At 36.7% G+C, this 125,625-nt stretch overlaps 7 protein-coding genes across 8 annotated transcripts; 3 read left to right on the top strand and 4 right to left on the bottom strand.

Annotated features, from left to right (window-relative positions):
- The first annotated feature begins 26,224 nt into the window (after nucleotides 1–26,224).
- LOC144424507 (uncharacterized) lies at nucleotides 26,225–31,725 on the top strand. 2 transcript variants are annotated; one of them, XM_078113880.1, is made up of 5 exons: nucleotides 26,225–26,314; nucleotides 26,637–26,870; nucleotides 27,538–27,777; nucleotides 28,352–28,529; nucleotides 30,279–31,725. In XM_078113880.1, the coding sequence occupies exons 1-5, from the start codon at nucleotides 26,302–26,304 to the stop codon at nucleotides 30,580–30,582; spliced, it is 969 nt and encodes a 322-aa protein (XP_077970006.1). In that variant the 5' UTR covers nucleotides 26,225–26,301; the 3' UTR covers nucleotides 30,583–31,725. The 2 variants fall into 2 exon arrangements, with proteins under 2 accessions (XP_077970006.1, XP_077970007.1); XM_078113881.1 differs by having other exon boundaries at nucleotides 26,255–26,314; nucleotides 26,641–26,870.
- A 12,489-nt stretch (nucleotides 31,726–44,214) lies between these two features.
- Nucleotides 44,215–55,835, top strand: LOC120331334 (uncharacterized). The gene is made up of 7 exons (XM_078113933.1): nucleotides 44,215–44,337; nucleotides 45,136–45,258; nucleotides 45,957–46,037; nucleotides 50,218–50,424; nucleotides 51,074–51,133; nucleotides 53,806–53,929; nucleotides 54,415–55,835. The coding sequence occupies exons 1-7, from the start codon at nucleotides 44,307–44,309 to the stop codon at nucleotides 54,665–54,667; spliced, it is 879 nt and encodes a 292-aa protein (XP_077970059.1). The 5' UTR covers nucleotides 44,215–44,306; the 3' UTR covers nucleotides 54,668–55,835.
- A 5,968-nt stretch (nucleotides 55,836–61,803) lies between these two features.
- LOC120331098 (uncharacterized) lies at nucleotides 61,804–70,710 on the top strand. Its single transcript, XM_078113855.1, has 7 exons — nucleotides 61,804–61,875; nucleotides 63,317–63,502; nucleotides 64,080–64,199; nucleotides 64,849–64,947; nucleotides 66,645–66,782; nucleotides 67,450–67,585; nucleotides 69,342–70,710. Exons 1-7 carry the CDS (start codon nucleotides 61,836–61,838, stop codon nucleotides 69,796–69,798), a joined length of 1,176 nt encoding a protein of 391 aa, XP_077969981.1. The 5' UTR covers nucleotides 61,804–61,835; the 3' UTR covers nucleotides 69,799–70,710.
- Nucleotides 70,711–71,314: 604 nt separating this feature from the next.
- LOC120331370 (uncharacterized) lies at nucleotides 71,315–86,071 on the bottom strand. The gene is made up of 13 exons (XM_039398441.2): nucleotides 85,988–86,071; nucleotides 84,376–84,501; nucleotides 82,858–82,950; nucleotides 81,592–81,607; nucleotides 80,887–81,040; nucleotides 79,234–79,315; nucleotides 78,484–78,606; nucleotides 77,496–77,677; nucleotides 76,591–76,762; nucleotides 74,965–75,078; nucleotides 74,198–74,357; nucleotides 73,335–73,487; nucleotides 71,315–72,911 (listed from the first exon to the last, which is right to left on the bottom strand). Exons 1-13 carry the CDS (start codon nucleotides 86,064–86,066, stop codon nucleotides 72,881–72,883), a joined length of 1,485 nt encoding a protein of 494 aa, XP_039254375.2. The 5' UTR covers nucleotides 86,067–86,071; the 3' UTR covers nucleotides 71,315–72,880.
- A 3,520-nt stretch (nucleotides 86,072–89,591) lies between these two features.
- On the bottom strand, nucleotides 89,592–103,659 carry LOC120330797 (choline/ethanolaminephosphotransferase 1-like). The gene is made up of 9 exons (XM_039397725.2): nucleotides 103,421–103,659; nucleotides 102,122–102,252; nucleotides 100,850–100,997; nucleotides 98,793–98,934; nucleotides 97,114–97,198; nucleotides 95,818–95,955; nucleotides 94,757–94,915; nucleotides 94,098–94,223; nucleotides 89,592–93,295 (listed from the first exon to the last, which is right to left on the bottom strand). Exons 1-9 carry the CDS (start codon nucleotides 103,509–103,511, stop codon nucleotides 93,155–93,157), a joined length of 1,161 nt encoding a protein of 386 aa, XP_039253659.2. The 5' UTR covers nucleotides 103,512–103,659; the 3' UTR covers nucleotides 89,592–93,154.
- Nucleotides 103,660–106,562: 2,903 nt separating this feature from the next.
- On the bottom strand, nucleotides 106,563–113,055 carry LOC120331813 (uncharacterized). Its single transcript, XM_039398970.2, has 8 exons — nucleotides 112,891–113,055; nucleotides 112,266–112,355; nucleotides 111,328–111,486; nucleotides 110,667–110,747; nucleotides 109,976–110,075; nucleotides 109,376–109,512; nucleotides 108,607–108,723; nucleotides 106,563–107,941 (listed from the first exon to the last, which is right to left on the bottom strand). Exons 1-8 carry the CDS (start codon nucleotides 113,038–113,040, stop codon nucleotides 107,729–107,731), a joined length of 1,047 nt encoding a protein of 348 aa, XP_039254904.2. The 5' UTR covers nucleotides 113,041–113,055; the 3' UTR covers nucleotides 106,563–107,728.
- Nucleotides 113,056–117,952: 4,897 nt separating this feature from the next.
- Nucleotides 117,953–119,908, bottom strand: LOC144424268 (kelch-like protein 30). The gene has a single exon (XM_078113396.1). The coding sequence runs from the start codon at nucleotides 119,906–119,908 to the stop codon at nucleotides 117,953–117,955; it is 1,956 nt and encodes a 651-aa protein (XP_077969522.1).
- Nucleotides 119,909–125,625: the final 5,717 nt, after the last annotated feature.

Here is a 125,625-nt window from a genome sequence, read left to right as displayed (position 1 = left end):
ACAAAGTGAAAACACCGTATAAAGAAATGAAACTAGGAAAACGAGGAGTTTTCCATCAAAATTAAAATTAATTTCGCGCCTAGCATTGTGGTCCACCTCTAACTGCTCGAGAAAAACGTTTCCCAACAGGGAAGGAATTCTTTCCAAGGGAAGGGAAGCGATTTGCCTTGTACACGCGCAGTATTACTATTATTTAGTATAATATAATTAATTATTCATGCTAGGGTTACCATATGTGGAAACACAAAATCTCACAAAACACAAAATTAATGATTTCTATTATGGTATAAATTCACTATGTATGCAAGGGCACAAGCTGTCGTCGCTTTCTTGTGAGAATAGAATAAATACAGAAAAAACGAAAGAAGCAAAATTGTTGCCTAATCTTTAGCACTAGTGACCAAACCCTAGCACGGAGTAAGCTAAAGGTTGTGCAACCAAAATACCGATTACAAAATGCTGGTAATACAGTTCATATGTGACATCACAATTATCTGAATGCGACTCTATCCGTGTGGCACAAAAAAGCTTGCATGTGACATATCTCTGAAAAATAGGTTTTCGTGGATGCGCAATATCTGGAAACTCGAGAATTTCTAGCAGGAATTCTGTGTATTCCAAAATCTGACATTTAGGCACTTTTTAGCATTTCTCCCTGACGCAAAATTGACCACTCAAATACCGGACATGTCAGGGAAAATCTGGCGTATGGCAACATTAATTTATGCACACTTTCACGACTACTTGAAATTTACAACAGCGGCAGTGTGGCTTGCCCATAACAGTAGCTGGGTCCATTAAAGATTGAACAAATAGGTAGTTTCATAGACACTCCCGAAGTATGTGAACCTACATGGCGGACATCGGAACCAGGATATGTGTACCAGGTTAGGGATATGCCATAATATTATTCTAATTATTCTTATTTTAGTTAAATGACGAGTTCGGAGACTAGCCAAGTGACTCCCGTAGTATTTGTACCTGAAATTATGGCCTAACCCTAACCTGGTACACATACTACGTTCCGGTGTCCGCCATCTTGGTTCACATACTTCTTGAGTACCGCTTTATCATTAAATAGTGAGTAATAGGAAGTTTTAAAATAAGCAAAAGGATGAATTTAAATTGATGAATTTAAAAGTTGAGAACCACCAGTTTAGATTGACCTATTTTCACCTATGCTACTTACACAACAACTCGACTAGAGTTTTAACAATACGAGCATATCGTCATACAAGGCATTCGACATTCAGAATAATATTATTTACTAGTTTGTTTTCATACGTCCCTTGAGACTGTCTACGGTTGCAATAACTCGAACGATCAATGTGCGAACGTTTTTAATATTATATAAACCATTTGTTACGTATAATGAGTTTTTTTCGGGCATTCAGTTTTGTCATGCTTGATGAATGTTGTTCCTTCAAAACTCTTATTTCACTGTAGCACATACAGGACATTGAACAAAGCAATTTAGTAACAGAGTCGTTCCCTAATCTTCCGATTCATGAAAACCGATGTTAAAATTTGAGATCACAAGTACCAGCAATTGCTTGAGTTTTTGCATTTTAGACTTAATTACACCAGAGTGGAGAATTGGACCTTGAATCGACGTTCGTTTTATTGGAGTCGGGGTCAAAATATTTGTCAACGTGAAGTCGACTTATAAAGAAATTGAAATTCTTCCCGATACTGTACCCCTGCCATTGAGTATCAACTACAGATAAAACCCTGGCCAGTATGAACTGACTGTCCAAATTAATCAAGTACAAAAACCATATATCAACTCTGTAGGTATAACTTCTCATAGCCAAACATCTAGATTTATAAATTTCCCAATTAGTGACTAGGCAATTTTTTATGACGTTATGGCACACGACCAAGTATCCCATAGAGCTCACAGAAATTTTTAAAATATTTAAAAGTAATAGCCATTTATCGAAAACCCAATCTTCATCCACTGAGGAATAATTGGTGCATTAATTAAAGTGAAAAGCGATTTTTTTTGAACGATAAGAAAAAAATACTAAAAGAATAAGAACAACGACAACAACAGAAAAACAAAACGATCCATATGTTCGTATTCAATAAAGCATGGATGACTCGTGCCCACGTGACCTCCATTCACGTAAAATTTCTTAATTTGAAAAATGCAAATTGCTTTTTAAAAATTTGAACCATAATACTCTATTATGCTTATCTTTAACAATTTCGAAATTTTCCATTTCTCTCGACTCATTTCATTTTTCGATTTCTCAGTCTTGCAATGCAAACCGCATTCCAGATATATCGCTGTATTTTTATATAAATCGCTGTAAAAGTTCATCTCAGCTGAAATATATTCCAACCATCGCTGCCTACAGGAAACCTTAACTAGAGTTTGAATTTTGCGAAATGTGCGTCATAAAATTTATTTGACATTCAGTCGAATATTAAATAATTATCAGTTTGTTTGTATAATTCTCATGAGATTTGCTGCGGCAGTAAATCGACCGATCTACGCCCGTGTTAAATCCGTTTGTTCAACATTACTTGTAGTACAGTTGTTAATTCAATATAAATTATTGTTACAAGTCAACCTCTTACATAGTTTATATAGCACCAAAAGCCTGCCGTAGAACACGAGGTAAGAAATTTGTCTATGACGCCATAGTCATAAAATACCGACTCATGATGGGATATATGGAAAACCTGGAAAAATATACTTCAAAATAGATAAGAATAACTTGTGTGACACTAACTATACAACACAAATCCTATCTTGTCAACAAACATCTAATATACATGTCAATGACCATGAATACGCATAGAAAATCAACGAATAGAATATTCTCTTACAAAGTAGAGCAGTTACAGAGACCTCAATAACAAGATAACTGGGGAATTGAGCTAGGTCAAACTGGTAAGACATTTAACAAATAATCAATTTACAACCAAAAGTACCCAGGCTTAGAGCAACAAAACACCAAAATAAGGACTTATTACACTAGAGAATTCTATACTGCCGGCAGTCTGACTAACCTGCTGGAAAGAGGTTAATTAATATCAATATCACCTCCAGTGATATGAATGAATATGGCGCCTACGGGAATAAAACACATGGGCGTCTCAATAGTTTGGTTGATTTAGTATCTGGGATTTTTTGCTCTGGCATTAACTCCAACCAATAACGCGCGACGCATTAAATATTATTATTACATACTTCTGCAGCGCGGAATATTTTCTCTAAAAATTCTTACCACACTGTAACACACCCAAGACACCAATCAAATAAGAATCAAAGATGATATCCGGAAACACTATTGAGACTTCATAGTTTTTTAACCGCGGTTGTTATTGTCAACACTAGAACAATAAAATGCTTTTGAAGGAATAAATTGAACAGTGCTATATGTCATTGAAGTCGGAACCTCGTATCGCAGTCGGGAATTCTGACTTGTAAAAGTTGCCAACCACGAGTACTCGCAAGTACAAGTTTATAATCTAGATTTATTTTACATTTTGAGTCGAGGTCGAATTATTTGTAAACAGGAAGACGTGTTTTCAGATTGGTTCGAGCCAAAATTCATACCTATTTCGATACTAATGCCTTATCAATAACACTCGACAACGACACGACCAGACTAGTAGTTAATATTTTCCAGATCAATCAAATCTAAAAGCCCTATATTAATATTGTAGAATTCAAAAATTTTAGTTTTGAATAACTCATTTCCGAATCGAATTCTGAATCAGAATGTTCCGATTCGAATATTTCCAAATCTGATTCTATTTAACATAAAATCATATTTTATTTAACTTCCTACAAATTTGGAACAACCACAGGATAAATTGTGATTGAATAATAATATTATACTAATGAAAGAACAAAGTTGAAGGAAAAAAAAATATTTAACCCTCTATTAACAAACCCTTTTCTAAAGACAGGAAAATTATTTCCTTCGGTGAAAATATTTGTTTTGTGCCACCATTTAAAAAAAAATAAAAAAAATGTTTCCCCATAATTTATACCTCTCACCCAAATTGCAGCAGATCTGCTACATTGGTTAATTGCGGTCCAATATCGTGTAGAAAAAAATTTGTATAAGGGAAGGAAAAAACTTACCATATTGAAAAATGAAATGTTTTTTTTGGTAAATTTCAACATTGTTGGAAAGAAATTATAATATTGAATAAGTAAAGTTTGGGATATTACATGATTTTGCTGCATAATGGGTATATTTAGAATAAACATATCAGCAGTAATTTAATCTAACCATTGCAACTTACACAACAACTCGAATAAAGTTTTATTTGTACAAACTTTCCGTCATCCAACGTATCAGAAATTAGATATTAAGAAGAATATTTTTCAATAGTTTGTTCACATAGTCACCTGAGACTGTCTGCGGCTGTAATAACTCAAACTAACAACGTGAGAACGTTATGAATATTATATGAAACATCACTAGGCCTAATGAGTTGTTTTGCGGATTTTGAAATTTAATTTCGCCATGCCTGATAAATGTTGTCCTTTCACATTCAGAATAATATTTTTTACCAGTTTGTTTACATACGTCCCCTAAGACTGTCTGCGGCTGCAATTACTCAAATTGTGAGTGTTTTCTAGTCTAGCGGGTGGTTTTGAATATTTCTAATTTAATTCCGCCATGCCTGATGAGTGTTGTTCTTTGAAAACTTTTAGTCTACTGTAGCACATACAACACATCAATCAAATAGTAATCGAAGTGGATATCCGCAGCTATGGAAGTACTACGGAAGCATTATTGCCTTACAGCGGTAGCCACACCCAGGCACAAAATAACTCTTTCAAGCATAATTCATATTACTAATCAACGCAATCTAGTAACAGAGTCTTTCACTAATCTTCCGATTCAGGAAAACTTGGTGTAAAATTTGCGACAACAATCACTAGCAAATGCTTGAGTTTTTGCATTTAAATTTTATTACAATAGATTGGAGAGTTGGAACGTGAATCGACGTTCGTTATATTGGAACCGCGGTCAAAATATTTGTCAAGGTTAAGTCAACTTATAGAGAAATATTGAAATTCTTCCCGATACCAATGCCCTACCATTAACACCCACATTATAGATATAACACTGACTAGTATGAACAGACTAATCTCCAAATTAATCAAGTACAAAAACATATTTTACCTCTGCAGATATAATTCTACCTATTCAAACTAATGTCTTTGATAGCCCACCTAGATTTATACATAACTCAATCAGTGACTATTCCCGGTCATTTGTATCGGAACAAAATAACGCTTAAATGATTCGTACCCACGTTATCTCCATTCAACATTTCTTACTGCAAAAAAGGGGGCATAGACTAGGCCAGGGTTTCCCAAACTGTGTTCCGCAGAACAGGGATCGAAATTGGTCATCATAATCACATAAATTTAGTCGAGGCAATCAGCTAGCTCGTGGTTGCGCTACTTATTCATCGCCGAGAGTGATTTAGGGACATACATTTGGATAATTATCTACTGAACAGTCTTATTCTTACAGTAATAAAAATAGATTAGCATAAATTCAAGTACAATGGCACTGTTCGTGAAGATTCATGTAGTTTCGAAAATTATCAAATTCGACTGTAAAAATAAAACCTGACTAGGGAGGGCTACCTGGTATAAGTCCGAGCTGGAATCGCGTCACAATTGAAATTTTCGAGTTCCAAAACCCTGAGATGACATTTTTAAACACACTTTTGAGAATTTTTGTACAAAGCCCCCGCCAACCCTCAAAATAAGAAAATTAGTAATTATCCAGTTAGGATTGAAAATGATTCCACATTCTTGCGATTGAAACTCGAACTACAGATATGCAATTGTATCTCAGCTGAAATATAATCATCTCTATCTACATCTCGATTTTACTAGAGTTTATATTTTCCCCATTATAAACGTCATACAACGTATTTTATATTTTTATTTATTTATTTATATATATTTACTAATAATTTGTTTTCATACGTCCCTTGAGATTGTCTGTGGTTCCAATAATTTGAACTAACAACTCATGACGTTTTAAATATTATATAAACCATTTATACAAAGACAAATGTATCTTGAGGGCGCCATGCTTTACGAGGGAAACTGCCGTTTTGAAAAATACTATATTCCACCAGAACACATGCAATACGCCGATCGAATAAGATTCGAAGATTATCCGCAGCTCTGGCAAAACTTTGAACTTGTAGTACAAATATCATTTTTTAACCAAAATTACCCAGGTTTTGGGCAACGAAACATCATAATAGTGACCGAATACACAAGAGAATTCCACACTGCTGGCGGTCTGGCAAACCAGCTGGAAAGGAGGTCGCTCAATATCACCTAAAGTGCTATGAATGAATATGTCGCCTACGTGAATAAAACACAGTTCTAGACGTGGTCGTCTCAATAGCTTGGTTGCCTAAGTATCATGAGATTGTTTGCTATGACGATAACTCCAACGATAAACGTGCGAAAAAAAATACCAACAAGAATATGAACAACAACAACAACAACAACACCATAACGATCGATATATATACTGCATAATATCCAATCACCGTGGTTTTCTATATTTCTCATTTTAATAAATATCATCTCCCATTCCACTACTGTCGTCGGCACTCAATTCTTTTTTCAATTTCTCAGCCTTGCAATTCAAACCGCACACAAATATATCGTTGCATATTTATATATTCGCTGAAAAATTACATCTCATCGCAAATATGTTTCAAACATCGCTACTTACAGAAAACTTCAACTAGAGTTTTAATTTTACGAAATGTTAGTCTTAAAATGTATTTGACATTCAGTCGAATATTAATTATTAGTTCGCTTGCATAAATCAATTGAGATTATTTGTGACTCGACCGATCCACACCCGTGTTAAATCCGTTTCTACAACACTACTTGTAGTACAGCTGGTAATTCCATCAAAACTATTTTTACAAATACAAAGGTATTTTGCAGTATCCAAACTTAAGGGCGCCATACTTGACGAGGGAAACCGTCGTTTTGGAAACTATTCATAAAGTTACACAGTAGCACATACAAGACGTCTAAATATCTCAGCTGTAATTTAATCTAACCATTGCAACATACGTAACAACTCGACTAGAGTTTTATTTGTACGGAATTACCGTCATACAACGTATTCAACATTCAGGCAAATATTATTTACTAGTTTGTTCACATACGTCCCTTGAGACTGTCTCAAGAAACTCAAACTAACAAAGTGAGAACGTTATGAATATTATATAAAACATCACTACGCATAATGAGTTGTTTTGCGGATTTCCAATTTAATTTCGCCATGCCTGATAAATGTTGTCCTCTCAAAACATTTATTGCACTGTAGAACATACAACACATCGATCAAATATGCAATCTGTTATAGTAGACTAACGCAAACTTGGAACCACGACAAAGTGCGTAATTTTTGATGATGTCATTGCATACAAAAGAATCCCATATAGCTCACAGAAATTTTTGCAATAAACAAAAGTAATACCCTTCTAGCAAAAATTAATTAACCACTGGAAATTTTAAGGCAATTGGTTCAGTAATTGAAGAAGAAAGAGAATTTTTTCTTGACGACAACTCGACAAAAATTTTGATTTTACGAAATTATCGTCACTCAACATGTCAAACATTCAGAATAATATTGTATACTAGTTTGTTTACATACGTCCCCTGAGACTGTCTGCGGCTGAAATTACTCAAATTGTGAGTGTTTTAGTCTAGTGAGTTGTTTTGAATATTTCTAATTTAATTCCGCCATGCCTGATGAGTGTTGTTCTTTGAAAACTCTTAATCCACTGTAGCACATACAACACAACAATCAAATAGTAATCGAAGTGGATATCCGGAGATACGGGCGCACTACGGTAGCCTTATTGCCAATCAGCGATTGTCACACACAAGCACAAAATAACCCTTTCAAACATAATTCACATTACTGATCAACGCAAACTGATCACAGAGTCGTTCTGGAATCTTCAATTCATGAAAACCGATATTAAAATTTGCGATCACAATTATTAGCAACTGTTTAATTTTTTGCGTTTTAATTTTGATTACATCAAGATTGAGAGTTAGACCGTGAATTGACGTTTGTTTATTTGGGGCCAGGGTCGAATTATTTGACAACATGAAGTCGACTTATAAAGAAATTGAAACATTGCCTGATTCCTATTGGCATTCACATTACAGATATAACACTGACTAATCAATCACGTACAAAACTATATTTTAACTCCAGACACAGAAATAACTTCTGCCAGCCAAACCAATGTCTTTGATAGCAGACCTAATTTATACATTTCTCAATTAGTGACTAATCCCGCTCATTTGTTTCGGAATAAAATAACACATGGATGACTTGTGCTTATGTGACATCCATTCACGTAAAATTTCTTACTTTGAAGACTACGCATTGATATGTAAAGGCATACATCATTATATCCTAATATGCCTATTTTAACACTTTCACCGCAACAAGGATCGAAAAAAAAGGAATCCTCAAAAGATGTGATGAGCCTGTTGCGCAAAAAGACGAACAATGTGAATCTATTACACAATTTTCTTATTAATTTTACCTTGTAATTTTCTGGCGTTCCGTCTTCCACGAGACGAGATAAAAAGCGAAGTTGTTCCGAGGCAAAAAATGTTTGAGAAATGCAGCAGCAAACATCATAATAATGACCTAATAGACAAAAGAATTCCACACTGCCGGCAGTCTGACAAACCAGATGGAAAGGAGGTTGCTCAATATAACCTCCAGTGCCTGGAATGAATATGGCGCCTACGTGAATAAAACACAGTTATAGACGTGGTTGTGTCAATAGCTTGGTTGCCTAAGTGTCACGAGATTGTTTGCTTGAACGATAAACGTGCGAACGTATCAAATATTATATTATTAACCATTTGTACGGAGATAAAAGTATTTTGCAGTATTCAAATTTTGGGGCACCATGTTTGACGAAGAAACTGTCGTTTTAAAAAGTATTATAAATTCCTTGTTGCATTCCAAAATTCAAACTAAATAAACACTTGCAAAGACTTTATATTCTCAAGTCAAAGTCTAGAGTCTTTTTTGAGTCTTGTTCAATTTAGAATCGAACTGAAAAAATTTAACAAAGTCAAGTCGAATTTTTGAAAAGCCCGGAGCTGAATTGAAACATTATCAGATACTACAGTCCTAAAATAGATACCTGGAGATCAGGTACACAACCTTCCTATCATAAGTTTATTATTAAAAATAAAATGTATTCGACAGTCATATAATATTAATCGGTTGTTTGGTTACACATGTCCCCTGAGATTGTCTGCCGTGGCAATGGCTCTGGCAATCAAGGCGCGGCTGTATTGAATCTGCTTCGACGAAAATAATTTCAGTGCAGCTGTCGATAATATATACATCATTGCCACGCATAATAAAGTATTTTACGGATTCAACTCCAATGACGCCATGCTTGATGGTTCATGTCGTTTTAAAAATTATCAATTTCGAATCAAACCGGGGTCTGACTAGGGCTTTCTGGTATAATAGTTCAAGCCGGACTCGCATCACAGTTAGAATTTCTGAATTCCAAGAGCCAGAGATGACATTTTCAACTGCAATTTCAAGATCTTTTGAATAAAGCCGCCGCCAACGCCTAAAATTAGTAATTATCCAGTTAGGATTTAGAATAATTTAAAAATTTTAATTTTCAGCGCAATCTGCATTCTTAACCCAAACTGGATGTGTTTTTCCTAAATCTCACATTTTTGCATTAGTGGCGGGGGCTTTGTACAAATGATTCTAATTTTATAACAAGCTTCAAACCCTAGATATGTAACATGCAATTGTATCTCAGCTGAAATATAACATAACCATCTCTATCTACATCTCGATTTTACAAGAGTTTATCTTTTACCCCATTGTATACGTCATATAACGTATTCGGCATTCCGAAAAATATTTGTTTCCATACGCCCCTTGAGATCGTCTGCGGTTGCAATAACTCAAACTAACAACTCGTGATGTTTTAAATATTATATGAACCATTTGTACGAAGAGAAAGATGCTTGACTAAGGATAACTGTCGTTTCGAAAATTATTATATTTTATCACAGCACACACAAGACGCCAATCAAATGAGTATAAAAGATGTCATCCGAGCACTGGAATCACTACTGAAACCTTAAATTGTCTAAAAGCTATTGTAAACACGGGCCAAAAATCTCAACTTGCATTACTTCTAATAATTGATCAAGGAAATATTATAAGAATCAATATAAGAGGGCCATACTCGACAAAGAAAACTGTCGTTTTGGAAACTAAGAGTAAAGAGAGTAAAAATTTCAAACTACAGTAAATCGCAAACGAGATTTTATACTGTAAATTTAACTATTCTAGAATAGAGGACTGGACCTTGAATCGACTTCAATTTAATATAACAAACCTAGATTCATAAATTTCTCAATTAGTGACTGATTTTGCTCATTTGTTTCGGAATAAAATAACGCATCAATGATTCGTACCCACGTGACCTCCATTCACGTAAAAATTCTTACTTCAAAAAATGCCATAAACTAAGTCGGGGTTTCCCAAACTGTAATCCTGGAAAAATGGATCGAAATTGAGACTAAATTGGTCATCATAACCACATAAATTTAGTCGATAACCACATAAATTAGCTAGCTCGTGGTTGCGCTACTTCTTTATCGCCGAGAGTGATTCAGGGACGAACATACATTTGGATAAATATCTGCTAAACAATCTTATTCTTCAGTGATAAAAGCAGATTAGCCTAAATTCAGGTCCAATGAATACTGGAAAAAAGAATCCCATAGAATTTACAAAAAATTTTGGAATAAATAAAAAATATTGGTCTTTTATCGAAAATACAACCATCAACCAGTGAAAATTACAGAGCAATTGGTCAAAACAAAGAGAAAAGCGATTTTTTCATAACAGTGTGAAAAAAATAAGAACAATAACAACATAATAACAAAGCCATCCATATGTAATGTATTAATACACACTATAACTGGATAATACGCCTACTTCATAGCAAGTTTAGTAAAGGGACTGAAACCTATGGGCAGGGGGTATATTCATTTGGCAAACACAGACAGTCCCGACCTCGTACTGAAACTGAAGTAAGAAAAATTGGAATAAAATTATGGCCTTCCCTCCAAAATTGGTAAACATACTACGGGAGTACCGACCTAACTGCGGTGGGATTGCAGATTACACATCTCCATTACAAACCAGGGGTGCACCCAGGGTGTAATAAGTTGGATAGAAAATGCCGGAAAGAATAATAGTGATTCTTTTACATTTTTAGTGTTGAAAGTCGTGATTAAGCGTTGTATGAACAAAAAGTTCAAAGTGTAAAGTGCTGGATAATCTCCTAATCAATCAAGTTCCAAAATAATTATCGAATGTTGTAGATCTAAATACGCATAAAATTTTTAATACTATATAGATTATGCATTGTTACTACGTTGAGAAACGGGTACTCCTTTAGTATGTGAACCAAGATTGCGGTTCTCGTAATAGAACTAAAATAAGAAAAATTGGAATAAAGTTCCAGTATCCGCCATTTTGTTGCACAAACTTCGGGAGCGCCGAGAAACGTACTCAACCCTGCCGCGTCTCTGTATAACAATTTCGACGCGACACTCTTTTAAATGAATACGTCATGGTCTCTAATTCTTATGGTTGGTCTGTGAGTGTTTTTACCGAATCCTAATCCTTGCGATTAAAACTCGAACCCAGATAAGCAAAATGCAATTGTTTCTCAGCTGCAATATGATATAATCATCTCTATCTCATCTCTGCTAGACTTTATATTTTTACCCCTATGGTATACGTCATACAACGTATTCGACATTCAGCAAAAATATTTATTATTAATTTGTTATCATACGTCTCTCGAGATTGTCCGCGGTTGCAATAACTTGAACTAACAATTCATGACGTTTTAAATATTGTATCTTGATATTTGAGATATTCAAATTTGATGGCGCCATGCTTGAGGGAAACTGTCGTTTTGAAAACTAGTATACTTCATCACAGCACACACAAGACGCCAATCAAATAAGTATAGAAGATGGTATCCGAGCACTGGAATCACTACTGAAACCTTATGATTGTCTACTCTAAAGGATGTTGTAAACACGGACCCAAGAAATCTCAACTTGCAATACTTGATCAAGGCAATATTATAAGAATCTTGGCCAAAATCATATTCGACTTCAAGTTTCTAACTTGTAAAGGAAAGAGTTAGAACTTCAAACAACAGGAAATCGCAAACTAGATTTTATACCGTAAATTCAATCTAGTAATAGCATCTTCAATGAACGGAGATTTCAAAGCAATTATTTCAATAATTAAAGAGAAAAGCGATTTATTTTTTTCAAAACGGTAAAAAAAATACTGACAAGAATAAGAACAGCAACAACATAATAACACATATATAAACTTTGTGTCCAATAAAGCATGAATGACTGGTGCCCACGTGACATCCTGCTTAATTCGAAAATACGAATTGCTCTTGTGAAGTTTCCACCATAATGCCCTAATATACTCATCTTTATGAATTTCGCCACAATTTTCTATTTTTCTAATTTCAATAAATATCATCTCCCATTCCACTACTGTCAACTACACTTATTACTTATCGATTTTAATCGGTAAGTATGTTGATAGGTATTTGTCTGTCTGTCTGTTTGTCTGTTAGATGCTCGCGATATCTCACGGAAACGAGATTGAATCTGCTCCAAATTTGGAATGTGCATTTATCTTATCTTGGACCAGAAGCTTATTGATTTTGGGCGAATTATGTCGTATAATTAGCGAGTTATTAATTTAATTAGTGATGAGACACAAGGTGTCACTATGGAGTAAGAGCGCTGTTTTGGGGGATCCCCTAACTTTTGATCGATAAGTCTTCGGTCTCTAACCGATATTCTCGTTTTATTTATTTTTTTTCGATTTTTCAGCTTTGCAATTTAAACCGCACCCCACATATATCGCTGCATTTTAATATAATCGCTGTAGAATTACATTTCAGCTGAAGTATATATAAAAACATCGCTGCCTACAGAAAACTTTAACTAGAGTTTAAATTTTACAATTGTGCGTCATAAAATGAATTTGCGTTCAGTCGAATATAAATTATCGTTTGCATAAATCCCATGAGATATGCTTCGATATTTGCTGTGACAGTTACTCGACCGATCAACGTCCGTGTTATATCCGATTCTTTAACATTGCTTGTAGTACAGCTGTTCCATAGAAACTATAGCTACAATTAGAAAGTATTTTGCGGTATCCAAACTTAAGGGCGCCATACTTGACGACAGTTGTTTTGCGAACTATTGATAAAATTCCACTGTAACACAGACATGGGCAAAGTACGGCCCGCAGACCAAATCTGGCCCGTTCGTAATTCAATCTGGCCCGCCTGATGCTGACACAACCAAACTGAAATCTAATTTTGATGTTTCAGCTGAAAATACAACAAGGAATTTTTGAGTTTATGATTAAATTTAGTTTAAGTACGAGGTTTATCGTTTCATACTATTGCTTTTGCATCACTGTAAATACTGTCCATGGAATGCAACTTTTTACGTCACACTTTTATGGGCCGCCAGTCTAAGTGACCAAAATGTTTGGCCTGCGGTGCGTAACACGTACAAGACGTCTAAACATCTCAGATCTAATTTAATCTAACCATTGCAACTTACACAACAAATCGACTAAAGTTTAAATTCTACGAACTTCGTCATACAAGGCATTCAAATATTTATTAAAAGTTTGGTTGCCTAAGCCCCCTGGGATTGTCTGCTATGGCAATAACTCGACCTAAAACTCGTGAACGTATTAAAAATTATACAAATCATTGGTACGGAGATAAAAGTATTTTGAGAATAGAATGGAAGGCTCTAAATTGAATTGACGTTTGTTTATTTGGAGTCGTGATCAAAATATTTCATCAAGGCGAAATCGAATTTTTAGATTGTTTGTAAAGAAACTGAAACTTTCTCATACTTATATCCTGTAATCGACACTCATATCACAAGCATAGGACGAGCGTGAACTGACTAATCTCCAAATTAATTAGGTACATAAACCATATTTAATGCATATATAACTACTCATAGCCGAACCAAATAGCAAACCTAAATTTATACATTTCTCAATTAGTGACTCATCCCGCTCATTTGTTCCGAAATAAAATAACGCGTGAATCATTCAAGCCCACGTGACGTCCATTCACATAAAATTTCCCACTTTGAATAATACGCATTGTTATGTAAAGACATTCACCATTATATCCTAATATGCCCATTTGTAGCATTAGCCCCGCGATATTTCATCACAGGGGTGTCAAACTCGCGGCCCGCGGGCCGCATGTGGCCCCAGACAACTTCCAATGCGGCCCTCAAAAGCTTAACAATATTTGTAATATTTTGTAATTTTTTTTTTCATCTATATGTGATACATTTTTCAAAACTTTTAAAGTGAAATTGAATATTCACACTGAAAACTACAATTTACTGAAAGTAGTTTTGAAAAATTAATTGTTTTTTGTTCACATTTTGACGCAGTTTTGAATACACCTCAAGCTAGCAAAAGAATACTTGAAAAAATAAAACCTTTCAGTGATTAGACGAAACGCAAAATACTTGAAGATGGTGATCTTCAAATCTCTAACTCCGACTCCACAGCCTTTAGTAAAATGTAAATATATTTTCATTTCACAAAAACAATCTTTGAATGACTTTCCAACTAATCAACCGAGATAAAGTATCCATTTTCAATACATCAATATAATAAATACCTGAACTAACCATTTCGTCAATATTCTAAATATTCGTTTAATCTCGTATGAATACATGTAGAATTATTTTCGGTTTCGGACCTTCAAATGGTAGAATGCAAATAGAACATTTTTTCATGCAAATTTCCCAAAACTGTTTATAAAACTAGTAATTTCGTTGCTTTGAATTCATTCACGTTTCTTCAAATGTACATAATAATTTTTAATAATTCGAATCTTGATAGCTTGCTTAGATAGCAATAAACCATCTATTAGATAACAGACTTACTGTAGTTGGATTGGAGAACGAAAAGACAGCTGACTGCGAGCGCCATTGATGTTTGTAAATTTTAGTAATGCACTTTTGCGGGACTTAACTTTTGCGAGACTTAAATTTGTGTGAAGGTCATTTTGGAAGAATATAGTTCTAAAACAGACCTATTCGATAACGCAGTGCTGCGAGAACGGAGTTTTATGGGTAATTTAAAACAAAAATGGGTTTTTGGGGTGAGACTATTAAATGGAATGCGTATTGTGTACTCAGTACACATGTGCTGCCATGTGCTTAGCTAACTTTGACTTCAAAATTTGTGAAAGACTTCTGTCATTGGTGATTCGCGCTAAGTGTTGGTAACACGTGCAGTGGTGCGGCTTCACTATAAAGTGTGCTGGCCAAGTCTGTAAAACCCGTAAAAGATTCCATGTGTTGCAAAACCACACAACAGGTTCGATAATATGAAGACGCCAGTAAAGACCTTATTTCCGAACAAAAATGCACGGATTTGAACAGATATAATACAGAGCACAAATACATACCCGACTTTATTGACATTCAATTAAGTTAGCGACGGGCATACTAAGACGAGGTCACGGGAAAGATGTTCTCGGAATTGGTCAAGAACATTAAAATCTAACGCATCGGGCAATACCGAAAACATCAATAAAACGAGTTAAATTCGAGTCCCGTCACATCGCAACTCTGGTTACATTACGCGTGGAGGTTGGTTATGTTCTATAAGATTGCTTGCTGTTCTGAGTGGTTCACGGCACTCATGTAATATGTGAACTAGGAGGGCGGACACCGGAACGTAGCATGTGTATCAGGTTAAGGTTTGGACATGATTTCAGGCACAAATAGTACGGTCCCGGTCACTTGGCTAGTCCCCGAACTCGTAATAGAAATAAAAGAGGGAAAATTTGCATAAAATTATGGCCTAACCTGGTACACACTGTATTGTGATTTCATAATGTTTCACCTTACACCATGTTGACTTGCGCGTTCAGTTTGCCTCCCATTCCAGCTCTGGAAATATAAATTTTGATAACAAAAACTTTGGCGTATGTAAGCCGCCGTGAATTGGCTGGGATTTTTTTACCAAGGGTAGCCAACCTGCTTTAGTACGCGCTCGACTAATATCTCCAAATTAGATCGCAATCGACTTATCGGTAATAGTCATTTAAGGTCATACCAAAAATTGAACGAGTACTGAATATGCAGATAACTGCACATACGAATACAAAAAATTGCAGCGCTGCCAATAAGTTCAGATCTACGGGCACATTCTTAAATAAAACGCCTCAAAAATTTGTATTTGTTTTATGTTCCATTCATTTTCAATTGCCATTTCATACAGACTTAATTCAGATAATTCCTGCATATTTCAATGTAGCCCGTCGGGTCTATCTTAAGACAGACAAAAATTATGTAAGCGTCCGCGGACGTGTTTTAAATATAATACAGTGTGCCCATGAAGTCTCAAACAAAACTTAAATTGCAAACGGGAATTTATCGATAATATATATTGTTTTGACCCTCACAGATTTATTAAATGAAGTGAAAAATACCTAAACAATTACTGATTAAAAAACAACGAACCTGGTTAAGATATATTGAGAACTGACTTCATAATCAAATTGAAATTATAAAAGAATTTATGGTACATTTTAATGGATTAGGTTGTTACAATGCTTCCAGCGCAACAGTGGCTATGTTTAGAATTTGTTCAACTCCTCGATGAACTATTTTGTCAGTCAGATCTGTCAGTTTCGATATCTTTTTCAGTTGAATGGTTAATTTTATGATATTTATAGAATCAGTAACAGTAAACCATTTCTGCCTAAAATGTAAAAATAAGTTTATTTTGATTCTGTGAAAGTTTCGAATATATATTTTTGACGCAATCAATTTCTCAGTTTCACATATTTTACAAAGATTCTTTCACTCAGATCTGATTTGAAATACATTTAATAAGTAACGGATATATTTTTATTCGACGCTTTTTCCGCTCTGAATGAGGCCATGCATGTACCATCACCCACTTACATCTTACGATATATAAGGAGCCACTATATCTGTAAGGACTGGAATCTTTTCATTTCGGCATCACCTACTTAATTTATCACACCCCGAGGTGAATTGGTGGCATGGAGTTTGAACCCGATATGTGTAATCTGACACATCAACTGCCTGGCCATTGCGCCGTTATATGGAATATTTTGGTGTTGCCCCTTCGTGAGTGTACGCGAGCACACAGGTAGTCAGAGAATTGCAACAACTTCCCAATATTAACCAACTTAAAGCAGTGCCTGACAAGAAAATCGAGATAGACAAATGTGCAAAGCAAAGATACTTGCATATGTTGTCATGTGAGTGATTACGTTATAGATAATAATGTACGTTGTATCGAAAGCATATTATATTTTACGATATCAATATTTTATAACGATCATGAAATCCCCAAATTTGAGAACATCGAAAATATTCAAATTTTTATATCACCTCACTCAATTTATCATGTTTGACTAATTATACATGGCCATGCATGATTTAATCTCAAATCATATCGTGGCCAACTGTGGGCCGCCGTGTTAAATAAAATGCGTGCATCACGCGTAAGAAAGTCTACTACGGAAATCGTTAATACCAAGTAATACTGTTGAAAATCACGCAAAATTTATAAGCGTTTGACAGTTTCTAAATTGACTGAGCATTCTCAACATTTCAATTACTAAGGGCTTGCATCTCCGAATTTTTTTTTCTCAGATTCGAAAATTTCGAAATTTTCTTCAACTTGGATTCGGCATTTGAGGTATTGTATGTAGTAAGAATGGAAAATATTTTTGATCTATAAAAAACATATTTTATATCCTAGAATATCAATATTTCACTACAATCTTGAAAACTCACATTTTACAAAATGCAAATATTCAAATTTAACGTTTCTCAATGAATATACTCAGTCATTAATGCTTGACCAATTATACACGGCAACACAGGGTCAATGCTTAATTTCGAATCGGCCAACTGCGGTCCGTGTTAAAGAAAATGCGTGTACGACGTGTATAGGATCGTCTCTATGGAAATAAGTGATAACAGGTTATGGCGTAATACTGTTGAAAATCACGAAAAAATTACATGCGTTTGATAAATTCTATGTTTTCTGAGCATTCTTAATAGACATTTAATAAGGGCTTACATACGCCAAAGTTTTATTCACGAAAGTTTAATTTCTCCGGGTCAAAATTTTCGAAGTTCGAAGTTCAATCGTTTTCTAAATGGTTCTGAATTTGGAGTAAAGTATAAGCTTTGCTCGACATCTAACGTTTCTTGGTGTGTAGTAGATAGGGAATATTGAATTTAGTGAATGTGGGATGTTTTCGATGGTGACCGTACATTTGAACCCATGTACATTTGAACCCATATGTATATCCGCGGGTTCAATCAATATGCGGGTGCTAAAACCCATGGGTTAGGTTAGTATGGGTATAACTATCCGTGAAACAAAAAAAATTCCATAGGTGCAATGGCATGCAGGTGCAATTGTCGTGGGTTCAAATATACGTGGGTTCAAATGTAATGGAACCGTTTTCAATTTATACAAACATATTATACCTTAGAATATGAATATTTAACGCCCATCAAGTCACATTTTACGAAATACGAAATGTTCAAAGTTTTATCTTAACCTCAGTCAATGAATACTCCCAGTCATAAAATGCTTTACTAATTATACATGGCCATACAAGGTCAATGCTTAATTCTGATTTTAGTAATCGGTAATCTGTAGCCCGCATTAGTTGAAATACGTGTATGACTTGTAGGATCGTCTACTACGGAAATAATAAGTTATGACGTAGTACTGTTAAAAAAGCACGCAAAATTTATATACGTTTTGTAGTTTTTAGGTTGACTAAGCATTCCCAATGGACTATTGGTTCTCAAACGATGGGTCGCGCCCTACAAGAGCGTCGTAGACAAATTTTGAGAAGGCGTGAAGTTGATTAAAACTAAAAATATTTGTTATATTTCATCTTGCCCGCCTTATTTTGGATATTTACATTTCTTTATTTTATATATTTACGTTCCATCCACATATTTTCAATGTGTTATTTGTATAAAACATAATTTCGCCTTGCCAAGTTGGACCGTAATAGAAAGCGGAGAATAGAAATCGTGGGTTCTCCAGAGATTTGAGGTTCTAAAAGCGTTTCAAACTATGAAAATTTTTCAAGTATGATGCAGAAAAATGCTTTCCTTTGCATCTCAACAAATGGGGGAGCCAACCCTTAATATCTCCCCCCTGAGTCTCAGTTGTGTTTCTATTTTCAGATTTATTTTATATATTATCAATATTTTCTTTCATAATTCCCCAAATTTTTGAAAGCGTGTATCAATATTATGACGCAAGAGAAAATTTGAATACGACGTTCAAGCAACGTAACGGAAATGAATCAGCGTCGCATTGAGTGAGTAGTACAAATGAGTACAAGTTGTCATCACATCACAAGAAAATGTTGCGTCAAATATTGAGTAACATTTGTTAATAGAGTTTGCGTCCGTATTGAAGTAGGAATTAGGACTTTAAATATAGGCCAAGGGAGGAATGTGCCAAAAAGATTAGTAAACCGGTGGGTTAGAGTATAAATCGCCAACACTAGTAGCAAGTCGATATTTCTGCAAAGTTTGCTAGTTGAGTGGTTTCTGTGAAGTCGGAATAGGAGAAATATTGTCAGATTTACTCTTAGGTAGAGAAAAGTCGACAAGACGGGTTAAACATATGGTGGACCACGGCCTCTCGTCCAGTCCACATCGGACACGGGGTTAGTTCTTCTTATAGATACATGAAATTGGTCAGCAGTTACGGCGACGAGGAGGAGTCCAGCAATCCTCTCACACATATTAATTTCGCTGAAGGTCATTACGAGATTGTTTCCCAATAAATATTTAATTTTGTGCTCTGTAAGGAGTTACTATATGTTGAATGAAATGGAATTTCTCAGATTCGACATCGCTTAACCAAGTTTGAGCATAAATTCTCAGAGTGGTATATACCGAGACTCGAGGCTACGTAAGCTGTTCGTTTACTTATTAAAATACTGACTTAGCTGATTTTGTAACTGTTCAAAGAAGTAATAACGGCACTAATAAAATTTGACAATGGTAGGGTCTAAATGTGGCAACAAGGCGGTGATTCTTGTATGGCATTATTGGTAGAATCCAATAGAAAATGCCGTATTTCAATTACAGCCTAGTTGCCACATTTAGACGTTACCGTTGTCAAATTTTCAATCGAACAATAAGCCTCGTTCCAAGCCTAAATTTTATTGCAATCTCAACAAATTCTTTGAGCTATTTTTTAGTTTGTCTGTCGCAGCATCAGGCGGGCCATATTAAATCAATCAACGGGTCGGATTTGGCCCGCGGGCCGTAGTTTCCCATGTCAGATATAACCAGTAGTCCATGAAATATATTCTCATTAGACATTGTCGTATTGCAGACAAACATCATTAATTCCATTCCATGAGCATACTGTAATATTCAAATGTAATTATTCAATTCCGCGTATTTTACTTTCGAAACGCACTGAAAGATTGAGCCTTTTCTTCATTATATTCGTCTATCATATTATTTTACGGCCCGACGAGGATTTTGTTGTTGTCATGTTGTTGTTGTTAATCTTGGTAGGATTTTACTTCATATTTGTATCAAAAAAATTGCTTTTCTCATTACCTACTGGACCAATTTTTTTTGATGGTTAAAGATTGCATTTTTTGCTAGAAGACTATCATTTACATATTCATTTCAAGAATATCTGTGGGCTCTTAAAGGATTGTTTTGTTGCGTGCGATTAATTAAGTCATCAAAATTAAAAATTGCGAACCTTGTTGCGGTTCCGTGTTCGCTGTTATCTGTTGCTCAGGCAAAGTCGTGAAAATTGGGAAAAAATATATTGTGACAGATTGTGTACCCGTTTTATTTCGTTTTGGCCGTGTCCGTATATTTTACCATTGCCCACATGTTTTTAAAGTTTATTTCATTATTGATTCTTGGTGTAGGGATTTGTTCGGCGTCAAACGCGGATACTCCCGTAGTATGTGTACCAGGTTGGGATTATGCCATAATTTTATTCCGATTTTCGTTGTTTTAGTTCTTTTACGAATTTGAGGGCTGTATGTGTTAGCCAAGTGAATATCCCCTTGTTCATAGGTTTCAATCCCTTTACATAACTTGATGTACAATAGGCGAACAAAAATTAGTTACCTCCATATTGGTACACATACTTCTGAAACGCCCAAACGCGTGTAAAAACGTGCTATAGAAAAAAAAAATTGTTCCTTTTCCTTGCAAATAACAGTCAACTTTTTGAAAATTGCAACACGCACTATGAGATCAAAAGCATGTGATGACGTTCCAGCAACAACTTGGCACGAGTTTATGAAATTAGGACTTTCCCAATGTAGCAAAAATTGTTTCAGCCAGAACTGATCAATAGCTGTTTAGGACCAGTGAATTTAAGGCCATTACTCTAAATAAAAATATTTTAATATCAGATGATTGAAGCGAACAACACAGCAGACGACTGTCACGTTTTGTTTCATAAATCGATTATTTAATAACAATCTGGAATTTTAGATGATAATGACAACACAATTAAAAAAGTTATTGCTGTCATCGAAACTAGTTTAATGTTCGCAGACGTTCGATTAACAAAGTGTTTTGTGGTTTTCATTTGTCAGCTCGAGTTAATTAAACAGTTTTATCTTTTATAGGGTTAGCATGAGCTTGCAGATGGGCTATCAAAGTTATGTTTTCTACTTTGGGTTATTAGAACAGATTGAAATTCAAGGGCTTAGCATATTCCTGGTCATTGTAAAATTAAACAATAAACTCGTGAAGTTCATTAAAGAAAAATTATTTAACACCTGAACTTCTATTTGTGTATGATTGTACCCAAAAGTTTCAGTAATCTAGGACGCTTTGCACAAAAGTGTGTTCATTGTAGAATATATTACTATTTTTGAGAGTCATGCTTTTACAAGACCAAAATGGGTTACGAGTAACAAGTCAAACTAATGACACATTTTGGCCCACTCTGATTGTAAAGTGTACATATGTGTAGATTGTTTGTATCGTATTTTACTTCGGGTGTAAGTGGCAAAAAATCGTCATATGAAGCACGAAATTTTCCTTAAGACGAATACAGATATATGGAAAACGTGCTAATTGATTGCTTTGAGCACGCATTCTTGAGAATCGTTTTTCGAAAACTGATTTTACTAGACAAACGCATAAGTTTCGTTAAATATCACAGCGTTCCTCGTGATGGAAACAGACCGTTTCTCGAATCACGAATTATTACTGAATATTGATGCTAGTTCACGCAATGAGCCAGCCAGATATTACTATTTGCTGAAATTAGTGAATAAGTCAGAGTTAGTTTCTAATTTCTAGGCGATGCGATAGCTTAGCGCTGGGGTGTGCATGCTTTAATACAAGGGGGCAGGTACAAGTAACCGGGTGAAATCGCGCGTCGCACCTTTTTATCATAGGTATTCTAGTAGTTGCAGGCACAAAAATGTTGGTAAGGATTTTATAACATGCGTTGTTCACTTCGCACATGCTACATGTCAGGGCATTGCAACGTCATAGGCATAGATAATGTATTGGTCTTAGGTATTGATTGGCTTCGCAACACAAATGAATTGAGAGTACTTGCACGTACTAGATAAAACTAAAGTAAAAATTCGTTTTGCGGGCAGCTCATCATTCAAAATTAGCACTTCTCCTGGGGCCAAACAATTTTTTTGTGCGGGCCGCATTTGGCCCGCAGGCCACAGGTTAAAAATCCCTGGCCTAGCGCATTGGTCGGCAAACGTTGTGTGCCAGCGGGGCAAATATGCACATTGACGGAAGTGCGCGTGCCGCATTAATTTCCGATCATAAATCGTCAAATTAAACTTTAAATTAGGTCTCCACGTCACGTTTTATCTTCGTTCAGCTCTGCGAACTTGGTGATTGGCCTTATTAGTTATTGGTATAGATTACCATACGCAAGTCATGTCCGGTAATTTAGACGTATAGGATAAGTCAAAAAAAGTCCCATTTAGTAAATTTGTCGTCACTTGGACAAACTAAATGTTCCATTTAGTAAATTTGTCGTCACTTGGACAAACTAAATGTTCCATTTAGTAAATTTGTCGCCACTTGGACAAACTAAATGTTCCATTTAGTAAATTTGTCGTCACTCGGACAAACTAAATGTTCCATTTAGTAAATTTGTCGTCACTTGGACAAACTAAATGTTCCATTGAGTAAATTTGTCGTCACTTGGACAAACTAAATGTTCCATTGAGTAAATTTGGACAATAAACATGGTCAATGAATTTTCAAGTTATCGTTGAAAATAGAATAATTTCATCCAAAATTAAGCACTTTGACGTAGTCATTTGACCTTCGTGTTAATATATTTGGGCATTTAGCACTGCTTTTGGTCACGAAGCAAACTAAAACGCAAAGGCAAATGATTGCATTGATGCTAATTTGTGACGAAGCAAGTAAGAAATCGGCATTTGGCGAGTCCTGTATCAATAGTGTGGGAGGATTGGGGTCAGAGTTTGTATATCGGCCAGGAAATTAAAAAATTATTTTCAAAAAATGAAATATTTAATGGTAGCCATGGGAAGAATCGGTGTGTTTTGTCATCGAGTCTACGTTCCCTTTGCATAGTAGGTGTTACAATTGCGCGAAATATATAGTAATATGTTATTTTTAAGGATTAACGTTAGAAGTCAATTAGGATGGAAAACAACGCGATAGCTCTAGCTTTATATAGATTATGCACTTTAGTGTAGTAGACCTCACGCTCATGTTAGAATAAATAATAGATTAGGATAGATATATAGAAACCTATAGATAGTTGGTTATCATGTAGATTGAACCTAAACTTTTGCTAACAACTTTTTAGATGATTGAATCATTGAAATAAAGTTTGCAGGCGTAGTGGGTAAACCCAAGATTTCCACTTGCAACTATAAAATAGTTAGGTCCAAAGTTCCACAGGTGTAGTCACAGGCTGAACCATAGGGCGCTGAGCCATTAGCAGTGAGACATACATTCTTACGACTGTCCAACACCTTTTTTTGAACGATTTACTTAAAACCGAACCTTTCCTGACTTGCTATTAACAATGCTTCCACCAAATGAACCAACCGAGATAGATGAAAATGTGCGCTCCTATAGATTGAATAACTTCGACAGCGGAGTCTGTAGAGGGATTCTTTATGATGTTGTTGGATATCAATTGCTGCTTTTATCTGGCCTTGTCTGTAGCAAAAAGCGCGAGTAAGCGTCATATTACGTCATTTACAAAAACAAAAATTTGGCCCAAATTTTAGACTGGCTATGATCTTGCAACGTGCCGTCCTAACAAATGGTCAAGTCAATGAAATAAGTTTAGTATTTAACATACTGGCCATGCTAGCCCGACTAAGGGGAATTAGCCTAGTAGAAAAGAAATATATAAAATTTGAACTGACACGCGCTGCGTGTTATGCGTCAGTCACTTACAATAAGTCGATATATCTCAGCTATTTTCGACGTTTAGTTAGAAGCTGTGCTAATTAGATCCGAAAAGTGTGCATACGAATTGTATTGCTTGGTACTTTGTATCCGGACAATTAGGTGTTATTTAGTACCGTTGTAATACATATTTATTTATGATTTATTTACATTGGAAGTTAGTCAAACTGTGCGCGCAGCACTAGCCTAGTGGAGCACTAGAACAGTGGTGTGCAACAGGCGGCCGGCGGGCCACAACCATTCAGTGTGGCCATTGTCAAAACTCAGATTTGTCCTCGTCATGATTAAAATCCTAATCTGACCGTTCATGTTGAAAAAGTCGCTTACATAGGTATAAATGCATAATGTTTTTTTGGCTCTTGTCGCTGCGTGAATCTATCGCCGTTCAGAACAGTGGTGTGCAACAGGCTGCCTGTTGGCTACAACCTAGCCCGCCAAGCCATTTAGTGTGAATCTTGTGAACACTCGGATTTTCCCTCATCAAGATTGAGTTGCTGATCCGACAGTTTATGTTTAAAAAGGCGCCCACATAGCTAAAAAATACCTATCGTTTTTGCTCTTGTCGCTACGTTAAATCTATCGCCGTTTGTCCGGTACATTCATTACTGTAATTCGTTGTGTACATGGAAAAAACTACATTTTTGTGTGGACCAGCTAGATATCTGAGGATGGTTATATGACCCAACGACAAATCATCTTGCACTCCCTGGTTTGAAGTTACTGATCTAATGCACTAAGCACTAAAATACTACTGACGCATGAAGATCTTCCCATTCCAGCAACGTAAAGTTGTATTAATGGCGATATGGTCACGTTTGAGATTTATTTTCGGCCGCAAATTTCCTACAGTCGACGTTCGTTGCGTGCAATTTTATATAACATAGCGTATAGTTTAATGGTAAAGTATGGCAGCGTATAGATAGCATTGGCGGGTAATTGCTAAAATGAGTTATTTTCTTTGTCAGTAAGGTCTCGCAATAACGGTATTTATTAGAAGGAGCAATGAGTCTAATTGCGTGATGTTTTAAATAAGATGGCGCATAGTTTAATAAAAGTATTGCAGCGTATAGACAGCATTGGAGGGCATTTGCTCAAATGTGCTAAATAAATATTATTTTCTTTGCCAGAGACGTCGCGTGACGTGGTTGTGTTTTCACGGAGGAAAAATGAGTCTAGATGCGTGCTCTTCTATATAACGTATATATCACAATAGAAAAATAGACGCAGTGTGTATACAAGGTTAAAGGGTAATTGCTGAAATGGGCTAAATAGATATTATGTTTGTTTGCCTCGAAGTCACGTGACTAGGACTAGTGAGTTAAATGAGTCTGCGTGCTTTCTCTTGTACATGAGGTACGGCGCAATAGAAAGGTAGCCTTGTATACAGATAGCATTGACAATTATCTGGCTATCAGCGAGTAATAGTAAAACCAATTTTTACACAGGTATCACTGCACCATGACTATTATTGGTTCTTCGCGTCTCGCTTCGTCATAAATTACTTCCTTTTATATTTCATTTGTACAGTCTATCTATTTTCAGTATGGCGTTAAACTTGACAACTAATTTCTATTTTACAGTTGATTATATTAATTAATTAGTTTACCGCTACAGAATTTATAAATATGATTATTCAAGGTGAGTAAACGGACTACTTTTTATGGAAGTTCTTAGAAATGTCGGATCCCACAAGTGTGGGTATTCGGTTTGACACAAAATATAAATCTATTTTTTTTACTTCACCCTGGACTGGGTATTGCTACCATATATCTGTCATGTCCATTTAAAGCTCACTTTTTGTGTGACGCTGTTTAAGCTACTATTATTTGAAGAACAACAGCATTGACTTGAGTGAAGTGGTGGTGTGGCCAAAGGGTTTAAATCTGTAATCTCTGTGTAAACTCGCACGTGAGCATAATTAGGTTCTCTTCCTTAACCAATAAATTTTTGCCTATCCCAGGTAGAATTCCGCTTTTTATTCTGGCCGTCACGCTTAGTTACACATCTGGACAATTATGCCGTACACCTGTAACAAGATTCACAGAACCACAAGGACGAATATCAGATTTGCTACAAATGGACGGACTCAGATGTAACCACACTTGGGAATTTGTCGGTCTTCCCAACGAGGAAATGATGCTTGTCTTGAACATGACTGAACCGCCGCTTGATAAAGATATAATAAAACTATATGGTGAGGATGGTTAATCCATTTTTGTGTTTTATAAATTCTCGGAATAAATCGCCCTCCGAAACTAATTGCCCAATCGGTTCCAACTTGTTAGGACTCTAACCGTCAATATCATCAGTTTCAACTTTTTGAATTAGATATGATAACCTCGAGTGTCGTTGCTCGATTACCAGATTTGGTTCCTCGCGACTCTCTTTTCGCACAAAACTGTATAATTATCATTTTATCGTAATTTGTGCGGGTGTGATATTTTTTGCTATTCGTTAATTTAAATCGTATGGAATCCGCAGTAACTTTGCTAGAATCGCAGATTAAAAATCTGAAGGTCAAAACTCACGTCCACCACCCCACCAAGTGTTGAATAGGTAGTGCGATGTCATATTGACGTTTAGCTGAGTTCTAGTCAAATACCTTTGTTCGAATACGAGTTCGGCGACTGTCTGCGTTAGCCAAGTGAAAATACCCCCTCCACATAGGTATCAGTCCCTTTACACAACTTGATGTAAAATAGGCGAACAAAATTAGTTACCATCATATTGGTACACATACTTTTGGAGCGCCGTAGCAGTAGTAAAAAAGTAAACAGTAGCAAAACTACTGCTTTTAAATGGTGTTACTTGGAGAGAATTGTGTAGAAAAGCGTCACAAAAAAATGATATTTTTTTTACAGGGGAAGATTTCATAGACGATAGTCAAGACCCGTATTGTAAGATATTGGACTTCACGTATCGCTCATTTGACAACCAACATGATAAAGACGTGGCGACTAAAATTCACAAGGAATTCCCCGGCTGTAAGCTGCGATCGGGGGTTTCCCCTCCCGCCAAACTAACTTTTGTTGGAAGACAACATTTCTGGGTGCCTCCTGAATTTGTGATCGAGTACAGAGTTGTACCGGTTTTGCTAGCAAGTGAGTTGTTTTCCCTTTTTACTACAACAGTGACTCGAGTTCATATACAAATGTCCCAAGATGTCATAAAAAGTGTTCCCATATTTCATATAAAAGTGTTGAATGAAAAAATAAAGAAATACTCTCGACGAAATATCGGGATAGGATCATAAAAATTTGAATGAAAAGTAAAAATAAACTTCTAGTGGTTTTAATCATGTTCTAATACTGAAAATTAAAAAATGATTATTTTATTAGTTGCCATTTTTCACAAAAAAAACAAGAATTTTTTATTTATATACTCTATGTCCACTACTCACTCAATATTACTAGAATACTAAGATAACTGTAGCAAGAGTCATAAGGACTGTTCTATTGCGATTCACGAGTTCTCATATTCTTTCTTTCGAATAAAATCAAACTTTCTCAGACAAATTTAATTTAACTATTTGCGGAATTCTGGATTCGGTGTGACGGATAATTACTTTTTGTTAATCGTGGCGAGAGTGTTTTTTCCCAAAGCCCAGAGTTTTTGCATTAATAGCGGGGATTTGTACAAATAATCTTAAAAATATTATCAAATCTTCAATTCCAGAACCAGCAACGACAGCAGGCTCAACATTATTGGAATCTACTACAGTTTCTACTGATGTTACTACACCTTCAACAAAAGAGCCTGTCGATAGAACAGGGTTTATGACGATTATTCTTGCGGTTCTGGGTGGAATAGTTTTGCTACTTCTTATATTTCTTGGAGCAGCACTTTGCAGAAGGTATGAACTTAATAATTCCTAATTCTATGCCACAGCTTTCCAAACTGGGGTTCGCGACCCGGCATGGGGGCGAGCCACGATTTTGGTTCGCGAAGAGGTCACCAATTGCAGGGAGCACACAAATTTCACACACAGTACAATATCTATTATACTATTTTAAAATATTGGAAAGGCTTTTATTAGCTTAAACGTCAAGTGTCTCAACACAAATCGACCAATAGCTTTCGAATCGAAACAATATGTCGTTTAGACTAACATTACTTGGCTTATACTTGATAGAATAAAGCGTAGATTTCATGACACAAGTCATCCCATATTTGGTATGAATTTTTTACCAATTTGACCGATTTTATGCGGCGCTTATTCAAGTCTTTCGCTCAGAAAAAAGGCCGGTATAAACTCTCATTGCCATATAACGATAGGTACGGAGCCACTTATTTTTTAGAAGAAACGTTCTGCATTGCATACTCAATTTATTTTACTCTGGGTTAGGTGGTGGCATGGGATTTGAACATGAGATGTGTAATAAATAACGCTTTAACAATCAGACATCGTGCCCGCAAGATTATAATATGACTGTTATTGAAATCATGATAGCAATGTTCGAATGTATATATACACAAAGTAAAATGTTATAAAAAGTGTTTACATACGTCATATGGAAGTGTTCCCCTAAATTAAAAATCTGCAAAATTTTGGATGAAATATTGAAATATCAACCTCATAGGACTAGGCTAGGGAAATTTAAAAACAAAAAAAGAGATAGCACTCGAAGGACTTTGACCATATTCATTACTAGAGATATATTAATCAATTGTCCCATTAATTGCATAGAAATTTTTTCTTTCAACAACAATTTAGCAATATATTTAGCATATTTTTAGTCATAACGATCAATCCTAACAATCAAAACTAGACGTTCTGACAAAAATGAAACATAACGAAATGTCTGGCGAAGTTTCTTATATGCTAAATATCAATTTCCAGACTCTAATAGATGTCAGTCACGTTCCCAAGCATATTTGTGAAATCTAAGTTATCTAATTTGGTAATGTGGAATATTTCATAAAACACATTATGACTATAGTTAATGATAATCTAAACAGTGTTGGGCAGAAGTCCCTGAAACAAGAGTCTCAAAAAATGGATGTTTCCCCGACCTTTGACCCCAGAAAAATTCGCTCTATACTTAAATACAGCATTATTTTCGATCGTTATTTCGAGAGTTTTTTGGTGTGCATTTCAAATCCGTCATTTTTATTGAAATATTGAACCACGTGCCGCTTATAGATACTGATAGGTTTGTCTATCGCAGATTTTTCAGGACTAATTTTACCTAAACTAAAGATCTTCGGAAAACTAATTACAATTAAATTATTTGATTCATAACTAATTATTGGAAACACAAATGAAAACTGCCAAACAGTCATACCTAAATATCTCTCTAAGAGACTGTACAACTTGCCATTATTACTTCATTGTTGACTTAAAGCTAGCTGATTGGTTATTGTCACGGAAATAAATAAGGAAATTGGCGCTTGGGCAAACATATATTCGAGTCTGAAGTCGCATGAGTCAAGGTCTCGGTGGTTAGTTTATACCGAGTCGTTTCATTGGACAATAAATTACATACCGGACGAAGTGGTGAGCATGGAATTTGAATCCGAGACTTTCTAAACCTGCGATGACAAATTCGTCTAAACGTTTTACCAATTAGGCTTTCACTAAAGTTTTTTTTTTAATTAACAGGCAAAGAAGATTAAAACATCGAGTAGAACAGCAGGAATGCCAAATGAGTAATTTCTACCAATCAGTACCAGACTCTTTACCGAAGGACAACGGGCAAATTTATGATCAAATCTCTAATGTAACTAAACCAGTTCCTAAGCTGAAGAAAAAGAGCAAAAAGGAGCTAAAGAAAGAGACTGTATCGCGCACTGAGTCTGCTAAAGATGTCGTTAACCCACTGTATGAGCCGCAAGTTCACTCCTATGAATATATTGACATAAACATCACGAATGGTCGTAATGGACATAGAGTTTTGCCAGTGTGATACAAGTGTTAAAACAAAATTGAACAGAAAATACGCGAAATTAACTCTAGTTGTAGTAGAGTGGTTAGAATGGTGCAGTGGTTCCCAACCGTTTTTTCTGTGGCCCACTTCCATTGCTCAAGATTTACGTGGCCCCAAATTTACTCATGCATAGGAAGAACTACAAGAAAAGCAAACAATTCTTTCCCCAAAGATAGACACTACCAGTTTAATAATTAAAATAAAAATTACCACTCAGCGGTAAAAAGAGCATCATCATTCATTACGACTATAATCAAAATCAATCAATAACTATAGAAATTTTAATTGGTTTGCGGCCCACCTGGAAATGTTTATGTGACCCAGAAGTGTGCCATGGCCCTCTGGTTGAGAACCCGCGGAGTGGTTTTCAACATGGGTTCCCCAGCACCATAGGATTCGTCCAATGAAACCCGTCTATTTCTATATCTGTATATTGTCCAAATATAATCAAATACTATTATTAATCTTGCTACTTTTTAAAGATCGTTCTGTTTTGCAAGTTTTTGGTTTGCGTTTATATACATATATCCAGTCTATGGAATTCAAAAAATCAAAAGACAATTGAACTATTGTACAAGGGTTTCTCGAGAATATTTCATCAAGGTTTCGCTTTATCTGAAAGATTTAAAAATCACTGAATCAGTACGCTGACTCATCCATGTTGGCATCCTGGGTTCAACGTCCCCCTTCTCAAGCAGGGTTTAAAACATTGTGTTGGCAATGCTGAGCAGGAACGATTACAGCACTTTCTAAGAATAGTAGCTCCTTGAATATCAGTGAATGACTATGCAGATCCTTCTTTGGAATAGAAGTTGTAAAAAATTTTGTACTAAAAATTCGAATAAATTTGCGTTTATGTTTTCTTTACACAAAGTGAGCATATAGATCGTTTTAGATGAACATAATAATTGTTGTTTATTAAAATATAGTTAACTTGCCTTTCATGGTAAAAGTTGCCTTTTTCTCAAGTACTGGACCCAACCCAATTTCAATTTTCCAACCAATAAATATTTAAGTGTCTCCTACAAGGCTATTGCTTTATATACTTTTATTTTTGCTCATTGAAACTTACATTTGTTCCAGGTTTTGCTAGTTGGTAAATTTCTTTTTTAAAAATATTTATATATATTTATAATTTGGATTAATGTATATTTCCTCATGCTGTACTTTGAATTTCGGAAAGAACGCCAAAAGCTTACAAACAGTGGGAATAGGTCTGAAAATATGGACGACTAGATCATTTTAAATGTTATCCACCATAAAATGCATAGGTTAAGAAAAGGGATGGATATATGTTCTCATTGACATTACAACGAGAATTCCGGTTAGAGACCGAAGACTTATCGATCGAAAGTTGAGAGATCCCTCAAAACAGCGCTCTTACTTCATAGTGACACCTTGTGATCACTAATTAATCAATAACTCGCTATTTATACGACATAATTCATCCAAAATCAATAGGCTTCTGGTCCGAGCTATGATGAATGCACATGCAAAATTTGGAGCAGATTCGTGAGATATCGAGTTCATCTAACAAACAGACAGACAAACAGACAAATGCCTATCAACATACTTTTCCAATCTAAAGATCGATAAGTAATGACCTCATCTTTATACAGGGCTATTGAGCTGCCCTGTGTAGCAGCAAATTAGGAATAGAATTGAATATGTTATTCCAATCGCTTTTTTATGACTTCCTCCGTAGAGGGCTGCTATATAGACAACAAGTTAGGAATAGATATACATGGCCCAACCGCCATTTGAATGACTTCCTCTGTATATTTGTCTGTCGGAAATTTAATCTGTCATATTAACAGCCGGCCTAATCATTGCCGAAAAAAATGCAATATTGATTTATTACGTGTCATTTTCGATCACCAGCACGGATATATACTTTGTTAAACGTCATTGAATAGAAAGCGCAAAATGTCTCGTTATGTTTGATTGATCAATTTCGATTTTATAATCAAATGAACGGCTCGCTCGAGTCGCAGTTTCTACGGATAAAAATAAAACTGTGACTTGGTTAGACCAGTGGTTTCTATCCAGGGTTCCACGTCACTCTAGGTTTCCGTCAATACAGTTCAGGAGTGCCGCGAGTTCACATTCCAATCCGAGAGTTGGTACTCCCGTATTGTGTGTACCAGGTTAGGGTTAAGCCATAATTTTATTCTGATTTTCCACATTTTAGGTCTATTACGAGTGTCACGGACTAAAGCAGTGTTTCCCAACCCGAGTCCGCGGTCTCAAATGAGTCCGCGGAGAGTTTGAATGAGTCCGCAACGAGTCAGAAATTCACTGCGGGTCGCAAACGTTTTTGCGAAACTTAACTATCAGCCAAGTTACGATTTACGTTAAAATTTAAATAAAAAATAAAAATCAAGTTTATTCACATAACATTAATCGAGTCAATAATTACTGGTTACCGGGTAGGACTGGGCATATATTCGAATATTCAACTATTAGAATAGCAATTTACTATTCAAAAATTTGGTGACGCGACAGGTCACTTGCGCGCCGCCTAATCAAGCGATTGGATTTCACAACTCACTTGCGGATTTTCGACGTAAACACGAGTTGGAAAACGCGTCGACAGATAACTAAGTGGGGTTTCTCGCGTGTTCAAACAACGAGGAATATTATTTTTCTCCGGTAGGTGTCAATGGTGGCAACCCAGATTTTCTATATTGAAAAGCGGCAATACAAAATACTAAAAATAAAACGAAGAACACCATAAGTTTTAAAACGGTCTGCGTCCTATTAAAAACGCTTTTTCAGACCCTGCAAATCGCAAAAATTCGGGTTCTACCGTAGTATACGTACCAGGTCATTTTTCATTAGGATTCTTTGCTTTACTGCTTCCACATTGGTACGTACAGTACTGGAGCGCCGTAAATGTTGTACGAACAGCTCAGATTTGTCGAATTCAAAAAATACCAATCAAAACAAAATATAATCGGGCATTTTACTACGTATTTTTGTGTCCACGGATTGTCATGATGTTTTTTGGGTAGTATTGCTTTTATTTCGTCAATACAACGGCAGATTAAAATGATCACAATTAAATTAATAATAAAGCAAGGCGATGAATATGTATTTTTGATTTACTAATATATATATATACTTTAAAATATATATTTTAATAAGTACTAAATCAAGTTGTACTTTCTGAGAATTTATAGCAGATAGTAGGATTTTTCTAATGGCGGTAACAAATTCGCAAGATCGCAAAAAATATGTATCAAAACTAAATGTAATCGGGCAATATATTCTCTCATTAGTATGTTTGCAGATTTATTTCTGTGGCATTTTGAGGAAGTAATGCTTTCATCTTGACTTAAGTCGATGCAACCGCGAGTTACCATGAACAATTAAATTAAAATAGAAAGACATTTTAAATTCTCGTCGTTGTCATGGATTGAATATTACGCGATAGAAAAATTCGGCTCTTTCAATGAACGCGTAATTGCAGCGAATTTCCCATTTGAAAATTTTGTTGTGTTTGGTTTTATTGCTTCTTAACACAGAGTACGGTTGCAATAAACCAGGGGTCAGCAAACTACGGCCCGGCCCGCGACACTTTACTAAATAATAGTAACAAAACAGCTGCTTTGACGATTATATTCTTTACGACTTTACGTAACAGAATTCATTGTGAGACACGTGAAGACTAAATTATATTATAATCTTAACTATAATCTAAAATTCACAATTACTCGTTTAAGTTTAATGAGCCTATAATTTAATTATAACTAGACAAATGGCAACAAAACGCAGAAAAGTTGATGCTGGGTGCAAACGTTTCAATGGCGCCGAAAATATTTAAATGGCCTTTTTTGAGATGCAATTCAATGAGAAAATAAATCTATATTCGATTTGAGTGATGTATCACTGCTTGATTTTTATTATAAAAAGTATCATCCGTTCGGTTTTCAACTTTCCAAAAATATGTGCGGCCCGCCAATGACTTGCGACCCTTGATTTTGGCCCGCGAGCGACAAAAGTTTGCCGCCCCTTGCAATAAACGTACGTTTTGCCCCTTGCAATAATCGTACCGAGTCCGCAAAGGTTTCCGCCGATGAGAAAATAGTCCGCAACCGAAAAAGGTTGGGAAACGCTGGACTAAAGTGTCCGGGTGTATATTGGGTGTGTATGTATACTTTTATGTTTGTGGACATTTGTGTTGGCCCTTGTTTAATGCTCTTTTGTCGAATCTGGACTCCGACCACTCACTGCACGTGAGAGAGAAACTGTGATTCGCTCTTTTTTCAGGCCGCTGGACTGGCGGTCGGTCAAGTTTTCAGTTCGTTAGTGTTGTAATCTGTAATGCTGTTTTAAGTTATAAATTGCGAGTTGCTGTTCAATAAACAACCGATCCGGAATCCTTGAGTTTTCTGATTTATTTTCAACCACATTAGCAACATTTTCTACGGTGACACGAGTTCGGGTACTGTCTGTGTTAGCTAAGTGAATAGCCCCTGTCCACTGGTTCAAGTCCCTTTACACAACTTGATGTAAAATAGGCGAGCAAAATTAGTCACCTCCATATTGGTACACACACTTCTGGAACGTCCGAGAGTACATATCACTATATGTATATTGTTATAAATCGAATCAAATACATATCAGAAGAATTTTCATATAAAGACCTCAGTCCTCAGCACCTCGCCTAAAATGTATCTTATAGTTTAACAATGCCAGACCAGAAAGATTTCCCCCACCAAAATAATACCTTCTTGGGTATCAGCCACATCTCAGTACTGAAGATTTGAAATCGATTATTACCCAAGTGCAAAGGGCACTTCTCAACAACTGCAATTCGGCAAAGTACACTTTGCAGCCAAAATTTGGTCATGGAAGGCTGCATGTCAGGACACCTTTATCGACCGTACAAATCGCCTTATCAATATTCTATTGGAATTAAAATGGACCTATGGGCCGTTTTGTTAGGTTATTGGCAATGTTCTTGTTATTGCAGAAATATCGTTCTCTGCAGCGACCGGAAAATAGATTTCAAATGTCAGTACTTGAAGATAGTAAGACAGCTACTTGTTACAGCTACTAAATTTGGTAACTGTTGGTGTTAAATAAAAGTAATAGCCTTTCTCTAACCAGTGAAGATTAGAAAAACGATTTTTTTCAAGAATAATAATAATACAAAATGACAAAACGGTTCATAGCTACTTCATGTCCATTAAAAGTTGCTAGATTTGTTAATCGCCAGTATCTTTTTGAACCTCGGAAAAAATAAGTATTTCGATTTTGACTCTGGAAAGTTGGAAACGAAGTCCCAGAATACGTATCAATATAAACGTGCTAAACTCAACAGCCCTGCAATTGACCGCGAACTAAAATATTCTGGTGAAGACCTACTCTTTACTATTTGATGCAGGGGTAGCAACAGACTGCCCGCTGTTTACAACCCGGTCCGTCAAGCCATTTAGTGTGGCCCTCGTTAACACACAGATTTCCCCCCATCAAGCAAAAAATTCCAACTTCCACCAAAGCCGATGTTAAAAATAAATAAAATATAATGAATAAATAAAATTTTGCATTGTAACAATTTTTTTCAACTCGTTACGTACGCCTTGTTGTCTGCAGTTGGTTATAGGGCCCACCGACAAAAATAGTACACGCCCTGATTAAAAGCAAACAAAACGTAGATGAACGGCATTCTTGCAGTGCTGATTTCCTTACCATACGAACATAATAACATTCACGCCCAGTAGCAGACGAACGAATCCGTGTTCCATCCGATAATCAAGTGCAATAAAGTTTTTTATGTACGACCGAGTTTATGACGATATCGCATAAAAGTTGATATAGATGAAAGTTGTTAGATTTCAGGTTGTATTGAAAAAATGTAGATTTTGGTAACAATTATTTTCCCACAAATTGAGAAACACGAAGCCGGCTCTAGCGCCTCATCAATATAAACGTTCCAAATTTTCCGACTCTATTCGGGGGCGTACCCAGGGGGTTGTTGAGGGTAGAACTCCCATCCCCCTTTTCTCAATGAAAAAACTCTCTTGGCAATTACAAATTTCGCAACTCCTTTGAAAAATCCTGGCAACCATAAAACCATAAAACTTTGGTAAACATTCCCAGCAGTAATATTTACGAACAGTATCGAATAAACCAGGTTTTTCTAAATGGGGTGGGGCACATAGAGTACACCAATTTCACACAAAGTACTACGTCTATTGCACTTTTGCCTCGAAACAGAAATCCTACGATTTGGAGAGGATACCTGGGCATGGGGTCGGAGAAGGGGCACACTTGCAAAGCAATGAAGACTTAACAGGGATCGCGAAAATTTCAATATTTTGGAATGAGTCGCGAGCCTAAAAGTTTGGGAAATTCTCGAATAAACGATGCTTGTTCCAGTCGGAAGTCAATTTTATTAAAGCTTTATGTGTGACCGAGTTTATTTTGAAAGAAAAGTCGATTACTTTGAGATGTATTGTGACACTTAGCGACGATAAGACGTGAATTGAAAAACTCATTCTAAAATTTGTCCTCGTTCCCAATGCTTGCTTCACAGGCTTGCTTCTACAAAGAATAATTTTGTGCGAACATCGATTGACGAGAATTTGGGCTGGGTCACCGTGACTTTAATAGCAATAGTCCAGCACTAGATGGCGCCAAACAAACGTTATATAATATGATTAGTTCTTCAACATGGCTCAAGCGTCAACAAAAATACGCGAAACTCCGACTTTCCATTCTAGAGAGGGAGATTTAATATTTCGTTAGAAAAATACAGCCATCAATAAGATAGCAACAGCAATAAAATTGTTTTGGTATGGACACGAGGGAGTGAGGTCAGCTCGCACTCAAACAAAGATCCAAGTCATCTGAATGAAGTGATTCGTCCAACTAACTAACCATCAGTGAGACTAATCTCATTGATCGACCTTGATGACCCATGATTCACAACTCGAAGTCCCATAGCTCTGGTTGTAACGTCGCGATTCGATAAGAGTTATCAGCATTTTTAAAATATTAATGACAATTCGAACGCATAAGATACACATGGTGCAGCGCAACAACGGCTCCGGAGAATCCCAGAAGAGACGAAAAATTACGAGTAAGTAAAACTCTTTAAGGTATTATTCACACTTTTAACTACTAAAAATTTTAAAACAACCGTTCTAGCAGTTAAAAAGAAAGATTTTCCATATTAACGGGATTAATCAGCCTTGATGAACTCGAAAGGTTAAAAATAAATAGACATTTGAAGCAAAACAACGAGCTTGAAGAAGTGCAGTGGTGATATGTGAAATTTAATTAAATAATGTACTTCTAGTGAACATCTACATTCGAACTACTGAATACATAAAAGTGATTAGTCCAGCAGTTATAAACAGGACGCAATTTCTGTCTTAGAGGAATTTGGCTGTTTAAATAGTCGCGAAAGCGATTGAGTAATCACATAAAAGAAACGAATTTTATTTTATGGGGTATTAAATTCACATTTTCAACTGGCGAGTTCAACTCTTTAGCTTGTTATAAAATTGAGATCTTTTGTACAAAGCCCCCACAACTAATCCAAAAATGACAGATTTGAGAAAACTCCAAGTTTTAGAACCAAGAAATAGTAATTATCCATTTATAACCGCAATCTGCATTTATAACCATAACTGGTTAACTATCAATTTTCTCATTTTGCTCCTTGGCGAAATTTTTTTTTTGGCGGGGCTTTGTGCAAAAGATCCAGCAATTACATGCAAAAACTGCAAAGACAATTCAATTTTACGAAGACGTTTCTTCTTCCCATTACAAGCATGATACCGCTGCCCATTGAACGGGCGCTTTTGCAATTAATCACGTCGAAGGAGCTGAAATTGAATAGAGCAATTGACAGCGTAATACGCGTTTGATTAATTGATTCTCTGTTCTCAAGTTACAGCGGATAAAATTGTAGCCAAACTTGGCAACTGCGTAATTTTCTGATGATTAATTAAGTCATACTATGTACTTTCGAATTCGGGAATTTTTTTAAACGCGTGATTTTTACGCAAGGACAAGTAAACTTTGATCTTGTGTCACTTTGGTCACGTTTTGTGCGCAAATCCAACAAGCGGCTGTCTTGCGCGTCTCAGAGTAATTTCGAATTTGTCGCGAAATATCAATCCTTTATGTATAAACGAAATTAATTTTAATATGTACGCGTTTAGAACTTGACACAAAGTTATTATTTAGGTTAATATCAACGAGAAAAAGTACATAACAAAGAATTGAAGTTAAAAACGGTGAAATGTGGGGAGGAAGGTTACCAGGCCACCAATATCTTCTTTGTAGTAAATTTATTTCAAAAAATTATTGATGTTGAATACGTTTCAAATTACAATTACTTCCAAGAGTTAGTCTGCAAAAAGAACCGGATTACGCAAATGCTTTGCTATTTATAAAGATTTATTTCGAGCAGCGGGTCGTTGAAGAATGATAAATGTGCTATCAATTAAATTGTTCTATATTGTGACATCACGTGCGGGATTGTCTTGAAACAAAAGTCTCTTGGCAACAAGAAGTCACGATTGTGAGATGAAGACACGATGTCTTGTCAGGTGTGTGACGTCATAAATAGAAGAAGATGTATTCTTGTCGACGACGACGACAAAAAGTTTCAGACGCTTTCGAAGCAATTTCTTGAATAAAGCAAGGTCGCAAACGTTTCACTAAAAGAAGATAAAGTACTGCAAGACGCGTTTGTTATAATAAAATGAACTTTTGTATGAGTTGGGCAGGGCACAAATGACAATGCCGCATAGGATGCGTATGAACTTAACGTTTTATTTAACAGTACATTCAAACGACTTTACATCTGAACGTTTTCCAACAAGCAGATCAATAAGTTCGCAGATATTGTATCAAAATAGATGTTTCGGTATTATAATAGAACGCATCGTTTAAGAATTGGAATTTACTACTCAATAAAATTTCGCGCCCAGGCAAAAGCAAAATTTAGGCAGGTGATTTAATTGAAAGTAGATAAAGTATTATTGTCAGTAACCTTTTTTTAACTCAACTCTTCCTAGCGAGGAATTTTATTTATTCAGAGGAAGGATTTTACTTTGTATAATGTGCAGTTTTACTATTATTATTCAGTATATTGTTAAATGATATTATTCAGTATTGTTGTAATACGCTTCATAAATTATTCAAACTGTAAAAAAAACAGAATGCGAGTTTTGCGCATAACTAGCTAATGGTGCATTGAAATACAACAACGAGGGGGGAAACGGGCACCACCATGATTGTACATGGCCCCAGCGGTTACTTGAGACTCAACGGTTGCCCTAAATTTGATCAGAGATGAGTCTCTTTCATTTTCGAGTACTTTGTGAGCCCATGGTCTCACTTTCAGCTATATTTTGCGCGTTTTAAATAGTTTCATTGGCATTTGTGTATTTGACTCCAACTTCTCCCCGATGAGTAATCTATACTTTCAAATGAGCGCGCGGAGGCCTTGCTTTGAATAATGTCTTCAATGAGCGTTTTATATAGTTTCATTAGACATTGGCATTTGCGTGATTGCCTGTAACTTTGCTCAGAGATGAATCTGTTTCAGTTTTGTTGATTGCGTGTGAATTTCCTCGAGCAATATAATTCAGTAGATCTTGGCGGTTCAGTAGTTATCCGCAACTTTACTTAAAGATCTTCTTTATCTCTGAGTGATTGCGCTAACCTGGATTTTAGTATCGTATTTTTTGAAAAAGTTTTGTATAGCACCAGTAGATTTTGGTCCCCTTTTAGAATAAGCGATTTGCGATTTATTCAGTGGTTATTCCATTTCGTCCTAGTCAGTTTGTGAAGGGATCTGCCAGTGCAAAGCATAGATATGGTTACGTAGCTAATTTTGAGTATCCCTCACTAATAGTTAATTTTTAATAGGTAATTACAAAATAATTTCATCAAATGCAATAATCCCGAAACATTAACTTATTTTATAATGCCACGTATTCCAAATATTGTTAGAGTTATTTCTATCGTCGGCTTGGTAAATTTGGTATTTTGAACCTATATCCAGAAATGCAGCGTTTCCTTACCAGGAATGAATTCCGTTGTTTTAAAGGAGGGCAAATAGAAATTTTACTCTGTATTTGGCGTAGATAACCAATATTGTACAGTTATTTAGTATGACGTATTGTAATACATATTTATGGACAAAATATAAATCATTCAAAACGTGCAAATTCCAGAGTGCAAGCTGCTAGTAAAAAAACTAGCTATGGATTTTTAAATCGAACAGGCAAACTAAGTTTTCATGCATGATGAGAGGAAGAATATAAAAATCTAAAATAGGCTAAGCCAGGTATATTTGGAAAAATGGAGAACTTGGAAACCTGCTTAGCAGCTTTAATTATAACCAAAGGCAATTTCTCCTTTTTCTAAGATCAATAAGTGTTCATTAGCCCAGTCTATTACTAGTCGTGAATGGCAGACGATTTAAAATTTGAATACAAAAGACATTTATAGATTTATAATTATTACAAAATAGTTACGAATTACAATTATACAAAAATTTAACTGTCAAATACCAGTGTTTGCTACCTCGAGGTATTCAGTACTTACTGTTTCTTTCTTGAGTTTATTAATACTATTGCATTGAAACTAGCCACTCAGCATGTTTATCCAATGTCCATTCTACAACTTTGTTGTTCAGTACTTGAAGGATACTCAGCCAATGTTATGAGAAACTGGCACGCTGGCTTTTATACTCTTTAAATAGTTTATATTATGCCCATAAAATTGTATTAAATAACAATACACATCATAGGACACTAAACGCAGCCAAACACAACAAAATTACTTTTTTGAGAGGAATTCTACGTCAGTTGTAAAACGCTGTTATATTTTTAAGTTATTAAGTTTTGAGTCTAGAAAACGTTTGGAACTAGGTTGAGAATATCAGTAATACTACACACAAACAGAAAATAATATATATACATTTCTTTCCCCGAAAATACGAACGAATTCCATCCAGGTTGGGAAACGCTGCTATATTGCTAAGTTTGTAAGTTTCGAAGCCTTTAATCTAGGAAACGTTTGAAACTAGGTAACTTTGAAATGGAAAGTCCTGAATGAGTTACGTATGACATTGATTAAAATACCAACGTCTATCAATACCACCAGTTTCGTTATTGCATGGTAATAGATGTCAGGAGGCTGAACGTAGGAAGAGACAGGTGTGATATGGTATAGTACCTATAACATGGCGTACTTAATTTCTGCTTGATTTTTGAATATCAGAGTATAAATCAAGAATTTAGTTTTAAGGATGTAAGATAGATAAAGTATTCTATTGTCGATTTTTTTGTGATAAGTTTGATTTGAGTTCAGTTTCTATATGGAAACATAATATGGTATTATTATTTACGTTGTGAACTTGGGCGATTATTATGGGCGAATTCGGACGAACTTGAGGAAATTTTGAGACAGGGGTCGGCAATCTACGGCCCGCGACTCTCCACTGAATTATAGTAACTAATTATAGCTGTTTCGTCAATTATACTTTTTACGCAAAAGAATTTACGTGTAGACTAAATTATATTATAACGTAACAAGTATGTTTTTCACAATCACTCGTTTATTGAGCCTATAATTTAATTATAATTTAGAAAAATGGCAACAAAACGCAGAAAAGTTGATGCTAAGTGCAAATGGTTTAATTGCGCAAAAAATATTCAAATGGTCAGTCTTCGCGCGCTGCTTAAAATTTAACTTCTGATCTGTGTGATAAAATGTGATTCATCGTTCATCCATTCGATATTTAACTTTCTAAAAATATGTGCGGCCCACCAATGACTTGCATCCTTGTATTTTGGCCCGCGAGCGACGAAAGGTTGCCGACCATTGTATTAAGAGTAGTAGAGTATTAACTGTAGAGCAAATTGGGAACTTGGGCGGATATGGCGAGCGGATTCGGACAAACTTGAGGGCAAATTAAACAATCTGAAAAGTAAATTTAGGAGATTTTGAAAGACTGACTGCAATTTTTAAAAATTAATTCGAGCAATTTTGAAGGTTGATTTGAGTTGTTTTGAGAAGCGATTTTAAGTGATAAAAACTAATTTGATGGCAAATTCGGACGGTTTTTGAAAATGAATTTGAGAGATTTGGATTTAAAAGCGAATACGGCCGATTTTGTATGACAACAACGTAGTATTCATTATAAACATTAATTTAGGTCTTGCGTCACATTTAGTAATCATTCTTATAGGGAATTCCACTTAGCTTCTTTTTATAATTGTCACGTTGTTATGATTACAAAAGCAAAATTACAAAGTTCCGAGTAATGACGTACGCAATGTTTTGCTTAAACTATCGATTAAACATATTGTTTGTGTGAGCATGTCGACAAAATTTTGGGTGCTCCCGAAGTATGCGAACCAAGATGGCGGACATCGGAACGTAACATGGGTAACAGGTTAGGGTTAGGCGATAATGTTTTTCCAATTTTCCTTATTTTAGTCCTATTATCAGTTCGAAGACTAGCCAAGAGCCTCCCGTAGTATTTATACCTAAAATTATGGCCTAACCCTAACCTAGTACACATATTACATTCCGATGTCCGCCGTCTTGGTTCGCATACTTCGGGTGTCCCAAATTTTGAGTTCCTATGGATCGTTTTACAAAACTGTTTTTGTTAGTTTTGATGGGATTCGGAAGTTGTATTATAAACCTAATTGACCAATCAATTTCAAATTTCCATTATTTAAAGTTGGAAGCAGAATTCTTTGGGCAAACACATTCATATTTTCGCATTTTTTTACTAGCCCCACGGGGCACATTATTTTTCCAAAAAATTTTCTATATTTTTTATACACGAGAACATTGTTATGGGACTTCTGACCCAACTTTATGAAAAACATTTGGTGATGAAGTTCTTCCAACTTTTAGCTGTAATTTCGCTGATTTTCGTGCTCATATAATTTTACATTGCTATCTTGTCATTATAACATCTTTTTAACTTTAATTTTGTATCATGAGATAGCCTGTATAATAGAAGTACATTTACGATTTGCTTTTTCATTGAGTAGAATGCTTGCTTTTTCCTTGTTGTTTCATAAAAGTATCTCTCAACTAAAAACTTACTGGTAGGGAAGTCTTGAAAAAAAAATGAAAAATTTTGCGCTGAGAGATATATATGTTAGTTAGACAAAAATACACAAAATCATGCCAGTAAATAGTCATGAACTGGAAACATCTGATTAGACGAACAACTTTCGGAGTAATGGCACATCGCTATGTTGTGATGCAACTATCGATAAATTTAATAATTTTTCTCTTGTGGTAAATCTTGTATCGTAGAATAGCGTTTTCCGGGATAATATACAGGGAGTTCGCTAGAAAAGCAGCTAATTTAAAGGTCAGATGAGATCCCGAATCAAATGCGTATAATTATAGGTTAAATTTAACCCACAACTTAAACTTCGAAACTTCTAGGTTAGGACACTGCTTGGAAGTACACGGTCAACATTTTGAGCATCTATGACTTTAAAAAACTTTTGTTATGCCAAGTTTTCTTTCGAAAGATCTAATGTAAATCAGAGCTGTTTCATACAAGTTAATAGAGTTTTCATTATTATTTTCAGACTTTTAGCACAAATTTTAAGTAAAACAATACTAAAAAAATATTAAACCTTGCATTGGATCGCGACTTGGACGAATTTATCAACATTGAATGACCTAATAGCATGGATTTCACAAAAGCTGTTACAATAACATGTAAGTAGTGTTTGCGTGCGTTATGTGTATGCGTAAGTAAATAGCATGATATAGTAGGTAAACGGGGAAGAATATAGTATAGTACATAGTAAAAGTAAAGGACACTTCAAAATCCTGCACAAATGCAGTATACCTCTGGTGGATTTTACGAAATCAGGTAAACAAACTCGCTCAAAGCCTGATAGGAAAGTTACAAACGACTTTTGACACGCTTAAAGCTCGATGAATACTCGATGTCAGAGATGTCACTACATAAAATATCGATCTGCCGAAAAGAGTTCTGTTCAATTGTCCACTGATATGCAAAAATCTACCATTATTGTTAGGAAGGACCAAAATATTCCCAATTCCTGGGTGAGGTGGCGGGCATGAAATGGGAACCCGAGATCGTTAACGCGCGATGCCAACATAGATAAAAACAACCTTACACCTATAACACCAAAGTTCAGAGGTTCTCAAACGTTTAAAGCCGCGCCCCCATTTTAGAATTTATCAAGTCTCGCGCCCACCTCAAAAATAACTAGCTAACAATAAGCTACAAATAACAGATAATATACTAAGAAGACGAAAGTATGTTTTATTCAAAAAATACGTGGACAGAACGTAAATCTCTGAAATAAAGAAATGTAAATAACCAAAATAGGGCGGGTAAGATCAAATCTAACAATTGTTTTTATTTTTAATTAGCTTCACGCCACCTCAAAAAATTGTCTACGCCCCCCTTGCTGGGCGCGTCCGACCGTCTAACAACCATTGCACTAAACCATTGCGTCTAATTATTCAAAGATTTTTTTTTAGTTGTTTCACAACTTCTGGCAACGATAGTTCACGCACAAGATATTTTCATACAACCTCGGGGATCGGGATTTATTGAAAGCATTTATCTTCAACGAGGACTGAAATATGAGTTTTCGTTTCCCGGTGAGTAGAAATTCATTAAACCGGATTTAACTTGGGGTGAATTGATTTATTTTGGGGATTGAATATTGACCAACAGCTGCAAAACCAAAATTCAGTACAATCAATAAGTGACATAGCCGTATAAGTTTTTAACTGGGCACAACTTGTGGATCGATTTGATAAATTGTTGGGCTTGGTTGTCCGCGTATTTTAGCTCTTGTTTATGCGCTACAGAAGTATGTGCACCAAGATGCCGGACACCGGAACGTCGTATGTGTACCAGGTTAGGGTTAGGCCATAATTTTATTCCGATTTTCCCCATATTAGTTCTATTACGAGTTCGGTGACTAGCCAAGTGACTCCCGTAGTATTTGTACCTAAAATTATGGCCTAATCCTAACCTGGTACACATACGACGTTCCGGTGTCCGCCATCTTTGGTGCACATACTTCTGGAGTACCATTATTTATTAGGTGAACATTACCTTTTGCCCTTTTTATTAAAATGTAGTCCGGCTGAACTGAAAGTAATTGAGGGATCATATTGTCTCTTAACCAGATTCGTACTCTCAAAGAATAGGAGTATCCATATTTCCTTATGAACAATATAAGCTATTAGAACTGTACAACCGTGAGGCAGTAATGAGGATTTTCGAAATAGGCAAATACAGAAACCAAAAAGGTTAAAACCACCGCCTTACTTGTTTCCTATTTGTACAGGTTTACCAAACCCCAATGCAATCATAGTATTTGACGTTTTCAAGATGGAAGGAATACGCAGCAGGGACTTTATGATTTACAGTAAGTATTTTGTGTGTCAAACGCCATCCCATCGCTTTATACGACATTTCGGTCGAATTTTTCTCCACTAAGTTACAATATTATGTAGGCAGTTACTAAATTTTGGAAGGAACGGATTTTCCCGGTTTAACATTGCCTACTCAATCTATCACATCTTTGATGAGGTGCTTTTTCGTTTTAAACCTGAAATCGTTAATCTGAAACAAATAACTGGCTAACTAATCCCATACCCGACTTAGACTGGTAACCGGACGAGAGGTCGTGGTTTGCCATATGATTAAGCCGTCGTATAGGCTCCCACGGGATAAATATTTAAATCCTATTCTATTCACAGTAATTACTGTCTATGTTAGACGCCATATAGATAAAAATGAACACACATTTTATACGACATATTTACGCGTTTTTCATTCCTTAGTACAAGTTTTTCTACAAGCTTTCACTAACATATATGAACCTGTTATATTTTGAATACACCGATTTTCCCAGTTCAACATTGCTCACCATAGTTATTACACCCTGGGTGAGTGAGGTGGTGGGCATGAGAATTGAACCATTCATTTTTATTTACTTGTGATTCAAATATAGTTAAATGGGACGCTTCGCACCCAAGAAGGATTTGGAAATTCCGGCGAAAAGCTTTCAAAAATCGAAGCATAAAATCTATTTAAAATCGGTAACCAAATTTTTACTATTGTAAATTCGGATACACAAAGCACAATTGGTTATTTTTATCTCAGGATACCAAAAAGAGAGCACAGAAACTTTGAAACTATTGAAAACACATTCTAATGTACAGCGTGATTGTATTTTCATTTTTAAATCACGAATGCATTTCCATCGAAGTCGGCTCAGCTGTCAAGTCGTTATTGGACACGAAATGGACGTGTGGGCGTTTTGTCAAATTATTGCTATTGATGTTTTGAAAATGAAAACACTTTCCTTTACATTTCGTGTCCCAATCGATTTAAAAGTTTTAGTACATAAAGATTGAAGTCGCGATGTACGCTATGTCTCCACATGTTAACATTTTGTCTTGGTGTTGATGAATTGTAGCGAAAATTGCATAAAGAAGATGCCGATGCATTGTCAGCCCAGGAAAAATTTGAGAGAAATCAAAATTTATAGACTTCTAGCGGCTTCAATTATTATCGTTATCGGATACGAAATGGACTTGCAGACCATTTTGTCAAATTATTGCTATTTTTGTTTATTTTGTGAAAAAACGCTTTTCTTCACATCTCCTGTACCAATCAGGTTAAAACTTTTAGTACATAAAGGAGAGATTCAGAAATACTGGGCTTCAATTCATTAAGTATTAGCACCACCTTAAAGCAGTACACAAATGATAAAGCACCAACAAGACATGGCTCAGGTAAAAGTAAAACAAGTATGACTCGACAGATAATTTACTCTTACCAGTAAACAAACACAATAAGTTGGAATACCAAACTATGTTAAATAAATTATCACAATAGACTTCCAGCATCTACAACTATTTCCAAGTACTGAACATTTAAAATCGATTGGTCATTAGTTGAGGAATAAGGCTAATTTTGATTTTTCCAAACAACGATGTAACAAAGCGATCCATAGGATCATTGACTGTGTTCATTAACTTTCAATTTACGCGATTTAATATCAAAATTCATTAATATACTCAATTAATTGCGACGAGACGTATGCACAGACGATTAGCTAGATAATCTACTTATGGCAAATTGAAGAACACAGACTGACGAAGCACAGTAAATAGTCCAGTGAATGGCAGTAATTCTAGCGTGTTGGGTTAAACTATGTTTGATACTGGAATGGAACTTTATCGTCTCACCCAGACTGTGATAAATATGCCGAATCAAAAAGATTCTGCTTTCCCAAATAAAGATCCTTTACCCATCAGTTACGGCTCGGAGGCTTGCTCCGTGCTAATGTCTAAATATCCATTTATGAATGGTGCGAATTTGTTGGACGAATTTTAATTCGAAACGCGCTTGGTACAGACAATCTCATCCGATTGTCCAGCTAACTATTGCTAAAGTTATAAACGTTTTCAGTGAAATTTTAGTCAATTTTACAAATTTTTTGCAGTTCTATTAATAAATATTGATTGAATTTGTTTGATAACAGGAATTGACGTCATTTCGACGGGAAATTTTCTAATGATTGTGACCATACAATTATGTTTTATTTTCAAGCATTATGACGCTTGAGACGTCGCCTTAATCAGAATGTCTATATTTCAGTGTTAGACGTTTACCTATTTTTGTGTTCTTAAAATCACACCCATTTTTCTTATGACAGAGCCCAACAGCTCCCACAGAAGAGGCTTTTCGATTGGGACCATATATTCATCCGTATACTTAAACTGCTGTTTTTATGGCAGCCTAATAGCTGATTTCATATGTCAATTTTTGGAATGAAGTTGTTCTAACATCTGCAACAATTTTGCAAATTTATATATAGGCCAGCTCGTATGAAATGAACAATTAACAAACTCAGTCATAGTACAGATCAAGCAACGTTACTATACCGCATTTCTTTTGATATCTTTGTGGGATGTCAGTAATACATTCAAGGGATCATATAACACACATTTAAATTGCCAACTTCTGTAACCTTATATGACCTATATGGGCGAGATGTGACTCATATAGTCGCATAAGGCGTCTGATACGGTCGTCTTAACTAATTGCATATCTAAGTACGGGAACCCCCCATCAAATGCGTGTATTATGGGACATCTCGAGCAAAGCATTGAACTTGATATTTTACAAACTATTCGGACACAGATTAACAACTCACGCGCCATAGTTTGCTCATTATGTTATATCAGTTATTTCGACTGGTCTTATTCTAAAAATGCACGATTACAATTGTGCTATATATTTGCATAAAGTTTTTTTAACGCGCATCAGCAGACATACGTTATATTTTAGAAAGAATTCCCCGATTGCTGACTATTTTTGTAACAAGCTAATCATAAACTAGCAGACTATATTATTATTAGGCGTTTTCCCACATTCGTTGAATTTCAAAAATGTCATGTGGGTGTGAATATTTGCATATATTCTTTGCAAAGATTTTCCATCCATCAACACGAGTAAGCAGGCTGATGTTATATTTTAGAAAGAATTTTCCAATTGCTAGATATTGTTGAAACAACCAGACACAGAATAAGTTATAAAATAAAAGTTTTCAACTTTACGAAGCATGCTTACAATGACAAGAGAGAGAGAGCTTGCTTTTATGTATATTATCGACCATGACGCGGTTGATTAGTAGACCAGTGGTTAACCACATTAGTTCAAGCGACCGATTTTGGGAAGAAAAATTTTTGCAAAATATTGTGACCCAAGTATATGCTTATATACTAGGCTATATAGTGCTTTTATAGTCGCAAAATTCCCTGATCAATATAAAACAACCATTTTTACATACAATTTATTTTTCCAGAAATTAACTCATAGTGAGAAAGCTGCACCTATTTTCCATAAGCGCGTTTTTTGGAATCGTGGCGTGGCTATACTTGAGCGAAGTAGAAATTGCCAAGTTTTTGAACTGTGATACTTCCCACATATACAGTTACTATTGAAAAAAACTTCAATACAAATACGGCATAAACTATAAAATTTGCTCAAAAATAAAACAGTAAATTTAAGGTTTTTGTCAACAAAGGACTCAAAAAAAAGTGCAGGCGACCCAAATATTGGTGGGATCTATAAGAAATCAGCTCCACGTGTGAAGCCCTGTTTGAAGCAAAAAGTTTGAAACACTATAAGAAGTGAACTGCCGGGGTGGCGTAGCGCAGTAATGGGACTAGTAAAATAAGTTGTGCGCCCAGAATTAACCCCCCCCTCCCCCTCGAACTGCCATGTGGCCCCGTTAAGGCGTAGCGGTTAAAGCGTTATAAGTAGCTGTGTTTGTATTGCAGATTAGACATTTCAAGTTTAAATCCCGTGTCTTCAATCTCACACAGGCTGTAATAAATTGGGTAAGCAATGCCGAAACGGATTCCTGACCGTCAGGTCCTATCAACTAAGGAAGTAACCTTATATGGGGTCTTGTTCGGAGCGAAAGCCGTCAATAGGTGTCCTATTAAATCATATAGGCATTGTCAGACAAAAGAAATACCACTTCCCGTGGAGTGGCAATAGACTCAAAATTTCCCTCATTTTCGCAGAGGATGTAATTGGACAACAAGAGACGCCATTTTGTATGGTTTATCATAAGAAAGAAGAAACAGAAGGAGGACCTTGCTATGACTTATGGAGGACAAAATATGGAAGATGCACCCTGAATTCAGTTACTGATGAAAACTGTACTGTGGCATTCAATCATAGAGGCCAGGAATTTGAAATGGAATACAAAATAATAGACTGCAAAACTGGTATGTATTTTGTGATATATTGTATAATATTAGCGGATTTGATGGTGGGTAACAATTTATAAAAATAGTTACTTAATGTCACGACAAAGTCGGGTATGTACTAACTGACGCTATATTTTTACTCCTACTCAAAATCAGATGGTAAAGTAGTCATTACCAAAAGTTGAATTTAATTTTTTCAAGAAAAATTGTTCAAAGCAAGGTCAGACGTTCATTTTCGAGAGTGTCTGATACGATAAACTGTCACGTGCTGTGACTTTGTAACGTGTCCAGTAGACGACGTTTTGATTGGCTGCTTCGTAAGTCCCCATGTGTGTGACGTATGCATGTTTAGGCCAATCACGCCACAAAACGATAGACATATAAAAGCTGTCTTGATTTTGTTGGTTGCTCTCTTAGTCAGTGTTAAACTGTTACCGTTTGATTGTGTTGAACTAATTGTATTTTAATTTGAATAAATAATACAACGTATTATTACATGGTGTCAGAAGTGGGATTCGAACCCACGCCTTTAGTCGTCATTCAGAGACCAGATTAGATACAATTTCATACAATACACATTCATGTAATTTGCCAGTTCGGTATTGAAAACTCTAGTTATCGATATGAAATCGGAAATACCCAACGCTATATTTTATTTCTATTCTAGGAAGCGCATTCAACTACACAGGATACTCGAAACCAACAAGAACGCTGGATAAAACGACAGGTACGTGATATATTTTCGGTTCTGCAACTCACAAAATGTTTGGAATGACCAATGTCTACATACTATGAAATTTGATGGGCGCAAAGGACTCAGTAGCTAAAGCTTCGAACTTAGCTTTAGAAACACGAGACAATGAATTACACATAAGTGAACTTTTTTGTGTAAAAAAAACTTGGTATAAAGATTCACGCGAGACTTGAAGCACTTTTAGCCACTGCGACTATGAAAAAACAATGAAGTAGAAAATTCCACATAAAAGGAATCTTAGTAAAAACTTGAAGTCAGCCTTGAAGCAATCCAGGTTAATACGGTCAAGAAACAGCGATGAGGCTTCGAATTTTGCATACAATCTAAACTGAATCGACCTTAATCATTCAAGTGGCATGGCATTAATATAACCCGATTCCTATGTCACGACTTGTCTGATCGTAGAATATTGTCCTTTCTCTATATGTCAAGTCTAATAAATTTAGACTCTAATGTCACGTCTAAGGTTATGCGTATTCGCTTTTAAAAACAAACTTGAACAATGCAAAGCTTTTGAAGAGGCATCGGTAAGTTTACACGCAGATATTAGACCAAGACAAGGCTCTACTTAACTAAACCATTTTAGGTGTGTAGGTAAAAAAAAGTACGTCGTCGTGGTGGCACGCATTTGTGAAGGTTCAATTTTTATTAGGACTTGATCCAGTGGTATTCAAAGTGTGCCACTAGGTAATTTTAAGTACGTCGCTAACTTGAAATCTAATTTCTAAAACAATTTGCTAAAGGCAAGGCGAACTGGCGAACCGGTACTGGTTTTGAGTGTAGGCAATAAGGCACAAAGCCCTACCTGATTCATACATTAGCTGCACCGGCTTATAAAACGCACCATCGATTTATGAAAAAAAGGATATAAAGTGCGCCTTATGGACTTCAAAATACGGTAGATGTAAATATATTATAGAATGTTACATGGTCTTAATTTAATGGTAAAATCAAGTCAAATTTGTTTCCAAGGCGTGGTGATTTGTTTTACGTAAAGTAAATACTGTGTGAGTTTGAAAGTTATGGAACTTAGTCTATTTTGGTTATTATTCGTAATAGGCTTGATCAATACGCGGTCATGATTCAGATATTTATACTGAGACGGGGAATTTTAACATGGCCTAAATTCAAAGAAATATACAAAATGATTGATAGGATGGCTGTTAATATAAAAGTCATGATTTTGTTATAGGAATATGTTTTTTCTAATTTGAATAAACTCCATTATGCTATCAGCCATTTATACAATATTGGATATTTCACAGTGTTTTATGGCATTTAGTGTGAAACAGATCGGATATCTGGAGTGTTATCGAGCATTATCCCGAGGTTACGGTTTAGGATGTCCATCCCACGTAAGACGAAGCGTATTTGGAGTGTGAAATGAAATTACCTTTATTTCACTTGTACACTAATATACAACGAGTTACGTATTATATATTCTTCTATAAAGTCCATGGCGTGAAATCGAATCGATACGGAGGGTTATCGAGTATCACCCAATCGCGGGTAAATAAATCAAAAAAATGTCATCATCAACCTTCACCCGCAGCTCCTGGACGAGAGCACTGTGATAACATAACGCGAATTGCACGCAGGAGCAGTAGGAATTCTAACAGTAAACAGTAACCCCCCCTTAATCGCTATATGTACATACTGTTTCGGTAGGATATAATGACATGTGGATCACATACTATGCCGGCACCGATAAACATGTACTTAGTACACGTTATATTTTAATTTTAACTTCTGCTGTTATAAACCAGGGGCAATCCAAAGCTGTACCTATTTTAGTTTTGATTTTAGGTCGTGCATTATGTCCATTTTTAGGTTTGACTGTACATATGTATAATTTACTAAATGGCGATTTCCTGACATAAGCTAATTTGGTTATATCGTGGCGATATGTCACTTTTTATTAGCAGCTCTTACAACTTAATCAAATAGCGAATCATGAACGGTTTATATAATAAATTATCAATTCATGAAAATGTCCCAGTTAGTCAAACTGGGATAGGCTAAATGCCACGGAAACTGGCTAGTCCGGTTGAAATCTCTTGGGGTTATTTAACTAACTTAAATTATTTCCATATTCAAACATGTTCGAAAAGTTTATAACTTTCGGAAAGTCCGGAGTGAACTCGTTATAACTTCGTTTCAAAAACTATTAGTTTGAGAAACATTAATCATTGTGCTAAGTTTTAGTAAATTTCATTGGTCTAGTATAGCTTACCACAAGTACTCCTAGTTGGCGTGGCTCAACCATGTTTGCATATGTTATTCCAAACCCACTGACCATCTGACCACGTCATTCAAAATACGTCAATCACGTCAAAAAAGCTTGCCAAATATTGCCCCGTAGTCAGAGGTGCGTTAGGAATGACATATGCAAATATTGTTGAGCGAGGTCCACAAGAAGTACCTGTGGTACTATACTATACCAGAAACAAGTTCTTGCTAAAGTAATCACATTATCCCTAAACCTGAACTAATAAATGATTTATAACTTAAGGTCATTTAGCCACGCTCCCTAGAAGTACTTGTGGTACTGTACTATATCAGACCCAAATTCCGGCCAAAATAACCACATTATCCCTAAACTTGAACTAATGAATAGATATTAACTCACGTCTATTTTTTTTCAGATTCCACCAAAACAGCTTCGTCTGGACTTCCAGAAAACTTCTTACTGGCCACAGTTATACCGGCAGCACTGGTAGCAATAGCCTTCGTCGCCATCGTCATCGCTGCTGCATGCTTCTGTAAAAAGTAAGGCATTGTTACGTAGATTATTTTTACAAAACAATACACTTTTATGAAAAGCGTAAATATCATAGTTGCCAGATGTTTGAAATGCAATTTCATTTCCCGTTCAAAACATTTCATTTAGCGTAGCAATCCTCTTTCTACTTATCGATTTTAATCGGTACTTTTAGCCGTTACCAGCCCATGACGGGATGTCTATAGTGGACCTGTCATTCGTCTCAAATGCGTAGACGTAACCTGGGACCAACGGCCATATGAAAAAGCACTATCTGTTACGGGCTATACGGCGCACCTGGTTATAAGGCGCTTCGCCAATAAACTGCTTAGATTAGGTTTTATCCACACATAAGGCGCCATAAGATGTAACGGTTTAAGATCATCGTTTTAAGGAGGTATGAGAATTGGTGTCCTATTTTGGAATTGGCGCAAAAAGCAAAAAAAAGTTGGTAACAGTCGTATTGATTGAAATAACAACATCTTATTTTTAGAAAATCTTCGCCTCCTCCTATTCCTACCCTACCGGCAATAGAAGAAGATCCGCCCATATATGAGGAAATTCCAGCCAACTACGAACATATGATGTTACCAATGGAAAACGCGTATAATCATTTGGCAGGTGATTCTGAAATAAAGCCCGAATCAAGGGTACAGTACACAGCGAATGCAGGACAGGATAAGGATGGATATGAAACCCCAGTAATGAGATTACTTCCCCCGAGAGATGGGCGGAGTCATTTTTGATTGATTGATGGATTTGTAATATTAACAAATGGGAGGCGTGGCCCGGTGAGAAAAGCATCGAATGAATGTTTCTCCGAGCATCGATTTACTTGTTCATTTCCGCGACAGTGCCGAATCAGCGATGAGTCAAAAAGACGTAACAATGAAAATCAATGAAGCCACCCAGACACTTCTTTCGCACAGACAGACATTCCAGGATAGTTATAAATATTGCCTCGTTTTTGTAGTTTTTTCGTGTTATTTGTCAGTTTCCTGCTGTGTGGTACCAACTGTGGTATAAATCATCAAACTAAGCAACAAACTCACACGTACAGCTAGCCCCCTTCAACGCGGTGCCCGAGACGGCTTCCCTTATGACTTGGATCTCCATCCAATACTGCCTTTATATCCCCGTATCATTTTACCGTGTGGGAAAGCTTTGAGTTTGAATTGAGTCTCAAGTAACTTGGTCGGCTCATTTAAAGGGGATGTTATAATATTTAGTGAGAATTAACTCAGAGATTGACTTTGGATTCAAAACTTTATTTGCGTCTCGGGGTTGTGGGTTTCCATCTATTGCCATTGTATCCAATATACAAATTCCCCAATCATTATATAGTGTTGGGCAGAAGGGTGGGGGGGCAAAATTTTTCATAGGGGGAATCTTAAACTTTTAATTGCTAAGTTGGACCGTAACAACCCGGGTGGAGGCCAAAAAATGCGTGTTTTCAAAAGTTTTGAGGGGCTAAAAGAGTTTCAAGCGACCAAAAATTGCTATGTATGACACAAAAATTTTCGTTACATTTTCAAAAATAGGTTCAAATTCAAAACTTCTCTGGGTATGCTTCTTGTGTTGGGGAGGTTTGACCTGAGTCATCGTTTATCAAAGTCTCGCAGTTACTCAATTTATCCAAATGGAATGTTTAACTGATCGCTAGACTTAGCTCAGTTACTCGCTCGACATTGAATTCCATTCAAAATTTACTGCCCACACTGTTTGCTTGTCTAATAATTTGTTTGGAAAGAAAATGCAAAAACACATGGATGCAATAAAATACAGTATTATATTTTACCGAAAAACGGTAAACCGATTAGCTACTCAAATTGTTAAATACATTCGTATTGTTTCATTTTTATTTTCTGCTTTTATTTTACAATCATTTTATTTATCGTTTCTGTGATTATTAAACTTTGAAATTAAACTTTTTTTTGTTGAAAATGCTGAAAAACAGGGCTTACATTCCAGCAGATCTTAGTATCCCATTTTTTGGGGAAAACAGGGGCTGTTCGAGAGAGAAAGTGTTTAAAAAGGGCCCTCCAGAAGTGTATGTATCAATATGGAAGTAACTAATTTTGTTCGCCTACTTTGCATCAAGTTTTGTAAAGGAACTGAAGCTCATGTGCAGAGGGTATATTCACTTGAATAACACAAGCAGTCCCCGAACTCGTAATGGAACTAAAATAAGAGAAATCGGAGAAAAAGGTGAAATAAAATTATGGCCTAACCTGGTATACATGAAAAGTATCTAAGGGTAATATCGTTCTTCCGCTTTTACTTTCTGGAAATTGAAAGCCATTGGGTGATTTTTAAAGAGAAAGTCTATATTGGTCACAACAATAACAATTCAATTAAACAAGCGAGCGATGATCAAATATATGGATACGGTGGCCAAAACGAGGTAGAAATAACTCTTTTGTAGTACTGGTAGTCTGACCACGAAAACGGCTGAAATACAATCATGGAACCACGGCACGTTTCGATTTTTTTTTGATGACGTCATCACACTAAAATTTGGAGTAAAAAAGAGTTTCAAAGAGTATCCACCAAAGATTGAACGAGCAGTTTTCACACATAACGAGGGAGGAATGAAGACTTCCTAAATGAGCGAAGAGAGGAAATTAACTATAAAGGTTGAAAAGCGTTGGTCTTCTAATTCCTATATTTCCGGGCTGGTCGCTACCACCGAGGTAATATATGTTTCGGTCTTCGTCAACATTTCCTAACCGGGAGAAATTCCGCGCCAGAAAGAAATTTCAGCGTTGTTTGGGGGAATTTGCGTTGTTTGCGGCGCTCCCGAAGTATGTGTACCAAGCTGGCGCACGACCTGAACCCTAACCTGGTACACATACTATGTTCAGGTTGTGCGCCATCTTGGTGCACATACTTTTGGAGGTCTAATTTTGCTTCGTATTTGCTGTAGTACTACTAATATTCTTCATCTTCTACTACTAGAATTCCTATTTAAGCACACGATATAAACAACCTAAACCAGGGGTGCAAAACCTTTTTGCTATTGGCGGCCACATTGCATTTATTTGTATTCAATACGGCCTCTATGGGGTTGATGAGAATTTTTGGGTTTTATGACGTCATAATCGCGTATTTGACCCATGCGAGTTGCAGTCTGCCTAATTATGAAGTATGTAGGAGTACTTGGAAGTATAGTATTCGCATTCGAACGGATTTTTCTCTTCGGTGGACCTATTCTTGAGCAGATATATTGCAGCAAGTTGAATAATGGTTGCACAATTGGGAAAAAATCGAAAGTCTGGGAGGGGGAGGGGCGGTCGCCCCCATTTTCTTGTCCCCAAAAATATAATAATGTACTGTTTTGCTTCAATATACGCCAGCATAGCCACCATATCCTATATTTTGAACTTTTAGGATTTTTTATGTGGACGGCCGCATTATTTTTTCACGGCGGCCGCAGGTTGTGCACCGTTGACCTAAACTGTACAAAATCGGGGGTGCGACTTGTGCATCCTATTAGCTAATGATCCATTAAAGATTGAATTGAACCTGTTTCCAAATACATGCGAGGAATGAAGAGTTCGTAAATATGCGAGGGGAAGAATTGAAAAAAAAAATAGGTACCACTTTCCTTCATTCAGAACGTTAACTCGTTTCACGGACAAAATTTTCAGTGCTATACATAAACGTATCTTTTTAATAGAATAGCTATTTTTATAGTTCTAGCAAAGCGTGTAATTAAGGTAATATAAGCAACATATTGTGGTTATGTGAGCATCGCATGGAAGTCCCCTTCATAATGATTATCGTCTAAATATAAACTAAATACAGGAATGGGATTTACATTTTTATCCCAGGAGAGAAGGAAGCTGATAAGTCGAATCAGTTATAATGGAAACCACAGCCCCTCGTCCTAATACCAATCCATGTCGGTGTGGGATTGGTTAGTTATTTATTCCATGGACTTGAGGATTAAGGAAGCCGTAACCGACCAGCGGTTACGTGAACCACTTAAGGCGGCGAGGAGTCCAGCAATCCTCTCGCACTTAATTATTCCACACGGGATCCGAACATGTGAATCCACGCAGGGTAATCAGAGGTGGCGTGGCAAGCGTATTCCTAATGCTTAGCACGACGTGCCACACCGCCAAACTCGTATTTAAAGCTAACAGCAGTCATGCATGGAACTCACGTCTCAATTTATTTTACGTCACCTCGCGTTGGGAATTTCGATCCTTAGCTATTTTAAAAATTGCGTCACAGGCTTTTTCCAACTTAACCTGGCATAAACAGAACTAAAGAAAGCAGATCAGGGGAATTAGTGGTGGGGTGATACCAGGATATTGTCCCACGCTCTAACACAAAAATAATTAGCTCACAAAAAGCTACAAATAACAGATAGTAGAGCGTAAGTATATTTTATTCGAAAAACACGTTGGAAATACATGGATTGAACGTAAATTTCCAAAATAAAAAATGTAAATTTCGAAAATAAGGCGGGAAAGATCATATCCAACAAATATTTTTATTTTTAATTAGCTTCACACCCCTCAAAATATTGTTTCACGCACCGTTGTGGGGCGCTCCCAACCATTTGAGAACCACTACTTTAGACGATAGAAGACCGCAGAAAATGAGTATGTGCACCCCAGCTGACGACTAGGGTTATATTTGGCCAATCTCATTATTTTTTTCATATTTTTTAATCTCAGTAATTATAATACATCAATCTAATATAAATCGAAGATAACTTAAGATAAAACTAGCGATGTGGCGATAACAAAATAAACCCATATAGTCAGGTAGTTATTGCTACACGATATTAGCATAATAATACCACCGTGTTATTCCTTATTGCCGTGTTTGACAACAGCATTACTTAGCGCATGAAAATATTTCCGCTCTGTATTGCGTCATAATAAAAATTATAGTTACGTGATAATACTCATTATAACGACGCATGATTTGCGTGAAACTAAAACAAAATAGAAAAACTAAAATCATGACTTGATTAATAAGCGAAATACACCAGGAAGTTGGAAAACGCTAGTCATAGGTCGAGACAGTTTGGGGAGTGCACTGTATTTTAGGTGTTCCCGTACTGTGTGTACCAAGTTAAGTTTAGGGCATAATTTTATTCCGATTTTAGTTCTATTACGAGTTTGGAGGCTGTCTGTATTAGTCAAGTGAATATACCCACTGCCCATAGGTTTCAGTCCCTTTACACACGTTAATGTGAAGTAGGCGAACAAAATTAGTTACTTCCATATAGGTACACACAATTCTGCAGCGCCGTATTTTATGCCAAAGGGTTTTTGAGAACTGCAGTTATGCGCAATCACTACCTAACAGCTGGTTTCGAGATCGTATTGACATAACTGCTTTAAATTTATATCAATCGGCGTTTACTAACACAGAACGGAACGCTATATTTTTATATGGTTACGATAGATCTTAGCATTGTAGTGATCGCCGGTAACTTTACCCATAGATATTTTGGAGTAATTTACTCCGGAGTAACTTTATTCATTGAATAACGAATGCGCGTAATGCACCACCACTGTTCTATTCAGTTTTAGTAGCTCATTACATTACAGTGATAGCCATAGCGATATAATAGAGATGAGTCTTTCCTGCTTTCCTTATATATGAATCCTATTGAACTGACGTCTGTAATGGTTTAAGGAAACGGGTCAGAAATTGTACATCTGAAATACGTCAATCAAAATTTAGATGAGATTTGAGGACGGTAACTTTGATTGGACCATAATTAACGAAAAATGTGTATAAAATGAGATGATTAAAGAAAGGATATGTATATATATTTATGCAAGTTTGCTCAAAGCAAGTGGAAAGAGTACTTATATATACTAAAGTTGCAAGTTTGTTCAAAGCAAGGTCCCGAGCCCTCAACTAAAAGTGGAAAGAGTACTGATAGAAGACTTGCAAGTTTGCTCAAAGCAAGGTCTCGAGCCCTCAACTAAAAATGGAAAGAGTACTGATAGAAGAGTTGCAAGTTTGCTCAAAGCAAGGTCTCGAGCCCTCAACTAAAATGTAAAGAGTACTGATAGAAGAGTTGCAAGTTTGCTCAAAGCAATGTTCCGAGCCCTCAACTAAAAGTGGAAAGAGTACTGATAGAAGAGTTGCAAGTTTGCTCAAAGCGAGTTCTCGAGCCCTCAACTAAAAGTGGAAAGAGTACTGATAGAAGAGTTGCAAGTTTGCTCAAAGCAATGTTCCGAGCCCTCAACTAAAAGTGGAAAGAGTACTAATAGAAGACTTGCAAGTTTGCTCAAAGCAATGTTCCGAGCCCTCAACTAAAAGTGGAAAGAGTACTGATAGAAGAGTTGCAAGTTTGCTCAAAGCGAGTTCTCGAGCCCTCAACTAAAAGTGGAAAGAGTACTGATAGAAGAGTTGCAAGTTTGCTCAAAGCAATGTTCCGAGCCCTCAACTAAAAGTGGAAAGAGTACTGATAGAAGAGTTGCAAGTTTGCTCAAAGCAATGTTCCGATCCCTCAACTAAAAGTGGAAAGAGTACTGATAGAAGAGTTGCAAGTTTGCTCAAAGCAATGTTCCGAGCCCTCAACTAAAAGTGGAAAGAGTACTGATAGAAGAGTTGCAAGTTTGCTCAAAGCAATGTTCCGATCCCTCAACTAAAAGTGGAAAGAGTACTGATAGAAGAGTTGCAAGTTTGCTCAAAGCGAGTTCTCGAGCCCTCAACTAAAAGTGGAAAGAGTACTGATAGAAGAGTTGCAAGTTTGCTCAAAGCAATGTTCCGAGCCCTCAACTAAAAATGGAAAGAGTACTGATAGAAGAGTTTAAAGTTTGCTCAAAGCAAGGTCCCGATGCCTCAGTGAGGAGAGTTGCATGAACTCCCGTAGATTCTGATGAAACAGACGCTTCTGATAAGTTTTTCGCGGACCATAACCCATTGCCGGGGACTAATAGAATACTTCTCAATGTAGCATTGAAGTTAGTATGCCTGGGTCAGACAGTGCGTTCTACACGACGTCAAAACGTATGCGATGAGTTGGCAAAAATTGGAGCGTCTTGAATGGTGACTCATCTAATAACAACATGATTAACACGAAATAGAAAGTATATTTGTAAGCTTTCGTTATATCGTAGTTTAATATTCAACTTTTCCAGACGAAACATAGAACAATAGAATATTTACGTTCACATAGATTTGGATTAGAGAGTCAACAGAGAGGCCTTGCAGTTCAATAAACGATATTCTTATGTACTGAATAGTGTCAAGCTGTTAAAAAGTACGGTACTATTTTGGGGATTATCTGTAATTTTAGGGCTCCAGGAGTGTGTGTACCAATGTTGAGGTAACTAATTTTGTTCGCCTACTTTACATCAAGTTGTGTAAAGGGACGGACGCATATGGGCAGGGGGTATATTCTTTTGACTAACACAGAAAGTCCCCGAACTCGTAATAAAACAAAAATAGAGAAAATCGTAAAATTATGGCCTAACCCTAACCTGGTACACACACTACAGGAGTACCGTAATTTATCTACGATATTGTATAAATTCCACATCGATGGGAATATGTTTTGGCAGCCAAATAGATAAAGAGTTGTTGTGATTTGTGTCTTAACCTTCCCAACCTGCTGGTGTATACTGTTCGTTCTTTTAATAGCCTGGTGTTTTGAGTTGAAAGTCATTCTTTGATTCGTGCTGTTTTAAAACTCTTAGATGACGTTTGAGCTAATAGAAGCCTGAAGTACGACCTTTTTGTTAGGTTTATCACGGGAGTTGCTATGTATTTTGGGGAGACCAGTGACGTTTTGGTTTTTAGCACAATGCGCCTACCTACCCATAAGTTTCAGTCCTTTTACACAACTTGATGTACAATAGGCGAACAAAATTAATTACAACTATTTTTCATTTCCAGGAATTTAAATTTTTAGATATATACTCTATATCCAACATGAAATATCAGCTTGTTGTGGTCACCTTATGGATTCACGGTGAGTTTTTTTCAAGACAATGATTCTCAGCATGTTTTCATGAATTCTCTTTATCCTGCTCATTTTTTTGCAAAAAAACAGTTACATCAACAGCCCAATAATAGCCGAAAGTTAGTGATTAAGTGTGGCAAACCGAATGCTAGCCAGAATGCCCTGGTAATCTTGATTCGGAATGCGATTTTTCTTTTCGTGGCGAGTACATGCCTACTACAATGCGCTAAGCTTGTTACAAATATGTAAAAATCATGAATCTTCACGTTCGGCTTTGACAATCTTGTATTTTCGCCTAGTTCAGTGGCTCTCAAACTTTTTAAGTCGCGCCCCTTTTTTAGAATTTATCAAGTCTCGTGCGCCACCTCAAAACAACTTGCTAATAATAAGCTACAAATACCAGAGAGTAACGCTAAAGTACCTTGAAAATAAGTGAATGGAACCTAAATAGAGAAATGGAAAAACCGTATACAAAAAAAGACGAGCAAGATCAAATCTAACAATATTTTTGATTACCGTAGCTTCACGGCTCCTCAAAAAATTTAGATTTTGCTCAGTCTCACAATGTTGTCTAATTATATATAATGACATGCACAATAGAAGCCATTTCGGAAATATCGATCGTTTTAGATAAATTGTTTTTGTGGTTAAAATGCAGTTGTAAAAAATCGGGTTTGTCCGTAAGTGCTGGACCATTCAATTCTCATCGCAATTCTCATAAATAGAAAAATCGCGAAAAGGCGTAGATACATTTTTTTAGGAATACTGTATGAAGCATGTTATTCTGCCCGAAGCATTGCTAATTTATATGAATTTATGGAAACACATTAAAATGAGATATTATAACATTTGTATATTACATTCGGCTTTTGTGTCCATATATCTGAGTATATTCTCTTTTGTTTAATAATGCTGGCATAAGCATTAGAAGTCACTCCGGAAATTCACGCTAATACAGGCCATATAAATTTCCGCTATAAAATCTATTACTTCCTACAAATAATACTTCAGAAATGTAAGAGTACAAGGGTCTTGGAACCGTGATTTCGTCGAATAATGGCGAATTAGCACTTTTGAGCAGGAGTGGGCAAGGTTTTTGTACTAAGGGCCAAAAATTTTGCCCACCAACACTGGCGGGTCATGTGAGTGTGACTTTAAAAGTTACACTTTACGAACACAAAAGCAAAAGTGGAAAACAATAAGCCTCATGACAAAACTAAATTTAATCGCAAACTCAACAAATTCCTTAAGGTATTTTTTAGCTAAAACATCAAAATTCGGGTTTAGTTGAGTTGTGGCAGCATCAGGCGGGCCGATTGAATTACCCAACCGGCCGGATTTGGTCCGCGGACCGTCGTATGCCCGTCTTGAGTGACGTAACTATGATGTCATTATATTCACCCGATATTGATTACTGCTCTTTTCTTACCCTCTCTATATAATGTTTCAGAAATCTACACTGTACTATCAAACCCCTTTCTCCGGCCGATTACTTCACGAAGCGGGAAAATTGAAACAAACGAAGTTGATTTCCTTATGACGTCATACACCTGGAATTTCAAAATCCCGGAAAACAATGAAATGATTTACATTGCATTGTGGGACAGCTACAAAGGGTCAGAGTTGAAGCTCGCAGGTAGGTTTTAAATTTATCTCTATAATTTTAACTCCTAAGAGGGCTTTGTATGAGTGCTTACTGATAACAGGAATCTATTAAAAAAGGTTTTTAAGTAGTGGCTACTGCGTTTAAGACAGGGCCCGACTCTTCAGGCTTATCATCAAATCTCAGTATATTTTGTAAGTTGCATTTAAGGGGCTATTACCCTATCTGCGTGCCCACGCTCCCGTGTTATTGAACACACGTTAACAGAGTGTAACTCCGATCTTGACTCCTTCAGAGGTCAAAAAGCGCACAATGTATTGAATGCCAAATGTTCGTATATTATAAAATTGCACAATCGAGTTGATCTTGTTTCAGGCAAGTAACATGCACTATTAACAATACGTGGTGAAAATATTGAAATATACAGTAACTACCCCAATGTACTTGCTACAATACTTGTTTGGAACGGTCAGAATCTTTTCGGTTAAGCATTGCCTACCCAATTCATTACATCATAAACCAGGGTGCACGTGGACGGTGCCAACACAATTAACACCGTCCGGCTATCGTACCCAAATCCACATTAACAATCTACAATTTTCTATTACAGGCCGTAAAGTCTCTAAACTGCATCAAAACTTCGGAGGTTATTGCTACTATTTTGCAACTCGACACACCGATTCAAAAGACATGAGGAAGCTGTGCAAAGAGAAAGCAGAAACGGATTCCAGTGGGTTCTTTATATGTGGTTTTAATTTTTCCGCTCCGAACAAGACACTAAACCAGTAGTTTTCAACCAAGTTTCACTCAGTACAGTCCAGGGGTTCCGAAAGTTTCCATTTAAATCCGAGAGTCAATAATATTATTACTTATCGATCTTGATGGGTGAGTATGTTGATAGGTATTTGTCTGTCTGTATGTCTGTGTGTTAGATGCACGCGATATCTCCCGAAAGTGAGATTGGATCTGCTGCATATTTTGCATGTGCATTCATCATAGCTCGGATTAGAAGCCTATTGATTTTGGATGGATTATGTCGTATAATTAGCAAGTTATTAATTAATTAGTGATGAGACACACGGTGTCACTATGGAGTAAGACCACTGTTTTGGGGGATCCCCTAACCTTCGATCGATAAGTCTTCGGTTTCCAACCGAATTCTAGTATGTATATTGGTTAAATATATTCAAATACCCATTAGGTTTGCCACTAAAAAAAACTTGCTACACTTGCTCATTTTGTTTTGTCAGTATCAGGCTTGCTTTTATTATATTTATCAGATATCAGAGGCTGCTTTTTAAGGCCTTGTTTGGAGCGAAAGTTTTGAATAAACGTTTTATAAATTACTCTGTGCAACTTGTCATACTTTTCTTTTTCAGGCAACTGTCACTACCTCGAAGTTGACACGTTCTACATGACGTATGAAGGGAGTGAACCTCCAAACTTCAAGCTTTCTTATATGTATACTGAATGTGCAGGTGAGATATTTACAGAAATCGCGATTGCGCTACTTACTCGGCAATTAAAGGTTTAATAGAATTTTGATATTAAAACAGGAGTATGAACAAAACTCGCGATCGCGCTTCTTAGTTCGCACACATTTCTATATGCACACGGGGTGAGGAAAGCCGCCGATAAAACAGTCCAAAATATGGAGAACCATGGCACCTCGTCCGGTTACCAGTCCAAGACGGGTATAGGGATATTTAACCCAGGTATTTGTTTCAGATGCATGGACTTGACGGTGTGGGAGGGCATAACCGAATACATCTTACATAAGCCGTCGATTACAATGTCGACATAACTGAATTCACATTTTCAAACTTCCTGAAGTAGATTTTTAGTAGAATTTACATATTTATCCCAGGGAATGGGAAAAAGATAAAAAAAACTAATTATATGGCGTATCACGCGTCCCGTCGCCAGTCAATGTCGGTTATGAGATCCGCTTTTCTGACCAGTATTTCAGATGGGATATTTTGTACAAAGCCACTGCCACTAATGGAAAATGCGAGATTTGAGAAAACACCCTCGCCACTTTTTAAAATACCAATTAGTAATAATTATCCAGTTGTGGTTAATAATGATTTGAAAATTTGATTTTTAGCGCAATCGCGTCCGAACCCTAAACTAACTGGATAATTACTAATTTTCTTATTTTGAACGTTGGCGGGGATGTTTGTTTGGTGGGGGTTTGTATAAAAGGTCGTATAATTGTAGCGAATGTTGGTAAGATTTTAACAAAACTCGCGATTGCGCTTTTTAATTAGCATTATCCCTTTGATATATATGACATCCGGAACACAAATTTATTTGGCATTCGGTACAATTCTTTGCTGACACTACGGCCACGCTGTCTCGACTGGACTGTGTTTTTTTTTGGCTGATGTTTGTATAAAAGGTCGTATAATTGTAGCGAATGTTGGTAAGATCTTTACAAAACTCGCGATTGCGCTTTTTTAATCAGAATTATCCCTTTGATATATGACATCCGGAACACACATTTATTTGGCATTCGGTGCAATTCTTTGCTGACACTACGGCCACGTTGTCTCGACTGGACTGTGTTTTTTTTTGGTGATTGTTTGTATAAAAGGTCGTATAATTGTAGCGAATGTTGGTAAGATCTTTACAAAACTCGCGATTATGCTTTTTAATTGGCATTATCCCTTTGATATATATGACATCCGGAACACAAATTTATTTGGCATTCGGTACAATTCTTTGCTGACACTACGGCCACGCTGTCTCGGCTGGACTGTGTTTTTTTTTTTGGTGGATGGTCGTATAATTGCAGCGAATGTTGGTAAGATCTTTACAAAACTCGCGATTGCGTATTTTAATTAGCATTATCCCTTTGATATATATGACATCCGGAACACAAATTTATTTGGCATTCGGTACAATTCTTTGCTGACACTACGGCCACGCTGTCTCGACTGGACTGTGTGTTTTTTTTGGCTGATGTTTGTATAAAATGTCGTATAATTGTAGCGAATGTTGGTAAGATCTTTACAAAACTCGCGATTGCGCTTTTTAATTAGAATTATCTCTTTGATATATGACATCCGGAACACACATTTATTTGGCATTCGGTACAATTCTTTGCTGACACTACGGCAGCCATTTGCGCTGAGCGTCTTAATATTTGATCTTTACTCTTTGTTATTTCCAGATCAGCCCTTGACACCAACAACTACGACCCCAATACCACATAGTATCACAAGTACAACTATGGACTCGGATAATGAAGTGGATGAAAGAATAAATTCAGATTTCGGCGATAACAACAAACAAAAGCAAAACGATACAGGTGAATATTTCATACTTAGTTTTTTTTTTATCAACAACAACAAGAACATAAAGAATTGTGACTCCCGTAGTACTCACCGGAACGTAGTGTTTGTACCAGGTTAGGGTTAGGCAATTATTTCAGGTACAAAAACTGCAGGAGTCACTTGGCTAGTCCTCGAACTCGTAATAGAACTAAAATAGGAAAAATTGAAATAAAATTATGGCCTAGCCCTAACCTGGTACACATACTACGTTCCGATGTCCGAAAAATAGAAAAGGGGAAACTGAACTATATTGTAAAATAAAAATGGGAACTACTGCGCATGTAGGTTGGATCCTTTCCTCCTCACTTTGAAATGTGAAAATGAAACGCATTTTGGATCCTTGGGAGTCATGGAAACCCATGTTCTCGGGCCCGCTAGCTGTTTCGGTCTTACTTGGCGATTATAAATTTCAGAACTCTTAGTTACGCCATGATCGAAGTAGTTAGAGCCTAAGACTCGACTACGCTGACATCGCAAGTTCACAATTTCGGGTTCGAACTTCTAATCAGGTCGGTTAAATGCCGAAACGTGGGGATTCCGCCCATAAATAGTAACCCCATACATGTTCTCAGTCGACAATTGTACAAAACCTTGTTCGGAGTAAGAGGCGTGTACATATTATAATTTCATTTTGCAATCCAGATGCAGTAACCATGGCGACAGGCAAGACCGACCAAAGAGACGACGACGATAACGCGAAACTCATAATCATACCGGTTATTCTGGCTTCAGTGTTCTTCGCATTGACTGTGCTGTTGCTGCTGTTTTGTGGGATCAGGTGAGTGGAAAATTATAATGTGGCAACCCTAAATAAATCAGTTGTCTCGTGTACCCAGGGCTTAGGGGAGGGCCCCAGCACCGGGACAGCTCGTTGAAAGGGGCAGCCGATTTAAGAGTTCACATAGTTACACATGTTTTTCCCGATGTGTGATTTAATTAATAATATAAACATTTCACTCTTACTTGACCTTCAATTTTATTCATTCTGATGTATAACAACATCTATAATTTGTTAATCCCGCGACTTATTTTTAAAGTTACTTATAAAAGAGCACCATTATCAGAAACTAGCCCCGGGCAGTGAAAAAAAAATGTGATATGCCCCTGCGTGTACCGGAACTATTTTGTAGCAAAAGGCCTAAAAACTCATTAAAAGTACAAAGGGATACGGATAACCTGGCTGAAGTTATCGATAAAATATATGTGGCAGGGATTTTTTTCTCCAAACAAATGAGCTAAAACAAAATGACGCATGAAAAATTCGAAAATATATGTTAGAATAGTAACATTCTAAGAAGCTTAAAGCAAGAGTTCACAACCTTTATTCGCTTGTGGCCCATTTTCAGCACCGAGAAAAATTTTAGTCTCGCAAAAGCTGTAAAAAAATTCCGAATATCAGTTTCGAAGGCCCGATTTGTTATTTTGTGTAACAAATTTATGTGGATTCATCTATCAACATAGCTGTTCTCCCATCGCAGTGACACGAACTGCTTCAAGTGACGAATCAATTGGTATTTCCCAACACACAATACCACGATATAATTGTTTATGGTATTAGTATCTCTTGGCAATTCAATAGACACCCAATAAATCTCGTTTACTTATGAATACACGTTATGTACCATTCTTGGCTTTTAGTTGCCGCCCGTAACTTGTCTGCTCAGAGACAACTCTAGCATACATTAACACCGATAAATATGTAAACTCACAGTTTAACTGGAGAAGGAAAGACGCGAGGAACCCAAGCTAAATATCGAGCAGCGACACACAAAGTTTTAATATGTAATTAAAATATTGGGGTTTTCACTTTTAGTCGGTAGTTTTCCATTCCAGCATTTGGTCATCACAGCCAAAAAGTTCATTCAAATCATTTCATTAACATTCAAAATTTACAAAGCGTTAACTCGAGAAGCCTAACATGACGATCATTTGTGGTAAACACGTAGTACCACATAATGTAGGTCATGGGTTCATTTCTAAGCAGGAAGCCGGAAGTCAAATCACGCATTGTATGCTACGTATGGTCGCGTTATACAAACGCCATATTAGTCATATACATCAATATAATACTAACGAATCTACATATTTAATAAAAATTTTGTTACTTGTTATAACTCTGCTTGAGTTAAAAAAAATTAAATTCAACCACGTAATAAACTTGAGCAATTAGTCTGTTTAGTTGAAATGAACGTATTGTATTATCGTTCGAAATATGTACAAAAAAACATTTGGCGAAATATTTTTATGTAATGTTGGATTTATCGATTTTTTTGGGATCTCCAGAAGTATGTGTACCAAGATGGCACACAACCTGAACATAGTATGTGTACCAGATTAGGGTTGTGCGCCATCTTGGTGTACATACCTCGAGAGCGCCCTTTATTATTGTCATAATTGAAATTATTAGAGGCTTACTAGAAAATGCTCGATGGCTTACGATTGTGCCCCGACCCACAATTTGCCGACCACCGCGCTCGGCCATTTCGCCGTTCTAAAATCTTGACCGATGTTTCAATTCAAATTAATTTTTCTAGGATCAACCAACAGCGCGTTGAACAGGAGTCAATCAAACTCCAACAACTTCAAAAGAAATCCGGATCCGGAACTGATTCTCGAAAATGCAACAACAATATTATCACCAACATACATTCCCAACAAATTGACGAAACATATGCTGAAATTGGTCCCATGCTCCCACTCAGAAACCCCAACATGAAACCCCAAGAAGAACAAAGATACGAAACCCCAATGCGTATGCAATATGGTCGAAACCAAGACATTATACACAGCGAAGCTTATTTGCAATCAACGACCCCAAACAAAGTTTTTAAAAACGCAGAAGAAAATTGCCGCCAAAATGCTGCGGAAGATGACATTTCCCGCCAAAATGGCTCTGAAATTCCGGGAGAGAATTTGGCAGGACCATATACTGTAATGAATGGTAGCACATATGAACTGAACACAGTTAATAATGTTCTGTATAATATGTGACCCGAACACTGAAAAAATGATGTCATCAGGAAATGACGTATGTGACACATAGAATTGATTTAACAGTTCGAGAACGCTTCTATACCATGAAACATTATATTTTGATGTTTACTGCTATCAGCGAATATTTGAAACGAGATATAATAAAATGCAGAGGAAAATTCCCGCCAAACTGTTACAGGGGTTGACTTTTCCCGCTTTGAAATTCCGGGCGAGAATTTGGCGGGATCACATACGAATGGTAGCACATATGAACTAAAGACAATGAATACTGTTTTATATAATATGTAACCCGAACACTGTAAACTTGATGTCATAAGTGAATGACGTATGTGACACTTGAAACTGATAGAACAGTGTGACGCCGCTTTTATATTATGTTACAATATATTTTGATATTTTCTGCAACAAGCGATGACGTAAAACGAGATGCAAGAAAATACGCCAAAATAATACGGGAGATGACATTTCCCGCCAAAACGGCTCTGAAATTCCGAGCGAGATCTTGGCGGGGCCATATACTGTAATGAATGGTAGCACATATGAACTGAACACAGTTAATATTGTTTTGTATAATATGTAACCAGAACTCTGTAAACATGACGTCATCAGTAAATGATGAAAATAAAATTTGGCGGGACCATACACTATGATGAATGGTAGCACATATATGAACTGAACACAGTTAATATTGTTTTGCATAGTATGTAATTCTGACAACTGTAACAATAAAAGACCGAAATGAACTTATCAGTGAGTGACGCATAGTTGACACCCGGATCTTAGACTCTTCTGTACTATATTACAGTAGTTAGTCTTGCAATGCAAACCACCCACGAACACTTTTTTTTGTGTATTTTGATGTTCGTGTAGTTTTTATTTGTTCAGTTTTCTATTCAAAATAAACGGCGAGTTTTTTTTATATATATGCGTTTATTTCTTTTTATCTGTACTATACAAGAACAGTGGTTACCAGCTTATCTCACGCATTCTTTGTCTCTTAGGAAACTCTCTACAGCCTCCACTACGCACCGACTGCGTTTGTGGTCAATCATAAGTGGATCATTTGCTGCTGATACGTCCAATCGGGAAATTGAATAGCTTGTCATGTGTACATTAAATATGTATTGTAATTCTACCGAATTAGTCAATATTAGTAAAATTGCACGCAAATACAAAATAAGATATCTTTTTTGAGAAAGTAAAATTCTTCTATTTGGAGTAGTTCCTCTCAGTTTCGGGAATCTTGCACTCGCGCTTACCCAAACTTCTCTTCAAAAACTGATATTTCATTATCTAGTAGTACTAGAAAATATTATTGTTGACACTGACATCGATTTAAAGAGAAAGTAAAGTTGGGCACCGCCATCAAATTTTGACTTTGAGCAGCTGCCTAAATAGTACTCAACAAGTATTTTATAGAATGTCATGATAGCCAGCGAACACGTTCTTGTTTTTGTTTGAGGCTTCAGACGAAGTATAGGACGGCTCAGTAAAAGCAAAACTTGAACCAGTGGTGAGCAAATATTCTCCTGACTGGGCCAGTTACAGACAATAGACTTGGTTACTGAGACGAAGACTCAAAACTCAATATGAAAAACTTTTAATGAAAAACACTTTAGCTACAACAGCTAGTCCAACAGATAAGCTACATATAGTTCATATAATAACAAGAATCATGATATAACAATCGGGGTCATTATGACGTTATTTTCATCCATATTTTCGAGAGAAAATTTATATTCATAAAAACCAAAGTCGTAGTTTCAGCTGATTCAAGTGGGTCGGAAACTCTACGGTGGGTCATGGCCCGCGGGCCGTAATTTGCCCACTCGTGACCTAGGCCAGGGCTACTCAACTAGAAGACCACGGTCCTAGATCGGACCTTTCGGGTATTCGATTCGGACCGCGCATACTTTATTTGGGCTCCTTAGCTCCACTTTTGAAGTTCCCTTTTATAAAATAACTTATGGATTTAAAAATATATATGAAAATAACTATAACGCCATAACAAACAATCTTGATTAGCTAATAATCATTAGTTGGTCGAGGAATTGCGTGTTTAAGGATGCCAAAATATAATTTCTGGAAAGTCCGGACCCAAATATTTTTAAAGTTTTGTATGCGGACCTTCGGTAAAAATAGTTGAGTAGCCCTGACCTAGGCCATTTAGAAAATATTTCCGAAAGTGCATAACTTTTGTGTAAAGCGTCTTAGGTTCACTAAAGAGCGATTTTGACCTTACAACAACAATCACCCCAACGACAACAAGAAGCTTACTCTGCAGGTATGAGCGAATACCTTCAACGTATTATGGTCGAGGAAATGCGCAAAACTTTAATACTGAAATTCCATTTTTATGCACAATAAACTCTAAAATTCATTACGTATAATAATTATTTAATCGAAGAATGATAATTTATTTTAATTCCAACAAAAATTTGGGGCAATATTACTAAAAAGTAGAAAAAAGAGTAGCAGAATTTCCTTCCCTTAAGCCAGCTATTCACAAATCAAAACGCATTTTGCTAAATGCGCCCCGAAAATAACCAGAATTGTGTTGTACTTAATAACGAATAACTTAATAACTTAATTAACGAAAATATGAATATTTGAAAAGGTGTGTTCATAGCAGTAGCCGTAAATGTTATTGACTTTATTCTTTAGGCATGCATGTTTACAAACTTTAAAAAGCCTAAAATACGCATTAACGATCACAAAATTGAGTTTTAATTGAAGGCAGCAATTGTTTTCATGTAAATGCGAGTGAGTTTTTTTTTCCTGATAGTTTTTTGTGTGATGACGTCATCAAAATTAAGCAGTGCGCATCTTATGGCGGTTTCGCGTTTGTGTGCACGATTGTTGCGTGCTGGTGATCACCTGAAGTCGGGATGACTACCGTATCGTACCGGTTATGCGAAAGATTAGATAACAGTACTAATTTATTTTCGTGTCCATATATTTGAGCATTGCTGTCCTGCGAATTATCATAAAAATTGCAATAAATATTAACTATTCACGGAGATATAACTATTTCTCTGCCCCGAGATTAATGTATGTCCCATATACTAATTCATCGATATCACAAGTCTTCGTCGTGGAATCTGTTGCTTCTGAAAAGAAGAAAAGAAGATTTTTTTTCTATCAGCACTTATTGCACTTTTCATTGGGGAATATGGACCTTGCTGACAGCAAATTTGTATGAATTTCATAGTTTAAAGTTCATTTACAATTTCAATTTTGTTATGAATTCAGTTCTCAGTATATCTTAACCAGGTTTGTTGTTTTTTAATCAGTAATTGTTTAAGTATTTTTACTTCTTTTAATACATCTGTGTGGGCAGAAACAATATATGATATCGATAAATTCCCTTCGCGATTTTTAAAATTTTAATAGACACCCTGTATAGTTGCGGTCGATTGTGTCTCTTTTATCAGTGCTTTATTATTTTTCTCTCGTTTAAACTTGCAGCTTTTTTCGATAAACTATAAAACTTGCTAAGAGTATCAAATTACAAAATATCAACAACATTTTACCTTGGTTTCGGAGTTCTTTTCGATCTCCATAGAATGCATCCTATGAGGACAAGTAGGATCACCAGCAACGGAATTCCCACAGCTAGACCGATAATTAGGTTACGATGAGAACAACCAGTTCCAGAACGGTAACCATCACCGATGTAGAATGTTCTGAAACGAAGAAGCAAGGCTGATATGTAGGGATACGGTCATTTGGCTTCACCGTGTTGGCATTGTAACATACATATTTGGGGTTCAAACCCCATGTCAACCGCCCACCGAGGGTGTAAAAAATTTGAAAATGCCGAAACAGAAGGATTAGAGTGCTTTTAGCGGTACTTCCGTATTATGATTACCAGGTTAGGGTTAGGCCATAATTTTATTCCGATTTTACTTGTTTTAGTTCTGTTACGAGTTAGGGGACTGTCTGCCAAGTGAATATATTCCCTACCCATAGGTTTCAGTCCCTTTACACAGCTTGATGTAAAGTAGGTGAACAAAATTAGTTACCTCCCTATTGGTACACACACTTCTGAAGCGCCCTTTCAACATGTGGAAAATTGTACGAAAAAAAGCCTAAATAAACGTCGTAAAATTGTTTGTCTGCGCAATTTTCCTCTAAACTAAATAAATTAGGGAGAAAAATCTGGCACTGAAAGTAAATTGAAAAAATATAAAGCAGGGTGTGTTTGCGGACGAACATTTGGTCGCCAGCTGAGTTGACTCCGGTATATTTCAGATGAACATTTTGGCGCCAAAGATGTATTCATAGGTAAATCCGGCGCATTACCGTGTCGTCCACGAGTCTGATTCCTGGCAACACAACAAATACAGAAGATTATGTTAATTCAGTATCTTGTGAAAATAAGGCTTATACTCACGGGCACCGGCACGAGGCATTCCTATAGGGAGGAGGCCAATCAAAGCACAGAGCATCATGATCACATGTATGATTTTCATTACTTAATGAACAAGCGTCATAGTTGTCATAGCAACCGGTACCATTTTCAAATTTGGTTGAAATTCCGTTCCCGCCATAACCTGAAAGAGAGTGATTCCCTTAGTGGTGTTCAGCTGGGGTACCACTCTAGGGTTCTGTCAATCCAAAAATTCCGCTAGTTTCATTCGAAAAGAAGAGTCTATATTATTGGACACGAAATGGACCCATTGAACTTTTTTATATATATATATATGTTGTTTGAATACTATCAAATATCAGAATTGACGCTATTATTCAACTTGCGGTACTCCTGAAGTGTGCGTACCAAGATGGCGAACACCGGAACGTAGTATGTGTACCAGGTTAGGGTTGGGCCATAATTTTATTTCAATTTTCCTTATTTTAGTTCTATTACGAGTTTCGGGACTAGCCAAGTGACTCACGTAGTATTTGTACCTAAAATTATGGCCTAACTCTAACCTGGTTCACATACTACGTTCCGGTGGCCGCCATCTTTGTACGCATACTTCAGGAGCGCCAAACTGGCTACACTTCAAAGATCATTTTGTTTTGCCACTATTAATTAATTAGGTTTGCTTTTCTATATATGTATATTTATACAAAGCAGATAATCTCGAATTTGAATTGAAACTTGCGGGACCTTGGATGAAACAGAATCCAGATTGAAAACCACTGGTCGACACTCACCCTCAGGACAAGTACAGTTAGCAGGTGCCGAACTGTTACTTGGAAGGTCGATGCACTTTGCTTTGTCGTCGCAATATCCCTCCAACGTGATGCCATGAGCACAGCCATTGATATCTGAAAACGAATCAAAAGTTACCCAAGATGGTCTAAACTTACATTGCTTCAATTTTTACTGTCTCCATTGCGGCACAGTAATTTTGAATATTTAAGGTGGCTCCCGATATTACGGTGGTCGCTGGTTATTGCGCTCAGAGATGGGTCTCGTTTACTTCTGCATGAGTGCCTGTAACTTTGCTCAGAGATGAGTCTCCTTTACTTTTGAGTGAGTGCCCGTAACATTGCTAGGAGGTGAGTTTCCTTTACTTCTGAGTGCCCGTAACTTTGCTCAGAGATGAGTTTCCTTTACTTCTGAGTGCCCGTAACTTTGCTCAGAGATGAGTTTCCTTTACTTCTGAGTGAATGCCTGTAACTTTGCTCAGAGATGAGTTTCCTTTACTTCTGAGTGCCCGTAACTTTGCTCAGAGATGAGTTTCCTTTACTTCTGAGTGCCCGTAACTTTGCTCAGAGATGAGTTTCCTTTACTTCTGAGTGAATGCCTGTAACTTTGCTCAGAGATGAGTTTCCTTTACTTCTGAGTTAATGCCTGTAACTTTGCTCAGAGATGAGTTTCCTTTACTTCTGAGTGAGTGCCCGTAACTTTGCTCAGTTATGCGTCTCCGTTACTTCTGAATGAGTGCCCGAACGTTAATCAGAAATTAGTCTTCTTTACTACTCCGTGATTACCCCTAACTTTACCCAGAGATGAGTTTCGTTTACTTCTGAATGAGTTCATCTAGAATGAAGCGTATTCCTATAAAACAGGCTGATTAAAGATTGAAGGTTAAACTTGCTTTAAGAAAGTCAACACGCTAATAACTGGGCTATCTTTACTTGAGAATGCTGCTTGGTTCTAAGACTTTTTTTTACTATTTACCCTGAACACGACTACGTACAAACATCACCGGTATTTGAGGAGTTCTTGATATTTACGGAGCCGGAATCTTTACGATGCGACAATGCTTTCAAGTCGTGTATAGCCCATGGTTGGTGGTTAAAGCAGGGGTGTGCAATTTTTTTTATGCCAAGGGCCAAAAATTTTTGCCTGGACTGGCGGATCATGTGAGTGTGACGAGGAAAGTTGCATTTTATGAACAATATTTACAGTGTTGCAACAGCATAAGTGGACGCCAAAAATCCTGGGCCAACGCTAAATTTAATTGCAATCTCAACAAATTCCTTGAGCTATTTTTTAGCTAAATATTCAAAATTCGGCTTCAATTTGGCTGCGGCAACATCAGACGGGCCATATTGAATTACCCAACGGGAGGAGTTGGCCCGCAGGTTGTAGTTTGCCCATGCCCAACTGTGTTGACATTGTAATGTGGATGACACATCTCTGGTTTAAATCTCATCCCCGCCACCCCAGGTTGTTATGTACGAAGTATGCATTGCAGAATTCAAAAGGAAAACCGCAGTATTTTCAAAAAGCAGCCTTCCACACACCAATAGATACTTGAAAATGGACTTCTTGGAATGGGTGGCGTATAAAAGCTTAATATGAAAAAATTAAGATATGCTTAATATTACCTTCAACTTTGAAGTAGTCTTTTTCTCCAAATCCGTACCCTCCACACATTCTTGTGCAGTTGGGCTCATCCAGCATCGGACTTACTAGAATATAAGCGATCCTCCCAAACTCGATGCCCTCTATAGTGGTGTTATAATAATCATCGCTTCGCCGGCCTGGTGTTTTGGGTTTCTGCAACAATGAGTTGAAAAAGTGTTTTTTTTTGTGCGTGTTTTTACCCAAATATATGTATTAATTTTCATGCATTGTCATTCGACGGCGCTCCAGAAGTGTGTGTACCAATATGGAGGGAACTAAATTTGTTCACCTACTTTACATCAAGTTGTGTAAAGGAATAGAAGCCTATGAGAAGGGGGATATTCACTTGGCTAACACAGACAGTCCCCAAACACGTAATAGATTTAAAAACAGGAAAAGCGGAATAAAATTATGGCCTAACCCTAACCTGGTACCCATACTGCGAGAGTACCTATTCGACAAACATCTCCGTGATTCGGGGGATTGCTAACTTCAAAATATAGATTTCTCATGCCCATTCCTTGGTCAAATCGGGGTGTGCAACAATCAATACAAGAGGGAGATTTAAATGATTGGGTAAGACTGCGCTGTTCGGTTTTTAACTCTCGAAAAATTTGTGCGGCCCATCAAGACGTGCAACCCTTGATTTTGGCCCGCGAGCGACAAAAGGTTGCCCCTGATATATGCGGACGGATTGGGGTTTTGCTCATCATCATTTTTTAGAGTTTCTAGTTGGCCTGGCTCTACATTTTTTGCATATTTCATTTCTAACCCCACCTGCATTCGGCATCCGAAAATTACGTCACTGTGAAGTCACAGTTAAAAATGTTATACACAAAAATCAATATGCTACGCCCACTAGAAGTACTTGTTGGCGTGTACTTACAATATTTCTCACGGGGACTTTTCCGTTACCGACATAGAGATGGAATCCTTCTAATGTAGCGTTTGGTGACATATCATATGGTTCTTTCCAACGAAACGTTACAGTGCCACGATTGGTTTCCAAGTCACGTGTCACTTTGTATTTTTCAAAATGAGCGGGAGGACCAGAAAGTCGAGCAGATTCTAAACAAACGATCATCAAAAATAGTACGTTTCATACTAGATATAGTGTGACCCAAAAACGAAACCCATGAGATTCCCTAAATTTTCATAATAATCCCGGGGAAAGGAAAGTCGATAAGACCGCTCATCCATAGTCATATGGGAATATTTTATTCAATACTAGGATTTTTGTATTTATTCCGGGAAGAGGAAAGCCGATAAAAAAGCCTAATCATATATGGCCAACCACGGCCTCTCGTCCGGTTACCATTTCATGTCGGGTAGTTAGTTAGCCAGTTGTTTGTCTCAGACGAATGGTGGTAGAGGAAGCAATAACCGACAGCGGCGAAAAGACCAGCAATCCATTCGCACCTAATTCATTCTCACGGGATTCGAATCTGTGAACCCACGCAGGTTAGGATAGGATAGGATAGGATTTTACATATTTATCCCGGGGGAGAGGAAAGCCGATAAGACGGCTTATCCATATGGCGAACCACGGCCTCTCGTCCGGTTACCATTCCAAGTCGGGTATAGGATTAGATTTACTGTATTGTTTGTTTTTCGGAAGCATGGACTTGGTGGTGGAGGAAGCCGTAACCGACCAGCGGTTACATGAACCACCCAACGACGGCGAGGAGTCCAGCAATCCTCTCGCACATAACCATCCCTGCATGGGATTCGAACCTGCGAACCCACGCAGAGTAGTTAAGAGGTGCGATGGCAAGTGTATTCTTAACGCTCAGCATGATGCGACAAACCGCCGAGCGAGGTCACTAACCTGCGATGCCAAGGCAGTTAGAGCGGCGATCATTCTATTCTCTTACCAGGAAAATTCATTTTGTCTCCGCAAAAATCGTAAGCTTCATCGTTTGAGATATTTTGACTAATTATCAGCTCATGTTTGCAATACGGAACGAGTTCTCGGCCTCCCAAGAAGTAGTTTTCACCTGAAAAAAATAAATAAATAAAGAAGATGCTTTAATATACAGGGTAACCCAAAAAACACCCCTCCCCCCCCCCCCCCCCCCCCCCCGCCCCCCACCTCACAAATGAAAAAAAAAATAATAATCAACACTTAAACTTCTGTTTGTGTATGATGGTACCAAAATGTTTCAATAACCTAGGACGCTTTGTACAAAAGTTATGTTCTTTCTGGAGAATGTTTTTCAATAGACCTGGATGCTGTTTTATTAGTCACTCTTCGAAGCAGTTGTCGGTAAACTGCGCCCGGCGAACATATTATTATGACCACGAATGACTACCATTTTGATGCTCGAAAAACAGGGGGGGGGGGAGGGGCTAACACCAATCAGGGAGTAACTTCAATTTCTCTAGAGATAAATAAATCAGTTCAGCCAGTTATGTTGGGGAGAGGAGATATTTTTCGAAATAATATTTTGCAAAGACTGCGAAGAAGGACCACACAAGCTACTAATATCTACTGGTAAGTAAAAAGCTATACTGTTATTTGGAAGCGCCAGAAAATAAGATGGCTGCCTAACACGGCCTTGTTCTGAGTGAAAGGAATATAAAAACGTCGTATAGAAAGTACTGAAAAGATCCATAGGTCTCACCCGTGTGCCAATTTCTGTAAACCATCAAACTCAAATCATATATCCGTCCGTATTGCACTGGCAGTTCAAGTCTTTTTGTGTCCTGTTATTAGGTGAATGCGATTAGTGCAAATATAGTAATTAAATTTAGTATTTATGAGGGAGATGGAGGAAGGCTTATAAGCCGTTTTATTCAACCAATTTTATATTTTTGGAAAGATATGAAAGCATTGCGGTTAAAGCGGTAAACTTAACTCTGGGGGCATCACAGATAACACATATCCGGTTTAAATTCCATGCCCCCCCCCTCCTTCAAATAAAAATACAGAAAACAAACAAGGAGTAATAAATTGGACACCCCGAACCGAAAAAAATCCGCTTTTTCCAAATAATAGTAACTTCTTACGTATTGTCAGATATCAGTGGTTGCCAGTACGGGAAATTGCTCGAAGCGAAAGGCGTGAATAAGCGTCGCATAAATATAAGCAATCAATCAATTTTATTTCGGTCACTCAGGACCTGGAGGACGGATATAACTTTATAAGAAAGGTAAAAACGTACAAGTACGTGCCCGTCCACCAAAAACAGTCAGAAGAACGCGATAAAACAAAATCACGATGTAAAATCGGACAATACCTTTTAAATCAAAATATAAAAATCTAGTAACTTGGCGATTCACGTGTTTTTAAACCGCCTGCCGCACTTTTTTCGCACCGTGGTCCCATAGACTCTTCAGTCCTTTTCCATGATATTATCAACAAAATAAAAACAACTACAAATTGCATTTCTGAAAACTGTTCAACTATAAGTTCAGTTATAAGCAGATTTAAATTTTTAGAACGGGTTCTCTTCTGTATCGATCTCTCTAACATCAGGTTCCCTCATTTCTGAAAACGACGCAACAATGCGAAAACTACAAAGTGCTTTGCTGGAAACTGTTCAGCGGTTTCAAATGTTAGTAACGGGTTCCCTTTTGTATCGAACTGACTAACAACAGATTCGTCGTCAGCCTCCAGCTCCCTCAAGTGTATAGTTTCAAGTATTTTGTGGCATCTAAGGCTGCCGCAACACTATGGCGGTATTTCCATACCATGGCCGCTATGACCAAACCCACGGCAACTGACTTTTTAGCTGCCACAAACCCATAGCGAGCTGCCGTGGTTACGGAAGCAAATGGAATACCACCAATTTTGCTGCCGTTACCACGGCATGTCGGCTGTAATAGCAGGGCTGCCCCTGATGGTGATACATATTGGGTAAGTTGGAACGCTTTTCTTATGAATACAGTTTTGATGTATTTGGGGTTAGGTTTAATTAGATATAATTCCGCATGATAAACTAAAATATTGTACATGACTTTGTAAATATACCGGTATTAGCGCCATAAAACCATAACAAGAGACGCCGCGGTACGTTCGTGGCAGGAGCTGCAATGAACTGGTAAGAACTGCGCCTCCGCTCCCTCGAGAAACAAATCCTTGACGTATTACTTTTTATTCCAACCTGTAACGGCGCTTCAAGTGTCGCTGCTTGAAGACCTTCTTGGATCCCTCGCGACTCCGGTCACACAAATAACATAATTAGTACTGTATAGTTATTAATCAGTTTTATTGGAACTTGTTTTTGTGATGACAAATAAACGATTGAGTTATTGATTGACAGAACAAAACTTACCGGTCTAAGTATCTTATATCCTTCTCGTAAATAACTGCAAACTTTGCTATAATTGCAAACCGGTGGGAAATACTCTTTGCAAGGTATCGTGCATTGGACAGGATCTGTATCTTCGTCTTTTTTATACCAGAGTGTGCTGTTTAGTCCCACGCAACTGACAATGGGAAAGAAAAATGAATGAATAAAATAGCAATACAGAAATACATCGACAATTTGTACTGGTACGGTATGGTGTGGTAAAACCAAGTTCGCTGCAATGATCTGCAAAATTTTTAATTTTCTGTAGGAATCACAAAAATAGTAAAAGTAATAGCTTTTACTTCTTTCATCGTCAAGTATTCGAAAAAAGAAAGATTAAAAAAAATATTCGTCTATTGATGCGGAGAAAAGTGAAAAGTGATTTCATGAAATTGAATTGAACAGCAGATATACCCCCTATGTTCTTCGCTTAAGCTACATTAGCATTGAATGCTTTATATCAATTTGATACATAACTCTTGAAACGCACACTACAACGCTAGTCAGCTGCAGTGCACATAACCCATTTGCCAATTCCCGACCTGCGGGTTACAGAGTACAAGAAAAACCACATTTTCCTAGCAAGTTAATGCCCCGCCATGTGATTTTTTTTCGGGCAGCACCAGTGTTTTCGTTCCAAACAAAAATTTAAAATATACATGTGGATTGAAAGTTATATATACTCACGCATTTGGGTCGTAATCTGAAAATAAGAATAAAATAAGTGAATTTTTTTTTCTATCGTTGTAGTTTGCTATTAGCTACTATAGGGTGACCTAAAAATTACAGAACCTATAAATTTATTAATTATCTTTACGAAAATGAAGAAAATATATTCAACACTTTTATTTGTCTAGGGAAGGGCTCTTCAACCGGGTATACGGCATACACAAGGGTATACCGAACCATAAGAAGGCCATACAACTGATAAAGGTACGCGTTCGGGTTGGTGATTTCGGCTGCCATGCATTCCGTTCGATTTACGTTGAACATCATTCCCGTTGACGCTAAAACCGTTAGTCAAATTTATAACTTGCGGACACTATAGCCTATTAGATTGCATGATGATATTGCAATACAATATTTGCCCAAAATCTAATATTTATTTAAGAACATTGGTATTTGTAAGGTATACAAAGTTCTTGGAAAATTGTAAAATATATACCCCGATAAAAAAAGGTTGAAGAACACTGGTCTATAGGGTACCCAAAAGTTTCAGCAATCTAGGACACTCTGTGCTTAATTTATCTTCTCTCTGAAATATATTGCCTTTTTTCGGGATCATCGTGTTGCCCCGGACCTCGTAGTTTCAATTTACCCATATTGTGAAAATTGGAGTGGAAGACACAGCTATCTTTTCAAATTCAATTTTTTTTTCACTCTAACTTATCCTAACCGAAGGTGAAAAGAATCGGAGAAAACAGATTAAAAAAGTGTCGGCGAGGTTAACAGGACTAAACCGACTATTTTTATAATAACTATAACCACAGATTTTTTTTTTTTTATATATTCAAATAGTCCCATTCACTACGAATAAGACTCAAATCGGAGCAGACAGAACATTTTTGCGCGATATATATAATTCATCAGCCCAGCTGAAGTAGTTGAAGTATTAGGACAGCTCTTGACAGAAAAGACTAAACTGTTAGATAATGGCACATTTTTTCAAAATTCTCAAAACAGAAAAGACGGAGATTTTTCTGTCTTTAATTATTGCAAATTTTAAAGCAATTTAGGCGCTTTCTAAGTTTGTGCACAAATATGGCGCACAACCTGAACCCTAACCTTGTACACATACTATGTTCAGGCTGTGCGCCATCTTGGTGCACATACTTCGGGAGCTCCGCCATTTGTTTATTAGTTGAAGTTAAAAAATGATTTTTAGTAAAAGTGCCACCGATAAGTACACTTCGTTGTCAAGTCGCAATAAGTCACACATAAGGAAGAGCTCACCTATTTTGAATGAATCCCTGAAAGTCTCCCCGTCCTCCATTTCTTTCGAGTCTCTATCCAAGAATTTGTATAGGAAGCCGTCGTAGACGAATCCTGTAGACAGATATAGAGCGTAAACATTTATTTATTTCATTTTGAGTACATTTGGCGGCGCTCCCGAAGTATGTGCACCAAGATGGCGCACAACCTGAACCATAACCTGGTACAACCACTATGTTCAGGTTGTGCTCCATCTTGGTGCACATACTTCTGGAGGTCCCATTTAGCAATTTGTAAAGCGCACTAAACCGTTGTTTACCTTATTGGCCAAAACCATACTATGCAAATCGTACAATGCTGTAGTAGGAATTAAGATGACTATCCTAAGTTATTCAAAAGTCTTGCTATTCAAGGGCGTTCCCGTAATATTCGTACCAAGATGGCGCACAACCTGCTAACCCTAACCTGGTACACATACTATGTTCAGGTTGTGCTCCATCTTGGTGCACATACTTCTGGAGGTCCTATTTAACAATTTGTAAGGCGCACTAAACCGTTGTTTATCTTATTGGCCAAAACCATACTATGCAATTCGAAAGTATGCGTATAATGCTGTAGTAGGAATTAAGATGACTATCTTAAGTTATTCAAAAGTCTTGCTATTCAAGGGCGTTCCCGTAGTATTCGTACCAAGATGGCGCACAACCTGCTAACCCTAACCTGGTACACATACTATGTTCAGGTTGTGCGCCATCTTGGTACGAATACTACGAGAGCACCAATTTCTGTATGAGATGTATGGATCTGACGGTGGGAAAATATGTAAATCAGGGATCGGAAACCTACGGCCCGCGGGTCGGATCCAGCCCGCGGAGCAATATAATCCGGCCCGCGACGCTCCACTGTATTATAGTAACAAATTATAGCTGTTTTGTCGATTATATTCTTTCTGCAAAAGAATTTACGTGTAGACTAAATTATATTATAACGTAACAAGTATGTAATTCACAATTACTCGTTTAATGAGCCTATAATTTAATTATAATTTAAAAAAAATGACAACAAAACGCAGAAAAGTTGATGCTAAGTGCAAATGGTGTTACGGCGCAAAAAGTATTCAAATATTCAGTCTTCGCGCGCTGCTTAAAATTCAACTCCTGATCTGTGTGATAAAATGTGATTCATCGGTCATCCATTCGATTTTTAACATTCTAAAATTATGTGCGGCCCGCCAATGACTTGCGACCTTGGCCCGCGAGCGACAAAAGGTTGCCGACCCCTGCTGTAAATGAACAGCTGTACGTGAACGACTCTAAGAGAACAAGCACTCTAGCAATCTACTTTCACATACTTATTCCCCAAGGGATTCGAACCTGCAAACCCGTTGCCAATTCACGTAACCCCTGGTTAATTAGAGCAGGCCAAATGTTTTTAGGAGTTTCGCGCTCAAACCAATATGTAGGCAACGCCTAATTCAGTGACCGTTTGTCAAAATCCTTGTACAAAGACATTACGTGCTAAATAAACGTCGAAACTTACGTCTCCTCTGTACGACATCCCATTCGTAAATCATATATAAAGTAGAACCATCCAATGAGTCGCTGGTTGATCTGTTCAGCTGAAACTCTGTCTCAACGCTCACAAATTGGGTTGTGTACAATTCGTCTGTAATAATTAAGAAGTATATTAGATTTCCAGGATTTTTTTGTGGGGGAAGGGGAGTTTAGAGTCAAAGTATAAGACTTTTAATGGTGCCAATCATACTCCAAATTGAGAAAAAGTTATATAACCATTGGGTTGACTGAGAGATTTAAACGGATATTCAAAAATCTAATAGAAATGATTTATTTTTCTTCCAAAAAGGCTTTTTTCATACGCTGATTTTTTGTTATTAAAATTTGATTTTTCAAAGGTTGCAGATGAAGAGAGTTTCAAAATTATCTTCAACTTGCGGTCGGGAGCCAGAGAGTCAAAGTTTGTTATCTCGAAAGAAGGATCGTTTCTTGTATAGCGTGACCGGAAAATTCGCCGTAGGAAATTTTCGCCGCGTGGGAAAAGTCGCAAGAGCATTTTGCTGTGAAACAAGTATTTGTGATACAAATAGTTAGGTTTATAGGGTTAGGACATGGGTGGGCAACATACGGCCCGCGACGAGATTTTGACCGGCCCGCTGACTGTATCCAACCACACTCTGTAATGTGGTCCGACGCATCATTCCTGAAAGTTGCCGATCGCTTTACTCTCACCACACTGTCAGGGCGAGCTGGTGAAATAAACAATTGCCTTAGTGAACAAACAATTGCGTTAGCATACTTGTTAAACAAACAATATAAGGTCTAGCGGTGTAAACATTCACCACCACTGGTATGAGTTATATTAATATTTAGATTCTAAATTAGATTCTTATTTATTCGTCTTAATTCTGCATGTTAACTTTTTTTACTGGATGGAAAAACTAAACTTGACTATGACTAGAAATTTAGAAATTAGATTTTATATTAAGTTTCATTAACTATGGAATATCCCAAGAAACGTAAAGTTGACAGAGAGTGTCAAACATTTAAGAAAGATTGGATACCGAAGTATTTTTCTGTAATAATCCAGCCCACCGAGAACTTCATTTCCCCACATCTGGCCCGCCGACGAAAGAAGTTGCCCATCTCTGGGTTAGGGTATGCTCTTATATAACGAATCTTTTTTAATTAAGGCAATTTTTCATACAGCGATTTTTCCTATGTGGCGAAATTTCTTACGGAGAGATTTCCTACGGCAAAACCTTTTGCGGCAAATTTTCCTATAACCTTTATATAGTTCGGAAGATTGCCCGACATGAATTTGTTACCTAACAGAAATTGTGTATGAATATCCAAGAGAGTGGTGTATATACCAGTGCAGATAGTCAGTTAAATTGAACCTCCAGAAGTATGTGCACCAAGATGGCGCCCAACCTGAACATAGTATGTGTACCCGACTAGTGTTCAGGTTGTGCGCCATCTTGGTGCACATACGTCGGGAGCGACGTCAAATTAAATAGGACATTTTTATAAGTTATAAATAGTTTTATTCGTTATGAAAAAATACCCACCACCCCCCAAACTTAGGAACACCCGAGTAAAATGAAAAGCATAATGGTCACCCTGCGTTTGCTTACCTGGAGGATGTGTGCACCCTTCAATCCTGGTCCATTTCAAAGATATTAACAACACAATAATATAAACTACAAAGCGCATTGTTAAAGACTGTTAAAATATACGTTCAGTTATAACTTATAAGCAGATCCAAATCTTAAAAACAGGGGTTTCTTTTTGTATTGGACCCGCTAACAAAGATTCTCTCGTTTCAGAAAACCACGCCACGAAAACTACAAAACGCATTGCTGAAGAATTTCATACTCTATGTTTGGTTATAAGCAGTTCAGCATTAGCAGTTTTAAATTTTAGAACGGGTTCTCTTCTGTAACCAACTCACTAACAACAGGTTCCCTCATTCCAGAAAATGTATGTATGTCGTTATGTAACATAAAACGCTTTACATCATCTAATACAGAGGTGGGCAATTACTTTTCTGGGTCGGCCAATAACATATATATAAAAGACTTGGTTACTGGGCCGGAGGCTTAGAACTCGATATAAAAAACTATGAATGAAAAACAGTTTATTTACAAAAGTTAGTCCAACAGCTAGGCCAATGTTTAAATATTAATAAGAAGAAGCACAAAGTAGCAATCGGGGAAATTATAACGAACAGTTGAGGTTGCGTGAAACTAACTATCTTTCCTTGCTCTCTGTGCCTTTGCGCAGGTGGAACCGTATGCGTATTACGCAAAATTATGACGTTATTTTTATCGAATTTCAAACGGAAATCGATGTCCATAAAAACTATAGTTTTAATTCCAGCAGACACGAGTGGGCCGAATCCGGCCCGCGGGCCGTAATTTGTCCACCCTTGATCTAAAAGATAATTTAAACTCGTCGAATTTATATTGACTTATATGCGGTGATGAGATTCCCTAATTTTAGGAAATGATTCTCTTTTGTAATGAACTTTCTTACAACGGATTTCCTAATTTTAAAAACTATGCTGAACCTAACTGTATTTCATATTTATTAGTGTATGTCCCTGCCGATAAGGGTTGGGTATTTTGAATTGAATATTCGATTCGATTAATAAATTGTTTAAATCGGTTTAAGCTCAAATTTCGAATCGACGCCATCTTGTCCTATTTTTGTTTGCCAAAAGTGGAGGCAAAGCTTTAGATTTTCTATTGAAGCCATATTCTAAAATGTAATTCTGACAGATAACGCTTTTTTTCCGAGTGAGTTGTTGGCGAATCATGTTTCTTATAGTAAGTGAACCCTCAGCGAAATGTCTGAGTGATGTATTCCATGTTTTTCACTAATTTATGTGTCTAAAGACCCATTATCATAAGAAATTCATATACAATTACATATATATATTCTAAGTATTCGAGAATCGATACGAAAAAATATTCGACTTGATTCTGAAATCACTGGGTATTCGAAAATGGCCAACCCTAATATCGACCACTAAGTGAATTCTCAATCTAATATTATTTACATTAACTGTACTAACTTTAAGAGCTCAAATAACCGTGTCAACAGGTCCAAAGTTTAGAAAAACTGATACTGACTTATACAATTCTGATCCAATGACTCAACTATAAGGCTGGCATCTGCAAACGATACAAAAATATACTCTATTTATTACAGCACTTCGTCTTTAGACAACTCGATAAGTTAAAGAGCATTTCACTGTAACCGCGTTTTGTTAATATAGGAGTAGTTTGCTCATTTTATAGACATGGAAATTAATTAAAAAAAAAATTTATAATGAAAAAAATTAAATTTTTTCGTGATTTTATTTTCATAGGGAAATTGAAGTGTCAATACTGTCAATAAAATACCACGTTTGTTTTCCGAATTTTTTAAAAGTGTCCTGAAGCATTGAAAACGCGAGACGATGCTTTACCGATAACTAAGAGATTATGAAGTAATAATATATGTTAGATAACGCGCGAAAACAACGACTTTACAATGTAAAGAAAATATGATAGCAATACTCAAATATATGGACAGGTCTTAACTATTGTATTATTCAAGCGCATGGCCGAATTTGGATAGAGAAATGGATAATAAAATAGAGCCTTTACATTTTTTTCAACTTCTTGAGCACAAAATCACGATAAAAGTGACGGATTGTTTGTACAAAGCCCCTGCCTGATGAAAAAAAAATGTGAGATTCGAGAAAAAACAGCCACCTTTTTAAATAACAAATTAGTAATTATCCGGTTAGGGTTAAAACTGTTTTGAAAATTTGAATTTCCAACGCAATCTGCATTACTAACCCTAACTGGATATTTTTAGCATTAGCGGAGGCTTCGTACAAAAGATTCAATTAAAGCGACTTTACTTGACGAGCCTCGCGTGTACGAAGCACGCTGACCTAAAAAAGATTATAAGTTGTAAAAGTAATTGAATTTGATAATTTGCACTAAGTATTTGAACGGGGTGTTTGGAAAAGCGGGACTCACTGCTTTGGAATAATATTAGCCTTAGAGATAAAACAATCCATAGGCCCACTTCGTGTCTAATAAAAACAAAAATAACAGCTTTCAGTTAACACTTCACTGTTTAGGATTCAATTCCCAGTCTTTGCCATTAGATTTAATTGTATCATTAGCTTACCTTTCCCCTGAATATATATAAACATTCTCCAACAGACCTTAATGTTGACTGTAACAAGACCAAAGTTGTATTTTTGTAAGACGAAGCTTAATCGCGCATTCCGCTTGGAACAAGGTCAGGTACATGCGCCCACAAATATCTAACGACATCTTGAAGAAGCTATCCGTACACTTACTTGGCTCTCGATTTTCCTGGTTGGATAATTTAGAAGCATTGATTGTAAGCCAAAAGTCGGTATATGAGTGAATCGCTCATAAATAGCGCGAAATATTACTGAAAAAGTATGTGAACCAAGATGGCGGACACGGGAACATTAAATGTGTACCAGGTTAGGCCAATACTTTCTTATTTTAGTTCTATGACGAGTCTATCCGGCCAGGTGACTTCTGTAGTATTCTGTGTACCTGTGATTATGGCCTAACTCTAAGCTTACCATACGTCCCGATTTAGGCGGGACATTCCCACTTTTCAACGTCTTGTCCCGGCGTGTCAGCCAAAAGTCCCGCTTTGGCACTCAGCCAGTCAAAATAATACACAAACATTACCAATTAGCATGTTCTCGATACTGTTGTTGCTGTGTAGCGTACCGGTAGCCTACTTACTGAATGTGGATGCGTGATTTTGACTGTTTCGTTGTTTTAATTGCTACAATTTGTACGCCAAAATGGTGCTTAACGTTAACGTAAATTCATTTCTTAATCCGATATTTAGTCAGACAGCGCACGAACTCTCGATGACAATATGGCCAATGAAGACAGCCTGGATGGTTTTATATGTAGGTCCCAAATGTAAAATCGATAAATTTGAAGATTAAAAAATCACAGCTATGGTCTTTGGAGGCGTCCCGCTTTGAGGTCACAAAAATATGGTAACCTTACCTAACCCTAACCTGGTACACATACTACGTTCTGGTGTCCGCCATATTGGTTTACATACTACAGGAGTACCGGAAAAAGCGTAACATTGAAAGCTTTGAAGGGGTGGTAGTTTAGGAGAGGGTGGCTGACTACGCCTGTGAATCAAGATAACCTCCCCAAACAACAGACAGAATTAAATAATGTAATTTACTTGCAGAATTGGCAGATGTTCTAAAATTGGTTACACACAGAAAAAATATAGAACATATTTTGCCTAATTTGATAAAACACCAAAAAAATTATAACGGCTAAAATAATATTTCTAAATAAAATAACGATGGATGGATTGAAAAAAACATTGCCTGGGGGATAAAATCACAAAAATTAAAAAAAAATTTTACCTCACTAATTTGCGATGTTAAAAATAATATATGTTGTTCCAAAATAAAAGAGCTTTTCACATTCATATCCCAGGGAGCGAAAGAATGTGATTTATAATTCAGTAACTCTGCAAAGAAAAACATATCGGCCCATCTCACCATGAGATAGCGATAAGATTTTAAGGAAAAACAAAAATTGGAAAAATAAATTCAATTTTTACGTCACTATTCTACACAAATATGTATCACCCCATTTTAGTGCAAAATAAGGATTTTTATATTCTGGGTAGATGAAGAGCCAATAAAATCAAAATAGTATTTTCACAATTATTTTCGAAGACCTTTAAGATGGAAAACGACCTCTCATACTATTATTTTCGGTGAAACACAGTATACCAATCCGTTTCAGATGCATGGACATGATCATAAAAGCACACAAAGGATGGAATTGTTGGTCAATAGTTATCTATTGAAGCTGTAATCAATAAAATAAAATTTAAGGCAGCACAGGGCAAAATTAAAATGTAAATTAAAACAGAACGAGTAACACAAATGATCATAATGTGGCAAGCTTGTCATGTATCTTTCTCAGAGTTGATTTTAATATTTTTTTTTAAATTTTGAACGCAGAAAAATGAATTTTTTAGAAAAGGAGTCAATGCTTCACGACAGGATCGAAAATAGCTTGGGAGGCTTGCAATTTGGCGAACCCCTGTAGGAAATGAAAGTGGGGGGACCGGCAACTCTCCCTCCCCATTTGGTGGCGCAACTCTAAATGCAAGATATCAAAAAAACACAAATATTGGGAATGCCAGTAATACTAAATCTACCGTTAGATGGCGCCACATGCTCACTGCGGAACCAAATTCTGCAAATATCAGACTGTAATCACCAAATCATGACTCATCATCAATATTCGCTCAACAAACCAAGTGTTGGGGGGTTTTAAGACAAAATAACATTAAAATTTAAAGAACAAGTTTTTATTTGAAAATAATATAAGAAATACATGCTATATCTGGCGATATTCACCCAAATCAGCTTTTTCAAATTTCGCACTGTTTAGTTGAAACCCTCGTTTACACATAATATTCACCAAATCAAAAAAATATATAAAATTCTTTTGCGAAGGAATTATTAGAAGAGTAACATTTTCTTAAAATAACATAATTTCAAACATAAAAAATCAAAAACTTGAATCACACACAAAGAGTGCAATTGCCATGGAAACCAAGTACCCTGATTATAAGATTTTATAGTAGCTGGAAATAGTTTGGGCTGGACGAGACTAACTTTATATTTAGATCAGTTCCCAAAATAAACTGACCAAAATTAGAAGTGGAAAGATATTTGTGGGCCGAGAAATGGAGGCGTCTGCAATGGTCTGGTACCAGTACGTATAATTAGGATACTGGTATAATTGTATTGTTACGAATATACACACGCTTAAACTGTGAAAATGACGTAACAATTAGCAGTATCTAGAACGCAAATGGAAAAAAACATGAAGTGTTAAACTATTTCCCTCAAGTTTGGCGGGTAATATTAAATAGTTACGAGAGTCGTGACTGGCCTGCAGTTTTGGAACAACTGATTTAGATGGTTTGTTGCACTGGTTCTTAAATCCCCCATTAGATGGCGCCACATAGCAGACTGTAATCACTGAAGGGTGACATAGAATAAAAATTATGTCCAACAAATCACATATCTTTCTTATTATCACACACATTCACCAAATAAAATAGAATCAATAAATTTAAGAATCATTAGAAGAGTAACATGTTTGTTTAAACATTTTTTTTGCAAGAGTATCATTAAAAGGGTAACATTTATTTTAAATCAACAGAATTTAAAACTTGAAAATTCTAAAAATTTGAATCACAGACGAAAAGTGCAATTGCCATGAAAACCAAGTACCCTGATTACAAAACAAATGGTGATAGTTTGGATTGGACGAGACTAAGTACATATTTCGATGGTCTGGTGCACGGGTTTCGAAATCCTCTTTTTGGTGGCGCCACAAAACAGACTATAATCCCTGAAGCATGACTCTAAATTAAAATTACATCCACCATATCACATACATATTTTTCGATTATTATCACACACATTCACCAAATCAAAAAATTTAAAGAATCATTAAAAGAGTAACAATTTCTTTAAAACAACATAATTTTAAATTAAAAAAAAAATCAGAAAATTTAAATCCTACACAAAAAGTGTAATTGCTATGGAAACCAAATACATTGACTATGAGGTCACATGAAATTGCAAAAAGTTGGAGTTTGACAAATTCTGAAATTTCTTTTTGCCAAGTTAGCCAGGTGTAGCTGGCGACTGACATACATGAGTTTTTAAAAGTCTTATAGGTTTAAAGAGCATTTCAAACTATGAAAAATTGCCATGTATGGTACAAAAAATCCCCTTTTACACATTTCAATAAGAAGAGTTCCGACCCTCGAATCTCCCTTTATTCGGTATAATCATCAAAACATACATAAATTCTATAACTAAAGCTTTTAAAAAAGGGTGCCACGTTCGTTTAAGAGCATTTCTAAAAATCTTTCAAATGTGAAGTCCTTCTGCTCAAACCAAAATAAACAGATTAAAATCTCTCACTAAAACATACACAAATAATATAATTAGAGCATTTCAACTTGGGAATCAACACAAGTTTCGAATTTTTTTTTATTCAGAGTCGACCCCCCCCCCCCCTCTTTTGAAATATAAAAAAGAATTTTTCTGTGTGACACATGGCAATTTTAGTATCTTGAAACTCTATTTAGATACTCAAGACGCTTGGAGACCTACATTTCTCGCCTAGCTGTTACGATTCATACAATACACTTTCAAGCAATGACTGAAGGCACTAGGATTTTTTTGGGGAGGGGAAGGCGGGGAGACTGAAATGACCCCCCACTCATAAACCACTTTTAATATACAATCCACTTTCTGATTGTTCCTCGTTTTTTTTACAAATTCCATGTCGTCCCAATTATACAAAATTTTCATTTTTTTTAAAATCTTTCTACCCTATCTCAAATGGTATTATGATATCACAAATCTCTAATTATGGCATAAATTTTTATACTGTCATATAAAGTTTTTCCAAAAAAAATTTCCCTCCACTCACAAAGTACATTATGAAATCATATATGACATCGTGCTTCTGTATTGTGAAGTCATATTAGTTTATAAATGTTTTTTCATCAATATCAAAATACAACAGCAGTCCAAAATTGGGATAATTAGTCCATTTATTGAAGACGTTTTGCTAACAGAAACAAAAATTTGACAAACACAAAAAAATTCTCTAAATTTCAATAAAATCTCTCCATGGAATCAATAAAACAAAAAAAATCCTCCAATAAAAAGTTTATTTATGTTTTACTCCGTTACCGTCCTGTTTTGGAGAGGACGTTGGGGGTGTAATCGAAAAAATTGAGATTCCGAGGTGTTGCGCAATCTGTCTGTACGTATAAGCGAGGTACTGGACTAGATCAACCGTGGCGTGAATCTGAAAAAAAATGAAAGTTAGCAAACTTGCAAATTGTGAAATTTATTAAAAATCCCAAAAGTGATTCGAATAAATCGAAATCAGTGCAAAATGTGTGATTTTAAGACTTGATTTACTGAAAAGTGGCTAGGGTTCACCCACATGCTGGTGATGGTCCGTCCAAAATAATAGGTCCCTACATAACAGTGTAAAGAGCTTTGTCCTGAGTGGAAGGCATAAAAAAATACATAATTTCAGTGGACAACAACTTTGCTAAGCGATGAGTCTCCATTACTTCTGAGTGAGTGTTTGTAACTTTGCTCAGAGACGAGTCTTCTTTACTTTTGAGTGAGTAACTTTGCTCAGAGATGAGTCTTCCTCACTTCTGAGTGAGTAAACTTTGCTCAGAGATGAGTCGCCTTTACTTCTGAGTGAGTGCTTTCAACATTGCTCAGAGATGAGTCTCCATTACTTCTGAGTGAGTGTTTGTAACTTTGCTCAGAGATGAGTCTTCTTTACCTCTGAGTGAGTAACTTTGCTCAGAGATGAGTATTCTTTACTTCTGAGTGAGTGTCTGTAACTTTGCTCAGAGACGATCTTCTTTACTTCTGAGTGAGTAACTTAGCTCAGATATGAGTCTTCTTCACTTCTGACTGAGTAACTTTGCTCAGAGATGAGTCTTCTTTACTTCTGAGTTACTGTGTGCAGTGTACCGCCATGAATCTATATCTTGGGTGAGGTGGTGGATATAAGATTTCCCCAAATCTAATCCCCTAAGTCCTCCAGACACCCTCATCCATATATAATATATTAAGACACTTACCATACAAATCCATAAAAGAAAATACTCGTTTACAAGGCTGTTGAAATATTGGTTCAAGAACAATAGCAAGGGACCTAACAGCGAGGTATCCAGAAGTGGTAATTCGCTGCTTGTCATGTGAGCAACCTAAACAAAGGATGAGCCGTTACAAATAGAGTTATTGAAAAATTTGATATGATTGTGTAACCACTGCATTTGAGCAAGGTTCAAATATAAAGACAAAATGGTGCATATGAGTACTTGAAAGTAATAAACTAGATAACTCTGACTCAATAGCAACACCGAGTGTCCCATCACTAATTAATTAATAACTCACTAATTATACCACATAATTCATCCAAAATCAATAGGCTCCTGGTCCGAGACATGATGAATGCACATGCAAACCTTGGAGCAGATTCAACCTCGCTTTCGTGAGATATCGCGTAACATACGAAAGTCTCTATACAAATACCTATCAACTTACTTACCGATGAAGATCGATAAGAAAAAAGCAAATAAAATCAGGAAGCCACTAAGTGTGAGAGAGATAGAGAGAGTAACTAAGTGTCATAAGTTTGGTCAGATCTATATGAAATTTGATTTGAAAACAAAATTGGGTAAAAATTTGATTCTGGTCATCTTCAAACCTATAGACTCATAGACACCATAACACTTACCACTAATCGATTTGTGACTTTTCCACCGACAACTCCGAAGAATAGAAGATATAGTACAGGATGGTTTTCAAACAACATGATGTCAGACTTCTTTGCTATCGTTAAAGCAAATATAAAAACAATCGCCATGTTGAAAAAAGGTGAAAGAACACTAGTGCCCTGCAAAAAATGAAGATTTTGATAACCTAGGCTTTGTTAAACAATCAAAAATCGAGATTTCTTCAAATACGCAGGGATCAGGGCCGTAGACAGAAATTTTAAATGAGATGTTCTGAAATTTGTGATTGCCAAGTTAGACTGTAACAGCTAGTAGTCTTAAAGGTCTAAATAGCTCTCAAACTATGAAATATTTCTAGGTATGATGCCGGAAAATGCCCTATTCACTTTGTAAATGATACGGTCCGACCTCAAAACCCTGCCTGGCAATGCTCTTGGCAGGAATGGCCCAACCAACAATTTCCCAATTCTGAATACATTCTGATAAAATATTTTCGAAAATAGGATTTCCAGTACATTTTGAATTTAGAGAAAATTATGAAAATCACTATATTTTCATGTTGATCATAATCAAAACGACATAAGTATGAAGGTCATTGTTTTCTCTATGTTGTTTGTTACCAGTTATCGCAAGTTCTTTCTAACTTAAAAATGTGAAATACGAGATAACGATCAGAGACCGCCGACTTATCGATCTAGCGGCGTGTATCCTTCGCTTTGACTCAATAGCAACACAGCGTGTCACATCATTAATTAATTAATAACTCGCTAATTATACGACATAATTTATCCAAAATCAATAGGCTTCTGATCCGAGATATGATGAATGCACATTCAAAATTAGGAGCAGATTCAACCTCGCTTTCGTGAGATATCGCGTGCATCTAACAGACAGACAGACAAACAGACAAATAACTATCAACATACTTACCGATCTTAAGATCGATAAGTAATAATTAATTTGTAATTAATTCGAATATTTGACCCATTTCGGACATACCTTGTAACAATTCTCTTCCATTTTCGAAGAAAAATCTTACAAACTTTAAACAGTAACAACTTACCGCCACTGAGGATCCATTAGGGCCACATCCTCCCTTGACAATGAGACCAGCGAACCGTGCCATCGTGAACGCACATCCACCAAAGACAAAAAATAGAGGTAGAGCTTTCAACGGCATATTCACTACCGCTAGAGGGAGCTGAAAAAAGAATTATTCATGAAAATTAAATCAGCGATATGCATCATTATTAACTAGTCATATGTACAACTCGCACTCTAGCTTTTGTACAGTTTTTATATAGCATGTGATCATGGATGAATAAGTAGGCTACTGTAGTTTATAAATGAATATTTATAAATGATTAGTTCATAATAAATACATAAACGAGAATATCGGTCAGAGACCGTAGACTTATCGATCGAAAGTTAGGGGATCCCCAAAACAGCGCTCCTACTCCATAGTGACACCTTGTGTCCCATCTCTTCAATTAATAACTCGCTAATTATACGACATAATTCGCCCAAAATCAATAGGCTTCCGGTCCGACATATGACGAATGCACATGCAAAATCTGGAGCAGATTCAATCTCGCTTTCGTGAGATATCGCGTGCACCTAACAGACAGACAGACAAATACCTATCACCATACTTACCGATTAAAATCGATAAGTAATAAGTATTACAAAGAGACCTCAAATACATAGGAGGGTGTTCATAAAGTTTTAAAATTGCAAAGGGAATTCATCGAACCATATTTCGTTCTGGCCTTCACAGATAATAACAAAACGATCCCTGGGTCCACTTCGTGTTTAATAATACTAAACAAGTAAGAATATTCATAACAACACACACACACAAGTAAAAACTTCATTATAAAACAGCGGTTCTCAACCATTTATGTTAAATCTCTCCTTTTCCCTATCTTGGAAATGTTTATTCCTCTCTTCTCTATGCATAAAACTACTTTACTCGTTTCGATTTCGGATAGATTCTTAAATAGTGTTAAGTGCAAGTCGCGCATTCGTTTTGTACAGTTTTAAATTATCAAGTGTTTCTGAATAAGTAATATAGTAAAATAAGTATCACAGACTTAGAAAATAAAAAATGTAATCACAATTACGTTAGCTGTTCCACGGAGCAATCCGAAGAAACTCGCGGAACAGCTGTGTTCCACAGAACATAGTATGAGAAACGCTGCTCCAAAACATTAATAAAATTCATTCTTGGTTGGGAAACCCTGACCTAAGCCTTCAACAAGTTTATGTAAAATAATAAAATCCTGATTTTTAACATCAAATGACACGGCAAGAACGATTCGCGCAATCCGCCTAAATGCCACCACTGCAAAGGACCTACCCTGATGTCCCATATGTCTGGGCCCCATATTCCTGACACAGTGAAAAGAGTCATTGTTGCAACTTGTACTTCTGTGACGTCCATTCTGAAATAAGAAAAACAAATTTGTTTCTTTGATTTATCGAGGGTTTGGTGGTTAGCATAATGGAATGAGCTATGATCTAATAAGCTACAGGGCTTGTTTGATATAAAATGATAATTATTGAAACTAGTGAAAAACATAAATCTCACGATTTTGAGAGAATACATGGGATCAGAGAATGGGCACATTTTCATCAAACTGTTTAGCATTTCAAAAATGAACAGGAGTCGCGGAAAATTTTAACAGACTGGAAGGAGTCGTGAGCTTATTACTTAATAAGAAGTATTTGTCTGTCTGTTAGATGATCGCGATATCTCAAGAAGGCGAGGTTGGATCTGCTCCAAATTTGTGCATGTGCATTCATCATATCTGGGACCAGAAGCCTATTGATTTTGGATGAATTATGTTGTATAATTAGCGAGTTATTAATTAATTAGTAATGGGATACGTGTTGTCACTATAAAGTCATGATTCGAAACCACAGTTTTGATCGATAAGTCTTCGGTCTCCGACCAATATTCTCGTTAAAAGATTGGGAAGTCCTAAAATAGAGCATAGATTCTCAGAGTGTTCTCCAGGGCTCTGTAAGAGAACCCTAGAGGCTCTGTGGACAATTATTAAAATTCCAAATTGGTTAAATTTGTAACTTTTCAAAAAAGCAATAACGCCATTAATAAAATTTGACAGCAAATTTAACGTCAAATAAAGTTATTTCTATTTACTCAGGAACACGAATCGGTACCAAAGTTTGTTTTTTTATTTTTATAAATTTATTTTATAAACACTAAAAGTCTGGGAACTCCTGAAGTAGAGAAGTGTTCTAAATGTCGACATTTGAAAACAATCGAAATTAGTTATAATTTTAATTGGCATTAAGAATTTTGGATTTCAGGAAATATTTGAGCTATGTTACCTGTGCTGTGTTAGATATATATTCGGAAGTTAGAGGAAAATTTTAAAGTTAGTCTTCATGATATTTGCCATATTTTTGAATTTCTCCATCATATATTGCGCTGAACCATTTCACAATTAATTTCTATTTTTGAACGTTTCAAATGTCATTAGAAACGTGCTCTAATTCAGCACGCAGTACCTTGCAAAAATTAAAATCAATGCATCATCGAAATTTGAAGTTATTGCATAATCAACATGAGCTACTACATTTAAAGAAGCCTTATCAATTGCTAATATTTAAAGTGCAACTTATCAATCACTTTAAATTCTACTATTGATCTGCGTTATTAAGAATTAGGTCGGTGTGGCCGTTACAAATATCAGAAACTAAGAATCATGCGACAAGCTACAAAAGCTAGCTATAACACTACTGGTTTAATAATTCAATTTTGAACTAATTTTTGAAAAATCATCCATATAGGAGAAATACTGGCCTAATGGATCAAATCCACTGCAGCGTATTCAAGAATATTTTTAAAATCTATTTGGAATAGAAAATTTTATGCCATACCAATATTCACTGAGAGTAACAAATATGTTTGTGAAATAACTGCCCTAACTAAATGTCCTCTGCAGTTAGGTAAAATAAACATTTAAATCAGAAACAACAAACTGAAAAAATTTGTTGATTTATTGCACATACTTTCCGAAATGTAGCGTTCCTGTTACATACGACACCCAGTGTCCACAGTAGAATAAAACGATGGAACTCATGACCAATGCAAACATCATATCAGGCGACTTTCCAAGTAGAAGAGAACACGCTGTTGCGATGGCCACAACAACTGAAACAAATGTGAAACATGATAAAATGGTGAAGTAATAGGACCACATGGAAACAAAATGGCAGCAGTAAACTAAAATAGCTTAAATCACATGTTTCCGAAATGGACTTTCTAGATCTTCTGTCATTATGGACCAGCGACCATTTTTTGTTGCAGGCTGGAAAGCTCCAACTCAGGGTGGTCCAAACAGTGGCTCCATTATCTGTGGCTCGTGTCGCATTCGAAGAGTTATCAAAAAATCGCATTTAGTGTTGTTTCGCCAAAAAGTTAACCAGAAAAATCGTAGGTTTTTGGTGGTTTTTGCATGTTTTACCTTGATAACTCTGTTTCCACAATAAAAGTGTTAGTTTTGTATTACATCTCTCATTAAAATACTCTTGACACTATTGTGGCCCGCGACACAAAGCAAAAAAATAATTTTGTGGCCCCCGGAGCCGAATACCTTGGACTATCCTGCTCTACCTGCTTTAGTTTCAATTTTTGAAAGTGTCTTTGACTGTTCAAACTGAACAAATACACAATTTTCTAAAAACCTTGAAAACTTGAATTAAGCTAATATAGTTCTACTGTATTTATTGAATAAAGTGGTTTATTGGTTTTTTAAATCAGAGTTGTAAAATCAGAGTTGTAAAGTCAGAATTATTATCGTATTTTCTACAGTTATAAGGAATTAAGTAAAAGCACTTTTTCATGCTATGACACTTCAGTTGATTGAAATCGCAATTTTTCAAATAAAACTATATACCATATTATTCCTACAATTAAGAATTTGATATATTGGACATGATTAAATATTAAATCAATTCGAATTGGCCTTTTATTGAAAAGGCCGATCAATCAATGTTATGCCAACGCCACATAAAGAGTCATGTATGCTAAATATAAACCAGCCTATCAGGTCAAATGCCACCTAATTGTCACCTTATAAGACTTATGAGGCATTCTTGAATATTTGGGAATTGCTAGATGACCCAGTTATCGAACACAAGGTAGGATAAGATTGGAAGCCAAATTGTCTGAAAATCACCTTATTACATTGACATTGTAGTGTCAGTCATTATTTGTGTTATTCTTTTTAAAAACATCGGTGCAATGAAGCACCCCCTGCACGACATCGGTTCAAACCGCTACCATTAGATAAAGTGATTTATGAATCTTCGGTTTCGCCAATTCAGGAAAACAATGTCCCAGTTAATGGGTTGTTCAGCTTACCAGGGCCAGGCTTTCATGAATATTTGGCAATAGCCGGAATAAGGAGTAGTTGACTCAGTTATCGTTCTTATATGGTTTATGACAACTAATTTTAATCCTTATCTGCCAACACAAGCTAAGATAGGATTTCCATACTTATCCTGGGGAAAGGAAAGCCATAAAGAGGGCTAAACCATATGGTGAACCACAGCCTCTCATTGGGTTACCAGTCAAGGTCGGGTATGGGATTAGTTAGTTATTTGGGGGCTCCCGAAGTATGCGAACCAAGATGGCGGACATCGGAACGTAACATGTGTACTAGGTTAGGGTTAGGCCATAATTTTAGGTATAAATACTACGAGAGGCTCTTGGCTAGTCTTCGAACTTATAATAGGACTAAAATAAGGAAAATTGGAAAAAAATTATCGCCTAAAATTATCGGGAGCACCGTTATTTGTTTCCGGAAGCATGGACTTGATAGTGGAAGTAACCGACCAGTGTAACATGAACAGCCCTACGACGAGGAGATGTCTCTTGCACATAACTATCTCTGCATGGAATTTGAACCTACAAACCTGTGCAGGGTAATCAGAGATGCAGAGGCGAGCGTATTCCTATCTCTTAGCACGATGTGCCACTCGCCAAGCCATGTGCGACCCATTCGGTAAAAAATTCAGTCATTTCTGCACTCATTTCACTCACAAAACAAACTTTTAAATAGTACCTGTTGATATTGAGTCGCATCCGTGATCAAATAATTCTCCGAGTGGGGAAGAAGTGTTAGTTCTTCTGGCTTGCTTCCCATCTATGGCATCCAATGCTTGATAAATGAATAATCCTATTGCATTGATGAGGTAGATCCAAGATGGCGCCTAGATGGGGAATATAACCGTAATCAGTAATTTATTACTGGGTTATTATCATTCACAGTAATTTAATTTTTCACCATATAGACTTTGTACATACAAAATGAGGTGAAAAACAAAGAATTGAATTTCAAGGTGAAAAGGGACGCGATGAACCAGTATTGGTTATCAGGCAGCAACGCCTATGAACAAGTCTAACATTAGGTCATACAAGAGTAAGAAGTCGAAGTGAAAAGTCTAACATTAAATATTAAAATAATAAGTCAATCGCTAAATACTAACAAACCATTAACGTCTGTAACCATTAACAGGACCGAGCGCCGACTACCCGTAAATAAAACAAGAGAACGATGCTCAAATATAAGGGCACAATATGGTACGGGTATGCAATTTGTCACAGTAGCCCATCGCAGCTGAGCAGAAGATATGAACTTACACCAGAGCGGAACTGCCACATAGAGCACAATTTTTAATCTTGATGACACACACAAAAAAACGAATCCCATAGGAATTTTTGAAATAAAATAAAGTAATGGCCTCCTAGCACAAAAATAAAATCTTTAACAACCACTGAAAATTTCTAAGCAATTGGTCCAGTAGTTCATGCGATTTTACCACAAGACGAAGAAAAGAAATACTAAAAAGAAGATAACAACAACAAAATAAATAAACGATCCGTAGGTCCATTTTATGTCCAATTGAAACAATAGCGTTCATAGTGCGTTCATAATATTCATAGTGATGTCATAGTTATTATTCCCATTTGTTATGATAGCAGCAAATTTAACGGTGGCTGACGATGATTATTATTATTATTTTTACAATTCAGTATCATTTAAATAACAGTTTAGATCAGTGAATCTCAAACTTTTAAAGCACGTACCGGAACGTAGTATGTGTACTAAGTTAGGGTTAGACGATAATTTCAGGTACAAATACTATGGAAGTCACTTAGCTAGTTCCCGAACTCGTAACAGAACTAAAATAAATTATGGCCTAACCCTAACCTGGCACTGTCTGCCATCTTGGTTCACATACTTCGGGAGTATCAAAAATTCAAGCAAAATCCTTCGGTGGGCAGCATGCAGCCCATAAAACCATTTTTTTTTTATTGTTGATTTCCAACTCACCGTTTCTGTCCCAGTGGGAGAATAAAACATGATCATAAAAGCAGATGCCATATTGACAATTAATCCCGCTATCGTGATTGTGTTGGGAGCAATCCATAATGGAAATCGTTCAACTAACCATCGCCAGAAAACTGTGGACAAAAGAAAAAATTCATTTTCAAAAACTTATTATGATATCGTAATCGTATCGTAATTCATTGTGCGTTATGGAAGTTTCAGTTAGAAAAGAAAAAGATGCTTTGTTCAACTGTTAGGATAGGATTTACGTATTTATCCCGGGGGAGAGGAAAATCGATAAGATGGCTTAATTATATGGCGAAACGCGGCCTCTCGGGGGGTCAAGGGTCAAACGTCCATTTGGCCCTAATTTGACATATTTTTTATCCATTAATTCTACGAAAATACACTCCCAAAATTATTGACAAAGTATGTCCATTTTGCTCTGGTTCAACTTGTTTTTTATCCAATAATTTTAAGCGAATGTACTGAACAGTACCTGTATCCAAAGTCGCACAAACACTCTCAAAATTAGCGACGAACTGTAGAAATAATGTTTGGGGTCAAAGGTCAAACGTCCATTTTTGCTCCGATTCAACGTATTTTTTATCTAATGTCAAAGTCAGTTGCAGGGGGGGGGGGGGGGGGCAGTTGTTTTGCACGCCGTGAGCTATACCGGTAATTGCACGCCAGAAATTCTTATTTGCACGCGCGGCGATGTGGCTCAACGGGCTAAGCGTTAGGAATACGCTCGCCACCGCACCTCTAATTACTTTGCGTGGGTTTGCAGGTTCGAATCCCATGCAGGAATGGTTATGTGCAAAAAGATTGCTGGACTCCTCGCCGTCGTTGGGTGGTTCACGTAACCGCTGGTCGGTTACGGCTTCATCCACCACCAAGTCTATGCTTCCAAAAAAATATATATCTAATCCCATACCCGACTTGGAATGGTAACCGGACGAGAGGCCATGGTTCGTCATATGAATAAGCCGCCGTATCGTCTTTCCCCTCCCCCGGGATAAATATGTAAATCCTCCTCCTCCTCCACACGGGAATTTCTGATTGCACACCCGATTTCTCGTTGAAAAAGGCCATGAAATACAGACTGGGGACCGTTGACTGGTTGAAGGTCAATCAAGACACATACAAACATAACAAAAGAATTCTGATAAATTCTGCGCTAAGGCAATTATAAAAACAATTATCAGGAAAACACTAACTGACTAATCACGCGTGAACATGTAGGCCCATATAATTACAGAATTAATGAAGCCAATGTTCTTAAAAACAGCAAACACCAACCTTGAAAATACGGCTCCAAGAGCGATGTCCCTTGCGAACTATATTTGTGTTTTTCCAGTCTTTTGAGTTGAGCTTGAGTTAAAACTTCCATATTGTTCCAATGATTAACAGGTCGAACTGGCTGAAACTCGTAAGCTAAGCGGATACTGCGAAGAACCTAGCGCGTCACGGACGTCCGGACAATCTGTTTTGTGTTTGTTTTGCAAACTAATACGAAACACAGTTGCCACATTTCGCGGTGATCAATTGATTAAAAAAAAAATGAGAGAGCTTCGTCGACCAGAAACCAGACATCGTAACAATAATAATAAAAAAATATATTCAAATAAAACAAGTTATTTGGTCGTAGAAATAAGGAAGCAATCCCATGTTAACTTCTTTGTATAAGATTCATTGTTTATGTATTTAAGCTAAAAAATGCAACTGTGTTTGTTGCACAAGTAGAAATTTGCTCTTTTAAGGGAATATTATCTAAAAATTCTTTTCTTCTTATTGATGAACAAATATTTATTAGCTCAAAAAACAGAAAAGAAGCAAACAATGCCAAAAAATATGCGCTATAGAATATGGCAACATATATTTGTTTTGTGATTGCTGCCTGTGACCTCAGAGTAGGCAATGTTTTCGTTGTAGCGAAGTTTGTTGATACATCACTATTTCGCCCACTACAGGAAATATTTAACCAAAAAGATAGTTATTTCTGCTTCTTTAACATAAAGCAAGAAAATACAAAATATAAAGACAGGCCAAAACGCAAATAAATAAATATGAGGCATTTCGACACCGACAACAAACAGATACTGGTACGTGTTCCCTAGGGTGACCATACGTCCTCCTTTTGGAGGATTTGTCTTCACTTTTCGTTAAAAGTTTTATGTTCTCCGAGGACGCTCTAAAAAGTCAAAAGGAATCAAATATTTAAAATTCTTTTATGACACAATCAACATTTTATGATGATTAAGAAAATGTTAAAGTAAGTAGAAAGTTGTCATTACCAATACACATATGACAAGCAAGGCATTGAGATACCATATAGGTTCATAAATACCCTAATAAACCCCGAATACAAAATGGGTTCAAAATATCTTTGGTTGTTATGGGTCTACACGTGTCTCACAATAAATTCTGTTACGTAAAGAATATGATCGTCAAAACAGCTGTTTTGACTAGTTCAGTAAACCGTCACGGGCCGTAGGTTGCCGACCCCTGCGCTAAGTCATATGGTAGACTATGTTAATTCCGGCAAAAATCCATGAAAAAACGCTCTGATCCGCATTCGAATGCAGTTTGAGAAACGACTGAGATACCGACATTTTTGAGGTATCATATCATCTCCAAAGAGCAATTATAATACAGCGAAAGATTAATGCTGCCAATGCCTTTGTGAAACAACAATGACTATTTCCACGCCATGGAATATTTATAACCATGCACAAAATTAGTTTCTTTATTGGACACGTAGTGGACATAGCGATCGTTTCAATATTATGTTGTTGTTGTTCTTAGTGTCCTTGTTCTTTGACACGTTTTAAAGAAATCGCTTTTCTCTTCGAATACTGGACCAATTGCTTTGAAATTTTTAGTGGTTGAAGATAAAATTTTTCTCCAGAAGGCCATTACTTTTTTTTTCGCTATGACGTCATCAAAATTATTCCCACTGGGTGGCTACGTGTCCATATATTTGAGCACAGGTCTCTTGTTGTGAGTTCTAATTGCGCTCCTAATTTCAGCCGTTGAATGGGGGTTTAAAGAGAGAGCTTGTACAATAGCTTCCGGGGTTTGGCAGACTCGCAAATTTTAAGAACCACTGCTCAGTGTTAAATGCATACTTGTTCATCACCTAAAAATCGTGTTGTTCCGCAATTATCTTTTACGTCATTGCATCTTGTATTTAGCAATTTGGTGGAGTTTCGATCTTAGCAGAAAATTACGTCAGTAGACACAGTAAATTAAGCCGAAAAGAAAAATATTTTTTTTCTACCCATCTACTGAAGCAAAAGTATTCATGCTTTAGATTTGATAGCGAAGCGGAGTGCATTACTTGTGGCTACAGTTGATCGTTGCCAAGACAATAATGCATTATGGACCTTTCCCCGACCTTTGACCCCCGAAAAATTCTTTCTATACTTAATCATTACAAAATTTTCGGGACTATTTTGGGAGTAATTACGTTACTTTTTGCATCTTGCTGATTGGCCAATGTTACGAAGTAAACAAGGAAGACGATGCTCGGGGAAAGGTCCATATTGCCGTCACATCGTCTATCGTCACTTAGATTTTTAATTGTGGAGAATTTAGTACATACATAATGTATATATATATCAGGCACGGTGTAATATTGTTCCACCAAACGATGTGTCCTCCTTTCAGGGTTTGGAAATAGGGTCACCCTAGTGTTCCCTATATGACATTGTCCCACCCAATCTAATAGGATCAGTATTGATTCATCCACATATGAAAGTTCTTGCACGCTAGATTATTGAAAAATGACTATTCCCATGCATTCCCAGCAGACAAAAGCTGGGATTCGCCGTTCCGGGATTAGGCTGTCTTATCCTAATTTCTTTATTTTGAGATAAACATAAGACAATAAGATTGCAATTTTGTCTACCATGAGCCGCAGCCACCTTTAACCGGGTAAAAAATTGTCAGCCACACCACCCTAAATACGGAGTGCGATTAATCGTTCATATAGTGCAAGCAAAGCTAACATCCTTGCTTTGAGGTAATCCAATCATGTTAATAGTAATGTATCAATTTACTAGATAGCTCAGTGTTCCCTCTAAGGTGTGCGCGCGCACACAGCTGTCAGAGGTTGCGCACACGCATAGATTTACTGCGGCAGACGTATTTCGATGTAATGTAACTATGTGCTCGGTTGGCAGGTTGAGAAAGTTTGTTGTTGGCCCACTTATTACCCAGTTAGAACGCCCAAATTTCTTTATTGGTTATTGCACAAATATTGGTCATTTCCAAAAAAGTGCGCACACACCAAAATTTCTGCGCACGCTTACTAAAAAAAATTAGAGGGAACATTGAGATAGCTATTCCCGTATGAATGAACCAGTAACCAGTTGAAAATGCATGGTTCGCATTGTGACTAATCCGTTTGCTTTCGCTCTCCCCTGCGACATGAAAATCCTTTTCTATTAAAGAAATATTTATTTCACTAATGGATGACATAATTTGTGATAACATATTGTGAAAGGAAAGAAATCTGAGACATACAATTCTAAATTATATTTCTATATATAATTACTATACTCTTAGCAGCCCTTGGCACTTCAGTGCTCACCGCAAGTCGGAAATCAATTTTCTACAGAGTGTGCATGACTTTGCTTTAAAGTTAGACTAACAGCTTCCCCAAAACAATAGAACATCCTAAGTACACTATAATTACCAATATATAGGGCCGCCCGAATAATAACTTCAAGTTTTTTCAAATTCAATAAAGGTCAGTCTACATTTGGGCTACCCTATACACAAAATGGATATTAATTTAAGCACTTCTGGCTGTACAGCCAGAACTGGAGCCGTGGCATTTTGATGCAGCCGCAGCCAAGCTTACCATGTTAGATGGAGTTGCCAGACATTTCAGTGGCTCCAGCTCTGAAACAATCTAATTTTTCACATTTTTAATACGTCATGTAAACAACAAAATCTAACTATCAACATTTTTTTTACCACTTAATACTTATATTAATTTTAAAGTTTCAAGTTGAAATTGTATAAGTAAAATCATCATATATGAAAAATTCAGATTCTATTTTAGCTTTTCGAACTACCCCACAGCTGTTTGTCAATCATTATCCTATTTTTTCTGTCTTTTTGCTTGTCTAGCGTTCGTTGAATCAGGCCTATAAGCAGGGCTGCCATAACGTCCTTATTTCTGAGATTTGTCCTTATTTTGAAGGTCTTTGTCCTAAAAAATATTTTTGTCCTTATTTCTAAGAAACGTCCCTATATTGACATGTGTCCTTATTTTATGGGTAGAGGTTCTTATACCAGGCGCTTAGATTGGTCATTTCGAATGAATGATTCGTTAGAAATACTATTTTACAACCCCATTGATTGCTACGCGCATTCATTACTTAATAACAGCAAATTAATTGACACAATGACAAACCATTTTTGGGTTCATATCAATGGTAGCTCTGCCTATTAGGTAAAACCAGTTTTTCAGTATAACTATCTGAGAAATATTTAGCTCCTCAGTAACTGGTTGTATGAAGCAAAATCAACTTTCATGAAAAACAATGATTCTGATTTTATTGTGGATTTCCAAGCTGCCCCACAGTCGTGTATCAATCAGTCTTTCTTTCGTCTTTTTGCTTTTCTGGCGTTCGCTAAATCAGTCCTATCTGGTAAAATTCCTTTTTCGGTAGGGCATAATTCGTCTAAGAAATCTTCTTCCAAAGAGAGTATGTTGTTGTTGAAATCTCTGAAGGTACAAGGAACAGAGGATGACGGTACCCTGCGTTGGTCTCCGAACAATCCTTGAAGAACTCCCAGTTGCTTCATCTGACAATGAAATTTGCAATAAACAATAACATGTCATGAAAAGAGAATACGCAATTCTTATTTATATTATAACTCTCATAGTGGACTCGGTTGGTCTGTGATTAAAGCGATGAACTTAGCTAATGGTTTGGGTTTCTGCGACACTAACTACTTATCCTCTTCTATGCTTTTGTGCCGGTGGAACCGTATGCATATAATACAAGGATGATGTAGCAAGATTACAGATAACTATTCTAAGTGATTCAAGAGCACACTAACACAAATATATTTCTGTAACGTTTTTGTCTGACCAAGGTCAGACTTCCTCAGACAAACATTATTCAACTTAAAGAATATATTTGTGGGCCTTTTTCAGGCGCTCCGGAAGTGTGTGTACCAATATGGAGGTAACTAATTTTGTTCGCCTACCTACATCAAGTTATGTAAAAGGGGTATATTCACTTGGCTAACACAGACAGTCCTCGAACTTGTAATAGAACTAAAAAAATAAGGAAAATCGGAACAAAATTATGGCCTAACCTTAACCTGGTAAACATACTACAGGGTACACATACTACAGGAGTACCCTTTTTCAAAGTGATGCTGTGATTTCATGTTATAAAGAAAACGAGCCCAAAAAGCAAAATTGTCAACAAAAAGAACTGAATGCATTGATAACAACTTACAATTTCAGATATCTGCCCCTTCTGTTCATTGACCGTGAGAGAGAGAGAGGTCGTTACATTTTCTAACTGATTAATTCGTACACGTTGTCGGGAAATCATTCGATTTTGACTTGAAAGCTGAATAAAAAGACTTGATGCATTAGCACTGTCCTACGCTGTGAAATCAAAATTAATGGCTGAGTGGGACCCAAAAATAAGGGTTTTTAAACTGGTGGGTAACTCAATGGGGTTGCACTAAAATCTTTTCCAACAATACCCCATGCTAAAACTAAATATCAATCAAATTTGGAACCAGTACTGAGAGCCACTATCACAGAAATAAAGGCCACGGTTCGATCTTTCGTGCGAGAATATGCAAGAACATGGGTCATTAGAATAATTGTAAGTTTTGTTATTTATTTTTGAATATTTTCTGTGTAATTCAATTTTCAATTTATTTATCGGGGGTCATAAAAAAGGACTCTGACATAAAGAAAGGGTAATATTCAATGTTTGCCAATTGGGCAGTAATTTTGCCGAAATACAACCACTAATATTCTTTATTAATACTACAATAATGCCAGTTTATCCGCACGTGAACTACTTGAACTGTACAAACGTACGAGTGCTACTGACGTCTAATACTAGTTGAATCTTCATTCAAAGATTGAACAAATAAACTACTTTTTACACAAGATGACGAAGAAATAAAGGGTTCCAAAATAAACGAACAGAGGAATTTAACGAAAAAGGTTGAGGAAAGTCTCACACAAACAGAACTTCTAGTTACCTTATCATATAGTTTTACTGTATGATTTATTCTATTCTGTCTCTTGATCGGTCTCCTACTTGATGGTGGCGTTGTCGGTGTTTCATTTGGACTTTGACAAGGTGTAGGAAGTAAGAAATCAGAAGGCATTAAGAAATCTGGAAATGAAGTAAGAGTTGCTGAAAGAGGCTGCCGGGCCTAGTTGTCGCATTCACATTGGTACACATACTTCTGGAGCGCCAGTTTATTGCAAATTCTAATTTAAAGTTTCAAGTTAAATTTGCATAATTTTGAAACTTGAGACTCTTTCATTACCCTGTCAAGTCTGTCACAGTTGTGAAACTGCATTTGGGCCAATGTTTCATTGTAGTGGTGATACCAAAAAAGCTGGAGCCTAGCTCCGAGGTAAGTTCAAGTTCTGGTGCCAGAGATGGGCTCCAGTTGAATACACTGTGGCTCTATTGATTGTGATTTCAAACTATTCCAAAAAATAAATCTCCAGTTACTTCTATATGCGATATAAGTGTTGATATGAACTGAATTCAATGGAAACATCTATATGAGATTGCAATCATGTTGGGTAAGTGAGATCGCATACCAAAGTGGTACTAATCTCCAAACCTGGAATACTTTTCCCAGCAGCTATGTCTGTGGAGTCGACATGTGGCAGAATCTCTTCTTCGAAATGCTCCATTGCCATTGAGGAAATATCTCTCATTTCCTGAAAAGGTCAAAGGTTATTCACAAGAATTGTTCTTGTACAATAATTATTGGCTGGGTAATGCTTCAATAATTCGGAACTATAATAGCTCATTACAGGCAGTTTTACATAAATTCATCATATGTGTAATTTTAATAATTTTCTGGCTGCAATGCATTTATTTTTTTGTTTTCGTTTGTCACTTCTCATTTTTTTCATCATTCATCAACAAACATGGTGCACAAAATACCTGCACAACAAAACAAAAAGTGTTTTTCAGAAATAGCAGGGGTCATAATTTTTGTGTCTTTGGAGAGGCTCACTCTAATTAAAATCCATTTGAAAATTGGATAGGCAGAAAAATAGGTTAAAGTTTTGGGTGCTCCAGAAGTATGTGCACTAATATGGAGGTACATAATTTTGTTCGCCTTTTTTACATCAAGTTGTGTAAAGAAACTGAAACCTATTCACTTGGCTAACACAAACAGTCCCCGAAATCGTAATAGAACTGAAATAGGGAAAATCGAATAAAATTATGGCCTAACCTGGTACACATACTACGGGAGTACCAAGTATTGCATTAATTTGACATGCCCGTAGTATTTGACATACCCGGAGTAATGGAAGACTGTTCTGTATTGGTGTGCCGCGCTCTTGTACAATTCCAAGAATTCGGAATAGTTCGTCCAAAACCTGGAATAAGAATCATGATTTTGTATTAGAGGTAGAAACAAGAGAGCAATGCTTAAATACTGGTCGCCTGTAACTTCTCTCAGAGCTCAATCTCCTCTTATTCTTGAGAAAATATGTGCAACCTTGCTTAAAAGAAAAGTTAAAAAATCCAACTGGGATTACCATATATATAAAACAAAAAACCGTCACAGTAGGGATTGGATGAACCTTGGTTCCGATTTTGAGGGTTTAGAAAACATGCACTTCATTTTTGGCGTTTTGGATAATTCAATGGCAGTACGGAGAACGTTAGATGTTAAATTGACGTATTTAGCATATACCGGTAAAACCTATGACGCAACAATATTGTAGTGTTCTCTCTCTCACTAAAATAGTAAAGTAAGTCGTAAATCAGTGATAAATAACCTCCATTAACAAAACAAAAAATGTTGTACCAATATTAAAATAAAAAAATATTCATCACTGACATACTGCATGACTGGGACATTCAAGTCTACTAGACAAGACACTGGTGCAGCTTGTCAAAATCGAGACGAATCCAGCTAAACTGAAACCTATGATAAGCCTATAACTGACTCACTTTCCCTGGAATGAAGCAAATACTTCCCACGCTGATGAGTCGACTGTACGTCATGCGAAGTAGCGATAATCTTGTTTCAATGGCTTGCAGAACATCGTGACGTGGGTACAAATGATGTTTACGCCTTTCAGATTCTCGTCTTGGAAGTTCATCTTTGATCTACAAAAAGTAAAGCGACACGGTCTAAATCAATTTCAATTGTTCAGAACAACCCTATTTGCCACTACATCTCAAGTAGGATAAGATTTACCCCAGGAGAGAGGAAAGTACATATGATGGTATATCCATTTGGTGAACCACGACCTCTCGTCCGATTACCAGTCCATGTCGGGTATGGGATTAGATAGCAGACGCATAGACATTAATTGTGGCGGAGGCCGTTACTGACATGAACCACCCTTTGACAGTGAGAAGTCTAACAATCTTCTTTCACATACTTATGCCCCATGTGATTAGAACCTAGAACAGGTGCGATGTTTAGCTTATTCCTAAAATTCAGCACGATGCGTCACAACAAAGAGTCAAATGACAATTAAGCAATTCATTGGTGATTTAGCGAGGTTGTGTCAAAACAATGCTTTCCTTCTTCTTGTTTACAGACACTTCCTGATCAATATGATAGAATGCGACTCCCTCCCTATTTGAGTATCAGAATGTCTCAACATATAGAACTATAAAAAAAAAACTATTTATTCCATATACGAGGGCAAAAAATCCAAAGTTTTTTTTTAGTTTATTGAACATTGTGGTATGCCAATTATGTTGCAATATAAAGAGTAAATGCCATCAGACTGTCTCGTAAAGAAGAGGTTTGTATTCATCATTATATTTGATCTCATCCAATATCGGAGCTACTCTGTAATCAAAGAATTGTGCCATATTGTAGTGGCCTACCCACTTACTCTATTGATGACAAAAGATTTTAATAAGCTACCCACTTCCTTTAGACATTGAGTATGAAATAAGCGAACTCTTCTGAACCCATCATTCAAAACTTGGCCTCCAAGGGTGTTAAATCTTCTACATATCTGAATAAATACAATCATTATAATTAGGTGTCAAGTGCCATAGGGACACGCACAGTACCGTAACTACACACATCATACATTCTAATGTGGAACAAACAAACGACGATGAACAACTGAACAAAGACAAATAAAACAAAGAAATGGGTAAAACATAATAAAACATTTCATGATAGTAAAAAAGGATGTGTTTTAGCCATTAAAAATATTATCTTGTAAGCCAGCAAGCCCTGAAGCCTAAGGACTGAAGAGACATACAGTCTGGTAGTGGTAACACAACGCAAGGCTGGAAGAGAACACTTTTGGCACTGGAACAAGTACCGCTACCAGTAGATCGGTATTCTTATAGTCTGTAATAAGCCTGTTCATGCTTTGTTCAGCTACCAGTACGGTATTAGACATACTGAAAGTTTATTTTTACTCCAAAATGGGCATAAACACAAACCCGGTACCGGTACCGGTAATAATTACCGTAGCCTACCGGTATGAACTTGTGGACGGACTATCGGTATAGCAACAAACACCCTTCCACACTTACCATTCTCGATTTGCTAACTTCATCGTAAGGAAGATAATGTAGAATATGCCGAATAATCTCATCAGGTATCGCATCCATTGTATCGTTACTGAACAAAGCTACTGGAATAGTCCAACCTTCCAATGCAAAAGGAACTTTTGTTGTTTCCATGGTTGTGTAGGTCGGAGTCGTAAATTTAATGATCGGGGTATCCGGACAGGCGCAAAATATACGACAATTGAGGATCGCGGTTTAAATATTGGACTCCTAACAATCTCGAATCACAATTCAGGATAGATTATTAATATTTATTTCGAGAAGATGTGAGTAAGTATTCTATGTTCGACTTTTTCCCTCAGTATAATTTATTGTTTGTATTCCTCATAGTGGACGCTGCTCGATAACCATTACTGGTTTATCGCGTCTTCCCTCACACTGAAATGCATTTTTTTTTATCTTTCCTTATTCTGTATGACAATGTGTATTCTCGGCTTGTGCAAAAATGAACTGCTGAACTGACACTCGCCAGAAAATGGAGAACAAGTCACAAACAAAATATAAACAAGAATATTGACGTCGGTCATAACCCGAGTGTCTCACTTTGCTTGCAATTTATCAATAAAAAAGAACTGAATAGCCATTGCGCATGTGATTATAGAGGCGGCATGTAAACAAACAATCGAAAAAAATCTACATTCAAGTATGAACGCATGTCTTTGATCCCTGCCTAGTAATATCGACTAAAACGTCTACACAAAAATGTAGAAATTTATTGTGAGTTACGCCCGTTTAAGTTTTGTAAATCCAGTCCCGTTTATAAGCAGAGAAGTCCAAGCCTAATTTCATTTGATTTTATCTTCATACTTAGGTAATTCGCCTAAAAATCTTCCATTTTTGCATCTCACATCTGGTGATCAAAAAATTTCTATTTCTGTTATCCGTTGTTTAATTTTTAAAGAGTTTGTATAGAGGACTTGCACGGGTCACGTGACTTTGTTACTGGACGGCAATAAAACAAAAACGTCCATTTGGCTCCTGTCAGTTACAAGTCGGATTATACGTTTCCGTTTTGTTTGGCTGTTGAAAATGGTTATTTCGTATTGTTCCGTTGGCTGTACGTATAGTATAGACAACGGAATGGATCTTCAGTTATATTCCACTGATTTCAAAAGATCCGGAACGTCGCGCAATGTGGATATCATCTATTGCCTATTGGCAGAACTGCTTGGTGTCAAGTCCAGAAGCCATCTTACCTGTGTTTCACTGTTTGCGGACAGCACTTCGTTGATGGTGAGTGATAATGTGGTGATAGTGTGCCGTTATCAATTTCTTTAAATATTCACAAGCTCCCTCATTTCAATGGAAAGCAGATGACAAACTACTGTTATTAGTAGGCGTAGGCCTACTTGCAGTTGCAGACTTGACTAGTGTAAGACAGTAAGGAATTAATAATCAATTGCTATAAGGTATTGTTTTTCTAATTAGCAGGTAATCTATTACTAAGTGTGAAAGGTTGAATAGATAACCAAAGTTTAACACCAGTGGTCATGCAAAAAATAACCAGAATTCAATTGAATCCGCCATCTAGGAATACGCTCGCCACCGCATCTCTGATCACCCTGGTAGTTTCACAGGTTTCAATCCCAGAGAGGATTGCAGCTCTACTCCCACCGAGGGTGGTTCACATGACCGCTGATCGGTTACGACCATTCCCCACCATCCAAGTCCATGCTTCTGAAAACAAATAACTGGCTCCACCCCCCCCCCCCCCCCCCTCAGATAAATCTTATTCTAATGGTGCTTGTACATCTGATCCAAAATGTCTTTTTTTATTGTCATTGGTAAAAAAGATATGATACCCGGAATCAAATTCATTTACGACTAGTGGCCGTGGTGGGATATGGGCCTAAATTTCACACTCCTTGATCGTTAGATTTTATGAAAACTCTATCTGTATCCATTATCTTACAGATATGGGTGCGACCATGGAATAGATGGATGGCAAAGTATAAGTTGCAACAAGACCTCAGCTTGCGTGACTTGATAATACATCCTCAGTATCCATTTATTGATGCTTATCGTAATGACAAAGTAACTTGTGATTACTGTGGATTGGTGGAGATAAAGTGTCCATTGTGCTTTAATGAAAGATTGTGCTTTAACGAAAGCAACTTCAAGACGACCCTATCATGAAAAAAATTGTTTTGGTGGGTCTGATAGTGAAGGTTTCAGTCTAAAGTTGGACACCGATACCACAACCAGATACAGTTGCCAATGAAACTTTGCGAGGCGTAATATTGCGACTTTGTGATCTGAAAGGAAATTCTGATGGGTAGCCTGCTAGCCGCAACCTTAAGAGTCTCAACTTTTATTTGAGAGGGGTGTAACCCAAGCTAATTTGCAAATGGTATTCATAGTACCAAATATATCACACACTTTACAGTAATTATAAATTATATTTGAAAAATAAAGCACATCAAAAATGTATTTTTAAAAAACAATTGGTTTTATCTGCAGATAGTAGGTTGATTTTGAGATTGACCATTTCAATGCTAAATTTTCTTTAGTCAAAAGGCACACTTGATTCGCAAAGATTTGTGAATGCGCACAGTACACCAATTTGTCTTATGTTTTGATTCCATAGGTAGGAGGTTGTGGATCGGTGCTGCTCAGGATGGGATATTCTAAATGCATATTACGTGTTTCAAATGAATCCATCGTGCTCAGATTCGACTGTTTTCAAGGTCTGAAGGCTCCAACAGCCTTATTTTATGGGTACACAAGAGAATTTTCAGTGTGGCATGCATGGGTCAGTTGGAGTCACTAACCTCAAAATATCTATAAGCAAGGATAAGATAACCTGGAAGTAACATTCCATAATTTATAGTAAAAAATGTATCTTCCTCCACAGCCCTGTCAAATATTTTACAGCATTATGGTTCTAGGCGGCTTTTTTTATAGTGTGGTAGGTCTAGTCGAAGGCACATTAAATGTTTATGCTAACAACTGCAAATTGATATTGCAACGCATACAAGTTAACAGAATTTGTTGAAATGGTCCTGCCTTTTGTCTTTCTTCAAAATCCCCCTTTTTCTAACTATTCTCTTCCTCTCTAACGGAACAATACGAAATAACCATCTTCAACAGCCAAATAAAACGGAAACGTATAATCCGACTTGCAACTGACAGGAGCCAAATGGACGTTTATGTTTTATTGCCGTCCAGTAACAAAGTCACGTGACCCGTGCAAGTCCTCTATATAAGAAATGCCCTCAGAAAAAGTAAGTAATCATGGAATCTCAAAATAAGGATGTTTCTTAGAATTAGGGAAAAAAATAGTTCCTAAAACAAAGACCCTCAAAATAAGGACAAATTCTAAAAATAATCCGAATTCTTTTTTCTATCAAATAGCAGAGTGTTGTTGGTCAGTTGCCTATATTATTCAGTTGAGTATATGTTATAAACTACTTTGTTATTTTTCAATAATTTGCTTCTGCAATGCATTCAAAAACGGTACAATCTTGCCTGCTTGTCGTTTGCAGCCCATAATTTCTCTCAGTGAAACGTCTTCGTTACTCATGACGGAATGCGCTTACCTTGTCTTTTCGTTATAAAATCGCAATGCTTGCTAAATTCCTCGAACAAAGGAAACCCACAAATAGCTGAATAACCATTTCTTTTGATGACTTTATTGTACTGTTCAGTGAAAAACTATTCACGATTATAATGATTCCACATAAAGCATGAAGATGACCGTACATTTGAACCCATGCGTATATCCGCGGGTTCAATCTCTATGTGGGTGCTAAAACCCATGGGTTAGTATGGGTTCAAATATCCGTAAACCAAAACATTTTTTCATAGGTGCAATAGTATGCAGATGCAATTGCCGTGGGTTCAAATGTACGGGAACCTACATAAACATTACAAAGCCTTTATAACTAATCAGTTTATCTGGGTTTATTCGTAAGAGCAGCGTTTTTCAAACTACGTCCTGCGGAACACTAATGTTTCGCAAGCTTTTTAATCTTTCGCGCGGCAGGGATCGGAATTGCGAATATCGCTAACCATCGGCAAGTTCACGGCAAATTTTTTAAATTTGAGATAGGCATTTTTTTGAAAACCAAATTTTGACGTTTTAGCTAAAATATATATGGAGGACTTTGTTAAGATTAGATTTAAATTCAGTTTTGGCACGAAACTTATTGTTCACCACTTTGCTTTTGTAACACTGTATAAACATTGTTCATGAAACGTAACTTTTATTTCACACTTACATGGCCCGCCCGTCTAGGTGGGCAAAACTTTTGGCCCCTGGTCTGAAAACCTTGCCCGTCCACCCCCGTTAGAGTGTTGACAGAACAAATTCCACATTCCAGCGGTAAGACAATTTTGTCGTGGGCGTGATAACAATAGTTCGGAAATCGAGAAAATATTAGAATTCCGAATTCATCCAGGAATCATATACAAAAACGTATCGCTATCACTAACAACAAGAAGACTTTCATTTTTACGCAACCCTATGTTAAAAGACCTTTAATCCCATGCATTGCCTAATGAGGTTCTATCGCCATCGTTCCTATCAACCACTTTATTTTCCATACTTGTCTGAAATAGCTGCGATTAGAAATAAGTGAAATACCAAAAGTGTCCAATAATATAAATTCTATTAAATGAAGGTTTCGCAACTGATCAATGAAAATGTACAATATATTATTACGTGTTGCAAGTCACATCTGACCAAAACACTAATGGCTTTATTATTTTTTCGAAATGTCGAGACTTCTGCGCTATTGAATAACAAATATATAAGTAAATTTAATTACAAATTAAAGAAGACGATTTTTTTCAAACAGAAACTTTTGGTTTATTTCGATTAACGTCTTAGTCCCGCCGCCATTTGGTTTAATAGGGAATGCAAAGCCTGAGGAGGCGATGATTAAGCAGTAAGTGGAAAAGGAGATTCAGTAAATATACGTAATCTTTTTTAAATGCTACAATTAGGTAAGTATGCTTGTTGTTATTGTCTCAAAAACAATTCATGTATTCGGAGCATGTATAAGTTTGTAGAGCGAGCAATTTTTTATTCTGCCTCGTCCCTGGTGCGATGTTCATAAGTGCATGCTGATATGGCAACCAAACCTAAATCATGATCGCACAATGTTGTCCACACGTTGGTTTCCACGTTGTACATTTCAATCGATTTCACGAATTCATTACTTGTTATTAGGTAAACTCGGTTGCCAACAACACATGCACTGCAGTTAGAATGATATCCCCACGACGTTGTGACTTCTGCCCATGAATTGTTTTCTGGGTCGTACCGTGAAACTACATCACAGTATCGTCTTCTAGATCTTCCCAGCACGTAAAATTTGTTTTCAACAACAAACGTCGTATATACTACGACTAAATTCTCCAATGGAGATATGGGTTCCCACGTTTCATTATCCGGGTCGTACTTTGTCGCATCATCAATTTCGTTCAAAGCATAAATATATTTATCAGTTGCTGCTGTACTAAAATTCAACCACAACGCACATCCAGCCAAATTTATATATAAAATATTTTTCCTGGTGTCATAGCGAACCATTCTGTGACACTCAATGATGTAGATTTGATTCTGAAAATTCAACACCTTACCAAATGAGCTCCATTCTTTTTGCATTTCTGCAATTTCCGTCCAGCTTTTACCTTCCTGGTATCGAAAGATCTTTTTATCTCTCACCATGAACAATTCACCATCAACCGATACAATGTCCGTATACCTTTGTTGGTAAACTTCAGTAAGATGTGCGATAGTATTGGTGTCCGGGTCAAACAACTTTATTTCGCCAGTGTTTCGAATAAACAGTGCGATTTGGGAACGCTGTGGGAATGATGGACGCTGATCATGTCGTGACAAAGAATGTTCAAGAAGAAAATCTCGGACTTCGGGCGAGTTTTTTACGAGGGGTTCGAATTTGAAAATATCTTGAATAAAATCTGTTGATAAGCGTTCCATGTCAATAGTTTTGAAAAATCTGAATAAACACCCTTTCCTCCCACTTTCATTTTGTTTTGTCCAATTCATCGCAACTTCGATTTTATGTTTCTCACTTCGAAATTTTGTGTCGGGATGTACGAAAAACGCAAAACCTTCTTCAGTAGACAACTCCTCAAAGTCTTCCCTATCAGAGAATTCATCAAAATGTTCCCTGATATATTTATCTGCTGCTTCATTTGTATCCGTCATGTTAGTCGGAAAATACTCTCGGACAAGATTCTTTATGTAAATGCAATTCCACTTAGAAATGAGTTTTGAAAGTTTTTCGACATCTTTAAAAACAGCTTCAGCCACCATTTTGTGCACTTGTTTACAAGACTGTACAAGAGAATCCTCCAATATCCTATCCAAGAGAAAATCTACTGGGTACTGAGATACATCCATGAGATCGTTTAAGTGAGTTTGAACTGTTTCTTCATTTTCAGCGTTTCCTTCAATCCACAGTTTTACTGCTTTCCACTTGCTGGAACAATCTAGTTTTGATGCTTCTAAATATTGCTCAAAGTTAAACTTACTGGCGAGCAGCAATAGTTCAGGATTATTGCAAAGCATATAATTCAATTTTCTAGCAATATAATTTCGGATGAACTTGTCACACTCACAGTCGTACTTTTGGGTTATTTCACGGAATTGAATACAGTTTTCACGATCTAAATTCTCCCGCAAAAATATGGAACAGAGCGATGTTAGTCGAGTAATTTCCATCAAGGTCGCTTCATGTAGAATGTTTTCCACGTTTTCCAACGTTATTATAGCTTCGCCAGTGTACATAAAGCCAATGCATTGCTTCACCGCATCGGAGTTCGATTCTTTCATATCAATATATCCTTGTAGTGTTTCAATCATTCCACTCCTGAACAAGGCTTTAAAATAGTCGGAAGAGGAAACTAAAATATTTTGATGAACCAAGAAAGATTCTTCATCAACCTTGATCATAAAATCGCAGGCGAGCTCATAGTTGTCATATTCTTCGCAAGATAAATCAATCGGCATGTTGAATTTGGTCTTTATGATAACTGAAATTCTGATTATGTTTCGTACTGTCGCGCGATTTCTTGTACTCACTTGGCGCTTCTGTACCTAATAATTTGTTATGTAATTGTACCTTTTGGTTATGTAGATAATATGGAATTACAAATAGGAAAAAACGTAAAATATAAGAGCAGATCGTTATAAATTCTTAAATCCTCAAAGTTGGTCTAAATTTTATCTTCTGTCCAACCCCCCACAAAAAACACTTCCGCCAACTGTCAAAGTAAGAATATCAGTAATTATCCAGTTAGGGTTGGGAAAGCATATTGCGCAGGAAATTCAAATCATTTCTAACCTTAACTGAATGATTACTAATTTATTTCAAAAAGTGGCAGGGTTCTCAATTGTCACATTAGCAATAGTGGCGGGGGCTTTGTACAAAGAATTTCTAAATTGTGTGCAATTTTGACACGGTATTGGTCACACAAACTTGAATGTTATTATATCAAAGAATGATATATGAAGATCACTCCATGTCGGTACATCCCATACTCCATACATGAATTATTTAATCTAGATCAGAATGGTCCAAGATTGTCGGCTCCGGGGGCCACAAAATGATTTTTGCACTGTTTGAGGGCCACAATAGTGCCAAGAATAGGTAAATAATGCAATACAAAACAAACACTTTCATTGTTCAAACACATAGTTATCAGGCATTGCCTGCGGGCTAAAAAAATCCGATTTCTTATTCGATTTTTAGTTTTCTGTGATGCCTTTATTGTTAGTATATATTCCCGACCAAAATGATATAAACAATTTAGACTGCCAAGCACATTATTCAACTTCGCTAGTTGACTCAGCTAGTCATAGCACTGGTTAATTCAGTGACATGAGTGATGTAACAATATGTCAAAAGATTTTTCTGATTAATTTTATGACAAAACAATACGAAATGCGATTTTTTGTTTATTCTCCAATGTGACGCGGGGCACAGATAATAAGCGGTGGGTCACATGTGGCCCGCGGGCCTGGCTCCTGACCAACTTGATCTAAATTAAAGTCAGCGTGATGGTTCTATTCACAACAATTTAGTTTCTCTTTGGGAATAAAACAAGCTTAATCTGACTTGACTACACAATTGTAGACTGCTGAGCGACATTGTCATACTGAGTACATGAATGATTTACAAATATGACTCGTGTGTCGATCGTCTCTACCATCAGAGTACCATACATACACATCAAAGAAACACCTAATTTAAGTGTATTACATGTTACAACGAATTGCTTACGTTTCTATCTCATTGTTATTTTGCCGACAACACCAGGCGCTAAGCAAAGATGCTCGATAGAGTTCGCGGCGTTTCAAATTGAATCAATACATTACAGGACCACATTCCGGTTTAGTTTACCGTGAAACTGTAGAAATTTATTTAGAATAATATTACTTTTGCTATACATAACATATGCTTTCGGAAGCAGCCGTTTTACGATTTTTCAAACACACCTTCGCAGGCAACTGATTATCTCATCTGTACTAATCCATACGGGGAAAGTGGGGAAAGTTGGAACATTTTTTCTTTTGCATATTCTGAGCTGTTGGACACAGTTAAATCAATATATTATAGTAATGTTTTTATTTTGACGTAAGAAGTCGCAAAAGGGAGTTACGTTGACACATTTAAATTAATATATAAGGACATTTTAGAATCTCGTAATTGTCAGGATTGAATATCTTACGCGATAGGCGGCTCTTTTAACGAGTGCGTAATCGCCGTGACTGTTACAGACGGTAATGGGAAATTCCGATCCCCTTTGGTTGTATTCCATATCGGAATATTGGTTTCAACCCTTTAAAACCAATTTCACCTCAAAACTAGCGTCGCTTTACGCGGTCGTTGTCCGTTTGCGCGGACGTAACTCACCTAAGAGCGGATATAGACATCGAACCACAGTCCGAATTCCTGAAATGGTATAAGTGTGATAGCTGATTTTTCACTGTGCCCCATGCCCCACCTTCCCCTACATTGCGAATAACTGATGGGTGCATATGCAAAAACTCGTAAGATATCTAACCGATGAAATGAATATCTTAGAATGTCACTGATTCAGTCATTTACTACGTCATATCCTTTAGAATATTTTTGTAATTGAAACAAAACAAGGGACACATCAACTGAAATTTTGTTTTATTCTAGTATTACAGCATGAAGACCGTCACCTGGCATCTCTCTCAACTCGATACGTGGCGGACTAAAAACCTAATAAATTCTTTAATCTTGTACGCTTTTATATCCGCCTGATTGTTGTTTTGTCAACAATAGCTTGCTTCTGCCTTCTATGCAGCCACACGAGTGATAGAATACTTCAAAGAATGAATGTAAATAATTCACCGAAGAACAGAGTAAAAGATTTAGTTCTGTATCAAGCTTGTTTTGTTGCTGTTGTCGAGCCACAACAAACTACTGACGAATATTGTTTTAGCGACAACTCTCGCGCATGTTTTGAACAAAGAGATGGGAGATAGAGTTTCCCGTCGCGCGGAAGGAATAATAGAAACAATACACTCTATAACTAAACGACACTTATGATATAAAACCAGCAAGCAAAGCTTGTTTTATTTCGACACAGGGTGAAAACGCTCCGGACATATTTTAAACCATCCCTAACCCTAATAGTTGGAGCCTTACTGGATGATTACTAATACTCGTTTACGCTATTTCCTGAGTTCTATCAATTCAATTTGCACACTATATGTTTACCAGTTCACACTGCTATTTACATACAACATAATCCAGCTGTAATCAAGAGTACACTTTGATCTGAATAATTTGTTGAATGTTGGAGTATAACTAAAAAAAGATGAGATTCCCAGTTCAATCCTGTGTAATTTTCAGAATAAGAGAAACATCTGGGAGCGACAGGAAATAAATATAGCCCTCGCATTTCAATAAAAATATTTATACAGAGGCCTGTATCAAACGAGGCATGACTTGATAGAGTCTCGTGAGAACACATTTATTGACATGAATGAATTACGTGTGATGAAAAGTTGTGATCGCTTGCTGAAATGTCATAGACCAGAAAATATTGTAAAAATTAAAAACTGGACTTGATCAACTGCTTGCATGGGTATTGTTGTTTCAGGCAGGAGTTAACATAGTCCTAACATAATTTTAAAGCTGAAACGATACAGAATCAGAAAAGTGGAACGAACCCAGCTCAATTATAAAAACTAGATGATTTTGTGACCAATTATATCCAGATGTGGGTTATTTCACTGGAAAATATGCTACAGCAAAAAGGCCGGCACAGTGATCATGTAAATAATGACCTTGATCTTGCCTTTGATTCAATGCAAAAAATACGTCGACATGTTTTCGCTACTACGTCATGAACAAGACATACTAATGTGTTCGATTTCGGCAGGGTTGACTTTTGAAAATTCATCTCGCAAACGAGTCCACTTTATGCAAGTGGTAAACGCCAAAAATCCTAAAAATTATATAGAATCAAATTTGCCACAAAAATGTTTGCGTGATAAGCCACGCTCAAAAATTTATTACAATTAAAATATTTGTGCCCTGGGTATAAGTTACATAAACTCAAATTCTTGCCAAGTATGATTTGCATGCTGATCGTTTTTACTATCAAAGTTCCATACATGACAAAGGGGAACTCGAAGTAAGTTCATGCCACAATGAATAGCTGACGTCAATATCCGATAGTTAGTTTGTCGACACCTGCGAGTGTTTCAAACGAAGAAATGCGCGATAGAGTTTCCGACCGAGTGAAAGAAATTATAGAAACAATACTGTACAAAATCAGATTCTGACTGATAGTTTTATAGACCAAACGATATTGTTCCAAGTCAATATAAACGTCAAATCCTTTAGATATGTGACAACCAGGGCGTTCCAATCTTTTCTGCTATCGAGCCGAGTTTCTAATAAAGATGCCCCTTACACCCAACTTTAAAAATAATTCGGGGGATGGACAAACTGGAGACGGTATACCTGAAAATGGATAAATTAAAGGACAGATAAAAGCGAAATGTTTTGAAAATAGCAACAAACTCAACCACAACGCGCTGCCTTCTAGGGCGACAACTCTTGTCATATCACCTAATCATTGTAACTTGGCAGCAACATGGAAGCAATGCACTAACTAAATTTTCTCCGGATAATATTTGATAATAGCCTCTAACGGTCGCTAAACAAGATGGGATTTATTTCTCCTAGAAATTGGGAGAATACAAAATGATATTCAAATGAGTTTTAAAACAATATCCAAAACATGTAGCAAGGTTGTACATTTGTTTTGATTTAGTGGTTTGCTCAAAGGGGCAGCAAGCCTTTCACCACAAAACCAAGTTGGTGCTCCCGAAGTATGTGAACCAAGATGGCGGACATCGGAACGTAACATGGGTAACAGGTTAGGCGATAAATTTTTTTCAATTTTCCTTATTTTGGTCCTATTATCAGTTCGAAGACTAGCCAAGAGCCTCCCGTAGTATTTATACCTAAAATTATGGCCTAACCCTAACCTAGTACACATATTACATTCCAATGTGCGCCATCTTGGTTCGCATACTTCGGGAGCCCCCAAAAGTGGTCCTCTGGCACTCCATGTGGTGACGGTCCTCATAATTAGTTTTTACGTCACTGGTCACACATTTCGGGGAGGTTCAAGAGTTAGTTCGACACTGGATAAAAAAAAACTGTTCCGGGGGTACGCGCGTCAATTCTTTTTTGCTCTTGATCAACATCCATCAGCGTGACTGAATGAAAATATCGATATACTGAAATATCGGTAAGTTCACAAAACAATGACACGAACGGGTTTGTTTAATTGCAATAATATATATTTATATATAACACCTTCAAAAACAAAGAACCTATTTCAGTGTAGAGAAATGATTTTTTTTAATGCAACTGAACGACTGATATTTTATTTTTAAATGGAGAAGTTAAACCAGAATTAATTTTAAAAAGTAGTTTAAGTGTCAATTTCACAAAATTTGTACGTTAGATAAACCTTTTTTGTGGTTGACAGAGTTTAATACTTAATACGGCTCAGGCACACATATCGTCAAATATGATACGAGATAAAATCGTAACACAATTTCATATAACAAATTACACGGTCCTATTACAGATTTACCTTCATTGCAAATGTCTTAAATAAGTATTGAATTAAAACACACAAATCGAAAAGGACTGTTCGCAACGGGTAAATAAGTGTTGTTCATTTATTACAAAGCTCGGCAAAGACTAGAGTAAGATCATGGAATACGTGTTTCTGTAGAACAATCAACATTTGCATTCACCCTTTGCGGGTTTTTTTCATACAATTTTCGGCGATAAAAAAATGATATTAAATAACATCAACTCTCGTCATTGTAATAATGCGCGAAAAACGCATATTACAAAAGAATACGTTACAACATAGGCACAACACACGTATACGTATAAGAAAAATAAGCACGGTGACGTTGAAAAATCTAAACAAAAAAATAAAAAAAACGATTTTAAAATATTACAAAAGTTCATCCGCTATTTTGATATATAACTCGAACCAGCGTGTTGGTGGAACGACTACGTCGAAATATTACTATTCACAATACACTACAACTCTTTCACCTGTTGAGGTTGCACCAATGAATAAAAAAGTTGGTTGATTGAGCCGAGTGCTTCTTTACTATCACAGTATGGTATGGTCCGATATTTGGTGACA

This window comes from Styela clava, chromosome 6 (assembly GCF_964204865.1).
Source record: "Styela clava chromosome 6, kaStyClav1.hap1.2, whole genome shotgun sequence".
Classification (NCBI taxonomy): Eukaryota; Metazoa; Chordata; class Ascidiacea; order Stolidobranchia; family Styelidae; genus Styela; species Styela clava.
Note: the sequence above shows the minus strand (reverse complement) of the source record. Positions and strands in the feature narration are given on the sequence as shown.

Excerpts from the sequence above, each read along its gene's own strand:
- LOC144424268 (XM_078113396.1), bottom strand. The coding sequence starts at position 119,908 with ATGCCGATTGATTTATCTTGCGAAGAATATGACAACTATGAGCTCGCC.
- LOC120331334 (XM_078113933.1), top strand. The coding sequence starts at position 44,307 with ATGGATTTCACAAAAGCTGTTACAATAACAT. Across the intron at positions 45,259-45,956 it reads ATATGAGTTTTCGTTTCCCG|GTTTACCAAACCCCAATGCA; the intron begins GTGAGTAGAAAT and ends CTATTTGTACAG. Across the intron at positions 50,425-51,073 it reads AATAATAGACTGCAAAACTG|GAAGCGCATTCAACTACACA; the intron begins GTATGTATTTTG and ends TTTCTATTCTAG.
- LOC120331098 (XM_078113855.1), top strand. The coding sequence starts at position 61,836 with ATGAAATATCAGCTTGTTGTGGTCACCTTATGGATTCACG. Across the intron at positions 66,783-67,449 it reads ACAAAAGCAAAACGATACAG|ATGCAGTAACCATGGCGACA; the intron begins GTGAATATTTCA and ends TTTGCAATCCAG. Across the intron at positions 67,586-69,341 it reads CTGCTGTTTTGTGGGATCAG|GATCAACCAACAGCGCGTTG; the intron begins GTGAGTGGAAAA and ends TAATTTTTCTAG.
- LOC144424507 (XM_078113880.1), top strand. Across the intron at positions 26,871-27,537 it reads AGATATAATAAAACTATATG|GGGAAGATTTCATAGACGAT; the intron begins GTGAGGATGGTT and ends TTTTTTTTACAG. Across the intron at positions 28,530-30,278 it reads GGAGCAGCACTTTGCAGAAG|GCAAAGAAGATTAAAACATC; the intron begins GTATGAACTTAA and ends TTTAATTAACAG.
- LOC120331813 (XM_039398970.2), bottom strand. The coding sequence starts at position 113,040 with ATGGAAACAACAAAAGTTCCTTTTGCATTGGAAGGTTGGACTATTCCA. Across the intron at positions 112,356-112,890 it reads AAGTTAGCAAATCGAGAATG|ATATGTAGAAGATTTAACAC; the intron begins GTAAGTGTGGAA and ends GTATTTATTCAG. Across the intron at positions 111,487-112,265 it reads ATACTCAATGTCTAAAGGAA|ATCAAAGATGAACTTCCAAG; the intron begins GTGGGTAGCTTA and ends TACTTTTTGTAG.
- LOC120331370 (XM_039398441.2), bottom strand. The coding sequence starts at position 86,066 with ATGCGCTTTGTAGTTTATATTATTGTGTTGTTAATATCTTTGAAATGG. Across the intron at positions 78,607-79,233 it reads TTACAGAAATTGGCACACGG|GTGAAAACTACTTCTTGGGA; the intron begins GTGAGACCTATG and ends TATTTTTTTCAG. Across the intron at positions 74,358-74,964 it reads TAACTGTACTTGTCCTGAGG|GTTATGGCGGGAACGGAATT; the intron begins GTGAGTGTCGAC and ends ACTCTCTTTCAG.
- LOC120330797 (XM_039397725.2), bottom strand. The coding sequence starts at position 103,511 with ATGGAAGTTTTAACTCAAGCTCAACTCAAAAGACTGGAAAAACACAAA. Across the intron at positions 97,199-98,792 it reads GGAACGCTACATTTCGGAAA|AATGGACGTCACAGAAGTAC; the intron begins GTATGTGCAATA and ends TTCTTATTTCAG. Across the intron at positions 95,956-97,113 it reads CAGACATATGGGACATCAGG|CTCCCTCTAGCGGTAGTGAA; the intron begins GTAGGTCCTTTG and ends TTCTTTTTTCAG.